The sequence below is a fragment of the Pecten maximus genome, chromosome 4 (assembly GCF_902652985.1).
Source record: "Pecten maximus chromosome 4, xPecMax1.1, whole genome shotgun sequence".
Lineage (NCBI taxonomy): Eukaryota > Metazoa > Mollusca > Bivalvia > Pectinida > Pectinidae > Pecten > Pecten maximus.
In genome coordinates this window covers 44,316,788-44,438,683 of record NC_047018.1, presented here as the reverse complement: position 1 = coordinate 44,438,683, position 121,896 = coordinate 44,316,788, and the positions used below count along the sequence as shown (strand labels likewise).

At 35.5% G+C, this 121,896-nt stretch overlaps 3 protein-coding genes and 1 long non-coding RNA gene across 7 annotated transcripts; 2 read left to right on the top strand and 2 right to left on the bottom strand.

Annotated features, from left to right (window-relative positions):
* Positions 1-688: 688 nt before the first annotated feature.
* LOC117326189 (cell death abnormality protein 1-like) lies at positions 689-63,615 on the bottom strand. 3 transcript variants are annotated; one of them, XM_033882835.1, is made up of 35 exons: positions 63,512-63,615; positions 62,551-62,688; positions 60,624-60,836; positions 58,509-58,742; positions 57,103-57,237; positions 56,484-56,621; positions 55,343-55,483; positions 55,040-55,177; positions 54,170-54,307; positions 53,888-54,025; positions 53,210-53,347; positions 52,861-52,998; positions 51,718-51,858; positions 51,414-51,551; positions 50,544-50,681; positions 49,584-49,721; positions 35,156-35,293; positions 34,911-35,048; positions 33,944-34,043; positions 32,819-32,939; positions 32,549-32,636; positions 31,513-31,577; positions 30,892-30,928; positions 15,877-15,974; positions 15,408-15,536; positions 14,389-14,534; positions 13,903-14,038; positions 13,033-13,155; positions 11,378-11,477; positions 10,502-10,575; positions 9,862-9,987; positions 9,107-9,235; positions 7,637-7,791; positions 6,375-6,510; positions 689-5,663 (listed from the first exon to the last, which is right to left on the bottom strand). In XM_033882835.1, exons 2-35 carry the CDS (start codon positions 62,663-62,665, stop codon positions 5,592-5,594), a joined length of 4,332 nt encoding a protein of 1,443 aa, XP_033738726.1. In that variant the 5' UTR covers positions 62,666-62,688; positions 63,512-63,615; the 3' UTR covers positions 689-5,591. The 3 variants fall into 3 exon arrangements, with proteins under 3 accessions (XP_033738726.1, XP_033738725.1, XP_033738727.1); XM_033882834.1 differs by lacking the exon at positions 53,888-54,025 and adding an exon at positions 50,262-50,399; XM_033882836.1 differs by lacking the exon at positions 689-5,663 and adding an exon at positions 50,262-50,399 and having other exon boundaries at positions 6,422-6,510; positions 7,641-7,791.
* A 2,296-nt stretch (positions 63,616-65,911) lies between these two features.
* LOC117326570 lies at positions 65,912-100,359 on the bottom strand. Its single transcript, XM_033883328.1, has 6 exons — positions 100,282-100,359; positions 73,077-73,340; positions 72,239-72,442; positions 68,201-68,338; positions 67,087-67,224; positions 65,912-65,943 (listed from the first exon to the last, which is right to left on the bottom strand). The coding sequence occupies exons 1-6, from the start codon at positions 100,346-100,348 to the stop codon at positions 65,912-65,914; spliced, it is 843 nt and encodes a 280-aa protein (XP_033739219.1). The 5' UTR covers positions 100,349-100,359.
* A 4,304-nt stretch (positions 100,360-104,663) lies between these two features.
* Positions 104,664-109,996, top strand: LOC117326194. 2 transcript variants are annotated; one of them, XM_033882843.1, is made up of 2 exons: positions 104,664-105,442; positions 107,277-109,994. In XM_033882843.1, exons 1-2 carry the CDS (start codon positions 105,430-105,432, stop codon positions 107,801-107,803), a joined length of 540 nt encoding a protein of 179 aa, XP_033738734.1. In that variant the 5' UTR covers positions 104,664-105,429; the 3' UTR covers positions 107,804-109,994. The 2 variants fall into 2 exon arrangements, with proteins under 2 accessions (XP_033738734.1, XP_033738733.1); XM_033882842.1 differs by having other exon boundaries at positions 105,221-105,442; positions 107,277-109,996.
* A 2,958-nt stretch (positions 109,997-112,954) lies between these two features.
* On the top strand, positions 112,955-117,655 carry LOC117326200. The gene is made up of 4 exons (XR_004532440.1): positions 112,955-113,090; positions 113,287-113,370; positions 115,384-115,518; positions 116,513-117,655. It is a non-coding gene; the product is annotated as an uncharacterized LOC117326200 (long non-coding RNA).
* The last annotated feature ends 4,241 nt before the right edge of the window (positions 117,656-121,896 follow it).

Here is a 121,896-nt window from a genome sequence, read left to right as displayed (position 1 = left end):
TTTGTCATTCTCTCCGTTATTTCGGGAATTATTTTGGATCTGCTTACTCACAATGGATTCAGTATGTTCTCCTGATTAATGTCATATAACATTTGTCGATATTTACACCTTATATGGCGATTTATCCTGCAACTGCCACCGCATTGTCGGAATACACCCACCATATATATTTTTGCTGTATACGGCAGTGACGGAAAACAGCTGTATTTTGGAATCTTAGCACGTGCATCAGTTCGACTGACCTACTTCAAAGTGAAACTACGTTTAAATGACGAACATATTTATGTGATATTTGACACCGTTTCACTTCAAAATGATTATTTTTGATGACTATTTTCATGACTGTTGCAGGATAAATAGAATACATAGTCAGTGTCTTAAAATATAAGCTGTATTTTTGGCTCGGGACAGAAAGACAAAAGTGGCTCGCCAAGGCTCGCCACTTTTGTCTTTCTTTACCCTCGCCAAAATACAGCTTATATTTTAAGACACTGACCATGTATTCTCTATATATCGACGAAAATCACTCCGTTGCCTACGGAGCTCCCCGAAGTGCGTCCGTAACCATGGCGTGACGTCACAATCATCATGACCCTGGCTGATAGGACGTTAAACAAAATAAACCAAAATGTCGATATGACTACTGTCAACTGATGACACTTCATGGCGATATATAAATAACTACGTGTTAGTAAGAACAATAGTTTATTTCATTAACGCACTCAAACGCATAAACAACGCTCATTTTTCATATATACATGCATATTCATATGTAAATAAATTTTGCATCAAAGACATAAAAGACAAAATGAGAAGAATATCACTACATAAAATCAAAACAAAAAGCCGGAGGCAAAGAATAGATATTTAGAATCAACATTATGACAAATATGTTGGTATTGTGATTAGGTGGAGGTACCAGCAGGCCAAGTGATAATTTTAACATGGGAAATTTCAATCTAATTTGTTTATCATAAAATCAAATAAGACCTTACCTTTTGATATTAAATATTTTCTAATGAAGAATATTTATCTAAACATTGGTAACGTCTGGACTATCATGGGATGTATAGACTGTTCATCGTTAAATATGGAAGCTATCCTTAAACCAGAACAGTCATTGAGTGAGGTATATATCTCGATATCAGAAAAAAAAATCCTAAGTCTCTAAAGAAGTAGACACGCTGTTTAAGTAAAATACACTTTGATTACTTCAGGGTTTAAACGTTTGTGACTAGAACCTACTTGAACGGTTAAACATTTACCTCACTATAACCTTTCACAAATGATAAGATTGGAGTCTTGCCCGAGTACCTTAAGTAAAGCTTTTTTAAAAATAGGTATTAACCGATGAATGCATTTTAGAGTACGTCACCAAGATGTAATTTTAGAGCCAGGAAAAGGCACTTGATTATTATGCCAGGATCAATTTGCTTTTAAAGCTAACCTACTTATACAAGTACATAACCGCGGCCACCATCCGGATCACAATTACAGCGGCGATTAAGTAGGTGGCCGCCATGTTTCACTAATTAATACAACATTAACTCAATTCAGATAACATATTGGCAAAAAATGTCAATATTTTCCCAAAAATTTAATAGACCTAAAAATGATAATTTATTTTTTTATAAACATATGAGACATAAATGATAACGAGGCAATTGCCTGGATGGATAGCATAGATTGTTTGAGTGATAGGGTATCGGTATTCTCATTAGGTAACTATTTAATGAAAATTGCAAACTCATCATGAAATGAAATTTTGCCACAAATGCGTTAATTTGTCTCTATGGTGCACGTTTCATTTGCTCCAAGCCTTCCCAATGGACGTGGATGTTATACAAATCGTTTCAACCAATCTTCGCTCTACTCTATCTGACTTCGGACAATCACAATTTACCGTACATGTGATGATGTATGATAATGATACTGGTCAACACTGTTGGACGTCGCTGAAATGTTTCTAATTAACCTTCAAATAAACTGTCTACTTTAAGTGGCATCATTGTTAACTCTGATCAAATGGACACGGATACGAATGACCATACAGTCTTTGGGCAAATATCCACATACCAGTGTAGCATCTCATACAATTCAAACAAGAAGATCTAAGGTAGAACAGACATAAAATATCAACCATTGAGTATTTAAAAAAAACATCATGGTGGATGAAGAAAATGTGTGACTGATTCGAAAAAAATAAACACACACTAAATGGAAAATGTATAAAATGTAAGAAATTGTGTACGAAAACGAAAAACACCAGTTCTTACAGCAATGGACTTTAACAAAGCAACCAAGAAAACAATTCGATAACGGATGTTATTTTTCTTGTCCCTGAACGGAAACATGTACTACCATCCTTTTGCTTGTCGATCTCATCGACAAATAGCATTAACTTGCAATCCTTGCGGGAAAAATATATATAGGACCAAACCGGCGGGTTTCCTTTACTTATCTAATCGTCCGGAATCATCTGAAATGCACTCCATATCATATTTTATCTGGAAGTTTAGTTCTAAAATATAATCCTGGTGTTTGTGTCCTTGGGGACGACATTTTACCCTAATTGCTCTGGATGACATGTGACGACCCTCCCGTATGTTGTTCAGTAAGGTAGTCACTAACTACTACAAGGATATCCCGCCTCAAAATGTCCTTGGCTGTTCATGGGGCGATAAACACAGCAAACAAACACACAAAAGTATTCTGCAGTTTCAGACTCCCAAAATCACGTCTAACAGTGTTAGATACATTGCGAAAGAATGATACATTATATCATAGATATACATAATATTCTAGACTTTATTACGAGATATAAGTCTATAAGTAGGCTCAAATTACTTATACACATCTACATTTTGCCAACATAAAATAGCTTATTGAGAAAAATCAGTTTATTCATACAAAATTGAACCAACAATAGTGACATCTTGTTGGCATGTCTCTTTTTACAGGTACAAATCCTGGTTTGTACCAACATAAATGATAGCTTATTGCGTTGGTTCAATAATTGACACCGATGAAGGTATACGCTAAAATTAAAATAGCTTATTCACTAGAATTCACACTTGTTTTTCTAATACTGATCTGTCAGTACATTAGCCCATCAATATATATATATACTTACTTATCAAGTAAGTTTTGCCTAATGGACTAATTAAAAATCTTAGAATGTACTAACACAAAAAAATATAATTGTTCATCGAAAAATATTACATTATGGAGTAATAAAAATCTTGAAATGCACTTACATGAAAATAATGTTGTTTATCGACTAGATATTACCAAATCGAGTAATACAAACCTTGGAATTTACTAACACAAAAATATCATTACTTATCGTCTAGATATTACCTAATAAAGTAATACAAATCTGGAAATCTACCAACATAAAAATACAATAACTTACTGACTAGATATCACCTACGGGACAAGTTAAAATTCTTGACTGTAGGCCTTATTTTCATAATACACACAAGAGTACGGACTGGTCTGAGCTGTGGTGTTTGTGTCCTTGGGGACGACATTTTACCCTAATTGCTCTGGATGACATGTGACGACCCTCCCGTATGTCGTTCAGAAAGGTAGTCACCAACTACTACAAGGATATCCCGCCTTGAAATGTCCTTGGCTGTTTATGGGGTGATAAACACAGCAAACCAACACACAAAGGTACTGTGTACTTTCAGACTCCCAGATCACGTCTAAATGTGTTAGATACATTGCATAAAAATGATACATTATATCATAGATATAAATAATAGTCAGCTTATTGACTTAATTACGAAATATAAGTCTACGATTTTACTAATAAAAATAGCTTATTGAGTAGACTCAATTTGCTAATTCAAGTCTACGTTTTTAACAACATCAATAGTTTATTGAATAGACTCAGTTTGCTGAAATAGTTATGGTTTACTAACCTAAAATAGCGTATTGAGTAGACGCAGTGTACTTAAATAAATTATGTTTTTAGCAACTTAACAAAAACAGTTCTTTGAGTAGACTCAGATTGATGATTCCTTTACTAATACAAATCCTGGTTTGTACCAACATATATTGCAGCTTATTACGTTGCTTCAATAATTGATACGCTCAAATGAAAAAAAAATGTTTATCGATAGATATTTCATAATGGCGTATTAAAAAATCATGGAATGTTTAAACACAAAAATAGAATTACTTATCGAATAGATATTACATAATAAAAATCATGGAATGTTTTAACACAAAAATAGAATTACTTATCGAATAGATATTACATAATAAAAATCATGGAATGTTTTAACACAAAAAATATAATTACTTATCGTATAGATATTACATAATAAAAATCATGGAATGTTTTAACACAAAACTAGAATTACTTATCGAATAGATATTACATAATGGAGTAATAAAATCATGGAATGTATTTACACAAACATGTAGTTGCTTATTGACTAGATATAACCTAATGGTGTAATTCAAATCTTAGAATGTATTAACACAAAAATATAATTACTTATCGACTAGATATTACATAATAACTCTATATTATTTCGAATCTTGGAATGTACTAACACACAAAAATGAAATTGTTTATCGACTAGATATTCCCTACGGAAAAAATGAAATTCTTGAAATGACTAACTCAAAAACATAATTACTCATCGGCTAGATATTATCTGATGGACTAACAACAGTCTGGGAATGTACCAACAGAAAAAAATAATTTCTTATCGGCTAAATATTATCTAATAGATCAACAACAGTATTTGGTTATTCATATGAATGTTTTCAAATTTGCCACTCTCTTAACATATGTAGATCTTTAGCGTCCTGTGTTTTTATTTACATGTATATATAGTAATTTACATACACTCCAACTAATAATTCATCTGCAAATCTTCTGTTCTATGTAAAATATTTACAAAGCATATAAATATATATAAATGATGTAAATACATGAACATGATATTCATTTTCTTTACAAGTAGCACCAACTTTTAGAGTTGGGAAAAATCCCTCTGTAGACTTGACAGTTTCACTTAAAAAAACAAAAACAAAAAACAAATAACATATCAATATGTTCCCGAGTCATTTGTGACTCATGTGCATGTAAATAGGATACTCATCTAAAGTGTCGTCAGTTGGCATTTGTGTGACTATGAATGCATTTTCTGTCTTTTTCTACAGGAATCGGTGTACATTTTAACAGGCCTATTGAAAGAACGAAAATTGTTTAAAAAGCTAAATAAAGTCCTATCTACCTATAGTGGATATATTTTTTTTTTATTTAGGTTTAATCTGTTTTTCTCCATCATCAAAAATATACATCCAACATGCATAAACATACAATGTGCACACACTGATTCATACTTAGTATGCTTTCCTACCCCAATAAGGGAGCTAAATCTAATTAAGACTTCGAGAGTACAAGTAAACATTGGAACTTTGAGGTGAGTGTTTTTATCACATAACACAGATGTTTACATTTTGACAGATTAAATGTCAAGATGAGGCGTTTAATTTAAACAGAAGAGTATATTTTATGCACAAACTCACTCTTGATTTCACACACAATGAAGATTTTGCTAATTAAATTACACATTTCCATAGTCACATAGGGTTTCACAATGCGCTGCCACGGCCCGATAGCAGGTCCGGTACTCATGCTGAAAAACAGGACGTGGTAAATAATAGTAGTTTTCCTAAATCAGGAACACAAAGATCGTACATTATTAAATAATAACTCAAATGATCAGTAAAAGGTGATCCGATACAAATATATCCCTTATGTAACTCATTTGTATGACTTGTGGCTTGACTTGAGACCCTGTCTTGACCACATCAATGTTATACTGTAAACAAACTTATTTTCGTGGCAATTTTATTTCGCGAACTTCAATCGTCTGTTCGATTCGCGGAAGTTAAATACCCGCAAAAATAAGCTGGGTCACAGTAAGTGATCACGACAAACATATGAATACTGATATATCTATGACATTATGAATGTGTTTTTACAAACATTTCTGTTAAAAGGACAAGTTATAAAAATAGTCCAGATCCCTGCGGTTTTCTTTGGTTTTAAATTTGTCTAAGGCAGGTTTTCTTGATTACGAATACTTTTCCCATATTACCAAAAAGACATGTTTTATATTCTTATTTGACACTTTTCTAGATAAATCTTATTTGAAATCCGGAATTTGGAACCACAAAAATGTTCAGGAGGAATATATTCTACAACATAAACTTTGAACCGAATTTTACACAAACTTATTCCTATAGTAAGGCAAATCACATACAACAGATACTGTGTATTTCTATTCTTTAGTAATGGAAGACGTTTAAGTGCAACTAAATGAGCCGCTGGGAAATATACATACCAGTGAACGAATGAAGGACGGTCTGCGGTACTGCAGTTGTCGAGTGATCAGAAAAATGTTTGCAGAGCGATTCATATTCAAAGTCTCGGCGGCGTTTGAAACTGCACAAAAAACTCCACATTTGTCAGAGCCGTTTCTGTGAGGGTAAGAGATAATATTGAACATTGCAGAGTTAAGAATCTTCAGGTCAATAACAACATAATATCAAATGGTGTAAACTGACCTGCAGAGTAAACTTATCTACAGGGTAAACTTACCTACAGAGTAAACTCATCTACAGAGTAAACTCATCTACAGAGTAAACTCAGCTTCACAGTAAACTTATCTACAAAGTAAACTCAGCTACAGAGTAAACTCATCTATAGGGTATACTCAGCTACAGAGTAAACTCATCTACAGAGCAAACTCATCTACAGAGTAAACTCATCTACAGAGTAAACTAAGCTACAGAGTAAACTCATCTACAGAGTAAACTCATCTAAAAAGTAAACTCATCTACAAAGTAAACTACAGAGTAAACTCAGCTACAGAGTAAAGTCATCTACAGAGTAAACTCACCTACAGAGTAAACTCATCTACAGAGTAAACTCATCTACAGAGTAAACTCACCTACAGAATAAACTACAGAGTAAACTCAGCTACAGAGTAAACTCAGCTACAGAGTAAACTCAGCTACAGAATAAACTTACCTACAGAGTAAACTCAGCTACAGAGTAAACTTATCTACAGAGTAAACTCATCTACAGAATAAACTTACCTACAGAGTAAGCTCGCATACAGAGTAAACTTATCTAGAGTTAACATACTTACATATTAAACTTATCTACAGAGTTAACTTATCTAGAGTTAACATACTTACGTATTAAACTTATCTACAGAGTTAACTAAACTACAGAGTAAACTAAACTACAGAATAAACTAAACTACAGAATAAACTAAACTACAGAATAAACTACAGAGTAAACTAAACTACAGAATAAACTTATCTAGAGTTAATATACTTACATATTAAACTTATCTACAGAGTAAACTTATCTATAGAGTGAACTTGCATACAGAGTAAAATTATCTAGAGTAAACTTATGTAGAGTAAACATACCTACAGAGTAAACTTATCTACAAAATGAACTTATATACAGAGTAAACTTACATACAGAGTAACCTTACCAACATAGTAAACCCATCTTCAGAATAAATTTCTCCACAGAGAATCTAGACAATTGTGATAAGTCCAAATGATATGTAACTATATGTAAACCTACCTACATACAACTGTGATTGGTCCAGGTGATTTCCGGCCGTACTGAGACGACTGGACAGCATAATTGGCTTTCATTATTGAGGAAACAGACTCGCTGTCATCAGCAGGCCAACTCGTTATCTCAAACGAATTCGTCAAAAAGCTGTCATCGAGACCCTATACATACACGAATCACGAATAAATAATTTAATATTTGTAGCAGACATTTTCCTTGGTGCAAAATATGTTATCAGCCCTTAACGTGGCAAATGACGTCGTTGTTTGTAACAATGATTTTTATTTCGCTGATACAGAAAAAAAGTACACCACTATAAGTAGATGCCAATTTAACCCGTCTGATCATCCCAGTTAATACATATCCTTGCGTCTGAACCTCCTTGTTCAACCCTTCTTAAACTCCCTGTTAAACCCTTATTAACCGCCCCTCCCCCGTTAAACCCTCATTAACCTCCCTGTTATACCGCTATTAACCACCCTATTCAACCCTTCTTAACCTCCCTGTTAAACCCTTCTTAAGCTCCCTGTTAAACCCTTATTGACCTCCCCTGTTAAACCCTTATTAACCTCCCTGTTAAACCCTTATTACCCCCCCCCCCCCCCTGTTAAACCCTTATTAACCTCCCTGTTAAACCCTTCTTTACCTCCCTGTTAAACCGTTATTAACCTCCCTGTTAAACCCTTATTATCCTCCCCCCCCCCCCCCTGTTAAACCCTTATTAACCTCCCTGTTAAACCCTTATTTACCTCCCTGTTAAACCGGTATTAACCTCCCTATTCAACCCTTTACCTCCCTGTTAAACCCTTATTAACCTCCCCTGTTAAACCCTTCTTAAGCTCACTGTTAAACCCTTATTAACCTCCCTGTTAAACCATTATTAACCTCCCTGTTAAACCCTTATTACCCCCCTGTTAAACCCTTATTAACCTCCCTGTTAAACCCTTCTTAAGCTCACTGTTAAACCCTTCTTAAGCTCACTGTTAAACCCTTCTTAAGCTCACTGTTAAACCCTTATTAACCTCCCCAGTTAAACCCTTATTAACCTCCCTGTTAAACCCTTATTAACCTCCCTGTTAAACCCTTATTAACCTCCCTGTTAAACCATTATTAACATCATTCAGGGTCAGCCGGGGTCAGTCAGGGGCACTGAAGCAATGAACTCTCTGAATCCGGACTTAATATTCCAATGATAAATTTACATTTACATCTACATCGAGAATGTGCTTTTTTGATCATCTTAATTCATAGACTGATCATGTATGTAACTTATTTCTGTGTAAGTGTAAATCCTTAAAGTGTGTTGTTGTACCTATAGGGCCGTATTGGAGACCTAACGAAAGTCTTAATAAGTAAACCATGTCTAAGTAAACTTCCACAAAATGTTTCGATTGACCAATCAAAAGTGGAATTACATCTCACGTGTATTACGTTATATAACAGAGTTTTATTTTAAATAGATAATACATATCCTACCTTCCTAGTAACAGCAATGTTCTGGACGTGTAAATGGTTATAGCTGTCAGAAGCATCATCGTTGTTTGGAACGTAATCAACAGAAAACGACTTAGTGTCAATTTGAGGATTCGATTGAGTTGGAAGTACCTTCAGAAAAAAAAATTTGATGCAAAATTAACGTAGAACACAAGAAATGTACAAAAAGACCAAATGACAAGAGAAAGAAAAGGTGCAGAGCGGTTTTAATATAGAATTAAAAGATAAGCAAGATACCGAATTTACATCACTGTGGTGTACAGTTTTTTAGCCCTGGGTTTGTTCAATTTTGAGAAATTCGTATGACTTCGGCAAATCGTATGCCGAACTCAGTTATGTATGACAAGGTTAGATAACTTTTCTATTTAACATCGGACGACAATATATTTTGACTATAACTTTGAACTATAACTATATAACTTATCGCTTACTAGTTAATGTATGACGAGCTGAATAAGGTATGACGAAACAATTAATGTATGATGATCTATATAACTTATGGCTAACAAGTAAATGTATGACGATCTATATAAAAAGTTATGACAAAATAATTAATGTATGACGATCTATATAACTTATCGCTTACTAGTTAATGTATGACGAGCTATACAATTTATGGCTAACTAGTTGATGTATGACGATCTATATAACTTAAATAGCCTTTGACGAATTAGATAACCTAGTTAAGGGTAGAATTATAAATTTAAGTATGGCTCAAAATGAATACGGCACACTACCTCCTCGTTAGGGTCCAGAAATACGATGGCAGTTGATTGGTAATCAAACACCATAGCCCAAAATTCATCTGAAGTGTCGTCAGTTGGCATTTGTGTGACTATTAATGCATTTTCTGTCTTACAGGACTGAAAAAAGAAAGGCTTTCATCGATAATAACGAATGGACATGATCAGAATACAAATAAAAAAATCACAAGTCTATTGAAAGAACGAAAATTGTCTAAAAAAACTAAATAAAATCCTCTCTACCTGCAGTGAATATTAATTTCGTCTATACCAACTTTGCATGAAATTTCCATTAACCTTAAACAATCTTATTCTCGCGGCAACATCATCAACGCGTTTTCATGTCAAACGACTTTTTCGCATCGATTTATATTCGAGATTTACAGTCATAAAAAACCTACTGTTCCTGTGATTGAAGCTATTTCGCGGCAATTTATTTTCACGGAAATTGATCATTCGCGAAAATAAGTCGATGTATAGCATACAGTTTCTTCTTGTGCAAAAGAGTTGTGATTGACAGTAATATTTGTCCAGAACCGTCAGATATGTAGGTTTTTTATTAGGACAAGTAAACAGAGAGGAACCCCTTCTCTATGCATTCAACTTCTCACCATGTCATTGTTATGAAACTTACCGGTAATAGGACAGCGTTGATGTAGTTTGTTCTCTCTGGGGATTGGGACATGAGGAGTGGTCTGTATCTGTTGGCTAGATATATCCATAAACTATTATAGATACATTCTGGTCACCAATATACACATTGTGTACTTATTAAATTCTATTACTTTAGTTCTGACATACATTATAACATAAACTGTTTATGTTACCCCTAAACAGTTCCTTACGCATTACCGGGTTATATCAGGACTTAACGTTGCAACAAGAAAGTGACGAGCAATAGTGCTAAAAGGTTCTTGATTTTTTTTTTACATTAACTGAAGATCAACAAACTGTAACTGGATGTATAACGTATGGTGTACATGTGAACATATTCTGTCTTCGGGGTCATGGGATATCTTGTACACGACGTTTTTATTTTTAAAAATGGTCAAATTTGCCCTTTGACCTAGACCTTTGACCTAGACCTTTGACCACCAAAATGGAAACAGGTTAATAACTTGAATGTGTGATGCTACGGTGTGAATATGATCTAGTTCTATCCAGAGGTCCATAAGATTGGAAAAACATTTTTTTAAAGCAGTCAAGTGCGACCTTTGACCTTTAACCTCGGCCAATAACCACCAAAATAATCATGTGATGAATTTGATAAATTTTACTATATTCTGGTACCTTGGTATCCGGAAAAATATACAGATATGTCATATTCACAATTCATCAAAATAAAGAAAACCAGTCAGAAAGAAAACATTAAAAGACAAATTTTATAGCGTTTAGAGTACATATCAGATATTACTTTGGAATATATTAATATGACTATTGTATGTGTAATTACCTAAGGAATAAGAATAGTTACCTTCAAGATTTTAATCGAGATAAATTAAGGATTTACCTGGAAGAATTTCAAGGTCCTTATTTTTCGATATATTTTCTTCGGACATTGCATCTGTACTTTCACTTAAGGTAATGGTGGGCCGATGTTGAGACAACGTCTAAAATGAAAACATGTAGTGATAAGTGGTTACTGTTTAAAACAAACACATGATCCTATGTTAAGTGGACACTAGGAATTTTCTGAAACAAAATCATGTAACAATAATTAGTGGGAAAAACACCTAAGGAAATATTTGGTTAAAACAAAGAAGAGATGTCTGATCTCTGTACGAATATTTCAAAATATAACACACACGATTGCTTAGTTTCCTGTAAATTTGTCTACCATATGACCAACTATTTAAGGTATATGAATGCATTAATTACCCCCTGAGGTTAGACATACTCTTGCCTTTTTTTACAAACTTCAAGAACATAATGATAGAAACAGTTGAGTTGTGCAGATGTCCAATGACTGTGCACTCCGGGGCGTTATTGCGGCATGCATGTATTCATCTGAAGACATCAAAGTTATAGGGAGGTGTTTCCACCACTGCCAAGCTTTAACCTAAAGTCTGAGACATGTCAGTGGATGATATCGAAGTAAGTTTGTCTTTTTGACCCCCATTAGCAGCTTAATCTGTCTTAGTTTTGATTTCCATTAATTTTTTTAACATATCTTAACGGTTTGACCTCAATTAACAGCTTAATCTGTCTTCACAATTTGATCTCCATTAAAAACTGAAAACTATTTTAATGACTTGACTTCCATTAACAACTTAAAAGGCAGCCAAGTACTTAGTTCATTCATAGAAAACACTACAAGAATTATTTCATATTTTACATTTTTATTCCTTTACGATTCTTAAGGGTGATGTCCCTTGTTATAATTAAGTCGCTGTCCATTTATTTCATGGGAGTTATGTCCCTTGGCGTTAAATTAAGCAAGAGGCCCCTGGATTTGTCAATTGTCCTAAGGTGGTCCCAAGACCCCGCGTCTATCTTCATCATTAGACAGCCATCTATAAAATTTGCAGCATCAGCTTTTGACTGTCCAACTTTTAGCCGAGAAAAAATACTTAAATTTTGAACTCCCATCCACTGCCTCCCTTTGGCATATCATTTTATATGTGATCAAAGTGTTATTTAAGGTGTATTTGTTATATGAGTTGTGTTTTCTCTATTGTTTGTCACAAATGTCCTCATGTTACACATATTCATGTGTCTGAGTGTATCAATAAAAATCTTGAAATCTTGTTATTTAATAATCTTTTGGCTGTTTTTACTTGGTTAACCCCCACATTGGCTTATTATTTTATGTTTGATCAAAGTGATATTTTATGTATCTGTATGTGTATGTATTTGGTATATGCAATGTAAAAGTAATTTCATCTCAAAATGTTTATTATCACGTTTTAATAATTAATGTTTTGTCACCTTCTATAAGGGTGATCTTATTCATTCAATGCAGTTGTTGGGTTGTTTCTCGTAAGTGTTTAGATGCATAAACATATCTAGCAATTTGACCTCAATTAACAGCTCAACCATGTCTTAACATTTTCGAACGTTTTTGTTTTGTCTTTTTATACAAGGATACCGTACATATTTTGACTTATAGAAAACATAATTTGACGATCGAATCGTGCATTATCATTCATAAATTGATTTCGTTACCGTAAATTCATCCTGAATTTGTTCGGTGTTCTCTAAAATGTCCTGGAATTCCTCCACTGTTAGTGTACTGTCATCACATAGGAAGTATTCCATCAAAACTTGATGTACAGCTACATACTGTTCCTAAAAATAGAGCCATTTATGTTTACATATTAACTTACATATATTGTTAATCTATGTAAAGCTATCCTAGATATCTAATATTGTTATTCCATGTTAAACCATACTAAATATCTACTATTTATATTGTATGTTAAACCATATTTAATATCTACTATTGTTAATGTATGTTAAACAATACTGAATATCTACTATTGTTATTCTATGTTAAACAATACTAAATATCTACTGTTGTTATTTAATGTTAAACCGTACTAAATATCTACTATTGTTATTCTATGTTAAACAATACTAAATATCTACTATTGTTATTCTATGTTAAACAATACTAAATATCAACTATCTACTATTACTATTGCATGTTAAACCATACTAAATATCTACTGTTGTTATTTTATGTTAAACCGTACTAAATATCTACTATTGTTAATGTATGTTAAACTATACTATACTCTAATATTGTTATTCCATGTTCAACCATACTAAATATCTAATATAGTTACTCAATGTTAAACCACACTAAATATCTATTATTGTTATTCCATTTAAACCATACAAAATATCTACTATTGTTATTCTATGTTAAGCTACATTAAATATCTACTATTGTTATACCATATTCAATTGTATTAACACAGTTTATGTTTGACATAATATATATAGCAATGTTTCACTAAAATACAAATCATATCTCATTAAACTATATCATGAATTTTATTGTTTCATTCTGAGATATATAATTGGCAATACCTTCGTCTGAATCATATTCATACGATTCTGTCTCATTGTTTTGGCGTATTCAAATGGAGCCAAATTGCCCTTCGATGTTCCGTAGTGTACTAAGGCATCTATCGCTATAAAGGTTCCGGTCCGTCCAATTCCCGCACTAGACATATTAACATTATATAAATATATATATATATAGTATTTACAATTTATAATGAATATAGTGCTATTTTATATATAAGTATGTCATACTGGACCGGCATTAACACGTTTGGATATATACAAATTATTTTTGTTTATAAATCTGATCACATCGACAGTTGTATCAACATTTATCAATATGGGAAATGTCTACAAAATTCCCTTTTGTTATTGTTTTGATGGTAATGATACAAATAGCTAGTTGGCGTTATGACAGAAACACAAATGTATAGATAATGAGTGCTTATTTAGAAACAATTGTAGTTAACGACAAATAATTATGTTACAAAATTGAAGGCATTTATTTACCTGCAGTGTACAACCATGGGACCACGTAATTTAGTTTCGGTAGATTGTACATATTTGTAGAAGTTCAGCAGATGTATAATATCGGGTATACCGTGGTCCGGCCATTTCGTGAAGTGAAACTGTTTTATCTCCTTTGGTGTCTCACACTAGAAAAATACACACAATATGTTAAATTGTGTTGATAATCAAATGATATAATTGGTGTTTTACTGAACCTATTTGGAAATTAAAACAGAAATTTTACTTGATAAATACACTGGATAAATATTAGAAATTCATAATAATTCCGTTCATCTTCAAATTGGTAAACAAATATCATCACGAAAATGATATGACAACAAAAGTGACAACTTGAATTATTATCTCTTTAAAGTCATGTCTCTACTCAGTAGGTAAATATATGCATATATAGATTTATTTTTTTTAACCAATTAATGGATTTATCATGTAAACAGATAAATAGATTGATCAAGTAAACCAATAAATAGATTGAGCACGTAAAGCAATAGATATATTTATCGCGTGAACAAACCAAGAGATTAATCTTTTAAACCAATTAATACATTTGTTCTGTTAACCAATTAATAGATTAATTTATAAACCTGCCAATAAATAGATTTATCATTTAAACAAATAAATATACTTATCGTGTAAAACAATAAACAGATTTACCATTTGAACTAGTAAATACATTAATCAGTTAAGCCCAGCGATGAGAAGGTTATACAAAAATGATGAATGTAGATGTTTTCCATCTATGATTTGTAGTAAATCTGTGTTTTTGAGTTAGGGGAATTCACATACATTAAATCTCCGAACTCTCATAAAACAGTGTCCGCTCAATGTGTCAGAGTAACTCTTACCGAACTCTCATACAACGACAGTGTCTACTCATTGTGTCAAAGTCACTCTTACCAAACTCTCATAAAGCAACAGTGTCCGCTCAGTGTGTCAAAGTAACTCTTACCAAACTCTCATAAAGCAACAGTGTCCGCTCAGTGTGTCAGAGTAACTCTTACCGAACTCTCATACAACGACAGTGTCCTCACTGTGTACACAGCAAAAGTTTGTACATGTGTTGTGACCACTTTGTATTCTCCAAATTCGCGCGAATGTCCCTTTTCTGGCCAATACTGCTCGACTTTATGCTGTCAATGTAAATTATATACATATTATTTTTTTTAAATGTGATTTAGGTGATATTAAGATAAATTGTATTACTGTATCAAAGGTTATATTAACCTGCTATTAACAAACGTTAAACAAATATAAGATAAAGATAGATTTACTAAATATTGTTTTAATAGTATATAAAAAAACATCACATCAAGTTAGTTACAGTAACACTTATACACTTAAACATCCAATAGAATATGTTGAATGCTTTTTTTTTAATATTATCATTTTTTTATCATTATCATTGTTATTATTTTATCTACAGTTGTCTTTATATTCTGTTTTCTTTGTCTTTAAAGAAATAATCCATACCTTGCCCATCTCAATGCAGTTGGCCAGCATGACAATTCTATCAGAATTAATCTGCCAAATCATCCTCCAGAAGTCTCCCAAAGTGTTCTTTTTAGGGCCTGTTGATTTAAAATGACAAACATGGTTCAACATTATGTCTCATTGAAGTCCTTTAAGATTTAGTAACATACTTAGTAATATCGATGTGCAATTATCTTAATGACCAACCAGACGATTACATATCTAAAGAGTCCAATGTAATCGTACACGGCACACTTTAAACAGTAAAACTTGTTATATGGGTACCACACAAAGTCTATCGCGGTACAAGTTTAAATACATTATGTTGTACGGGAGCCTGCAGTTGGTTCCGAGTTCCGAGTTATCAGTTCCGTTTAAGTAAACGGAACTCTGAACCAGGTTTACTTAAACGGAACTCGAAACCAACTTCAGGCTCCCATATTGTACAGCGAAACACATTTAGATACTAAATAGGAAAATTAAGTGTATCGCGATCCACTTTTTAAATACAAACATGCACAATAAAGTGCAGCGCGATACACCATTAAAAGCAAACACGTTGCTCAACGTATAGCGGTAGACTTTTTTGATATCAACACGCAAAAGTGTAAATGGTTTTAACATGAATTTAGTTTTATTATATATGTCCCATATGCATGCATATACCGCAAAACTGTTAACAATTGCGTAATATCGTTATCATTTAGAAGTGATGCGAAATAGAACGGGTATTGTACAGGATAGACTCGATTGTTTCCTCGAGAAACGCTTATGTTTCTATCGACTGGATTTATATTTTTTTAGAAGAATATCAGCTCTAAATTTCTAAATGAAAGTCGTCCTGACAATAGGTGACAACAATTTCAATGATATATAGGTCTAAACAGATTATATGTCTAATCGGTCATATCAGTGTCGCTAGCAGACGATATTCACAAGGGATTCGGATTTTGAAGAAAAGTAAGCCTTTGACACCAGTCAATCACCACAATACAATATGTATACACATCCGAAAATCTTGTGGATTCACACATTTTAGAAGTTTTTTTTAATGCTGGACTTTTAGAATTGTCGTGTTTTGTATTTCTCGAGTTCCGAAAACGAGCCCCAGTGACGATGTTGACAAATTCGGTAATTCCGTGTATAGTTCCACAGTATTTTTTTGTCAACTATGATAAATTTGCAGCATCATTACTTGTGAAGTTGCTATTGTGATGGTTTATGTGACTAAATGTTAACAAATTTTGAAAGCTCCAAGATTGTTTTATCTAAAACACCTAGAGCTTCATTGGCCGAATCACTGTAAATTGTAGTATACAATCTCATAATTATATACTTTCCTAAAGACATATAGACAAGTGCAAAGCAGAATTGTAAACCAAAAAAAAATAAAGATAACACACGTGACTGAGGTATGGTATACAGTATAGAGAGAACATACTTGACTGATGTATGGTATATAAACAGAGAGAACACACGTGACTGATGTATGGTATATACACAGAGAGAACACACGTGACTGATGTATGGTATATAAACAGAGAGAACACACGTGACTGATGTATGGTATATAAACAGAGAGAACACACGTGACTGAGGTATGATATACATTATAGAGATAACACACTTGACTGATGTATGGTATATAAACAGAGAAAACACACGTGACTGATGTATGGTATATAAACAGAGAGAACACACGTGACTGAGGTATGATATGCATCATAGAGATAACACACTTGACTGATGTATGGTATACAATATACAGAGAACACACGTGACTGAGGTATGGTATACACTATAGAGAGAACACACGTGACTGAGGTATGGTATACAGTATAGAGAGAACACAAGTGACTGAGGTATGATATACAATATAGAGAGAACACACTTGACTGAGGTATGGTATACAATATAGAGACCACACGTGACTGAGGTATGATATGCAATATACAGAGAACACACGTGACTGAGGTATGGTATACAATATAGAGAGAACACAAGTGACTGAGGTATGGTATACAATATAGAGAGAACACGTGACTGAGGTATGATAAACAATATAGAGAGAACACACGTGACTGAGGTATGATATACAATATAGAGAGAACACACGTCACTGAGGTATGATACACTATATAGAGAGAACACACGTGACTGAGGTATGGTATATACACAGAGAGAACACACGTGACTGATGTATGGTATATAAACAGAGAGAACACACGTGACTGATGTATGGTATATAAACAGAGAGAACACACGTGACTGAGGTATGGTATACAGTATAGAGAGAACACAAGTGACTGAGGTATGGTGTACAGTATAGAGAGAACACACGTGACTGAGGTATGGTATACAATATAGAGAGAACACACGTGACTGAGGTATGATATACGGTATAGAGAGAACACACGTGACTGAGGTATGGTATACAGTATAGAGAACACACGTGACTGAGGTATGGTATACAGTATAGAGAGAACAAAACTGACTGAGGAATGATATATAATATAAAGAGAACACACGTGACTGAGGTATGATATACAATATAGAGAGAACACACGTGACTAAGGTACGGTATACAGTATAGAGAGAAGACAAGTGACTGAGGTATGGTATACAGTATAGAGAGAACACACGTGACTGAGGTATGGTATACAGTATAGAGAGAACACACGTGACTGAAGTATGAAATACAATATAGAGAGAACACACGTGACTGAGGTATGGTATACAGTATAGAGAGAACACAAGTGACTGAGGTATGATATATAATATAGAAAGAACACACGTGACTGAGGTATGATATACAATATAGAGAGAACACACGTGACTAAGGTACGGTATACAGTATAGAGAGAAGACAAGTGACTGAGGTATGGTATACAGTATAGAGAGAACACACGTGACTGAGGTATGGTATACAGTATAGAGAGAACACACGTGACTGAAGTATGAAATACAATATAGAGAGAACACACGTGACTGAGGTATGGTATACAGTATAGAGAGAACACAAGTGACTGAGGTATGATATATAATATAGAAAGAACACACGTGACTGAGGTATGATATACAATATAGAGAGAACACACGTGACTGAGGTATGCTATACAGTATAGAGAGAACACAAGTGATTGAGGTATGATATATAATATAGAGAGAACACACGTGACTGAGGTATGATATACAATATAGAGAGAACACACGTGACTGAGGTATGGTATACCGTATAGAGAGAACACAAGTGACTGAGGTATGGTATACAGTATAGAGAGAACACACGTGACTGAGGTATGGTATACAGTATAGAGAGAACATACTTGACTGATGTATGGTATATAAACAGAGAGAACACACGTGACTGATGTATGGTATATAAACAGAGAGAACACACGTGACTGATGTATGGTATATAAACAGAGAGAACACACGTGACTGATGTATGGTATATAAACAGAGAGAACACATGTGACTGAGGTATGATATACATTATAGAGATAACACACTCGACTGATGTATGGTATACAATATACAGAGAACACACGTGACTGAGGTATGGTATACACTATAGAGAGAACACACGTGACTGAGGTATGGTATACAATATAGAGAGAACACGTGACTGAGGTATGATATACAATATACAGAGAACACACGTGACTGAGGTATGGTATACAATATACAGAGAACACACGTGACTGAGGTATGGTATACAATATAGAGAGAACACGTGACTGAGGTATGATATACAATATACAGAGAACACACGTGACTGAGGTATGGTATACAATATACAGAGAACACACGTGACTGAGGTATGGTATACAATATAGAGACCACACGTGACTGAGGTATGATATGCAATATACATAGAACACACGTGACTGAGGTTTGGTATACAATATACAGAGAACACACGTGACTGAGGTATGGTATACAATATAGAGACCACACGTGACTGAGGTATGATATGCAATATACATAGAACACACGTGACTGAGGTATGGTATACAGTATAGAGAGAACACAGGTGACTGAGGTATGGTATACAATATAGAGAGAACACGTGACTGAGGTATGATACACAATATAGAGAGAACACACGTGACTGAGGTATGGTATATACACAGAGAGAACACACGTGACTGATGTATGGTATATAAACAGAGACAACACACGTGACTGAGGTATGATATACATTATAGAGATAACACACTTGACTGATGTATGGTATACAATATACAGAGAACACACGTGAGTGAGGTATGGTATGCAATATAGAGAGAACACACGTGACTGAGGTATGGTATACAATATAGAGAGAACACGTGACTGAGGTATGATATACAATATACAGAGAACACACGTGACTGAGGTATGGTATACAATATACAGAGAACACACTTGACTGAGGTATGGTATACAATATAGAGACCACACGTGACTGAGGTATGATATGCAATATACAGAGAACACACGTGACTGAGGTATGGTATACAATATAGAGAGAACACAAGTGACTGAGGTATGGTATACAATATAGAGAGAACACGTGACTGAGGTATGATAAACAATATAGAGAGAACACACGTGACTGAGGTATGATATACAATATAGAGAGAACACACGTCACTGAGGTCTGATACACTATATAGAGAGAACACACGTGACTGAGGTATGGTATATACACAGAGAGAACACACGTGACTGATGTATGGTATATAAACAGAGAGAACACACGTGACTGATGTATGGTATATAAACAGAGAGAACACACGTGACTGAGGTATGGTATACAGTATAGAGAGAACACAAGTGACTGAGGTATGGTGTACAGTATAGAGAGAACACACGTGACTGAGGTATGGTATACAATATAGAGAGAACACACGTGACTGAGGTATGATATACAATATAGAGAGAACACGTGACTGAGGTATGATATACAATATAGAGAGAACACAGGTGACTGAGGTATGGTATACAATATAGAGAGAACACGTGACTGAGGTATGATATACAGTATAGAGAGAACACACGTGACTGAGGTATGATACACAATATAGAGAGAACACACGTGACTGAGGTATGGTATATACACAGAGAGAACACACGTGACTGATGTATGGTATATAAACAGAGACAACACACGTGACTGAGGTATGATATACATTATAGAGATAACACACTTGACTGATGTATGGTATACAATATACAGAGAACACACGTGAGTGAGGTATGGTATGCAATATAGAGAGAACACACGTGACTGAGGTATGGTATACAATATAGAGAGAACACGTGACTGAGGTATGATATACAATATACAGAGAACACACGTGACTGAGGTATGGTATACAATATACAGAGAACACACTTGACTGAGGTATGGTATACAATATAGAGACCACACGTGACTGAGGTATGATATGCAATATACAGAGAACACACGTGACTGAGGTATGGTATACAATATAGAGAGAACACAAGTGACTGAGGTATGGTATACAATATAGAGAGAACACAAGTGACTGAGGTATGATATATAATATAGAAAGAACACACGTGACTGAGGTATGATATACAATATAGAGAGAACACACGTGACTGAGGTATGCTATACAGTATAGAGAGAACACAAGTGATTGAGGTATGATATATAATATAGAGAGAACACACGTGACTGAGGTATGATATACAATATAGAGAGAACACACGTGACTGAGGTATGGTATACCGTATAGAGAGAACACAAGTGACTGAGGTATGGTATACAGTATAGAGAGAACACACGTGACTGAGGTATGGTATACAGTATAGAGAGAACATACTTGACTGATGTATGGTATATAAACAGAGAGAACACACGTGACTGATGTATGGTATATAAACAGAGAGAACACACGTGACTGATGTATGGTATATAAACAGAGAGAACACACGTGACTGATGTATGGTATATAAACAGAGAGAACACATGTGACTGAGGTATGATATACATTATAGAGATAACACACTCGACTGATGTATGGTATACAATATACAGAGAACACACGTGACTGAGGTATGGTATACACTATAGAGAGAACACACGTGACTGAGGTATGGTATACAATATAGAGAGAACACGTGACTGAGGTATGATATACAATATACAGAGAACACACGTGACTGAGGTATGGTATACAATATACAGAGAACACACGTGACTGAGGTATGGTATACAATATAGAGACCACACGTGACTGAGGTATGATATGCAATATACATAGAACACACGTGACTGAGGTTTGGTATACAATATACAGAGAACACACGTGACTGAGGTATGGTATACAATATAGAGACCACACGTGACTGAGGTATGATATGCAATATACATAGAACACACGTGACTGAGGTATGGTATACAGTATAGAGAGAACACAGGTGACTGAGGTATGGTATACAATATAGAGAGAACACGTGACTGAGGTATGATATACAGTATAGAGAGAACACACGTGACTGAGGTATGATACACAATATAGAGAGAACACACGTGACTGAGGTATGGTATATACACAGAGAGAACACACGTGACTGATGTATGGTATATAAACAGAGACAACACACGTGACTGAGGTATGATATACATTATAGAGATAACACACTTGACTGATGTATGGTATACAATATACAGAGAACACACGTGAGTGAGGTATGGTATGCAATATAGAGAGAACACACGTGACTGAGGTATGGTATACAATATAGAGAGAACACGTGACTGAGGTATGATATACAATATACAGAGAACACACGTGACTGAGGTATGGTATACAATATACAGAGAACACACTTGACTGAGGTATGGTATACAATATAGAGACCACACGTGACTGAGGTATGATATGCAATATACAGAGAACACACGTGACTGAGGTATGGTATACAATATAGAGAGAACACAAGTGACTGAGGTATGGTATACAATATAGAGAGAACACGTGACTGAGGTATGATAAACAATATAGAGAGAACACACGTGACTGAGGTATGATATACAATATAGAGAGAACACACGTCACTGAGGTATGATACACTATATAGAGAGAACACACGTGACTGAGGTATGGTATATACACAGAGAGAACACACGTGACTGATGTATGGTATATAAACAGAGAGAACACACGTGACTGATGTATGGTATATAAACAGAGAGAACACACGTGACTGAGGTATGGTATACAGTATAGAGAGAACACAAGTGACTGAGGTATGGTGTACAGTATAGAGAGAACACACGTGACTGAGGTATGGTATACAATATAGAGAGAACACACGTGACTGAGGTATGATATACAATATAGAGAGAACACGTGACTGAGGTATGATATACAATATAGAGAGAACACAGGTGACTGAGGTATGGTATACAATATAGAGAGAACACGTGACTGAGGTATGATATACAGTATAGAGAGAACACACGTGACTGAGGTATGATACACAATATAGAGAGAACACACGTGACTGAGGTATGGTATATACACAGAGAGAACACACGTGACTGATGTATGGTATATAAACAGAGACAACACACGTGACTGAGGTATGATATACATTATAGAGATAACACACTTGACTGATGTATGGTATACAATATACAGAGAACACACGTGAGTGAGGTATGGTATACAATATAGAGAGAACACACGTGACTGAGGTATGGTATACAATATAGAGAGAACACACGTGACTGAGGTATGGTATATACACAGAGAGAACACACGTGACTGATGTATGGTATATACAAAGAGAGAACACACGTGACTGATGTATGGTATATAAACAGAGAGAACACACGTGACTGATGTATGGTATATAAACAGAGAGAACACACGTGACTGAGGTATGATATACATTATAGAGATAACACACTTGACTGATGTATGGTATATAAACAGAGAGAACACACGTGACTGATGTATGATATACATTATAGAGATAACACACTTGACTGATGTATGGTATACAATATACAGAGAACACACGTGACTGAGGTATGGTATACACTATAGAGAGAACACACGTGACTGAGGTATGGTATACAATATAGAGAGAACACGTGACTGAGGTATGATATACAATATACAGAGAACACACGTGACTGAGGTATGGTATACAATATACAGAGAACACACGTGACTGAGGTATGGTATACAATATAGAGACCACACGTGACTGAGGTATGATATCCAATATACAGAGAACACACGTGACTGATGTATGGTATACATAATAGAGAGAACACACGTGACTGAGGTATGGTATACAGTATAGAGAGAACACACGTGACTGAGGTATGGTATACAGTATAGAGAGAACACAGGTGACTGAGGTATGGTATACAATATAGAGAGAACACGTGACTGAGGTATGATATACAGTATAGAGAGAACACACGTGACTGAGGTATGATACACAATATAGAGAGAACACACGTGACTGAGGTATGGTATACAATATACAGAGAACACACGTGAGTGAGGTATGGTATACAATATAGAGAGAACACACGTGACTGAGGTATGGTATACAATATAGAGAGAACACGTGACTGAGGTATGATATACAATATACAGAGAACACACGTGACTGAGGTATGGTATACAATATACAGAGAACACACTTGACTGAGGTATGGTATACAATATAGAGACCACACGTGATTGAGGTATGATATGCAATATACAGAGAACACACGTGACTGAGGTATGGTATACAATATAGAGAGAACACACGTGACTGAGGTATGGTATACAATATAGAGAGAACACGTGACTGAGGTATGATAAACAATATAGAGATAACACACGTGACTGAGGTATGATATACAATATAGAGAGAACACACGTCACTGAGGTATGATACACTATATAGAGAGAACACACGTGACTGAGGTATGGTATATACACAGAGAGAACACACGTGACTGATGTATGGTATATAAACAGAGAGAACACACGTGACTGAGGTATGGTATACAGTATAGAGAGAACACAAGTGACTGAGGTATGGTGTACAGTATAGAGAGAACACACGTGACTGAGGTATGGTATACAATATAGAGAGAACACACGTGACTGAGGTATGATATACGGTATAGAGAGAACACACGTGACTGAGGTATGGTATACAGTATAGAGAGAACAAAACTGACTGAGGTATGATATATAATATAAAGAGAACACACGTGACTGAGGTATGACATACAATAAAGAGAGAACACACGTGACTAAGGTATGGTATACAGTATAGAGAGAAGACAAGTGACTGAGGTATGGTATACAGTATAGAGAGAACACACGTGACTGAGGTATGGTATACAGTATAGAGAGAACACACGTGACTGAGGTATGGTATACAATATAGAGAGAACACGTGACTGAGGTATGATATACAATATACAGAGAACACACGTGACTGAGGTATGGTATACAATATACAGAGAACACACGTGACTGAGGTATGGTATACAATATAGAGACCACACGTGACTGAGGTATGATATGCAATATACAGAGAACACACGTGACTGAGGTATGGTATACATAATAGAGAGAACACACGTGACTGAGGTATGGTATACAGTATAGAGAGAACACACGTGACTGAGGTATGGTATACAGTATAGAGAGAACACAGGTGACTGAGGTATGGTATACAATATAGAGAGAACACGTGACTGAGGTATGATATACAGTATAGAGAGAACACACGTGACTGAGGTATGATACACAATATAGAGAGAACACACGTGACTGAGGTATGGTATACAATATACAGAGAACACACGTGAGTGAGGTATGGTATACAATATAGAGAGAACACACGTGACTGAGGTATGGTATACAATATAGAGAGAACACGTGACTGAGGTATGATATACAATATACAGAGAACACACGTGACTGAGGTATGGTATACAATATACAGAGAACACACTTGACTGAGGTATGGTATACAATATAGAGACCACAGGTGACTGAGGTATGATATGCAATATACAGAGAACACACGTGACTGAGGTATGGTATACAATATAGAGAGAACACAAGTGACTGAGGTATGGTATACAATATAGAGAGAACACGTGACTGAGGTATGATAAACAATATAGAGAGAACACACGTGACTGAGGTATGATATACAATATAGAGAGAACACAAGTGACTGAGGTATGGTATACAATATAGAGAGAACACGTGACTGAGGTATGATATACAATATAGAGAGAACACGTCACTGAGGTATGATATACAATATAGAGAGAACACACGTCACTGAGGTATGATACACTATATAGAGAGAACACACGTCACTGAGGTATGGTATATACACAGAGAGAACACACGTGACTGATGTATGGTATATAAACAGAGAGAACACACGTGACTGAGGTATGGTATACAGTATAGAGAGAACACAAGTGACTGAGGTATGGTGTACAGTATAGAGAGAACACACGTGACTGAGGTATGGTATACAATATAGAGAGAACACACGTGACTGAGGTATGATATACGGTATAGAGAGAACACACGTGACTGAGGTATGGTATACAGTATAGAGAGAACAAAACTGACTGAGGTATGATATATAATATAAAGAGAACACACGTGACTGAGGTATGACATACAATAAAGAGAGAACACACGTGACTAAGGTATGGTATACAGTATAGAGAGAAGACAAGTGACTGAGGTATGGTATACAGTATAGAGCGAACACACGTGACTGAGGTATGGTATACAGTATAGAGAGAACACACGTGACTGAGGTATGAAATACAATATAGAGAGAACACACGTGACTGAGGTATGGTATACAGTATAGAGAGAACACAAGTGACTGAGGTATGATATATAATATAGAGAGAACACACGTGACTGAGGTATGATATACAATATAGAGAGAACACACGTGACTGAGGTATGCTATACAGTATAGAGAGAACACAAGTGATTGAGGTATGATATATAATATAGAGAGAACATACGTGACTGAGGTATGATATACAATATAGAGAGAACACACGTGACTGAGGTATGGTATACCGTATAGAGAGAACACAAGTGACTGAAGTATGGCATACAGTATAGAGAGAACACACGTGACTGAGGTATGGTATACAGTATAGAGATAACACACGTGACTGAGGTATGATATACAATTTACAGAGAACACACGTGACTGAGGTATGGTATACAATATACAGAGAACACACGTGACTGAGGTATGGTATATAAACAGAGAGAACACACGTGACTGAGGTATGATATACATTATAGAGATAACACACTTGACTGATGTATGGTATATAAACAGAGAGAACACACGTGACTGAGGTATGATATACAATATACAGAGAACACACGTGACTGAGGTATGGTATACACTATAGACAGAACACACGTGACTGAGGTATGGTATACAATATAGAGAGAACACGTGACTGAGGTATGATATACAATATACAGAGAACACACGTGACTGAGGTATGGTATACAATATACAGAGAACACACGTGACTGAGGTATGGTATAGAATATAGAGACCACACGTGACTGAGGTATGATATGCAATATACAGAGAACACACGTGACTGATGTATGGTATACATAATAGAGAGAACACACGTGACTGAGGTATGGTATACAGTATAGAGAGAACACACGTGACTGAGGTATGGTATACAGTATAGAGAGAACACACGTGACTGAGGTATGGTATACAATATAGAGAGAACACGTGACTGAGGTATGATATACAGTATAGAGAGAACACACGTGACTGAGGTATGATACACAATATAGAGAGAACACACGTGACTGAGGTATGGTATACAATATACAGAGAACACACGTGAGTGAGGTATGGTATACAATATAGATAGAACACACGTGACTGAGGTATGGTATACAATATAGAGAGAACACGTGACTGAGGTATGATATACAATATACAGAGAACACACGTGACTGAGGTATGGTATACAATATACAGAGAACACACTTGACTGAGGTATGGTATACAATATAGAGACCACACGTGACTGAGGTATGATATGCAATATACAGAGAACACACGTGACTGAGGTATGGTATACAATATAGAGAGAACACAAGTGACTGAGGTATGGTATACAATATAGAGAGAACACGTGACTGAGGTATGGTATACAGTATAGAGATAACACACGTGACTGAGGTATGATATACAATATACAGAGAACACACGTGACTGAGGTATGGTATACAATATAGAGAGAACACAAGTGACTGAGGTATGGTATACAATATAGAGAGAACACACGTCACTGAGGTATGGTATATACACAGAGAGAACACACGTGACTGATGTATGGTATATAAACAGAGAGAACACACGTGACTGAGGTATGGTATACAGTATAGAGAGAACACACGTGACTGAGGTATGGTAAACAATATAGAGAGAACACACGTGACTGAGGTATGATATACAATATAGAGAGAACACGTGACTGAGGTATGATATACAATATACAGAGAACACACGTGACTGAGGTATGGTATACAATATACAGAGAACACACTTGACTGAGGTATGGTATACAATATAGAGACCACACGTGACTGAGGTATGATATGCAATATACAGAGAACACACGTGACTGAGGTATGGTATACAATATAGAGAGAACACAAGTGACTGAGGTATGGTATACAATATAGAGAGAACACGTGACTGAGGTATGATAAACAATATAGAGAGAACACACGTGACTGAGGTATGATATACAATATAGAGAGAACACACGTCACTGAGGTATGATACACTATATAGAGAGAACACACGTCACTGAGGTATGGTATATACACAGAGAGAACACACGTGACTGATGTATGGTATATAAACAGAGAGAACACACGTGACTGAGGTATGGTATACAGTATAGAGAGAACACAAGTGACTGAGGTATGGTGTACAGTATAGAGAGAACACACGTGACTGAGGTATGGTATACAATATAGAGAGAACACACGTGACTGAGGTATGATATACGGTATAGAGAGAACACACGTGACTGAGGTATGGTATACAGTATAGAGAGAACAAAACTGACTGAGGTATGATATATAATATAAAGAGAACACACGTGACTGAGGTATGACATACAATAAAGAGAGAACACACGTGACTAAGGTATGGTATACAGTATAGAGAGAAGACAAGTGACTGAGGTATGGTATACAGTATAGAGAGAACACACGTGACTGAGGTATGGTATACAGTATAGAGAGAACACACGTGACTGAGGTATGAAATACAATATAGAGAGAACACACGTGACTGAGGTATGGTATACAGTATAGAGAGAACACAAGTGACTGAGGTATGATATATAATATAGAAAGAACACACGTGACTGAGGTATGATATACAATATAGAGAGAACACACGTGACTGAGGTATGCTATACAGTATAGAAAGAACACAAGTGATTGAGGTATGATATATAATATAGAGAGAACACACGTGACTGAGGTATGATATACAATATAGAGAGAACACACGTGACTGAGGTATGGTATACCGTATAGAGAGAACACAAGTGACTGAGGTATGGTATACAGTATAGAGAGAACACACGTGACTGAGGTATGGTATACAGTATAGAGATAACACACGTGACTGAGGTATGATATACAATATACAGAGAAAACACGTGACTGAGGTATGAAATACAATATAGAGAGAACACAAGTGACTGAGGTATGGTATAAAGTATAGAGAGAACACACGTGACTGAGGTATGGTATACAGTATACAGAGAACACACGTGACTGAGGTATGGTATACAATATTGAGAGAACACACGTGACTGAGGCATGGTATACAGTATACAGAGAACACACGTGACTGAGGTATGAAATAAAATATAGAGAGAACACAAGTGACTGAGGTATGGTATACAGTATAGAGAGAACACAAGTGACTGAGGTATGGTATACATAATAGAGAGAACACACGTGACTGAGGTATGGTATACAGTATAGAGAGAACACACGTGACTGAGGTATGGTATACAGTATAGAGAGAACACACGTGACTGAGGTATGGTATACAGTATAGAGAGAACACACGTGACTGAGGTATGGTATACAGTATAGAGAGAACACACATGACTGAGGTATGGTATACAGTATAGAGAGAACACACGTGACTGAGGTATGATATACAGTATAGAGAGAACACAAGTGACTGAGGTATGACATATATGATAGAGAGAACAAACGTGACTGAGGTATGGTATACAGTATAGAGAGAACACACGTGACTGAGGTATGATATATATTATAGAGAGAACACACTTGACTGAGGTATGATATATAAATACATTGAGAACACACGTGACTGAGGTATGATATATATTATAGAGAGAACACACGTGACTGAGGTATGATATATCAATACAGTGAAAATACAGGTGACTGAGGTATGATATACAATATAGAGACAACACACATGACTGAGGTATGATATACAATATACAGAGAACGCAAGTGACTGATGTATGATGTACCCGTATATAGAGAAAACACGTTACAGATGCCACATTGCCAACAATATATATACAAATGTGTCACAAACTTTTATTAAAATTGCACCCACGACATAGAAATATATTGAATTGATACACAAATTTCAAATCGAATCACGATGGATTTTCTACAGGATATAATTAAGAATTTGTTTACCATAAATCAAAATAAATAAATATAAAGTGAAACTCAAGCTTTTTGAGGTGTGTAACTTTTGGTTTTAGCCTACTCTTGTCCTTAGCTGATCAAATTACTCTTTTTCGGTAATGAAGCGTCTTTGTAAAGGTTTGTTATTATACAGGTACAGAGATGAATAGAAGCATACAATGAAAATATGCAAAGTTGTGTAGATATATGTGTAAAAATTATTTACCTTGTGTGGCCACGTAAACATCCTTTTTCTGGCAATTCTATAACATTGGATATATTATAATAAAGCTTTTTAACCAATAACTAGAATTGAGTCAATGGCAGCGAAATTTTGACTCAAAGTACACAATACAATGAGAAAGAAATTATAGAGCAAATAGCTGGAAAAATAAGCCATTTTATAATTACTTAGAATTGAACAACGAACATAATCTGATACCGTGTTTTGAAATACAAATGACTTTTATTCCAGTATTTCATGAATAGGGGATCTTGAAATTATTTAATGCGTTTAAAAATTTCATATAACAGTCACGAGTTTAATATTCTATTTATCACATAACTACTATCATAACTATTATGATACAATTACTATTTATAATATAAGAAAAAAACTTTAAATTTTCGTTTCTATATAGGACAGGCAAAATCAGGCTCGGACGAGACGTTTCCGTATACCAAGACAACCATGCGACGTCACATATTTGTTATGTCGTCTAATGTTTATTATGACGTCACACCAATGTTATTAAACATGTGTTTTACGATTTCGTTAAATTGCCATAACATTATCGTTCAATTTTCATAAAGAAATACATATTTAATGTATAGTTACGTTACTTACAGATATATAGTTAGCGTTGATATAATCATGTCCTCCTCCTGTCAAAACCACTCGTGAATGATCATCTATAAATCAAAAACACTACATAATTCCTATCATCACTAACCTTTAAAGAAGTTCGTCCATACAAAAAATCATGAAAACACTATATATCTTATCTTTACCAACCTTTCATAAGCCCATCATTAACGCATCGATAAACGCACTACCGACTTCCTATACAAGTAATTAACATAGTACCTATCTTCACCATCCTTTAATTAAATCCGTCATTAAAGCATTAATCAAAACACTATATTGATCCTATCTTTACCAACCTCCAATTCAGTGTTCATTAAACGGTTAAGCCAAAATACAAATAATACAAATAGCTGAATGATGCATCAAGAAATCAAATGTAAGCTATGGTAAAAAAATCTAAATTGAATACACTACGAATGTGTGAAACAAAAGATTAATACAGTCGAACTTTATTATCTAGAAGTCAGTTTGAGATTAACAAAATTCGAAATATCTCGGATATTCTATGCAAACGAATATTTCGCATAGAATTGTTCATGTCGGAAATCATTTTTTTATTTAAGCTTTGATGTCATTTTTTTTAGTTTCATCGGGGTATGAAACAAATTTTGTTTGCAAACTGTATGAATCCGCGTAGCGGATTCTTACAGAAGTTTGCAAACAAAATTTGTTTCATACCCCTATGAAACTAAAAAATAATTGACATCAACGCTTATAATTAATTTTTGAAAATGATTTTCTAATTTAAAACATGTTTTATGTACAATTTTACTGGTTTTAAATGGGATTATTTTTCTCAAATCAATACGCAACGTCAATTGTCGTATTGTGACGCCACATTTTTCGCGCCATTCTCGGAATTTCTTTCATAGAAGAATGAAAAGAATTTTTCGACCAATCACATTTGAATATTTACCATGAAAACAAAGAAAAAATAATTATTTCGAATTATTCGGAGTTTTGAGTTTGAGATAACTAAGTTGGACTGTAATACGTATAGAAACGATCTACATACAGGGAAACGTTGTCAGAAATCGATTACGAGGTTTGTTTTCCGCCGTTTTCGCAGCATCACAGGCGTGGACTTCATTTGCAGGAAGTTTCTACAAGTATAAATGTTACATTGAGCAAAAACATTCTAACCTTGTGATTTCTATGACTACATTGTGATGAATGCCTGAAAGAGTTTTGCTGTTCAGTTAATATGACTGAGTTAACGTTTGATATGTCCACATTGAGTTCGTCGTGCAGTTTATTTGACTTGATTAACATTTTGTTTGTCTACCTTGAATTCGTCGTGCAGTTCATTTGACTGAAGTCTTTTTGACAGAAACGTCAGTAGGTCAATCGGTTGCATTTCTACAACTTCACTTGGTACTTTTGGTTCTTCAGCTTCCAGTGGCCTTCTGAAAACATTTATAATACACATACATATAAATAGTGAAAATATAATATAAAGCAATTTACACGTTTTGAAAACAACAGGACATCATCGCCATAAATGTAAAATTGGTAACTGACATAGATATAGCCTACTATATTGGACCTTTTTAAGCACAGATGCCAGTGTAGGCGCACCCCACCTTTTTAGAAGAATATGGGTGCACTAGTTGAAACATGTGAAAACGCCCTTATCACACTGATCTATTAGTATAATCTTCAGTCTTTGAAAAAACTAACAATAGCGAGGCGTGTGACATGTTTCTATCACAATGATGTGTGTCGGCAGCGGCATTGTGACCTGGTTTAAATACACGTGGGCATGCTGACATAGTGCCGGCATCTTAAAAATATAAACTTTATTTATTTTGCAACAATTGCGAAACAAGTTATATCAACTTATATCAATCACGCTTGGTTGCCCGAATGGACGCGCGCGAGGTGTCTTACTATGGGAGAAAACCGGAGTACACGGAAAAAAACCCACGTGCTCGGGCAGGTGGCCTTATATACCTTTTCACGTCAGATCGGGTAGATACCAAGGCCGCCCGGGTGAAAGGCAGGTGTGTTACTACTGTGCCACCCGACCACCCAAGACCGGACATCTTATGAATTATAAATGTAAAATATGTTGCCATAGAGAGGACCTCTAAATCGTAACGGAAATGCATTATTTCACCCCCTGTTAATATAAACAAAAGATCACGTGACACACAGCACGAGAGAGAAAAGGTAGTTCAGGTCATAGCTAAAAACCTCTAACCATCAAAAGAGCGGAGAGTCAAATACCACTAATTGTATATCGAAATATACATCCAACGGTCGTCAGGTTTACACAATGATCTGAATAGCATAGTCTATTGTTGTAGAAATATATTTACTCACTCTGAGTATGTGAATACATTCCATACTACTAAAATTACTGGTATCTTACACAGATCAGCAAATTGTAGAATATTGGAATACATACCTTTTCTTCATGAGGAAGCGTATCAGTAACACTCCAATTAGGACAATGGGAATTCCAACGCCGGCAGCAATACCAATAGCTAAGCTGGTTGAATCTATTTCTAAACCATATGAAGAACGAGATAAACATATATATCATTTTGTAGTCTGGTGTAAATAAATATAATAATGTATCACAAATAAAAATGAAATTGACCTAAAAAATGACAGTAGGACATATCAACCGTCATTAATCTTATAACGCCAAAACAACAAAGACAGAATACTGTCATTAATCCCACAACGCCAAAAACAAGCAAATGTCAGAAAATTTGTATTAATCTTATAACGCCAAAACAAGCCAACTGAGAATACTTTATCCATATCTTAACGCAAAAAAAAAAAAAAAAAAAAAATACTGTCAATAATCTCATATCGCCAAAACAGCTCGTGACACAATACTGTCATTAATGGCATCACTTATGATAACGTGATATAGTAATTTTCTAATTTAACCTGATCATTCACTGCATTTATATGAGATCATTATTTCACATTTTTATTAGTATTAAAGATGGCATTCAAAGCGGACCCCAGACATATTTCTAAGCAGCAAGAATGTCAAATTACATATTACATGATGAATTATATTTTTTCAATGAATTTATGATATCGGTTTTTAAAGTTACATAATTGTGAAGGTACAATTTCCCATGTTTGCTAATTTCCTACGAAATAATATTTCACTTTATTGTCTGTGTCAAACAATAACCGTTTAAAGTCATGATGCGACAATACCAGGTGAAAACACTAATGTACTATGTAAATAAGAGGGACATCAGGAAACATGATCATACGATAATATGGGGCGGGATATTTTGCTTCAATCAGTTTCTCTGTAAAATTTCATGGGAGTTTTCCTATGTGATTATATCGAATTGATTTGAAGAAACAGAGCTTTTCAATAATAATGAGATAAATAACTTTACTTTTGTCACATTTTGACGACTCCCATCCTTGTTCACATCCATTGTCACAGTTTCCAGTAATATGATTACAGGACTGCTTTTGACGACATTGTCCACACTGACTTGAACAGGAGGCACCATACAGGAACTGATCGCATTCTAAACATGAAGTGAATAAACATTTCACCAACATCAAAATAATAAAATTAAAACATGACAGTATTTAGAACAAAGCATCGCCAGAACAATTGGTTACTGGTCCTTACCGTCGTTACAAAGAAGACCTTTCCATCCAACGTCACAGCCTTTAGGACATCTTCCGTCCACATGGTTACATGTTGTCCCAGGCTTACATTTGCCACACTTTTTCTCACAATTCTCCAGGTAATATCCGGCATCACATTCTGCGGACAATCATTTGTTTTAATGTTCGTTTCTGTACATTCCAATTTAATTATATTATTATTAGTAGTACAGTTCAACTGACAATCAGTCTTAACAAGGTAAACATATGAAAAATATTGAATATTGAATATTGACTAAGCGTAATCAAAGGATATTTATGCTGCGACCTTGATAATGAAAATATAAAAAGCTCTTTCGGGAAGGTAACACAGTCATTAACAGTGGTGGCCATGTAAAACAGAAATTCGAGATAAAATATGTCATCAATATTTCAACGCCAAAGCAAGTAACAACAAAAAAAAATGACAAAAATAAAAGTCGCTTTTTTGGAACAAAGTATTTTAAATGAGAGTTTGAATGGTACCAATAAATCGACATTGCAGACAGTCTATATACAGCTTTTCAAAGAAAATGCATGGATTTTTAGCAGTGTTTGTCTTTGTGTTTGCTTACGCTGTTTGGCAACCTCTTTCAATCGAAGGTTTAAATAACGGTTACTAAAGAGAAAGACATTGTAGTTTGTTTCAAGTTTTTCTTCCTTTTTATCATACCAATACACATATATGAAAAAAATCCGAGAATTGCGCGAAAAATGTCACAATACGGCAATTGACGTTGCTTATTGATTTGAGAAAAAGAATCCTATATAAAACCAGTAAAATTGCACATAAAACATGTTTTAAATTAGAAAATTATTTTCAAAAATTGTTATAGCGTTTATGTCAATTATGTTTTAGTTTCATCCCCGATGAAACTAAAAAAAATGACAGCAATGCTTAATCAAAATGTAAAGTCCTCTCTGAAGAAAAAGTCTATACACACTCACATAGAAAACAGCATCAACTAACGCCAGGCCTGTAGATGTCATACTCCTTCCCATAGAAATACTTTATACACAATCAGGAAGAAAGGAGATTCGACTAACGACTGTTCATGAAGTTTGTGGACGTTAGTCATTTCCGTAGAAGATGTCGATACACATACCAAAGAAAGGACTATCAATTTTAATGATTGTGAGCTTTGAGGGCACAGTCCTCTTTATTGAAATAGTCCATGCACATTACCAAAAAAATGGTAATAAACTAAAACGTGAAGTTTGTAGAAGGCAAAGTCATAGACATTTTTTTCCCAACAATTTAGCAGTGTTTGTATTTGCTAAAAGAAGATCGACGGCCTCTTTCAAATTGAAGGTTTAAATTGTGGTAACTAAAATGAAATATTCATGATTCAATACACCTCAAAATGTATTTTGGCAATTACCTTGTGTACACTCCGTTTGTCGCCATCCAGGAGCGCAGCCATTTGAACAGGCTCCGGTCACGTGATCACAAGTTTCGTTGTTTCTGCACTTACCACATCTATGTTTACAGCCCTCTCCATATGAATACTTCATACACACTAACAAAAAAAGGTGTATCGACTAAAGTGAGGCTTGTAGAGGGCATAGTCATTTCAATAGAAATAGTCGATACAAATTAGCAAAGAAAAAATAATGAACTAATGTGAGGTTTGTGGAAGGCACAGTAATTTCAACAGAAATGAATTAACTAACGTGAGGTTTGTAGATGTAGTAGTCCTTTCCAAAGAAATAGTTCAGAGAGATTACCAAAGAAAGGAGTATTAACTAACATGAGGTTTCAAGATGGTATTAGCTCTTCCATATAAATATGTTATAGAATTACCAAAGAGAGTAGAATTAACTAACGTGAGATTTGAAGATCGTATCGTTTTTCCATAGATATAGTCCATACAGATTACCAAAGAAAGGAGAATTAACTAACATGAGGTTTGAAGAAAGTCTTGGCTTTTCCAAAGATAGCCCATACATATTACCAAAGAAAGGAAAATTAACTAATATGAAATTTGAAGATGGTATCGTCTTTTCCATAGAAATAGTCCATAGAATGACCAAACAAAGTTGAATTAACTAACGTGAGGTTTGAAGATGGTATTGGCTGTCTCATAGAAATAGTCCATAGAATTACCAAAGAAAGTTGAATTAACTAACGTGAGGTTTGAAGAGGGTCTTGGCTTTCCCATAGAAATAGTCCATAGAATTACCAAAGAAAGGAAAACTAAATAACATGAGGTTTTGTGGAGACCATTGCTTTCCCATAGAAATAGTTCATACACTCTAACAAAGAAATGGCGTATGAACTTACATATACAGTTTGTAGAGGGCTTAGTCCTCTCATACAAATGTTTTCTAACGTTGATGGAGGGAACAAAAATAGTCCATACAAATTATCAATAGTCAAAGAAAGACACATTAACTGACATGTGAAGCTTGTGGAGGGCAAAGTCATCACCAAAGAAAATCTTCGTACACAAAGAAAGGATTATCAACTAACGCGTAGTTGAACACGAAATAAACACAATTATTTATTTCCCCACATTTTTAACAGTGTTTGTTTTGGCTGGAAGGAGTTCATCAACCTCGTTCAAAACGAAGGCTTAAATTGTTGTAACTAAAATGAAATGTATAGTCCATTGATTCAAGTATTTCGATTCCAGTACATCTTAAAATGTATTTTGACAATTACCTTGTGTACATTCCGGTTGTCCCCATCCAGGATCGCAACCATTTAAACAGGTTCCGGTCACGTGGTCACAAGATTCGTTGTTTCTGCAGTGACCACATCGACGGGCACAGTCTTCTCCATAGGAATAGTTCATACACACTAACAAAGAAAGGTGTATCGACTAAAGTGAAGTTTGTAGCGAGCATATTCATTTCCATAGAAATAGTCGATACAAATTAGCAAAAGAAAGGAATTAACTAACATGAGGTTTGTAGATGTAGTAGTCCTTTCCAAAGAAATAGTTCAGAGAGATTACCAAAGAAAGGAGTATTAACTAACATGAGGTTTCAAGATGGTATTAGCTCTTCCATATAAATATGTTATAGAATTACCAAAGTGAGTAGAATTAACTAACGTGAGATTTGAAGATCGTATCGTTTTTCCATAGATATAGTCCATACAGATTACCAAAGAAAGGAGAATTAACTAACATGAGGTTTGAAGAAAGTCTTGGCTTTTCCAAAGATAGCCCATACATATTACCAAAGAAAGGAAAATTAACTAATATGAAATTTGAAGATGGTATCGTCTTTTCCATAGAAATAGTCCATAGAATGACCAAACAAAGTTGAATTAACTAACGTGAGGTTTGAAGATGGTATTGGCTGTCTCATAGAAATAGTCCATAGAATGACCAAAGAAAGTTGAATTAACTAACGTGAGGTTTGAAGAGGGTCTTGGCTTTCCCATAGAAATAGTCCATAGAATTACCAAAGAAAGGAAAACTAAATAACATGAGTTTTTGTGGAGACCATTGCTCTCTTCATAGAGATAGTTCATACACTCTAACAAAGAAATGGCGTATGAACTTACATATACAGTTTGTAGAGGGTTAAGTCCTCTCATACAAATGTTTTCTAACGTTGATGGAGGGAACAAAAATAGTCCATACAAATTATCAATAGTCAAAGAAAGACACATTAACTGACATGTGAAGCTTGTGGAGGGCAAAGTCATCACCAAAGAAAATCTTCGTACACAAAGAAAGGATTATCAACTAACGCGTAGTTGAACACGAAATAAACACAATTATTTATTTCCCCACATTTTTAACAGTGTTTGTTTTGGCTGGAAGGAGTTCATCAACCTCGTTCAAAACGAAGGCTTAAATTGTTGTAACTAAAATGAAATGTATAGTCCATTGATTCAAGTATTTCGATTCCAGTACATCTTAAAATGTATTTTGACAATTACCTTGTGTACATTCCGGTTGTCGCCATCCAGGATCGCAACCATTTAAACAGGTTCCGGTCACGTGGTCACAAGATTCGTTGTTTCTGCAGTGACCACATCGACGGGCACAGTCTTCTCCATAGGAATAGTTCATACACACTAACAAAGAAAGGTGTATCGACTAAAGTGAAGTTTGTAGCGAGCATATTCATTTCCATAGAAATAGTCGATACAAATTAGCAAAAGAAAGGAATTAACTAACATGAGGTTTGTAGATGTAGTAGTCCTTTCCAAAGAAAAAGTTCAGAGAGATTACCAAAGAAAGGAGTATTAACTAACATGAGGTTTCAAGATGGTATTAGCTCTTCCATATAAATATGTTATAGAATTACCAAAGTGAGTAGAATTAACTAACGTGAGATTTGAAGATCGTATCGTTTTTTCCATAGATATAGTCCATACAGATTACCAAAGAAAGGAGAATTAACTAACATGAGGTTTGAAGAAAGTCTTGGCTTTTCCAAAGATAGCCCATACATATTACCAAAGAAAGGAAAATTAACTAATATGAAATTTGAAGATGGTATCGTCTTTTCCATAGAAATAGTCCATAGAATGACCAAACAAAGTTGAATTAACTAACGTGAGGTTTGAAGATGGTATTGGCTGTCTCATAGAAATAGTCCATAGAATGACCAAAGAAAGTTGAATTAACTAACGTGAGGTTTGAAGAGGGGTCTTGGCTTTCCTAGGAAAATACCATAAAATAAAAAAATTACCCATTAACAGTGTTGTTTGGGAAAGTTCACAAGAAACAAGTTAAAGGTAAATATGAAAAATAAATTATATTTCCACCCTTTTAAAGTTTTTATTTGGTGAGGTTCCCCTCCAACGAACCTTAAAGTTGGTATAAAGATTATCCATGACAAATTTGGCCTATCTAAGATTTACAATACCAAGGTGTCATAAGGTGAAAAGTGTCATTCAAGAATGTAAATTGAAAGAAAAAATGGTTTTTGTTTTCAAAATACAAAGTACAAAGAAAGGTTAACTAAGAGGTTTAGAGGATAGTCTCCAAAAATTTAATTACCAAAGAAAGAAATAACAAGGTTTGAGTGTTCTTTCAAAAATCATTACAAAAAAAAAAGGATATTAAAAAGGTTTTCAAAGATACCATCATTAAAAGAAAATACCAAAGAAATTAAATGGTTTATAGAATCTTCCAAAAAATGTACTTACAATGAAAGAGGATTGTTAAAGTTAATCCAAAGAGTAAAAAAACAATTTAAAGGGATAAAATATATTGAATAAGGAAAAAAAAAAGTTAAACCAACCCTTTAATAAGTCTAAGAATTGGTTGCTCATAATAGTAGTTACCCAAAATGTTACTAGTGAGGAAAGTCTCCTTTCATAGAAAAACAATTACAAAAGGAATACAGGTGGAACTTCTAACAAAGATACAATATAGTAACACAAATAAATATATATCCCTTTTAAGGTTTGTCCTAAAGTTCTACTCAGGGCAAAGTAATAATAAATATGATTATGTGAAGAAATTAACTGTTAAAATTTTGGGTCTCCCTCCAGGATCAAAAAGATTAAAACGTGGACAATAACATTTTTTCCCACTTCAGTTATTGCTAAAATAAAGGATTATCAACTAACGCGTAGGTTGAAACACAAAATAAACACAATTATTTATTTCCCCACATTTTTAACAGTGTTTATTTTGGCTGAAAGGAGTTCATCAACCTCGTTCAAAACGAAGGCTTAAATTGTTGTAACTAAAATGAAATATATAGTCCATTGATTCAAGTATTTCGATTCCAGTACATCTTAAAATGTATTTTGACAATTACCTTGTGTACATTCCGGTTGTCCCCATCCAGGATCGCAACCATTTAAACAGGTTCCGGTCACGTGATCACAAGATTCGTTGTATTCTGCAGTGACCACATCGACTGGGCACAGTCTTCTCCATAGGAATAGTTCATACACACTAACAAAGAAAGGTGTATCGACTAAAGTGAGGTTTGTAGAGAGCATATTCATTTCCATAGAAATAGTCGATACAAATTATCAAAAGAAAGGAATTAACTAACGTGAGGTTTGTAGATGTAGTAGTCCTTTCCAAAGAAATAGTTCAGAGAGATTACCAAAGAAAGGAGTATTAACTAACATGAGGTTTCAAGATGGTATTAGCTCTTCCATATAAATATGTTATAGAATTACCAAAGAGAGTAGAATTAACTAACGTGAGATTTGAAGATCGTATCGTTTTTCCATAGATATAGTCCATACAGATTACCAAAGAAAGGAGAATTAACTAACATGAGGTTTGAAGAAAGTCTTGGCTTTTCCAAAGATAGCCCATACATATTACCAAAGAAAGGAAAATTAACTAATATGAGATTTGAAGATGGTATCGTCTTTTCCATAGAAATAGTCCATAGAATGACCAAACAAAGTTGAATTAACTAACGTGAGGTTTGAAGATGGTATTGGCTGTCTCATAGAAATAGTCCATAGAATGACCAAAGAAAGTTGAATTAACTAACGTGAGGTTTGAAGAGGGTCTTGGCTTTCCCATAGAAATAGTCCATAGAATTACCAAAGAAAGGAAAACTAAATAACATGAGTTTTTTGTGGAGACCATTGCTCTCTTCATAGAGATAGTTCATACACTCTAACAAAGAAATGGCGTATGAACTTACATATACAGTTTGTAGAGGGTTAAGTCATCTCATACACATGTTTTCTAACGTTTATGGAGGGAACAAAAACAGTCCATACAAAATATCAATAGTCAAAGAAAGACACATTAACTGACATGTGAAGCTTGTGGAGGGCAAAGTCATCACCAAAGAAAATCTTCGTACACAAAGAAAGGATTATCAACTAACGCGTAGTTGAACACAAAATAAACACAATTATTTATTTCCCCACATTTTTAACAGTGTTTATTTTGGCTGAAAGGAGTTCATCAACCTCGTTCAAAACGAAGGCTTAAATTGTTGTAACTAAAATGAAATATATAGTCCATTGATTCAAGTATTTCGATTCCAGTACATCTTAAAATGTATTTTGACAATTACCTTGTGTACATTCCGGTTGTCCCCATCCAGGATCGCAACCATTTAAACAGGTTCCGGTCACGTGGTCACAAGATTCGTTGTTTCTGCAGTGACCACATCGACGGGCACAGTCTTCTCCATAGGAATAGTTCATACACACTAACAAAGAAAGGTGTATCGACTAAAGTGAAGTTTGTAGCGAGCATATTCATTTCCATAGAAATAGTCGATACAAATTATCAAAAGAAAGGAATTAACTAACGTGAGGTTTGTAGATGTAGTAGTCCTTTCCAAAGAAAAAGTTCAGAGAGATTACCAAAGAAAGGAGTATTAACTAACATGAGGTTTCAAGATGGTATTAGCTCTTCCATATAAATATGTTATAGAATTACCAAAGTGAGTAGAATTAACTAACGTGAGATTTGAAGATTGTATCGTTTTTCCATAGATATAGTCCATACAGATTACCAAAGAAAGGAGAATTAACTAACATGAGGTTTGAAGAAAGTCTTGGCTTTTCCAAAGATAGCCCATACATATTACCAAAGAAAGGAAAATTAACTAATATGAAATTTGAAGATGGTATCGTCTTTTCCATAGAAATAGTCCATAGAATGACCAAACAAAGTTGAATTAACTAACGTGAGGTTTGAAGATGGTATTGGCTGTCTCATAGAAATAGTCCATAGAATGACCAAAGAAAGTTGAATTAACTAACGTGAGGTTTGAAGAGGGTCTTGGCTTTCCCATAGAAATAGTCCATAGAATTACCAAAGAAAGGAAAACTAAATAACATGAGTTTTTGTGGAGACCATTGCTCTCTTCATAGAGATAGTTCATACACTCTAACAAAGAAATGGCGTATGAACTTACATATACAGTTTGTAGAGGGTTAAGTCCTCTCATACAAATGTTTTCTAACGTTGTTGGAGGGAACAAAAATAGTCCATACAAATTATCAATAGTCAAAGAAAGACACATTAACTGACATGTGAAGCTTGTGGAGGGCAAAGTCATCACCAAAGAAAATCTTCGTACACAAAGAAAGGATTATCAACTAACGCGTAGTTGAACACAAAATAAACACAATTATTTATTTCCCCACATTTTTAACAGTGTTTATTTTGGCTGAAAGGAGTTCATCAACCTCGTTCAAAACGAAGGCTTAAATTGTTGTAACTAAAATGAAATATATAGTCCATTGATTCAAGTATTTCGATTCCAGTACATCTTAAAATGTATTTTGACAATTACCTTGTGTACATTCCGGTTGTCCCCATCCAGGATCGCAACCATTTAAACAGGTTCCGGTCACGTGATCACAAGATTCGTTGTATTTGCAGTGACCACATCGATGGGCACAGTCTTCTCCATAGGAATAGTTCATACACACTAACAAAGAAAGGTGTATCGACTAAAGTGAGGTTTGTAGAGAGCATAGTCATTTCCATAGAAATAGTCGATACAAATTAGCAAAAGAAAGGAATTAACTAACGTGAGGTTTGTAGATGTAGTAGTCCTTTCCAAAGAAATAGTTCAGAGAGATTACCAAAGAAAGGAGTATTAACTAACATGAGGTTTCAAGATGGTATCAGCTCTTCCATATAAATATGTTATAGAATTACCAAAGAGAGTAGAATTAACTAACGTGAGATTTGAAGATCGTATCGTTTTTCCATAGAAATAGTCCATACAGATTACCAAAGAAAGGACAATTAACTAACATGAGGTTTGAAGAAGGTCTTGGCTTTTCCAAAGATAGCCCATACATATTACCAAAGAAAGGAAAATTAACTAATATGAGATTTGAAGATGGTATTGTCTTTTCCATAGAAATAGTCCATAGAATGACCAAACAAAGTTGAATTAACTAACGTGAGGTTTGAAGATGGTATTGGCTGTCTCATAGAAATAGTCCATAGAATTACCAAAGAAAGTTGAATTAACTAACGTGAGGTTTGAAGAGGGTCTTGGCTTTCCCATAGAAATAGTCCATAGAATTACCAAAGAAAGGAAAACTAAATAACATGAGGTTTTGTGGAGACCATTGCTCTCTCCATAGAGATAGTTCATACACGCTAACAAAGAAATGGCGTATGAACTTACATATACAGTTTGTAGAGGGTTTAGTCCTCTTATACACATGTTTTCTAACGTTTATGGAGGGAACAAAAACAGTCCATACAAAATATCAATAGTCAAAGAAAGACACATTAACTGACATGTGAAGCTTGTGGAGGGCAAAGTCATCACCAAAGAAAATCTTCGTACACAAAGAAAGGATTATCAACTAACGCGTAGTTGAACACAAAATAAACACAATTATTTATTTCCCCACATTTTTAACAGTGTTTATTTTGGCTGAAAGGAGTTCATCAACCTCGTTCAAAACGAAGGCTTAAATTGTTGTAACTAAAATGAAATATATAGTCCATTGATTCAAGTATTTCGATTCCAGTACATCTTAAAATGTATTTTGACAATTACCTTGTGTACATTCCGGTTGTCCCCATCCAGGATCGCAACCATTTAAACAGGTTCCGGTCACGTGGTCACAAGATTCGTTGTTTCTGCAGTGACCACATCGACGGGCACAGTCTTCTCCATAGGAATAGTTCATACACACTAACAAAGAAAGGTGTATCGACTAAAGTGAGGTTTGTAGAGAGCATAGTCATTTCCATAGAAATAGTCGATACAAATTAGCAAAAGAAAGGAATTAACTAACGTGAGGTTTGTAGATGTAGTAGTCCTTTCCAAAGAAATAGTTCAGAGAGATTACCAAAGAAAGGAGTATTAACTAACATGAGGTTTCAAGATGGTATCAGCTCTTCCATATAAATATGTTATAGAATTACCAAAGAGAGTAGAATTAACTAACGTGAGATTTGAAGATCGTATCGTTTTTCCATAGAAATAGTCCATACAGATTACCAAAGAAAGGACAATTAACTAACATGAGATTTGAAGAAGGTCTTGGCTTTTCCAAAGATAGCCCATACATATTACCAAAGAAAGGAAAATTAACTAATATGAGATTTGAAGATGGTATTGTCTTTTCCATAGAAATAGTCCATAGAATGACCAAACAAAGTTGAATTAACTAACGTGAGGTTTGAAGGTGGTCTTGGCTTTCCCATAGAAATAGTCCAGAGAATTACCAAAGAAAGGAAAACTAAATAACATGAGTTTTTGTGGAGACCATTGCTCTCTTCATAGAGATAGTTCATACACTCTAACAAAGAAATGGCGTATGAACTTACATATACAGTTTGTAGAGGGTTTAGTCCTCTTATACAAATGTTTTCTAACGTTTATGGAGGGAACAAAAACAGTCCATACAAAATATCAATAGTCAAAGAAAGACACATTAACTGACATGTGAAGCTTGTGGAGGGCAAAGTCATCACCAAAGAAAATCTTCGTACACAAAGAAAGGATTATCAACTAACGCGTAGTTGAACACGAAATAAACACAATTATTTATTTCCCCACATTTTTAACAGTGTTTGTTTTGGCTTGAAGGAATTGATCAACCTTGTTCAAAACGAAGGCTTCAATTGTTGTAACTAAAATGAAATACATAGTCCATTTATTCAAGTATTTCGATTCCAGTACATCTTAAAATGTATTTTGACAATTACCTTTTGTACATTCCGGTTGTCGCCATCCAGGATCGCAACCATTTAAACAGGTTCCGGTCACGTGGTCACAAGATTCGTTGTTTCTGCAGTGACCACATCGACGGGCACAGTCTTCTCCATAGGAATAGTTCATACACGCTAACAAAGAAAGGTGTATCGACTAAAGTGAGGTTGATAGAGGGCACAGTAATTTAAATAGAAATAGTCGATACAAATAAGAAAATAAATGAGATGGAGGTAATTTGAGTTTGTAGATCGGATCGTCGTTTCCATAGAAATAGTCGATACAAGTGAGCAAACGAAAGTTGTTATCAAACGTAAGCTTTGTAGAGGTCATAGTCCTTTCCAAAGACATAGTCCATATAATTTCCAAAAAAATGGAATTGATTCTAACGTTAGGTTTGTAGAGGGTATAGTTCTCTCCATCGAAATACACACTACCAAAGAAAGGTATATCATCTAACCTGAGGCTTGTAGATGACAGATATAGCCACTTCAATAGAAAAGGTCGATACAAATTAGCAAAATAAAGGAAATTAACTAATATGAGATTTGAAGATGGTATCGTCTTTTCCATAGAAATAGTCCATAGAATTTCCAAAGAAATGAGAATCAACTTACGTGAGGTTTGAAAATGGTATTGGCTTTCCCATAGAAATAGTCCATAGAATTACCAAAGAAAGGAAAACTAAATAACATGAGGTTTGTGGAGACCATTGCTCTCTCCATAGAGATAGTTCATACACTCTAACAAAGAAATGGCGTATGAACTTACATATAAAGTTTGTAGAGGGTTTAGTCCTCTCATACAAATGTTTTCTAACGTTGATGGAGTGAACAAAAATAGTCCATACAAATTATCAATAGTCAAATAAAGACACATTAACTGACATGTGAAGCTTGTGGAGGGCAAAGTCATCACCAAAGAAAATCTTCGTACACAAAGAAAGGATTATCAACTAACGCGTAGTTGAACACAAAATAAACACAATTATTTATTTCCCCACATTTTTAACAGTGTTTATTTTGTCTGGAATGAGTTGATCAACCTCGTTTAAATCAAAGGCTTAAATTGTTGTAACTAAAATGAAATACATAGTCCATTGATTCAAGTATTTCGATTCCAGTACATCTTAAAATGTATTTTGACAATTACCTTGTGTACACTCCGGTTGTCGCCATCCAGGATCGCAGCCATTTGAACAGGTTCCGGTCACGTGGTCACAAGATTTGTTGTTTCTGCAGTGACCACATCGACGGGCACAGTCTTCTCCATAAGAATTGTTTATACACACTAACAAAGAAAGGTGTATCGACTAAAAAGAGGTTTGTAGAGAGCATATTCATTTCCATAGAAATAGTCGATACAAATTAACAAAAGAAAGGAATTAACTAACGTGAGGTTTGTAGATGTAGTAGTCCTTTCCAAAGAAATAGTTCAGAGAGATTACCAAAGAAAGGAGTATTAACTAACATGAGGTTTCAAGATGGTATTAGCTCTTCCATATAAATATGTTATAGAATTACCAAAGAGAGTAGAATTAACTAACGTGAGATTTGAAGATCGTATCGTTTTTCCATAGAAATAGTCCATACAGATTACCAAAGAAAGGACAATTAACTAACATGAGGTTTGAAGAAGGTCTTGGCTTTTCCAAAGATAGCCCATACATATTACCAAAGAAAGGAAAATTAACTAATATGAGATTTGAAGATGGTATTGTCTTTTCCATAGAAATAGTCCATAGAATGACCAAACAAAGTTGAATTAACTAACGTGAGGTTTGAAGATGGTATTAGCTCTTCCATAGAAATAGTCCATAGAATTACCAAAGAAAGTTGAATTAACTAACGTGAGGTTTGAAGAGGGTCTTGGCTTTCCCATAGAAATAGTCCATAGAATTACCAAAGAAAGGAAAAATAAATAACATGAGGTTTGTGGAGACCATTGCTCTCTCCATAGAGATAGTCCATACACTCTAACAAAGAAATGGCGTATGAACTTACATATAAAGTTTGTAGAGGGTTTAGTCCTCTCATACAAATGTTTTCTAACGTTGATGGAGGGAACAAAAATAGTCCATACAAATTATCAATAGTCAAAGAAAGACACATTAACTGACATGTGAAGCTTGTGGAGGGCAAAGTCATCACCAAAGAAAATCTTCGTACACAAAGAAAGGATTATCAACTAACGCGTAGTTGAACACAAAATAAACACAATTATTTATTTCCCCACATTTTTAACATTGTTTATTTTGGCTGGAAGGAGTTTATCAACCTCGTTCAAAACAAAGGCTTAAATTGTTGTAACTAAAATTAAATACATAGTCCATTGATTCAAGTATTTCGATTCCAGTACATCTTAGAAATAGAAATAGAAATAGTCGATACAAATTAGCAAAAGAAAAAAATTAACAAACGTGAGGTTTGTAGATGTAGTAGTCCTTTCCAAAGAAATAGTTCAGAGAGATTACCAAAGAAAGGAGTATTAACTAACATGAGTTTTGTAGAGGCTACAGTTTTCTAAATAGAAAATATTCATACAGATTACCAAAAAAAAGCAACTCGTGTTTTGAAGGCAAATGTTCTCGATAGGAAAGGTCCATTTTTCCTAATGGTAGAGTTTTACCTGCTAACGTTGTTTAACTTGGTAATGTAATCAGAGTTATTTCCCTTATATTACATCCTCGCCTTGGTGATCCAACAAGCACAAAGCTTGTGACAATTTACCGATTAAAGAAGTCAGTGTGGAGAGACAGTTAAGGTGATAAGAGGGGCCCGTCAATGTTCCTAGACACCAAGATTACAAGTAATACTGTGTATAGGTGTAGAGAATAGAAGAAAGCTTGGAAAATAAAACAGTGTATGTAGTAAACAGTGTTGAAGATGGATAGAGGCTATATCGGGTATTTTGGGATAAATTTAAAATACAGATCCTTGTGTGTAGACGGTGTCCATTTGTCTGGTGGGTGGAGTAATATTTCAGTTAATGGCACTTATGGGGAGTGGGGCTTGAATTGTATATCGTTTAGTGGGGGACCAGGTTTCCACCAAGTAACTAATCATTAAGGGTAGTTTTAACTTCTTGTTGGGTATTCGCTTCGTGTGGTCGCGATTATATGCATGAAACCGTGTGGACACACCCCTTATTTAGTAAGGTGACGGTGACCTGACATGACACTTTAATAAAAAAAAAAGGGGGGGGGGGGGGCATGTTGCTGTCAGTTACTTTCACGCTGCAGCATAACATTTAGTTATTAAGGCATTTTACATTCATATTATTAATTCCAATTTATAATTGGGTGACCTTCGTTTACATAAGCGGCGATACAAAATTACACAATTAAGTTATGTTATCATATAATTTCAGTCGTGACAGAAAATCGAAATTCTGTCAACTTCTAAAACCTGCCCCCTTTTGAGAGTTGACGGAGTTTTGAGACCTATGTATAGCAATCACAAAATATGTCCTTTACCGTTTGTTAACGGTTACTTGAACTTGAGTGCAAGTTCAGTAAAGGATGACAAGAGCAGTGAACCCCTCTTCATGAGAACGCAAACACTTCTGCAAATTTTAATGATGGTTCAATTGAGTCTTGTTGCAGAAACATCGCCTAAGAGAGCCAGAATAAGTTGTTTTTTGTTTTGTTTTTTTTTATTTTTGCTAAATGCAGTTCGCCGACTTGTTTTTATGTGGGGGTTTAAATTATGGCCACTGAAATGAAATAAATTGCCCGATGAATCAGATGTTCATACCAATACAGTAAATGTATTAAATGTAAAAGAAAATGTAAAGATGTATTTTACAATTACCTTGTGTACACTCCGGTTGTCGCCATCCAGGATCGCAGCCATTTGAACAGTTTCCGGTCACACGGTCACAAGTTTCGTTGTTTCTGCAGTGACCACATTGACGGGCACAGTCTTCTCCGTAGGAATAGTTCATACACACTAACAAAGAAAAGAGAATCAATGAACAAGTGATGTTTGTAGATGGCATATATGTTTTATATATACATATGAGTTTTATTGCAGGAGATCGGCCAACTGTAGAAATAAACAAAAACATTTGTCAAATAGCATGCGCTGTCATCCAATCGCTTTAACTTGCACTGTTACATTTTAACCTGTTTATTAGGCTTTTGTTTAATATCATCTGAAATAACCCAAGATGTTTCCTGATTAATTACATCATAATTATATAAATTCATACAAAGGAATCGCAACAGGGTATGTTTCTATTGTCTGCTGCAATCATGTATCATTTTAATGGCTGATACACAATTTGTTTCAGACTTTGTATTTCATCATCTAAGACCGTCCATAAAGAATAAACACTGTGTTTGTTCGTTTATGTACACGTGTAGAGATAAATTTGGTGGCTAGGACACATCGCTTGCTTATGTTTGAAATCTACACGCTAGATTAACTTGTTAACGCATGGTCTGCGGTTACAGGTTGATGACTAGCTATAATTTAAGCATGCTTTACCTTCGGTACACATCGGCGGTTCCCAACCCGGCTTACATCCCTTGGTGCACGTCCCGTTTACATTATCACAATCAGAATCGTTCTGACAGTTTCCACATATGTCCGTGCAGTTAGGCCCATATGTACCTTTCATACATTCTAAAAGCATAAGAATAATGTTTGTCATTCCTCAGTATAAAGGTAACTTTACCTGGTCGTAAGTTTACCGAGAAAAAATGCTTGCATTAAATACATAAAGTATTATGTTACTAAGGCTACGTTCAAAATGGTGTATACACTTACTCATCTGACAGTCGGATCCCTGCCATCCTGGCTCACATCCAGATGAACAGTTGCCGTCTATCGGGTCGCATGAGTTTCCACCTCGACAATGACCGCACTGGGCAGAGCAGTTAGGGCCATAGGAAAAGTTCAGACATTCTACAAGAACATGAGGACGTAAATTTGACATGATTTACAGAATAATTGACCTCCTTGTTAGAACGATAAATAAGATATAACTCTATGCGAGAGGGAAAATTTCGGCCGCTATTTTGTATTATAATATTGAATAACATAGCTCGATGTACATAAACGATTTATGAATGAAATGTCTTTTAAAAGTAAATCAATATTCTTCTATTCCATTCAGGTCTTTGATAACTAACTACAGGTGCCAGGTAAAATCGTAAATGATAAGGTTCGGAAATATGTTGTGTTTGAAGTTACCAAAACATCTGTTAAGACAAATGGAACCGATGAGCCATTTTCTCATTGCTTTACAAGTTGATACATAGGCATTAAGAACTAAGAAATATTTCGTAGAATACATACATCTGTCTACTGACACGACTGGGACTACGGTAAACTACATTCACTTGATTGATAATATTGATTGAGTTCATGTTTTGTATGTTCAACACTAAACTTTCGCCCAGAACAGCCTTGTTGCAGTATCTAAGTAGCCAAAGAGAGAATGCTGTACAACATAATATTCTTCACAAAATTTGCGTATTTTAGTGATGTTCACTTGTTGCTAAACATTTGTTTGCTTATTGCGTGCTGGACACCATGTACATTCATAGTATATAACAAAGGAGCCTATGACAGAAATTAGGGCGACGATCAATGTTCTTAAATGCTGCAATGTGTCGATGTTCAAAATGATATTACCATTCAAGCAGTACGGCGCCTGCCAGCCTGGATCACATCCTTGCGGACATGCGCCTGTTGCCTTCTCACAAATTGTCCCATTCCAACATGTGCCACATGTCGACGAACAATTCATCCCAAAAGTGAAGTTTTCACATTCTACAAGTAAAATATTTCAAAATGTTGTAAGCAAATCAAGAAATCAAGAAGGTATAAGAAAACAAATAATCTTAGCTTTTTATGGGATAATAAACATGAAAAAAACAAAAAAATTGAACAATTTTATCAAGTTCATCAAGTTAATGAATATGCATAACTATCGTACCTTCGCGGCATGTTGGTGTTTGTTTAAAACCGGAAATACATCCATCATGGCAGACCCCATTTGTGTGGTTACACGCGGTGCCATTCATACATCCGCCGCATTTCTCAGTACAGTTGTCTCCATAAAAACCAGCACTACATGCTGAATAAAGTTTAATACAAATATCAAAACATGTTTCACAACCTTGATTAATCCATTTTGTTGATATACGTACGTATACTGTTTCTAGATAACGTATTGTTTGTTTTCTCGTCAGTACATAGATTTTTATATATACAAGTATGTTTATGTACATAGTGTAATGTTTATAATCCATAGTTGTATTGTTATATATAAAGGGTATTGTTTACATAGATACGTGTATTATTATTATAACAAAGAGTATTAATATTAGTTTCATTTTTATATATTAGATAGTGCACTGCTTACATACTTACGTGCATTGTATATGAATAAAAAAAATCATAGTTATATACATAGGGTATTTTATACACTGTGCATTGTTTATTTAACCTAGTGAATTTTTAATGTTAAAAAGTGAGTTCTAATATACCTAGTGTACTTCTAAACACCTAGTGTATTGTTATATACATATCATATTGTTATATACATATTGTATTGTTATATGCATAATGCATTGTTATATACATAGTGTATCATTCATACAAATAGTGTATTGCTTAAATATATACTATATGGGCTTCATACGTACGTGCATTGTGTGTTGATAATATTTTCTAATGTCTATCATTTTTTAATTTGAGTGGTATATTTGTTTTAAACATTAATATCAATGATATGATTTATAATAATAAAATTTCAAAAGACATAATTGAAAAAAAATCATACACACAAACATAACAATATCGTTCGCTGTCTATCTTTTAAACTTATGTAGCTGTTTCATGTTCTTTGTCTGTGATTATTTGTAATTTACTATTGCATTAATAAAGGGATGCATTGCCCATTGCCTAGAAAATTTGACAATTCATGCTTGGCCACTCTATTTTTAGTTGTTTGGGCCATACCTACCTTGGACCCTACCACTCTATTACTTACTAGATCTAATAATATGGATATACATATTCCTTTTTAAAGCACATTTTATTTAGCTGACCCATCATATCCTGTTTATATACTCACGCGCTTTACATGTTTCGCTTATCCATCCTGTTTGGCAACCAGCTGGACACATACCCTTGACATGACTGCATGTTGTGTTGTCCAAACAATTTCCACATTCCAGCTGACAATTCTTGCCAAAATACCCGTCTTGGCAGGCTTGAGGTAAAACAATTTTGGGAAAATCCATTAATCATGCATTAATAACAGATTATTAACAGATCTTTGCAGCCACTTTAATATGTTTATATCGTAATTAATTTAATGCTGTCATTAACTAGTATGCCATATTTACTGAATAAGATGTTCATACCAATACAGTAAATGTATTAAATGTAAAAGAAAATGTAAAGATGTATTTTACAATTACCTTGTGTACACTCCGGTTGTCGCCATCCAGGATCGCAGCCATTTGAACAGGTTCCGGTCAGACGGTCACAAGTTTCGTTGTTTCTGCAGTGACCACATTGACGGGCACAGTCTTCTCCGTAGGAATAGTTCATACACACTAACAAAGAAAAGAGAATCAATGAACAAGTGATGTTTGTAGATGGCATATATGTTTTATATATACATATGAGTTTTATTGCAGGAGATCGGCCAACTGCAGAAATAAACAAAAACATTTGTCAAATAGCATGCGCTGTCATCCAATCGCTTTAACTTGCACTGTTACATTTTAACCTGTTTATTAGGCTTTTGTTTAATATCATCTGAAATAACCCAAGATGTTTCCTGATTAATTACATCATAATTATATAAATTCATACAAAGGAATCGCAACAGGGTATGTTTCTATTGTCTGCTGCAATCATGTATCATTTTAATGGCTGATACACAATTTGTTTCAGACTTTGTATTTCATCATCTAAGACCGTCCATAAAGAATAAACACTGTGTTTGTTCGTTTATGTACACGTGTAGAGATAAATTTGGTGGCTAGGACACATCGCTTGCTTATGTTTGAAATCTACACGCTAGATTAACTTGTTAACGCATGGTCTGCGGTTACAGGTTGATGACTAGCTATAATTTAAGCATGCTTTACCTTCGGTACACATCGGCGGTTCCCAACCCGGCTTACATCCCTTGGTGCACGTCCCGTTTACATTATCACAATCAGAATCGTTCTGACAGTTTCCACATATGTCCGTGCAGTTAGGCCCATATGTACCTTTCATACATTATAAAAGCATAAGAATAATGTTTGTCATTCCTCAGTATAAAGGTAACTTTACCTGGTCGTAAGTTTACCGAGAAAAAATGCTTGCATTAAATACATAAAGTATTATGTTACTAAGGCTACGTTCAAAATGGTGTATACACTTACTCATCTGACAGTCGGATCCCTGCCATCCTGGCTCACATCCAGATGAACAGTTGCCGTCTATCGGGTCGCATGAGTTTCCACCTCGACAATGACCGCACTGGGCAGAGCAGTTAGGGCCATAGGAAAAGTTCAGACATTCTACAAGAACATGAGGACGTAAATTTGACATGATTTACAGAATAATTGACCTCCTTGTTAGAACGATAAATAAGATATAACTCTATGCGAGAGGGAAAATTTCGGCCGCTATTTTGTATTATAATATTGAATAACATAGCTCGATGTACATAAACGATTTATGAATGAAATGTCTTTTAAAAGTAAATCAATATTCTTCTATTCCATTCAGGTCTTTGATAACTAACTACAGGTGCCAGGTAAAATCGTAAATGATAAGGTTCGGAAATATGTTGTGTTTGAAGTTACCAAAACATCTGTTAAGACAAATGGAATCGATGAGCCATTTTCTCATTGCTTTACAAGTTGATACATAGACATTAAGAACTAAGAAATATTTCGTAGAATACATACATCTGTCTTCTGACACGACTGGGACTACGGTAAACTACATTCACTTGATTGATAATATTGATTGAGTTCATGTTTTGTATGTTCAACACTAAACTTTCGCCCAGAACAGCCTTGTTGCAGTATCTAAGTAGCCAAAGAGAGAATGCTGTACAACATAATATTCTTCACAAAATTTGCGTATTTTAGTGATGTTCACTTGTTGCTAAACATTTGTTTGCTTATTGCGTGCTGGACACCATGTACATTCATAGTATATAACAAAGGAGCCTATGACAGAAATTAGGGCGACGATCAATGTTCTTAAATGCTGCAATGTGTCGATGTTCAAAATGATATTACCATTCAAGCAGTACGGCGCCTGCCAGCCTGGATCACATCCTTGCGGACATGCGCCTGTTGCCTTCTCACAAATTGTCCCATTCCAACATGTGCCACATGTCGACGAACAATTCATCCCAAAAGTGAAGTTTTCACATTCTACAAGTAAAATATTTCAAAATGTTGTAAGCAAATCAAGAAATCAAGAAGGTATAAGAAAACAAATAATCTTAGCTTTTTATGGGATAATAAACATGAAAAAACAAAAAGATTGAACAATTTTATCAAGTTCATCAAGTTAATGAATATGCATAACTATCGTACCTTCCCGGCATGTTGGTGTTTGTTTAAAACCGGAAATACAACCATCATGGCAGACCCCATTTGTGTGGTTACACGCGGTGCCATTCATACATCCGCCGCATGTCTCAGTACAGTTGTCTCCATAAAAACCAGCACTACATGCTGAATAAAGTTTAATACAAATATCAAAACATGTTTCACAACCTTGATTAATCCATTTTGTTGATATACGTACGTATATTGTTTCTAGATAACGTATTGTTTGTTTTCTCGTCAGTACATAGATTTTTATATATACAAGTATGTTTATGTACATAGTGTAATGTTTATAATCCATAGTTGTATTGTTATATATAAAGGGTATTGTTTACATAGATACGTGTATTATTATTATAACAAAGAGTATTAATATTAGTTTCATTTTTATATATTAGATAGTGCACTGCTTACATACTTACGTGCATTGTATATGAATAAAAAAATCATAGTTATATACATAGGGTATTTTATACACTGTGCATTGTTTATTTAACCTAGTGATTTTTTAATGTTAAAAAGTGAGTTCTAATATACCTAGTGTACTTCTAAACACCTAGTGTATTGTTATATACATATCATATTGTTATATACATATTGTATTGTTATATGCATAATGCATTGTTATATACATAGTGTATCATCATACAAATAGTGTATTGCTTAAATATATACTATATGGGCTTCATACGTACGTGCATTGTGTGTTGATAATATTTTCTAATGTCTATCATTTTTTAATTTGAGTGGTATATTTGTTTTAAACATTAATATCAATGATATGATTTATAATAATAAAATTTCAAAAGACATAATTGAAAAAAAATCATACACACAAACATAACAATATCGTTCGCTGTCTATCTTTTAAACTTATGTAGCTGTTTCATGTTCTTTGTCTGTGATTATTTGTAATTTACTATTGCATTAATAAAGGGATGCATTGCCCATTGCCTAGAAAATTTGACAATTCATGCTTGGCCACTCTATTTTTAGTTGTTTGGGCCATACCTACCTTGGACCCTACCACTCTATTACTTACTAGATCTAATAATATGGATATACATATTCCTTTTTAAAGCACATTTTATTTAGCTGACCCATCATATCCTGTTTATATACTCACGCGCTTTACATGTTTCGCTTATCCATCCTGTTTGGCAACCAGCTGGACACATACCCTTGACATGACTGCATGTTGTGTTGTCCAAACAATTTCCACATTCCAGCTGACAATTCTTGCCAAAATACCCGTCTTGGCAGGCTTGAGGTAAAACAATTTTGGGAAAATCCATTAATCATGCATTAATAACAGATTATTAACAGATCTTTGCAGCCACTTTAATATGTTTATATCGTAATTAATTTAATGCTGTCATTAACTAGTATGCCATATTTACTGAATAAAGTAGAACCTCGTTATCTTGAAATCATTGGGACAGTAAAAACTTCGAGATATCCCAAATATTCAATGAAACAGTATAAATTTTACATTTCTTTACTGTCGAGATAAGCAGAGTTTTCGAGTTTTCAGACTTAGAGAAAGCAAGGTTTGACTGTATAAGCTTACACATTAGACCTGTTGATTACAGGTTCTGTTTTGTATTTATATTATATGTTGTAAAAGTTGATATTTGAAAGGAATACTATATACAATGTGTAGCATTACGACTACGGTAAGTTGAATTTTATCAACTCGTCCCTTTTAAATAACACGATTCCAGTAAATCATAAGCAACACCCACTTTCATTGCAAAACGAGCCCTGGTAACCGGCTTCACATCCGACAGCACAGGTAGCATTGGAGAAACACATATCATCATTACATTGTTTTGGACAAGGTAGCTCACAGTTTGGTCCATACATTCCAGACATGCATCCTGAAACAATGACATTAGAAGATTGCTTGTCCATAGAAATAACAGATATACACCGGAAATACTTATCTAAAATGACACAATTTCGTTTCCAGCTCCAGCTGTCAAAGTTTAGATAAGGATAATACAAGAAGGGAATAACATGAATATATATTCTTCTTCTTTTAAATAAATTCAAGTAAATAATTACAATTACGCTTACTATAAACAATTCTTGTGAACAGCTACTTTTATTCACGAACTCTTTTTTTTCTTTTTTTTTTCTAATGGCTGATTCGAATTTGTAATCAAATAAAAATGCTAATCAAATTATCAAACCATATCTTAACCTCAGGAGATGTAATGGAAATAATCGATACTAATTTCTTGTTATGATGTCTTTAAACTGTATTATATTAGTACTACCACTTCCTGTCTGGTGCCGTGGTAGCTAAGTCAGTTAGAGCGCCGGCTCTGTACTGTCGTGGTTGTGTCCTTGGGCAAGACGCTTTAACATTATAACTCTTGAAGGCATTGGACGGGCCTCCTGTATGTTGTTCAGTGAGGCAGTCACTAACTTTTACAAGGAGACTCCGCCTCGAAATCTCCTAGCTGTTCACAACGCAATAAACCCAGAAAACAAATAAACAATCTTGTCTGGTGATAACCTAGGAATTCACGACGAAAAATCGCCAAAAGAACGGAATTGTTATTTTGGAATTCACAGGCTGGAATGGTAACCTAGGGATTACGACGATAAATCGACCACCGTGTGGAATTGTTACCTTGGAATGTATGGCGATAAATCACCCACTGGGCTGAATTGTCACCTAGAAATTCATGCCAATAAATCGCCCACTGGGCCGAATTCTTTAAAATTCACAACGATTATCGCCCACTAGGCAGACTGTCACCTAGGATTTCACACACAAAAAAACGCCAACTAGCCGAATGATTCCCTAAGGATTCGCAGCGATAAATCGACTACTACGGATAGACTCAGGTTGCTAGGGACTCGCAACAAAAATTGCCCATCGGGCAGATGGTTCTATAAAGATTTACCGCGATAAATTTACCACTAGCGAATGGTTCACCGGGAAATCACAGCAATAATTGCTAACCAGGGCTTCTATGTTCCCCGTGTTGTGTGTTCTGATAGACGGATGCTTTTGGTATTGTTGCTATCTCTTTCTCGTTTTAATGCTGAAAAGTTATTTTAATTAGTGTTTTTTGAGTTCAGTATAAGCTAAAACCATCCTGTTTGCTGGTTTGGTTCTTTATAGGTGTTAACTTACCTGTTACTTCTACCTCACACAATTCCACTACGGATTTTTTACTGTAGGTTGTTGAGTGTCGAGATTGGTTTGTTCTTTCAATTTCTATCCTCACATATCTGCCGACCAACTCGCATGTGAGATTCTGAATCAGGTTTGGTAACTCTGGATCCGTATCTTCGTAGCATACATCACTCATTGTGTCCTCTTTCTCTTTACTAACCGTGATCTTCATCCCATTAAGGCGTTTTTTTGCTGCAGAAGTCCAGTATAAATGCAATATATCGATTTCACATTGGTGCATGCCAAATATTCGTATACAACTAGGGATTATCTTTATGAACAAAAACAAGTGTCTCCATTTGTCTTCTTTACTTATGGCATGGACAAGACTCGAACTTACTTAATTCACATTTGACTTTGAGGTAAAGGTCATAATGAGCCAATAACTATGCACTGCACCTCGTTAGAGGGTGATTAAAGTATACAGCAATGGTCTTTTAAATGTCCATAAATATTAAAAAGTGATTGCCCGGAAAAGAAAAAAATAGCTCTATTTGACCTTCGATTTTGAGGTCAATGATACAGTGACGTAGCTTCATTGCCTTGACATTGACTTAAGGTGCTGCAAGTATGCCCTTAGGCTCATCAACATATCTTCAACACGTTAAAAGTTATGGTCCTAACAAGAAAAGGTCACAGTGATCTTACAGCAGTGCAAGGCACATTGTCTTAATGGTACCGTAATGATACAATAGCTTCCCCTCATTTGAATGGGGAGACATAATTATGGGAGTTCAACATGTTGTTGTGAAAATTATGCATTTCTATAAGATTTCTACAGAGAATGGGTGTATAGGTTTTTTTGTTTCATCTACGACCTTGCTCCGTGTAAAATTAGGTCAATTCCATTGTCGCTTGCTCAAAATAGGAATCAAGGCAGGAACACGAGAAACAACAGTAAGGAGGGGCCTATTTGCCTTAACGGTCACCTGGGTCATTTAAAGGCGCCTCCCATCACCCATCTCCCATCAAACTGCTATCCCATATTCATATTTCTTACCAATTTTGTAATATTTCCAATTACAATTCAGAAACCCTGCTCAAAATATGATTGTACTATATAAACCATAGTACAAATTTAATGGGCCGCGGTGGCCGAGTGGTTAAGGTGTCCCGATACTTGCCAGGTACTGACCGTAGGCCGGTAGTTTTTCTCCACCTTCAAAACCTGGTACGTCCTTAAATGACTCTGGCTGTTAATAGGTATTAAACGAAACAAACAAAACCAAACAAACCAAAGTACAGTTTACTTCCTCCCCAGGGGCAAAGGTTTGGCCCTAGGGTCATAAAAATTAACAATTTTGGGAAAGCCCATACACTTCCATCTAAGATGATATTTGATTCTACTTTTTTCGGTCTTGAGAAGATGATTTTTTAAATTTCAGTCAATTCGACCCCTTTTTGACCCGCACCTCGATCCTATGGGGACCATATATAGTTTCAAAATGACAATCGGTTACGGGTTTTTTTTAGAAGTCGATAATTTAAATTGCTTATGGACGTACGGCGACGCACGATGGCGAAAACAGGGCGATAGAATAACTCGAGTATCATATCACACAAAAGAGTAAAAAATATACTACTCAAATCATAATGACGAAAAATAAAATGCATGTTATTGTTACGTTTTCTGAACTTTAATGAAAATCAATGGAGACCAAACACAAGTCGATCAATTCAGTAAAAACACGACCAAACGGAAAAATCAATTACTTCACGATTTTTACACTTAGTTGATTTCATTTCGTCGTTGTTATGTTTTTTGTTGTTTTGTTTTTGTATTTTTTTGTATTTTTTTTTAAACAATTGCTTCAAAATAGTTAATAGTCATTACCTCGTTTTTAACCCCTTTTGTGATATTTTACTCTTTAAACAAGATCATTAAAATTCAATTTTAACTTTACAATGGGATATGGAACTGCTTATAGTGTAAAAAATGGATATTTTGAAAGAAAGGTGATTTTAAGATTGATTTAAAGATATGTAGAGTTACAAAATATTAATTAAATCCACATTTTGTTAATTCTGTTTCTGGGGCTGCTCTCAGCTGTAAGACAAGTGACTGCTACTCACTGATAGACTTGGACGTAGTAGCGTTGGCAGCGTTGATGACGACATTGTTTATGACGACGAGTCGGCCAAGATCCACCCTCAACCACGAGTAATTGTCATCTCGTGACGTAGAAAAGCACATGCCATTTGTCGTGTTTCCGTCGACCGTTACATTGGAGGTGAGGTTGCCTTGGGGCCTACTTTCAGAGGTCGGCTTCCCAAATGCGAAATTCACTGTAAAACAAAACGTTTCACATTTATTCTCACGTAACCTCTCATGTTTAATATCAAAACTGTATATTGTGATTTAAAAGAAAAAAGAAATAATAATAAAATTGTCCTTGAAAATTTAAAAAGAGAATAATATATTGTAGAAGGAGTAAGCGACTTCTGCTTGATTTTTTGAATGTTTAAAGGTGATTGTAGCTCAAATGTTCTCTACAGTTTCCTCAATCACGTGTTCTTCCTATATTCGCATATTATATCTCAATCATGCATGTTATCTCTGTATTTGTATATAGTCTGTCACGTGTGTTCTATCTATATTTATATATCATACCTCAGTCACGTATGTTCTCCCTATATTTGTTTATCGTACATCAGTCACGTGTGTTCTCCCTATATTTGTATATCATACCTCAGTACCGTGTGGTCTCTATAGTCGTATACGATACCTCAGTCACGTGTGTTCTCTCTATAATATATATCATACATCAGTCACGTGTTCTCTCTATATTGTATATCATACCTCAGTCACGTGTGTTCTCTCTATATTGTATATCATACCTCAGTCACGTGTGTTCTCTCTATACTGTATACCATACCTCAGTCACGTGTGTTCTCTCTATACTGTATACCATACCTCAGTCACGTGTGTTCTCTCTATATTGTATACCATACCTCAGTCACGTGTGTTCTCTCTATATTTGTATACCATACCTCAGTCACGTGTGTTCTCTATATTTGTATATATGAAACCTCAGTCACGTGTGTTCTCTCTATAATATATATCATACATCAGTCACGTGTTCTCTCTATATTGTATATCATACCTCAGTCACGTGTGTTCTCTCTATAATGTATATCATACCTCAGTCACGTGTGTTCTCTCTATACTGTATACCATACCTCAGTCACGTGTGTTCTCTCTATACTGTATACCATACCTCAGTCACGTGTGTTCTCTCTATATTGTATACCATACCTCAGTCACGTGTGTTCTCTCTATATTTGTATACCATACCTCAGTCACGTGTGTGCTCTATATTTGTATATATGAAACCTCAGTCACGTGCGTTCTCTCTATATTGTATATCATACCTCAGTCACGTGTTCTCTCTATATTGCATATCATACCTCAGGCACGTGTGGTCTCTATAGTCGTATACCATACCTTAGCCACGTGTTCCCTCTATATTGTATATCATACCTCAGTCACGTGTGTTCTCTCTACATTTATATATCATACCTCAGTCACGTGTTCTCTCTATATTGTATATCATACCTCAGGCACGTGTGGTCTCATAGCCGTATACCATACCTTAGTCACGTGTTCCCTTTATATTGTATATCATACCTCAGTCACGTGCGTTCTCTCTATATTTGTATATCATATCTCAGTCACGTGTTCTCTCTATATTTGCATATCATATCTCAGTCACGTGTGTTCTGCCTTTGTTTGTATATCATAATTCAGTCGGGTGTATCTCTGAAAGCTAACATTTTGATAGCTTTCAGAGATACACCCGATTGAATTATCACAATTTTATGTATATTTGATATATTCTTATTTGATATTCAATTTTCTAAAATAAAAATGACAATACAATATTACATGGATGAAAATTATTTTTGTGTCCAAAATTAATATTTTTCGACAATACATACTGTTTCACTGAACAAAATTCAAATTTCTATATTCAAATTAACCAATGACAGTTAGCCTTACCAAAAGTGCACTTTGACCCACTATGTCCTGCAGCACAGCCATGAGGACAAATCCCAGTCACGTGATCGCACGTTTGATTTTGTCTACAATTTCCACAGGTTTTGTTACAGTTCATACCAAAGTATCCTCGATCACATTCTGTATAAAAAAGATACTCGTGATCATTCAAAATAATTATCTTCCTTTAACAAATATAGTATAAGAAAAAAAGTGTGTTGCTTTCCGCTAGCAAACAGAGTGGATTAACATATGTATGACTATCTCTCTTCGGTATACAGAACGGGAAAAACAATACAGGGTTATCTCCCTTTTTATACCAGAAGTCTCAAACAACTAATTACTTCACTATATGTTATTACTAATGACTCCGTCCCCTTATTTGCTCATTTGAAGTTCAAAAGAAGTGAAATTTACATCAAATTAAACTTTGAAGATTTCTTTACCCGAAAAGTGCTATATTGGATAGGTTTGATAGCATATAAGAACACACTAGTACTTGGAAGACAGTAACCCTGATATTTACAGTTGACCGGGGAACACTCACCTGAGGAATTCCTGCATTTTCAGTCCTTGAATCTTGCACCATTCTATTTTCAGTAGGAGTGAATATTTACGTTTTTCCAAATCTCAAGAACCTACTCTTAAGTACTCATTTCATATGTTATTTTCTCATGAAAACAACTACAAAACTAAGAAACACATTTTCTTAGGGACTTGGTTATTGAGAAACAGTAGCTGATTGGCTGAATTAGTTGTGTGAGACCAGAATGGAAAAGAGAATAGAGTGTTACCTCCCTTTGATTAACATCGTATAAACTGATGGAGGGCAACCTACATTTAGTATACAGAAGGTTGTGTTATTTTTCTTGTGTATTTAGTTATGATGTTTGGAACTTTCCTCGCGTAGAGAGTAAGCATCACATAAAGACAGTTACTTGTTCATACTCAACACATGACATACCAAGGTCACACTTCTGTCCTTTGTATCCACTTGAACATGAGCCTGGGCAGTCGCCTGTCTCGTGGTCACAAACGTCACTTCCGGAACAATTTCCGCAAGTTTGGTTGCAGTTCCATCCATACGTTCCTTCATTGCATTCTTCATTAGAATTAATATTGATTGGTGATCATACAAGCTGAATCAGTGATCCTCGAATATTAAATAAACAAATTTTAGGTGAGAATGCTATCATTTCATATTAAATGTTTAGGTCAGAAACATCGTAATTGAGATAAATTTGACTACCATTAATCTTATGTCGAAGACATTTGAATATATATACAATATTTTTGTTTTCAGTTCTCTGGTAACACGTACATACAAAGGTCTGTTTATGCTGTTTCAAACTATATTAATTTTTCGTAATCTGATTTTGTAAACTATAATATTAACATAAAGCAGAACGAATATCAAAAAATGTTTTATATGAGTAATTCAACATTGCTGCGTGTATAGGATATACAATCGTTTGCCAAAAGTGTGTCCCATAACTCTAATTCTACGTTAAATCATACTTATTTTTACCTTTTTTTCAGTTATCTTGACTTCATTCATGGATGGATTTAAATGAAATTTTGTATGTTGAAAAAGAAATATCAAAATTAACTTCAAAAAATTTCCCATAGCTCCGTGTTCCTTCATACGTTACCAAAGTATCGTCAAATTATGTAGGAAACATTTCATGAAGTCAATAACTTTTGTTTTCTGTAGTTAATGACAACGTAAATTAACGAAAATATTATGAAAAAGAACTTTAAACAAATATCTTTCAGGGTGCAAAGTTGTGTTAAAAATTTGCCAACAAATTCAGGATTATCCCTTTTAAAATGTTTGTGCTATAAGATTATATAGTAGAATTTAATTTTGGGAACTTCCTTCTAGCCAACAACTGTACATTAACTTGAAAATTTAAAAAAAAAAAAAAAAGGGGGGGATTTAAAAAGGCACTGAAGAAAATATACCCCATCTTTATATAAGTATAAAAAACAATGCATGTTCTTTCCCTTAATTAGACTGTCTAGAAAGTGAGAAAACTCTGATATTAAATGCCATTACATATAGAGGATACGGAATGGTTTTACGTTGAACATGACATATATTTCCAAGTATGACAGAATATCGATATTTTCAAGAGTGCCAAGCACAAGTGAAAAATATCGAAATATTCTGTCATACGAGTTGTTCAATAATATAATGAAGTTGTAAAATAATGTTATAAAGTTGTACAATAATAAAATGAAGTTGTACAATAATGTAATGAAGTTGTACAATGATATATTGAAGTGGTGAAATAATATAATGAAGTTGTGCAATAATGAAATGAAGTTGTACAATGATATATTGAAGTGGTGAAATAATATAATGAAGATATACAATGATGTAATGAAGATATACAATAATGTAATGAAGATGTACAATAAGATAATGAAGTTGTACAATGATATATTGAAGCTGTACAAAACTATATTGAAGTTGTGCAATAGTATAATGAAGCTGTGCAATAATGTATTGAAGTGGTAAAATGATATAATGCAGTTGTGCAATAATGAAATAAAGTTGTACAATAATCTAATGTAGTTGTGCAATAATATAATGAAGTTGCACAATAATGTATTGAAGTGGTAAAGTGATATAATGCAGTTGTACAATAATGAAATAAAGTTTACACAACAAAATAACAAACGATGTAAGATAAATTTACAGTATTTATTAAAAAGTTTGCAGATAAGGGGTGCATATCACCTTAGCAGTTACCTCCCTTGGACCGGGTGGGGTATAGCCGTGGGCTATTTGAACCCCGTAATGCTGAAGAGCATGGTGCTGAAAAGCTATGGCCAACAACCCGTTGAGAACATGACTTGGAGGTATGGCTGACCTGAAGCTCATGGGTACCATAGCCTGGTCGCTCAAATGTCCAGGAGTCGGCAAGAGTTGGGAGTTACATCACTTAGGCTTGGGGTTTGACTTGCTGTCTTACCCTGGGCCAGATAGGGTTGATGTATGCAGTCCAGCTAACCCTTGGTTCTGGGGTTGGATTGACCGATTTGTGGTGTATAGCAGTAGTCTGGCATCATTAATAGTCCATGTTATTATGTTATTACATGGTGTCAGTTTACTGCCATAGGCCCAAAGGAGTATGAGAGACATGGTTTATAAGCATGTGATGATACGAGGACCCCAAAGAGGGAATGTAGGGTATGAGACACCTTTATCCCCAGCGCCACCGGGAGAATATGACATAATTGAGAAGATATACAGCAAGTCATAGACAAATTCTGGCAGAATGCCTCAGTATTGAATATAGTTATTGTCCTCAGAGATACTTAGGTGTAAAAGAAAACAGGGTACTAATGTCAATGACTAGTAAACCTTAGTTCGGTTAGAACCGTTTGCTGTTGAAACAAATTAGATGATAATAAATTCAAAAAATATACTGCTGATATCGACTAATACATCGATGAAATTAAATAATACAATGATAGCATAATATAATATCATAAAATCATACCATATCATGAAACATATAATATATTTCTGATATCAGATCATAATATATTGAACTAATCTAATACTGAGTAATATATTGGTGAAACCAAATCATATAACGGTAATACTGACATCATATGATACGAGGGATGATTGATATGTTGTGAGCCTCGTATTGAAGGAGGTACTCAAGGATGTTCTTTTTAAGTCCTACTATTCTCTGGCTATATAGGGCCGTGTGACCAAGGACTGGTCTGATTTGGTTAGTTTATATCGACGAGGTAGCACTCTAAAGTAAACAAGACAAGCGGCTTTTGCAAAATGCAAAATGGACAAAATCGGTAAAAGAGCAGTGATGCAATATTTGCATAAAAAGGTTTAACACCTAAGGATATCCATAGTGATATATCGGTTTTCTGGGATGCAGATGGTATTCTGCTGATAGATTATCTCCAAAAGGGACTAACAATCAATGTCACATACTATGATTCACTTCTGAGGCAGTTACGGGAAAATGTTACACTTAAGGGCCGCAGAAAGTTCACTTAAGGTGTGTGACCCCATCAGGACAATGCTTCTGTTAACAAGTCTGCCAGTGTCATGGCTGCCATTCACGATTGTGGCTTTAAATTGACTTTCAGTCCGATGATGACGGCATACATGCAGTGGATGACTCTCTGAACAGCCAAGAAAAGGAGTTCTATAAAAGTGGCATGGAGGCCCTTAAACACCGCCCACAAAAGTGTATAGATACTGAAGGGGATTATGTTGAAAAATAATACAATATGTGCGGCAAAATTCAAACCCTTCAATATGATGCTCAGAACATATAAATCAGCCCTCGTATTATTAATGATAAAATCAAATAATAGTTTGATGTAATCATATCATATAATGAAAATATCAATCTATATTGATTTATGCCATCTGTGACAGCTAAGGCGTTGTGCATATACTGTTATTGTAAGAAAATAACATATTTAGGAATGGCTATATTCTATAACATGCAAACATGCACGAACGCATTCGTAAGCGGAAGTATTACATACCATGGTCACACTTTTGTCCTTTGTATCCATTTGAGCATGTGCCAGGGCAGTCGCCTGTCTCGTGGTCACAAACGTCACTTCCGGAACAATTTCCGCAAGTTTGGTTGCAGTTCCATCCATACGTTCCTTCATTGCATTCTTCATTAGAATTAATATTGATTGGTGATCATCAGAATACATTCAGTAAACATACGAAGTTATACATATCTTATCTCAGTTATCATACGAGATACTTATTCAACTTCAAAACACAGGAATACGATATAAGGATGATCTTTTGTTTTTGTATGAAGAAAAGAATTTCTGTTGTCTAGAATTAATTCCTTAATGTGAAATCACAAATATAGGCCTCGCACGAGATAATTTTTATACTCATTTAACTTGCTAATTAAAAGCTTTTAGACAAAATAATAAGGTTACGCATGCTTAGACTGCTATGTTAGGGTACAAATTGATGAAATGACAAGAGGCTCAGAGGGCTTGTCTGGTTGGATTTGACCAGACGTCAAAACAATATTCATGTTCAATTCGTTAATAGCTTTATTTGTTGATGCCCAACAATGCTATATATGGTCATGGAGCGGAGATCTTAACTACTTCAAAGATATAATCCAGAAAGTCCAGAATCCCAGGGGTGGGAAAAGACCTAGAAATTGTTTATACAATATGATTGGTTTCAAAAGCCTAAATCCCTGGGGTGGGAAAATATTCCTGGGCCTAATTTTACATCAGGATTGTGTCTTGATACCAGACAATGTATGATTAGAGGTTGAGATTTCAATGGTTTCAAAGATGTCCTATCCCTTACTCTCTCTATTAAACAAAACTAATTTATAAATACCTACATGATTGACTCTATATATATAACAGAACTACAATAATACCAACGTAATTATATACCAAATTAAACTAATTGATAAATGCTTACATTACTTTCTCTAAAACAATTGAACTGATTAATGAATATCCACCCTACAACTCTCTATCAAACCGAACTTATTTTCGTAAGTGCCCACGTCACTAACTCTGACGTCATATGAACGACATACACTGCGCCATAACATTGATAGTGCGGCTCTTTGAATCAGTTAAATGATATCTTAAATCAATCAACCTTTAATACACCTGTCTCCACGGAAACCTTGGATGCATCCAAACATGCAGGAGCCATTGTTCGGTAGGCACTGGGCGCCAACACAGTGATCACCACAGGGAAGTGAACAGTTCTTTCCATGATATCCTACTGGACAACCTGTAAATAGCACAACAAACAAGTATTTATCAAGCATTGAACTACTTTCAGTTGGAAGTTATGGGCTGATGAATGCCAACTGGACAAAAGCAAATTTAATGAAGCGCGCTAGCGCTCCATGTTGAATTTGCCTTTGTCCAGGAACAGCCTTTTCAACAGCCATCTTTCGTTATCGCCGACGTGACAATTATGACGTCACTATAATAATGACGTCATAATAGAGATTTGAAAGTTATTGACTCGTAACCTTCAAGTGAGCTTGGTAAGGTTATATTGTGGGGCTGAAGTGTAGATGTTAATATAAAACAATGTATATCAATGGTTCCTTACTTTTATAATTTTAACTTTTAAAATCTTTTTAACAAGTTGTTAAAGATCACAGGTTTCAAGAGAACTGATCGCTGTAACTTATGCAAATTCTGGATAGTTGTTTTCTCAGCATTACCTGAGCAATTAACGAGGCTTATTGACGTCATTTTAATTGCTCAGGTAATGCTATGAAAACTTTTTTTTTTTTTTTTTTTAAACAAAAGTTTTCATAGCATTACCTGAGCAATTAACGAGGCTTATTCACGTCATTTAATGAAAAGCTGACAATTCCCTAAGGTTAATAGCGGATGTCATTTTACGATTACCATACCCATTGCTTAGCCTGGTAGAAAATGACATAACTGAATGTAATAAGTGCAGTCGACAGGAAAAAAATAGTATACCATGACCAATCGATAAGGTTATTAGTTAACTTTTAGGATTGAATGAAAAATCATTAAGTCTGATAGATGAAATAATTTGAAGATAACTGGACCTCGCCGAGTCTGAAATCTGTCATTATAATGGATCGGGAATGTGATAGACGGACCTGCCTTAAGCCTCTAATTTATGGGTCGGGAGGGTGTGGTTAGTCAGAATTACAAACAACCTCTACTTCATAGGTCGGGAGGGTGTTGATAGTCAGACTAACCTATAACCTCTACTTCATGGGTCGGGATAGTATGGTTAATCAGACTTACCTATAACCTCTACTTCATGGGTCCGGAGGGTGTGGTTAGTCAGACTTACCTATAACCTCTACTTCATAGGTCGGGAAAGTGTGGTTAGTCAGACTAACCTATAACCTCTACTTCATGGGTCGGGAAAGTGTGGTTAGTCAGACTAACCTATAACCTCTACTTCATAGGTCGGGAAAGTGTGGTTAGTCAGACTTACCTATAACCTCTACTTCATGGGTCGGGATAGTATGGTTAATCAGACTTACCTATAACCTCTACTTCATGGGTCGGGAGGGTGTGGTTAGTCAGACTTACCTATAACCTCTACTTCATGGGTCGGGAAAGTGTGGTTAGTCAGACTTACCTATAACCTCTACTTCATGGGTCGGGAAAGTGTGGTTAGTCAGACTTACCTATAACCTCTACTTCATGGGTCGGGAAAGTGTGGTTAGTCAGACTTTCCTATAACCTCTACTTCATGGGTCGGGATAGTATGGTTAATCAGACTTACCTATAACCTCTACTTCATGGGTCGGGAGGGTGTGGTTAATCAGACTTACCTATAACCTCTATTTCATGGGTCGGGAAAGTGTGGTTAGTCAGACTTACCTATAACCTCTACTTCATGGGTCGGGAAAGTGTGGTTAGTCAGACTTACCTATAACCTCTACTTCATGGGTCGGGAAAGTGTGGTTAGTCAGACTAACCTATAACCTCTACTTCAAGGGTCGAGAAGGTGTGGTTAGTCAGACTTACCTATAACCTCTACTTCATGGGTCGGGAGGGTGTGGTTAGTCAGACTTACCTATAACCTCTACTTAATGGGTCGGGAAAGTTTGGTTAGTCAGACTTACCTATAACCTCTACTTCATGGGTCGGGAAGGTGTTGATAGTCAGACTAACCTATAACCTCTACTTCATGGGTCGGGAGGGTGTGGTTAGTCAGACTTACCTATAACCTCTACTTCATGGGTCGGGAAAGTGTGGTTAGTCAGACTTACCTATAACCTCTACTTCATAGGTCGGGAAAGTGTGGTTAGTCAGACTTACCTATAACCTCTACTTCATGGGTCGGGAGGGTGTGGTTAATCAGACTTACCTATAACCTCTACTTCAAGGGTCGAGAAGGTGTGGTTAGTCAGACTTACCTATAACCTCTACTTCAAGCGTCGGGAAAGTGTGGTTAGTCAGACTTACCTATAACCTCTACTTAATGGGTCGGGAAAGTTTGGTTAGTCAGACTTACCTATAACCTCTACTTCATGGGTCGGGAAGGTGTTGATAGTCAGACTAACCTATAACCTCTACTTCATGGGTCGGGAGGGTGTGGTTAATCAGACTTACCTATAACCTCTACTTCATGGGTCGGGAAAGTGTGGTTAGTCAGACTTACCTATAACCTCTACTTCATGGGTCGGGATAGTATGGTTAATCAGACTTACCTATAACCTCTACTTCATGGGTCGGGAGGGTGTGGTTAGTCAGACTTACCTATAACCTCTACTTCATGGGTCGGGAAAGTGTGGTTAGTCAGACTTACCTATAACCTCTACTTCATGGGTCGGGATAGTATGGTTAATCAGACTTACCTATAACCTCTACTTCATGGGTCGGGAGGGTGTGGTTAATCAGACTTACCTATAACCTCTATTTCATGGGTCGGGAGGGTGTGGTTAGTCAGACTTACCTATAACCTCTACTTCATGGGTCGGGAAAGTGTGGTTAGTCAGACTTACCTATAACCTCTACTTCATAGGTCGGGAAAGTGTGGTTAGTCAGACTTACCTATAACCTCTACTTCATGGGTCGGGAGGGTGTGGTTAATCAGACTTACCTATAACCTCTACTTCAAGGGTCGAGAAGGTGTGGTTAGTCAGACTTACCTATAACCTCTACTTCAAGCGTCGGGAAAGTGTGGTTAGTCAGACTTACCTATAACCTCTACTTAATGGGTCGGGAAAGTTTGGTTAGTCAGACTTACCTATAACCTCTACTTCATGGGTCGGGAAGGTGTTGATAGTCAGACTAACCTATAACCTCTACTTCATGGGTCGGGAGGGTGTGGTTAATCAGACTTACCTATAACCTCTACTTCATGGGTCGGGAAAGTGTGGTTAGTCAGACTTACCTATAACCTCTACTTCATGGGTCGGGATAGTATGGTTAATCAGACTTACCTATAACCTCTACTTCATGGGTCGGGAGGGTGTGGTTAGTCAGACTTACCTATAACCTCTACTTCATGGGTCGGGAAAGTGTGGTTAGTCAGACTTACCTATAACCTCTACTTCATGGGTCGGGAAAGTGTGGTTAGTCAGACTTACCTATAACCTCTACTTCATGGGTCGGGATAGTATGGTTAATCAGACTTACCTATAACCTCTACTTCATGGGTCGGGAGGGTGTGGTTAATCAGACTTACCTATAACCTCTATTTCATGGGTCGGGAGGGTGTGGTTAGTCAGACTTACCTATAACCTCTACTTCATGGGTCGGGAAAGTGTGGTTAGTCAGACTAACCTATAACCTCTACTTCATGGGTCGGGAAAGTGTGGTTAGTCAGACTAACCTATAACCTCTACTTCAAGGGTCGAGAAGGTGTGGTTAGTCAGACTTACCTATAACCTCTACTTCAAGCGTCGGGAAAGTGTGGTTAGTCAGACTTACCTATAACCTCTACTTAATTGGTCGGGAAAGTTTGGTTAGTCAGACTTACCTATAACCTCTACTTCATGGGTCGGGAAGGTGTTGATAGTCAGACTAACCTATAACCTTTACTTCATAGGTCGGGAGGGCGAAGGTAGTCAGACTAACCTTTAGCCTCTATTTACTGGGTCGGGAAAGTTTGGTTAGTCAAATTTTCCTACAACTCTACTTCAGGGGTCGAGGAAATATGGTTTGTCAAACTTACCTATAACATCTACTTCGCATATTTCCATTTCGTTTGTTCTGTCGTTATAGATGATTACATATCTTCCTATTTGGTTGCATGTCCTGTTTTGAAAGACAGTCGGTCGGTCAGTACCCGGATGCTTATAGCAGACATCTGATTGGCTAGGGGGCATTGTTGTCGTGCTACTGACAGCCATGCCGAAACCTTTAAGTTTGTCCCGATCTAGACACACAGAAAAATAGATAAACATCAATCGTGTACCTGTTCATGTTTTGATTTTGATTCTATGAAACTTGTAAAGAAATCGTCAACATTATATACAATTTATATTGATGGTAATTGTGGTGTATGTTAATTGTGGACGTTAAGGCAGATATAATCAATTACAAGAAATACATAGAAAAACTTGCCTTCATGAATATTACAAGAAATACATAGAAAACTTGCCTTCATGAATATAACAGTTTAAACGCAGAAAAAGCCGTATAAATAAATGAACAGGAAATATTGACAAAGTGATAGAAAAATGGGTCCCTCGACAATAACAATGTGAATTATGTTTTGATGCTTACGACGCCGATGTGTCAGTGAAGCATTTGAATATTTTCATTCGCCATAATCTTATCTATATTTTTTCATCGTTTACGAGCTATCTAAATTGTGTTGATGTATCAGTTAGTAAAATTCCAATAAAAAGTTCAGTTTAAAAGTTGTTTTCTTCCTCCATTGCAGACAGAAAACGATGGAGGCTGCGAAATATATACATGTCATCAAAAGACGACAAGCTGAACAATTCATTATCTATTTTATGTAAACTTTACTTTAAAAGATTCATGGTTTCTTTTAACAAACTTACGAGCCTTATCTTTTGCAGCACTGCTTGTGGCGTTTGATCCACCTCTTCTATTTGTCATCTCAATGCGATGGACCACCGACATATTCCCCAGGTCAATATACAACCAAGCTAACGATGTAACGCGCCTTTCGGTGAGAAGACAGCTGAAGCCATTCAGAAATGGATCCCTGTTTCCATCAACCACCTTGGAGGCAGGACCATACGTGTTTCCATTTTCCGAAAATACACTGCTGGAGCTTGCCGTATGATTCAGAGCGATATTGACTGAAATTATCACAGAAAGGCTATATTTTGTATGTATTGGATATATCTAAAGGAAGTCAATGTTAAGAAAGCAGATTCCGGTATCTTCTGAATCGTAGTAAAAATAGGTATAAAACGAATATATTGATACATTTACGCATAAAGTAGAACAAAGGATACATTTAGGTATATAACAGATCTAGGGGCACATTTCGGTATATAACAGATCTAGGGGTACATTTAGGTATTAACAGATCTAGGGGTACATTTAGGTATATAACAGATCTAGGGGTATGTTTAGGTATATAACAGATCTAGGGGTACATTTAGGTATATAACAGATCTAGGGGTACATTTAGGTATGTAACAGATCTAGGGGTACATTTAGGTATATCACAGATCTAGGGGTACATTTAGGTATTAACAGATCTAGGGGTACATTTAGGTATTAACAGATCTAGGGGCATATTTCGGTATATAACAGATCTAGGGGTACATTTAGGTATTAAAAGATCTAGGGGTACATTTAGGTATTAACAGATCTAGGGGTACATTTAGGTATGTAACAGATCTAGGGGTACATTTAGGTATGTAACAGATCTAGGGGTACATTTAGGTATATAACAGATCTAGGGGTACATTTAGGTATATAACAGATCTAGGGGTACATTTAGGTATGTAACAGATCTAGGGGTACATTTAGGTATATAACAGATCTAGGGGTACATTTAGGTATGTAACAGATCTAGGGGTACATTTAGGTATATAACAGATCTAGGGGTACATTTAGGTATATCACAGATCTAGGGGCACATTTAGGTATTAACAGATCTAGGGGTACATTTGAGTATATAACAGATCTAGGGGTACATTTAGGTATGTAACAGATCTAGGGGTACATTTAGGTATATAACAGATCTAGGGGTACATTTAGGTATAAAACAGATCTACGGGTACATTTAGGTATATAACAGATCTAGGGGTACATTTAGGTATGTAACAGATCTAGGGGTACATTTAGGTATATAACAGATCTAGGGGTACATTTAGGTATGTAACAGATCTAGGGGTACATTTAGGTATATCACAGATCTAGGGGTACATTTAGGTATTAACAGATCTAGGGGTACATTTGAGTATATAACAGATCTAGGGGTACATTTAGGTATATAACAGATCTAGGGGTACATTTAGGTATATCACAGATCTAGGGGTACATTTAGGTATATAATCGATCTAGGGGTACATTTAGGTATATAACAGATCTAGGGGTACATTTAGGTATATCACAGATCTAGGGGTACATTTAGGTATATCACAGATCTAGGGGCACATTTAGGTATATAACAGATCTAGGGGTACATTTAGGTATTAACAGATCTAGGGGTACATTTAGGTATTAACAGATCTAGGGGTACATTTAGGTATAAAACAGATCTAGGGGTACATTTAGGTATTAACAGATCTAGGGGTACATTTAGGTATATAACAGATCTAGGGGTACATTTAGGTATAAAACAGATGTAGGGGTACATTTAGGTATTAACAGATCTAGGGGTACATTTAGGTATATAACAGATCTAGGGGTACATTTAGGTATTAACAGATCTAGGGGTACATTTAGGTATATCACAGATCTAGGGGCACATTTAGGTATATAACAGATCTAGGGGTACATTTAGGTATGTAACAGATCTAGGGGTACATTTAGGTATATCACAGATCTAGGGGTACATTTAGGTATAAAACAGATCTAGGGGTACATTTAGGTATAAAACAGATCTAGAGGTACATTTAGGTATTAACAGATCTAGGGGTACATTTAGGTATGTAACAGATCTAGGGGTACATTTAGGTATATAACAGATCTAGGGGTACATTTAGGTATATAACAGATCTAGGGGTACATTTAGGTATATCACAGATCTAGGGGTACATTTAGGTATATAACAGATCTAGGGGTACATTTAGGTATATAACAGATCTAGGGGTTCATTTAGGTATATAACAGATCTAGGGGTACATTTAGGTATGTAACAGATCTAGGGGTACATTTAGGTATATAACAGATCTAGGGGTACATTTAGGTATATAACAGATCTAGGGGTACATTTAGGTATGTAACAGATCTAGGGGTACATTTAGGTATTAACAGATCTAGGGGTACATTTAGGTATGTAACAGATCTAGGGGTACATTTGAGTATATAACAGATCTAGGGGTACATTTAGGTATATAACAGATCTAGGGGTACATTTAGGTATATAACAGATCTAGGGGTACATTTAGGTATGTAACAGATCTAGGGGTACATTTAGGTATATAACAGATCTAGGGGTACATTTAGGTATATAACAGATCTAGGGGTACATTTAGGTATATCACAGATCTAGGGGTACATTTAGGTATATAACAGATCTAGGGGTACATTTAGGTATATAACAGATCTAGGGGTTCATTTAGGTATATAACAGATCTAGGGGTACATTTAGGTATGTAACAGATCTAGGGGTACATTTAGGTATATAACAGATCTAGGGGTACATTTAGGTATATAACAGATCTAGGGGTACATTTAGGTATGTAACAGATCTAGGGGTACATTTAGGTATAAAACAGATCTAGGGGTACATTTAGGTATTAACAGATCTAGGGGTACATTTGAGTATATAACAGATCTAGGGGTACATTTAGGTATATAACAGATCTAGGGGTACATTTAGGTATATAACAGATCTAGGGGTACATTTAGGTATGTAACAGATCTAGGGGTACATTTAGGTATTAACAGATCTAGGGGTACATTTAGGTATGTAACAGATCTAGGGGTACATTTAGGTATATAACAGATCTAGGGGTACATTTAGGTATGTAACAGATCTAGGGGTACATTTAGGTATATGACAGATCTAGGGGTACATTTAGGTATGTAACAGATCTAGGGGTACATTTAGGTATTAACAGATCTAGGGGTACATTTAGGTATGTAACAGATCTAGGGGTACATTTAGGTATGTAACAGATCTAGGGGTACATTTAGGTATATCACAGATCTAGGGGTACATTTAGGTATATCACAGATCTAGGGGTACATTTAGGTATAAAACAGATCTAGGGGTACATTTAGGTATTAACAGATCTAGGGGTTTATTTAGGTATAAAACAGATCTAGGGGTACATTTAGGTATAAAACAGATGTAGGGGTACATTTAGGTATTAACAGATCTAGGGGTACATTTAGGTATATAACAGATCTAGGGGTACATTTAGGTATGTAACAGATCTAGGGGTACATTTAGGTATATAACAGATCTAGGGGTACATTTAGGTATATAACAGATCTAGGGGTACATTTAGGTATTAACAGATCTAGGGGTACATTTAGGTATATAACAGATCTAGGGGTACATTAAGGTATGTAACAGATCTAGGGGTACATTTAGGTATATAACAGATCTAGGGGTACATTTAGGTATATAACAGATCTAGGGGTACATTTAGGTATATCACAGATATAGGGGTACTTTTAGGTATATAACAGATCTAGGGGTACATTTAGGTATAAAACAGATCTAGGGGTACATTTAGGTATGTAACAGATCTAGGGGTACATTTAGGTATTAACAGATCTAGGGGTACATTTAGGTATATAACAGATCTAGGGGTACATTTAGGTATATAACAGATCTAGGGGTACATTTAGCTATATAACAGATCTCGGGGTACATTTAGGTATTAACAGATATAGGGGTACATTTAGGTATGTAACAGATCTAGGGGTACATTTAGGTATATAACAGATCTAGGGGTACATTTAGGTATATAACAGATCTAGGGGTACATTTAGGTATTAACAGATCTAGGGGTACATTTAGGTATATAACAGATCTAGGGGTACATTTAGGTATGTAACAGATCTAGGGGTACATTTAGGTATATAACAGATCTAGGGGTACATTTAGGTATATAACAGATCTAGGGGTACATTTAGGTATATCACAGATCTAGGGGTACATTTAGGTATATAACAGATCTAGGGGTACATTTAGGTATAAAACAGATCTAGGGGTACATTTAGGTATTAACAGATCTAGGGGTACATTTAGGTATATAACAGATCTAGGGGTACATTTAGGTATATAACAGATCTAGGGGTACATTTAGGTATATAACAGATTTAGGGGTACATTTAGCTATATAACAGATCTAGGGGTACATTTAGGTATTAACAGATCTAGAGGTACATTTAGGTATCAAACAGATCTAGGGGTACATTTAGGTATTAACAGATTTAGGGGTACATTTAGCTATAAAACAGATCTAGGGGTACATTTAGGTATTAACAGATCTAGGGGTACATTTATGTATATAACAGATCTAGGGGTACATTTAGGTATGTAACAGATCTAGGGGTACATTTAGGTATATAACAGATCTATGGGTACATTTAGGTATATAACAGATCTAGGGGTACATTTAGGTATATCACAGATCTAGGGGTACATTTAGGTATATAACAGATCTAGGGGTACATTTAGGTATATAACAGATCTAGGGGTTCATTTAGGTATATAACAGATCTAGGGGTACATTTAGGTATGTAACAGATCTAGGGGTACATTTATGTATATAACAGATCTAGGGGTACATTTAGGTATATAACAGATCTAGGGGTACATTTAGGTATGTAACAGATCTAGGGGTACATTTAGGTATATAAGAGATCTAGGGGTACATTTAGGTATGTAACAGATCTAGGGGTACATTTAGGTATTAACAGATCTAGGGGTACATTTAGGTATGTAACAGATCTAGGGGTACATTTAGGTATGTAACAGATCTAGGGGTACATTTAGGTATATCACAGATCTAGGGGTACATTTAGGTATAAAACAGATCTAGGGGTACATTTAGGTATTAACAGATCTAGGGGTACATTTAGGTATAAAACAGATCTAGGGGTACATTTAGGTATAAAACAGATGTAGGGGTACATTTAGGTATTAACAGATCTAGGGGTACATTTAGGTATATAACAGATCTAGAGGTACATTTAGGTATGTAACAGATCTAGGGGTACATTTAGGTATATAACAGATCTAGGGGTACATTTAGGTATATAACAGATCTAGGGGTACATTTAGGTATTAACAGATCTAGGGGTACATTTAAGTATATAATAGATCTAGGGGTACATTTAGGTATGTAACAGATCTAGGGGTACATTTAGGTATATAACAGATATAGGGGTACATTTAGGTATATAACAGATCTTGGGGTACATTTAGGTATTAACAGATCTAGGGGTACATTTAGGTATAAAACAGATCTAGGGGTACATTTAGGTATGTAACAGATCTAGGGGTACATTTAGGTATTAACAGATCTAGGGGTACATTTAGATATATAACAGATATAGGGGTACATTTAGGTATGTAACAGATCTAGGGGTACATTTAGGTATTAACAGATCTAGGGGTACATTTAGGTATAAAACAGATCTAGGGGTACATTTAGGTATGTAACAGATCTAGGGGTACATTTAGGTATGTAACAGATCTAGGGGTACATTTAGGTATTAACAGATCTAGGGGTACATTTAGGTATAAAACAGATCTAGGGGTACATTTAGGTATTAACAGATCTAGGGGTACATTTAGGTATAAAACAGATCTAGGGGTACATTTAGGTATGTAACAGATCTAGGGGTCCATTTAGGTATAAAACAGATCTAGGGGTACATTTAGGTATTAACAGATCTAGGGGTACATTTAGGTATATAACAGATCTAGGGGTACATTTAGGTATATAACAGATCTAGGGGTACATTTAGGTATAAAACAGATCTAGGGGTACATTTAGGTATAAAACAGATCTTGGGGTACATTTAGGTATATAACAGATCTTGGGGTACATTTAGGTATATAACAGATCTAGGGGTACATTTAGGTATATAACAGATCTAGGGGTCCATTTAGGTATAAAACAGATCTAGGGGTACATTTAGGTATATAACAGATCTAGGGGTACATTTAGGTATTAACAGATCTAGGGGTACATTTAAGTATATAACAGATCTAGGGGTACATTTAGGTATGTAACAGATCTAGGGGTACATTTAGGTATATAACAGATATAGGGGTACATTTAGGTATATAACAGATCTAGGGGTACATTTAGGTATTAACAGATCTAGGGGTACATTTAGGTATAAAACAGATCTAGGGGTACATTTAGGTATGTAACAGATCTAGGGGTACATTTAGGTATTAACAGATCTAGGGGTACATTTAGGTATATAACAGATATAGGGGTACATTTAGGTATGTAACAGATCTAGGGGTACATTTAGGTATTAACAGATCTAGGGGTACATTTAGGTATAAAACAGATCTAGGGGTACATTTAGGTATGTAACAGATCTAGGGGTACATTTAGGTATGTAACAGATCTAGGGGTACATTTAGGTATTAACAGACTTAGGGGTACATTTAGGTATAAAACAGATCTAGGGGTACATTTAGGTATTAACAGATCTAGGGGTACATTTAGGTATAAAACAGATCTAGGGGTACATTTAGGTATGTAACAGATCTAGGGGTCCATTTAGGTATAAAACAGATCTAGGGGTACATTTAGGTATTAACAGATCTAGGGGTACATTTAGGTATATAACAGATCTAGGGGTACATTTAGGTATATAACAGATCTAGGGGTACATTTAGGTATAAAACAGATCTAGGGGTACATTTAGGTATAAAACAGATCTTGGGGTACATTTAGGTATATAACAAATCTAGGGGTACATTTAGGTATATAACAGATCTAGGGGTACATTTAGGTATATAACAGATCTAGGGGTCCATTTAGGTATAAAACAGATCTAGGGGTACATTTAGGTATATAACAGATCTAGGGGTACATTTAGGTAAAGAATGAAGTGTAGTAAGGGGCGATAACTCAGTTATCGTTCCTTGCGGAGCGAAATGAAAGTATGGGCTAATTCACCCATTTTGCCGGCTATTGTAGCGATTTGAGGGTGGAAAAAATGGCACATACAATCTTTATGGTTTTTTAACCATCGTAAAACTCGACTCTATCCAGGTCTGGATGTGTGTGGTATCCCTGTGAAAATTGTTATTTATGAGATATTTTGGGTCAAACATGCCAAAATCGTCATTTTGACTGGCAGCTTCTGTTTAACCGGTCCTTAAAAATCAGCGTTTCAATCCGAAAATCTGAAACTCCAAACATAGCAAGTAGAGATAGTTCTGAAGAAAAGGATATCTTTAGTTTTTCTATACCTTTCATAGAACGGCCACAATAGTGTTTTGAAAAAGGGTCGTATTTTTCGAGAGATTACGAATGTTACGAGTACGTGACGTAACCAAGAATGTGTGGAATGTAGTGTATTGAGGGACGGTAATGTACATGCGGCTAGTTCAGACTACTTTGCCGGAGCTAACTGAAAAACGACTCTATACATTTTGATTAAACTTTCCACACTTGTAAAACTCGGTGTGATCTAGTCCTGGTATGTCCCGTATATCTGTGAACAATGTAGTTATGGAGATATTTTGAGTACAAACACGCCAAATTCGACACTTTGACTGCTGGTTTCTGCACAACTCGGCCTAGAGAATTGACGCATAAAGCCAACTTATTGAAACTCCACACATCGCAGGTACATGTAATTCCAAAGAAAACTGTATCTTTAGTTTTTCTATATCTATCACAGAACGGTCAGAATTAGGTTTTAAACATAGGTACTATGTACCGCGAGGTCACACATTCCGGATAGTCTATTACATGCACGGACGTACGTCAGGAGTGACGTTACTAAGTCTCTGTTCTGCTTGTTCGATTGAACTTGTAGCGCTCGGTGAGCTGCTTGTATTTTACTGTCACTGCCAGTATTTCTTACAAATTTTGCAATATCAGAGAAAATACAAAAGACACAATTCTCTACCTTTTTTTTTTTTTTTTTACATATTTATCACAAACATCTCTATCCAAAATACATAATTAATCTTGTTTCTACATATATGGTACATTATGTTCTTTTTTCCTGTCGTGTCCTTGATGCAACAGTTTCCGCTGAGGTCACACGGGTACGTATAATCGAAAGACAGTAAGCCCGACATTTACAATGCACTGCTATATATCTAATATATTAATTAACCCCACCAGTCATACGGTAACTGTAGCCGAGTGGGTTAATGGTCTTTCTTCCTTTTTTATCAAGACGTGAGGTCGAATCCTACGAAGGTCTCCTTTTTTTCATCCTTTTTTTAAATTTTCAAAATCAATGCCATATGATAGATGTTTTTGTAGTAGTTGTAGTGCCTGTAAAGAAATATATATTTTATCAACAAAATAATGCAATACTCAAGAAATAAATTTCAAGGTTTTTCCGGGGTTTCTTTGCCGTTTTTCTATATAGATCTCAGAACTAAATAGTACATGGTAGGGGCTTCTTTGCCGTTTTTCTATATAGATCTCAGAACTAAACAGTACATGGCAGAATTTTGCAGAATAAACAACTCAGACTCGGATATATTGCAATTTTAATTAATAACTCAGGCCTGCGGCCTTCGTTATTAATCTAATTGCAAAATATCCTCGTTCTCGTTGTATATCTTACAACATTACACGAATCATCGTTAATTATTTCTTAACTATCGTGGTAATGATATCTCAGGATTCCGATGGATAAATTGACGTTAGAATATTATAAAGAATGAAGTATGGTAACGGGACGTATTAATTTTCGAAGATTTTAGTTATTGTCCAATTGCAATGAAATTTAAATTAAGTATGTAGGTATATCATGGGACACTGGTTACTCTTGTAACCTCACTTAACAATAATCACATTTTTACCGAAAAGGTTGCCAATTTCTCTAGCCTCTGACTGGTCCAAATTTAGATATTGTTTGATTTCAATGAAATAGGGGTATTATGGGACAGCAAAGTAAACTTAATGGGTCTCATTTTCTTGGCAGCAAAACAGTTTTACTTATTTTTTAACGTCCTATTTAATGCTAGGATCATTTAAGGACGTGCTTGGTTTTCGTAGTGGAGGAAAGCTGGGGTAACCGGAGAAAAACCAGCAACCTACAGTCAGAACAAGGTATCTGCCCCATGTGTGTTTCGAACTCACAACCCAGAGGTGAAGGGCTAGTAATAAAGTGTCGGGATACCTTAACCGGCCCACAACACAGGTCTTCTTATTGGTCGAAATGTAGACTAGATAGTGAGCGGTTTTCATGAAAACTGCTGGAACAGAGTTATCGCCCCTCACTACACTTCATTCTTTCTGTGACATCCTTCAGGTGTCACCCACCAGTATATAACAGATCTAGGGGTACATTTAGGTAAAGAATGAAGTGTAGTAAGGGGCGATAACTCGTTATCGTTCCTTACGGAACGTAATGATAGTATGAGCTAATTCGCGATTTTTGCCGGCTATTGTAGCGATTTGGGGGTGGAAAAAATGACACATACAATTTTGATGGGGTTTTGAACCATTGTAAAACTCGGCTCGATCTAGGTCTGGGTGTATCTGGTATCCCTGTGGAAATTCGTATTTATGAGATATTTTGGGTCAAACATGCCAAAATCGTCATTTTGACTAAGAGGTTCTGTTTAAATCGCCCTCAAAATTCCCAAAAAAAATCCAGAAACATATTTGATGCACATGTACTTAGATAAATGTTTCCTGAAGAAAATGGTCTGTTTAGTTTTTCAATATCTTTAGCAGAACGGTCAAAAGATTGTTTTGAAAATGGCCTATTTTTTCGACCTTCTCAGTATTTTTCCACTCGACTGGGGTATTTTCCTATTAATAGGCTGCCTGTTTTGATGACGCAAGACCGGGCGTTTCCTTTCCGTTTAGCATGGTTGAACAGATGGACCGGATCGGCATACATAGTTATCAGCATTAAAATCATTATGGATCAACTGGTTTTATATTTGTTTTGCGCGAGTCATCGTGATGATGTCTTTTAAAGCCTGCGTTAACATCAACAGGTCCGTTAAGATTGATGTATGAAGTTTATACGTAATAGAAATTATTAACACATTTGGTTTGGTCGGCTTGTCCGCATATATAAAGGAACACTACAGAATAACGCCATCCTGAACTCATCGGGTATTGTCTCTGAAATGATTCTCCGACGAGTTCCGGATGGAATAACACCTGGGACTTCACGCCGCTTACTCGTTTAACTCCAGGCTTTAGCTGCAGTCTAAGTGAGTTGTATTACATTTTACCGTCAGGACCAGGACTTTTTAATATCATGTCATATTAAAAGTGACATTGGAGGTTATAGCTATTCTACTATGACAAAATTAGTTGCTTTACAGGATCAGTATTCATCGTGAACCCAGACCAGCGTTCGATAACAAATCTAAACTCGTACTGAGTAACTGAGTCGTAGGCTTCCAGTAGGCCTATTCTAGTGTAAATGTTACGTGTTCATTAACGTTTTTGAGACAGGCGACGTTTAAATATTTAAAATATATTTTCTTTATTGTTTGTTTGTTTGTTTAATGAAATTACTGTTTCGTCAGTTGATGCAGAGAAATATGCATGTTGATGTTTTGATATCTTGATCTATTTGTTTAAATGTCGAGTAGCAACGTTTCGAGAATCATATCACGGACATTACATATTTTTAGCTTACGATAACACGAACTTTCAGGGACTCTGATCTTCTGTACATGTACTTCAGTACACACTAACAGTATTATTGAACAAGAGACATATTTGTTTTCAATCATAGATTTTTTTTCTCAATTTTTTAATGAAGTATTTATAGTCAAACGCGTTAAATTTGGAAATACCAAAGTGTAAAAGTCTCTGACCTGCCCTTTATTGAGATGATTCTTAGGACAGGGTCAAACATTTTCAAATATATTTGCCTAAATGAAGTAAATTTTCAAATATATTTGCCTCAAAACCTTTTATTTTCATGCACCGAAGCAAAAAATATGCAAGAAAGCTCATGCTAAAATATTTTCAATTATTATGTCACAATAAGTTAAATTCAGTTACTTTGGGTGTAGAAAGATGTCATGTATTTTTTTTTATCTTTTGAAATTCAATTAATTATAATCTATTCAAAAGGTTTAAGATGGAAAATTATTTCACAAAACCAATGAGTTACCAGGTTTTAACTATCACAATTTTATAAAATACAGTGTAGTCTACCTCGAAATTTCATAAATTAGTAAATTTTCAAATATCTACATGTATAAGTTGCTTTATGATACATTCCATATCAACATATTTCAACCTTTTGCTAACATGTACATGTGCCAAAGAAAGCTTTGCGAGAAACGTTAACCTGTTCTGACAAGATTTTACTAAAATTATGTCATTTAATTGTTATAACTTACATTACAATTAACTAATTTAGGGTGTGGAACTGTGTTGTATTTGTGTTTTATCTTTTAAATTTAAATCAATTTAACTATTACAAAAGGTATTATAAAAACTACTTGACAAAAGTAAAGAATTACCAATATTTTGTTATCACTATTTTACAAAATAGTTTTTCTTCAAAATGTCATCTGCACACAGGTAGCAATTAGTAAATTTTGAAATATCTTTGCTTTAAATACTATACCAACATATTTCATCCTTTCGCTTACATATACCAAATAAAACATTGTGCAAGAAACCAATTCTGACAAATCTATACTAAAAGTTTTTGAACTATTATGTATTTATTGTGTCGCACTAAGTTAAATTCAATTATTTTGGGGTGGGGAACCATGGAGTTGAATATTTTTTTTATCTTTTGAATTTAAACTTATTTCAACTTATTGCTAAAGGTATTATAGAAAATTATTTGACAAATTCAAACAATGACCAGAATTTAATGATAATAATTTTACAAAATAGTCTTCTTCGAAATGTCATCTGCACACAGGTAAAATACAATAACACAGGGACTAGTATAAATAGTTTATATGTTTCTATTTTTAGGCCAACGCCGCCATAGGCAAATATTTACATTAGGAAGCATGTTCTAAATTGCTGGCCAAAGACCACAGTTAATTTCCCTCTTTGTTCTATTGAAGAAACATATTCAGAATTTTGAAACTTTACATAAAATCTGGCTTTATTTTCATATTGTAGAGAATTCTCTCAATTTCAAAGTATTTTGATATTGGGATAACACCATTTTCTTCAATTTTCACATCTTTTACAATTGCAACTGTGACAAATAAGAAGAATTTAAAAGATTTAAACAGTTATTATAATTGAAGGCCTCAGACCGCAAGTAATTACCCTCTATGTTCTGCTTAAAAAAACTTCATTAAATATTTTTGAGACTTTGCATAAAATATGGTTTCCAATTCATTTTGTAGAACTATTCTCTCAAGTTCAAGCCATTTAGATATTATGAAACACTTTTTTACATAATTTTCACTTCTTTGGTACTAATGCCACTGTGAGATAGTTTATTGATTATTGAGGGGCGCGGTGGCCGAGTGGTTAAGATGTTCCGACACTTTATCACTAGCCCTCCACCTCTGGGTTGCTAGTTTGAAACCTACGTTTGGCAGATGCCTGAAACTGACCGTAGGCTGGTGATTTTTCCCTGGATACCACGGCTTTCCTTCACCTCCAAAATCCAGGCACATCCTTATATGGGACTTTGAACCAAATACACCAAGTTTATGAATATTATATATATATATAAGAAGTATAAAAAAGTTTGAACAATTATGACATTTTTAAAACTTTGATGGTATGTCACTATTCATAGATTAGAATACTGCATTTGCTTCTTAAGCTGAACTTAGTTTGGTTTGTTTGCTGGTTTTATCACCACACATATGGTTCAGTCATGCAGGATCATTTTGGTTTCCTTGTAGTAGTTGGTGACTACCTCATTGAACAACACACTAGAAGCCTTGATTTTGGCATTATAGGATATGCATGACATTTCTTTATCTTTGATGGCATATGTCACTATTTATCGATTAGAATACTGCGAGTACATCTGTTACTAAGCTAAACTTAGGTTTGTTTGTTTGCTTGTTTTATCACCATGTGTATATGGTTCAGTCAGGATCATTTTGAGGCTGGGTCTCCTTGTAGTAGTTGGTGACTACCTCATTGAACAACACACAAGAGGCCCTGAACTTATGATTGGATAGATGCCTGCAGCCAATTGATGTCTCATATTCAATTAAAGTGTCATATTCCTGAAAACTAAAATTGTGAGAATTATTATTATATAGGAGGTACCTGGTATATATTGTATAGGAGGTATATATTGGTATAAGAGGTGACTACCTCATTGAACAACAGACAAGAGGCCCTGAACTTATGTTTGAATAGATGCGAATTGATGTTTCATAATCAATTAAAGTGTCATATTCCAGAAAACTGTAGAATGTATGAGAGTTATTACACTGGTAACCCCAAAAGCTTCAATTTCTTCGGGCCAGTATGAATTTTTAAACATAAATACATGTCGCGTGAGTGAATTAAGTGCAAGTGACTCAATCGAGTGCAAGTGAGGAAATTAAGTGCAAGTAAAGGAATTACTGCTAAAGGAAGGAAATTTATATTTCCTCTGGGAGATACCTACTAACTTGTATTCCATAAACTTAATATGGAAATATAGGTTTTCAAATAATATATATAACTTAGTTATAAGTTAAGTTCCCCACCTGGGTAGCAATTAGTGTACTTTTCTAACTTAGACTCCATTGGACTACGTTGAACATGGCAAGTTGTTGTGACCTTATAAGGATAAAAATAGGCATGGACTATTAGCTGACATGTAGTCAGAACCTTTCAAATCGTAGAGGGATTACGTTGACAACAATAATTATGTTTAGAACACATCAGAGGCAGCAGTATCAGATCCTGAAACTAACCCAATCATTCTCAGATTGCAAAAGTGTAACCCAGACAACTAGGACACCGCTTCTTTTATCCATCATATTGCATATGGATGCCCGAAAAGCGTTTGATGTGATTAACCACCAAATATATCTCCACTAACTGTCTGGATGGCATATAGGTAGGAGAACGGCTGCTTGCCTATGACTTTAACCGATATGAAAAATTGAACATGAAATGGCAAGATCACACCTCCATCAACCAGGGAGTTTGTCCAGACGGTGTCGAGTCCACGTCCAACTACAAGAGACACAACAACCCACTGCTATTCAAATTTGAAGAACAATTAGTGAACGCCACAAAAGACGCAATTTCAACCTCACACGACTTGCGCTGATGATGCCGGAATCCTGTCTCACTCCGCAATGGAGAGACTACACTATTAGAACGAGATACAAAAATCATCCTTTTAAGAGCGGCACGCTATTTAGCATGAAAGAAGTACCTGATTTTAAGATTGAACACAACCAGATCTCCAATACAAAGAACATCTCGGTATACGGGGAAACTCAAAGAACAAACCAAATATCGAATAAAAAGTGTACAAGTGCAAGGGAAATATTCCCTCATCCAACACACACAAACAAGCAAAAAGATGGAAAGTGATCGTACACAAATCTCTCGATGACAACATACAAAGAGCTTGTAAAGATGACGTCAAAGACGGAAATAAAGCAAAACAAATTATCTATATGAACCTGTCGAATAACCTCCATGACGTGCAAAGAACAGAAGTAAAGGTTCTCATCCTGAGAGGAACATCAAAACTTTAAAAGGTAAGTTGACTTCATTTAAAATATGAACGAGACCGTACCTGCAAACTTTGAACCGGAAAGCAGAGAGCGCTTCCTTGATTCCTGTATCACACAACGAGGCTAAAGACAGATATTTATCAGAACATTACAGGATATGGAAGACTGTAGACTTCAAATCAAGGTCCCTTATATGTCACACATTTATAGCCTCATATCACCACGTTTGTGTAATACTACACACTTATAACCCCACATCACCACGTTTATATATATACTACATACTTATAACCCCACAGCACCACGTTTGTATATATACTACATACTTATAACCCCACATCACCACGTTTGTATATACTACATACTTATAACCCCACATCACCACGTTTGTATATATACTATACACTTATAACCCCACATCACCACGTTTGTATATACTACATACTTATAACCCCACATCACCACGTTTGTATATATACTACATACTTATAACCCCACATCACCACGTTTGTATATATACTACACACTTATAACCCCACATCACCACGTTTGTATATATACTACATACTTATAACCCCACATCACCACGTTTGTATATACTACATACTTATAACCCCACATCACCACGTTTGTATATATACTACATACTTATAACCCCACATCACCACGTTTGTATATATACTACATACTTATAACCCCACATCACCACGTTTGTATATATACTACATACTTATAACCCCACATCACCACGTTTGTATATACTACACACTTATAACCCCACATCACCACGTTTGTATATATACTACACACTTATAACCCCACATCACCACGTTTGTATATATACTACACACTTATAACCCCACATCACCACGTTTGTATATATACTACATACTTATAACCCCACATCACCACGTTTGTATATACTACATACTTATAACCCCACATCACCACGTTTGTATACATACTACACACTTATAACCCCACATCACCACGTTTGTATATATACTACATACTTATAACCCCACATCACCACGTTTGTACATATACGACATACTTATAACCCCACATCACCACGTTTGTATATCTATACTACACACTTATAACCCCACATCACCACGTTTGTATATCTATACTACATACTTATAACCCCACATCACCACGTTTATATATACTACACACTTATAACCCCACATCACCACGTTTATATATACTACACACTTATAACCCCACATCACCACGTTTGTATATATACTACATACTTATAACCCCACATCACCACGTTTGTATATATACTACACACTTATAACCCCACATCACCACGTTTGTATATATACTACACACTTATAACCCCACATCACCACGTTTGTATATCTATACTATATACTTATAACCCCACATCACCACGTTTGTATATAGAATACATACTTATAACCCCACATCACCACGTTTGTACATATACTACATACTTATAACCCCACATCACCACGTTTGTATATATACTACATATGTATAACCCCACATCACCACGTTTGTATATATACTACACACTTATAACCCCACATTACCACGTTTGTATATACTACACACTTATAACCCCACATCACCACGTTTGTATATACTACACACTTATAACCCCACATCACCACGTTTGTATACATACTACACACTTATAACCCCACATCACCACGTTTGTATATACTACACACTTATAACCCCACATCACCACGTTTGTACATATACTACATACTTATAACCCCACATCACCACGTTTGTATATATACTACATACTTATAACCCCACATTACCACGTTTGTATATATACTACACACTTATAACCCCACATCACCACGTTTGTATATATACTACACACTTATAACCCCACATCACCACGTTTGTATATATACTACACACTTATAACCCCACATCAACAAGTTTGTATATATACTACACACTTATAACCCCACATCACCACGTTTGTATATACTACACACTTACAACCCCACATCACCACGTTTGTATATACTACACACTTATAACCCCACATCACCACGTTTGTATATATACTACACACTTATAACCCCACATCACCACGTTTGTATATACTACACACTTATAACCCCACATCACCACGTTTGTATATACTACATACTTATAACCCCACATCACCACGTTTGTATATATACTACACACGTATAACCCCACATCACCACGTTTGTATATATACTACATACTTATAACCCCATATCACCACGTTTGTATATATACTACACACTTATAACCCCACATCACCACGTTTATATATATACTACACACTTATAACCCCACATCACCACGTTTGTACATATACGACATACTTATAACCCCACATCACCACGTTTGTATATATACTACACACTTATAACCCCACATCACCACGTTTGTATATACTACACACTTATAACCCCACATCACCACGTTTGTATATATACTACATACTTATAACCCCACATCACCACGTTTGTATATATATACTACATACTTATAACCCCATATTACCACGTTTGTATATATATACTACACACTTATAACCCCACATCAACATGTTTGTATATATACTACATACTTATAACCCCACATCACCACGTTTGTATATATACTACATACTTATAACCCCACATCACCACGTTTGTATATATACTACACACTTATAACCCCACATCACCACGTTTGTATATATACTACATACTTATAACCCCACATCACCACGTTTGTATATATACTACACACTTATAACCCCACATCACCACGTTTGTATATATACTACACACTTATAACCCCACATCACCCACGTTTGTATATATACTACACACTTATAACCCCACATCACCACGTTGTATATATACTACATACTTATAACCCCACATCACCACGTTTGTATATACTACACTACTTATAACCCCACATCACCACGTTTGTATATATACTACACACTTATAACCCACATCACCACGTTTGTATATATACTACACACTTATAACCCCACATCACCACGTTTGTATATATACTACATACTTATAACCCCACATCACCACGTTTGTATATATACTACATACTTATAACCCCACATCACCACGTTTATATATACTACACACTTATAACCCCACATCACCACGTTTGTATATATACTACATACTTATAACCCCACATCACCACGTTTGTATATATACTACACACTTATAACCCCACATCACCACGTTTGTATATACTACACACTTATAACCCCACATCACCACGTTTGTATATACTACACACTTATAACCCCACATCACCACGTTTGTATATATACTACACACTTATAACCCCACATCACCACGTTTGTATATATACTACACACTTATAACCCCACATCACCACGTTTGTATATCTATACTACATACTTATAACCCCACATCACCACGTTTGTATATATACTACATACTTATAACCCCACATCACCACGTTTGTATATATACTACACACTTATAACCCCACATCACCACGTTTGTATATATACTACACACTTATAACCCCACATCACCACGTTTGTATATATACTACATACTCATAACCCCACATCACCACGTTTGTATATATACTACATACTTATAACCCCACATCACCACGTTTGTATATATACTATACATCTATAACTCCAAATCAACAGCTTTGACTATTTACTAAATAATAACATAGATCATCAGGTTCAGATATACTACACTCATATAGCCCATTCACTATCTAGCTTAGTGATGCAGCAGTAATTTATCCCTATCACACAAGGAACATGTTTCAAGTATCTTGGTCCTATTTCATCTGCAATCCGGATGTTGACAAGAGCTTGGCGATGAATCAACAGAGATGTGAATTTTAAGCCTGGCATACTTACACAGCTTATTAATATTTGTTTAAGAATGGCCTAAGCATATATAAGCAACTCGTGTGTCAACTGGGACAATTATAAACACACGTGAAGTTGTAGAAATAAGTCGGGAAGGTTCTAATTGTACAAGATGCTACATTTAACATAAAACCCCAGATAGGGCTTAATGAAAGGAATGAATGCCACTCCTATCACGAACATAATAAGGAAACGAAATTTTCAACTGAAAAAAATAGCCTTTAATTAAATAACAAGGTACATGATATTTACTTATTTGTCCTCATTTAAGGTCAGTATTGAAAAGAAGAAAATGGAATTTTATAAAATAGCAAGGTTTATCACAGAACTCAACCGTTCTTCCATGCTATCGATACGACTATGTCAGATAAAGTAAGACAGGTGTTCATAAACCCCATTGTGACGTTAAATATACTTATAAAATTTTAGTACTTATATTCTCATAAATGCAATATATATGAGAAACATAATCTCACACTCGTATCTTTGTCATATGGTATTGAAGTCTTTCAATCATTTGATAATTTGCCTAATGGTTTGTGGCATATCAAATTATTGAATTCGTTTGATGAATTCCATAGGACATATGGCCTTTCCGGTATGGTCCTCTATATTTCTTGGATATGATTATTCCTTTTATGCAGAGAGAAGCCATGGCATTTGAGAAAGGAGGAAAAGAAATGTGTACAAAGTAAAAGTATCTGTTTGGTGACTAGTTTTCAAGTAGAGAAGGAAATAAAATTCTATCACATCAGAAGGATTTTATTTGTCAATGATTATTTTTTATCTAGAGAGGGGAAGGGAATGAATTGATATATCATACCAAGTTGTTGATATGGCGACAGAGTTGTCATGAAGAGAAGGAAATGATTTAGCGACAGAATTATCATGAAGATTGGGAAATAAATTCTACTTCGTAACAAGATATTTATTTGGCGATATTGTCTTCATATAGAGGAGGAAATTAAAATTATATTACATAACAAGATGCTAATTTGACGACAGTGTTATCATGAAGAAGAGAAAGGAAATTTTATCATATTACCAAATTTTTATTTGGCGAAAGCTACATGTATAGACAATACATTCGTTGATTTAACACTGCTGAGTATGCAATTTCATTTACTCTTTATTAGGCTTACGAAAATTGATGTAATAAATTAAAAGTTAAAACAAATAAAATCATAGTTACATGTAGCAGAACATTTTCATTGGGTCGAGTGGAAAAATTATGTTAATTATCCTACCAACAATTTGGCTTAATTAAAATTATAAACAAAAGAAAGTAGAAATATTAGTTAATAGTTAACTCATACGACCTGGTACACATTATTTGCAGTAAACAATTGTATAAGACAATTGTGAGGAGTGGAAAGTTTATAAATGTATGTATATCATATTAGATTAGCAACTAATAGCGCAGACAGAATGAATCAAGGGAAATAAGACAATTTACCTTATCAGAATCATATAAATGTTTAAAACAACTGAGAAAAAAATGGCCAAAGGGAATATGATGTCATCTATTTCTTTTTCACTGACGACGCATAGTTTGCTTTCTTTAAAAAGGGACAACAATCTCAAACCATCAATTTCAAAGATGGTGTCTTAGCCAATTTCCAATTTAAATCAACTTGAATGCGGACAAGTATAGACCAAGGAACTGTCGACGGACGAACTACAGAAGTATGGGGCGCCGTTTTACTATTTATTCCCATTTGGTGATATCACCTATTCGAATAGGTGATATCACCAATTCATTTTTCAAATAAGTGATATCACCTATTCGAATGAGTGATATCACCTATTCGAATTGGTGATATCACTTATTCGTTTCAATAAGTGATATCACCTATTCGATGAGTGATATCACCTATTCGAATAAGTGATATCACCTATTCGAATGAGTGATATCACCTATTCGAATAAGTGATATCACCTATTCGAATGAGTGATATCACCTATTCGAATAGATGATATCACTTAATGAAACGAATAGGTGATATCACTTATTCGAATAGGTGATATCACCAAATGGGAATAAATAGTAAAACGGCGTCCCATACAGAAGGACCACGGAAGTAGGGGGATTTGAACAGTTCACTATCAGATGATAAAGGACTTAAGCTACTTCATGGAGTCTGTAACATTAGTTTCAATGAAATTAGTTAACAATGTTAGGAGGAGGTGGCCGAACAACATCCATCACATAATAGAACCTTTTGGTTACTATGACAACCCACTGACCCGTATTTGTCATCCCATAAAGCTCCTGAATGCCAATTTTCTGCTTAATCGAAATTAAAAGTGGGGTTTCCAGCAATGTTAATATCCCTTAAGGGTATGTCTATTGTTTTTTAGACTTAGAAACCACTCAACGATACATTGCTTTGTGAGGTCAAAGTTGGTCCCTTGGCTATACATTTAACCCAAATTAATCGATGATGCACTTGCCTAATTAACTAATTACGTAACTTAATTACTAAACGAAGAATGCAGATTGTCACAAAACAGATAAATCAATTATTCATTTATTCTTAAGGATTCTGGTAAAAAGCCCCAGAAAATCTCCTACTGTGACCAGAAGAAGCGGAACTATTTGACGTTCATGAGCATAGCCCTGCCTAATGTTTACCTTCTGGACAATGTAGGACCTTTTCCTAGAAGCCATAATGATGCGAAGATTACAAAATCCATCATAGATAGTCTCTCCTGGCTGGAAAAAAATGACAATGTCAATGTTGATCGATGGTTTAGAGATCTTTTGAAATCACGTGGTTTGACAATGAAGATGCAGTCTCTTCAAATCCAGATGGGTAGTGACGTCATATCACGGAAACTTCAAGCAATGTTTTTATACAAAACACAACTTGCCTCCAACTATTTCATTGATATCGAGGCACCATATCTGAATGGAATCCGAGGACTCGTATATGTTTGAACACCTGAGCGAGACGCAAAAGAAAGAGTGCGGGCTGACAAAATGAAAGCGTCTTTGTGTTCACAATACTATATCTCAGCATGTGAAAAATGAGCCAGAACCTACGAGAAAGGCCAAGCCACTAGTTGTCATACTAGATGCAACTGCGGATAATTGTGACTTTCCAAAGTTAGACATGGAATACCTTCGAACAATATCCTGTGGCACATGCAAAATATCACTGCCAGCTGGCTAGATCGGTGAGCATCTCAGTGATGAAGGTGACTATGAGATATGGATCTATCGGCACTCAGGGGACAGCGAACGATGTCAGATCCACTCGAGGCATACGAGTAGAGTAAAGTACAATGCTTGGATCAAGAATGACAGATCCAACACCATTAATCCCATAAAGGATTATTATTGCCAGTGTCCTGCTGGACAGAGAACTATGGGGTATATGCCCACGTAGCCAGCATCATATTTACTGTAGGATACTACATGCATTTGAAAACCAGTAAGCATTTGCATCCAAAAGTCAAAAGGATTAAGATAAACCTCAAATAATGTAGATATCGCTACCAACCGTCATCTTGCAGGAATTAGGTATGATCGACTTGGACACTTAGAACTACGATGTAGACCAACACTGACATGGTCAATAAGATTTTAGGACGAGGAAGCCATGTTGGATTCCAGATTAGATGGTTTAATGTGTAAACCAAGATAAATCTATTATGTAGCGTTCTTGTAAGAAAATTGATTCCGCAGTTGTACGAAAATATAACATTTATGGTTATCAGGGAACATAGCGGCCATTTTGAAAGTGGAAAATTCACTTTAGTTGGTTTTTAGCGTATGTGTCACTCAATGTGTACTAATGAAACCAAGTATAAACATTTTATTTTTAGTTCACTTCACAATATTTGAATGCAAAACAGATTTTCCCCTATGCTCGTATTTCTTTAAAAAATCACAAAGCAATATCGTCAATCAATTTTCATTACAAAACTGTTATTTACTATGTTGAGGCAATTTATTTTATACTGTTTGGGGATGTTTTAGCACATAATTACGAATGGACTGCAAGGAAATTTCGCTTAATGTAAAAAGAGCAATTTTGCTTTACATATATGACATCTGACATGTTAATATCAACTCAAACTGGTATTGTTGTTACTGTCTGTAGATTGTATTGTTGTTACTGACTGTAGATTGTATTGTTACTGTCTGTAGATTGTATTGTTACTGTCTGTAGATTGGATTGTTACTGTCTGTAGATTGTATTGTTGTTACTGTCTGTAGATTGTATTGTTACTGTCTGTAGATTGTATTGTTGTTACTGTCTGTAGATGGTATTGTTACTGTCTGTAGATTTGTATTGTTGTTACTGTCTGTAGATTGTATTGTTGTTACTGTCTGTAGATTGTATTGTTGTTACTGTCTGTAGATTGTATTGTTACTGTCTGTAGATTGTATTGTTGTTACTGTCTGTAGATTGTATTGTTGTTACTGTCTGTAGATTGTATTGTTACTGTCTGTAGATTGTATTGTTGTTACTGTCTGTAGATTGTATTGTTACTGTCTGTAGATTGTATTGTTGTTACTGTCTGTAGATTGTATTGTTGTTACTGTCTGTAGATTGTATTGTTGTTACTGTCTGTAGATTGTATTGTTGTTACTGTCTGTACATTGTATTGTTGTTACTGTCTGTATATTGTATTGTTTTTACTGACTGTAGATTGTATTGTTGTTACTGTCTGTAGATTGTATTGTTACTGTCTGTAGATTGTATTGTTGTTACTGTCTGTAGATTGTATTATTGTTACTGTCTGTAGATTGTATTGTTGTTACTGTCTGTAGATTGTATTGTTGTTACTGTCTGTAGATTGTATTGTTGTTACTGTCTGTAGATTGTATTGTTACTGTCTGTAGATTGTATTGTTGTTACTGTCTGTAGATTGTATTATTGTTACTGTCTGTAGATTGTATTGTTGTTACTGTCTGTAGATTGTATTATTGTTACTGTCTGTAGATTGTATTATTGTTACTGACTGTAGATTGTATTGTTGTTACTGTCTGTAGATTGTATTGTTACTGTCTGTAGATTGTATTGTTGTTACTGTCTGTAGATTGTATTATTGTTACTGTCTGTAGATTGTATTGTTGTTACTGTCTGTAGATTGTATTGTTGTTACTGTCTGTAGATTGTATTGTTGTTACTGTCTGTAGCTTGTATTGTTGTTACTGTCTGTAGATTGTATTGTTACTGTCTGTAGATTGTATTGTTGTTACTGTCTGTAGATTGTATTGTTGTTACTGTCTGTAGATTGTATTGTTACTGTCTGTAGATTGTATTGTTACTGTCTGTAGATTGTATTGTTGTTACTGTCTGTAGATTGTATTGTTGTTACTGTCTGTAGATTGTATTGTTGTTACTGTCTGTAGATTGTATTGTTGTTACTGTCTATAGATTGTATTGTTACTGTCTGTAGATTGTATTGTTGTTACTGTCTGTAGATTGTATTGTTGTTACTGTCTTTAGATTGTATTGTTGTTACTGTCTGTAGATTGTATTGTTGTTACTGTTTGTAGATTGTATTGTTGTTACTGTCTGTAGATTGTATTGTTGTTACTGTCTGTAGATTGTATTGTTACTGTCTGTAGATTGTATTGTTGTTACTGTCTGTAGATTGTTTTGTTGTTACTGTCTGTAGAATGTATTGTTGTTACTGTCTGTAGATTGTATTGTTGTTACTGTCTGTAGATTGTATTGTTGTTACTGTCTGTAGATTGTATTGTTGTTACTGTCTGTAGATTGTATTGTTGTTACTGTCTGTAGATTGTATTGTTTTACTGTCTGTAGATTGTATTGTTGTTACTGTCTGTAGATTGTATTATTGTTACTGTCTGTAGATTGTATTGTTATTACTGTCTGTAGATTGTATTGTTGTTACTGTCTGTAGATTGTATTGTTACTGTCTGTAGATTGTATTGTTCCTGTCTGTAGATTGTATTGTTGTTACTGTCTGTAGATTGTATTATTGTTACTGTCTGTAGATTGTATTGTTACTGTCTGTAGATTGTATTGTTACTGTCTGTAGATTGTATTGTTGTTACTGTCTGTAGATTGTATTGTTGTTACTGTCTGTAGATTGTATTGTTACTGTCTGTAGATTGTATTGTTGTTACTGTCTGTAGATTGTATTGTTGTTACTGTCTGTAGATTGTATTGTTGTTACTGTCTGTAGATTGTATTGTTACTGTCTGTAGATTGTATTGTTACTGTCTGTAGATTGTATTGTTACTGTCTGTAGATTGTATTGTTGTTACTGTCTGTAGATTGTATTGTTGTTACTGTCTGTAGATTGTATTGTTGTTACTGTCTGTAGATTGTATTGTTGTTACTGTCTGTAGATTGTATTGTTGTTACTGTCTGTAGATTGTATTGTTGTTACTGTCTGTAGATTGTATTTGTTACTGTCTGTAGATTGTATTGTTGTTACTGTCTGTAGATTGTATTGTTGTTACTGTCTGTATATTGTATTGTTGTTACTGTCTGTAGATTGTATTGTTACTGTCTGTAGATTGTATTGTTACTGTCTGTAGATTGTATTGTTGTTACTGTCTGTAGATTGTATTGTTGTTACTGTCTGTAGATTGTATTGTTGTACTGTCTGTAGATTGTATTGTTGTTACTGTCTGTAGATTGTATTGTTGTTACTGTCTGTAGATTGTATTGTTGTTACTGTCTGTAGATTGTATTTGTTACTGTCTGTAGATTGTATTGTTGTTACTGTCTGTAGATTGTATTGTTTGTTACTGTCTGTAGATTGTATTGTTGTTACTGTCTGTAGATTGTATTGTTGTTACTGTCTGTAGATTGTATTGTTGTTACTGTCTGTAGATTGTATTGTTGTTACTGTCTGTAGATTGTATTGTTGTTACTGTCTGTAGATTGTATTGTTACTGTCTGTAGATTGTATTGTTGTTACTGTCTGTAGATTGTATTGTTGTTACTGTCTGTAGATTGTATTGTTGTTACTGTCTGTAGATTGTATTGTTGTTACTGTCTGTAGATTGTATTGTTACTGTCTGTAGATTGTATTGTTGTTACTGTCTGTAGATTGTATTGTTGTTACTGTCTGTAGATTGTATTGTTGTTACTGTCTGTAGATTGTATTGTTGTTACTGTCTGTAGATTGTATTGTGTTACTGTCTGTAGATTGTATTGTGTTACTGTCTGTAGATTGTATTGTTACTGTCTGTAGATTGTATTGTTGTTACTGTCTGTAGATTGTATTGTTGTTACTGTCTGTAGATTGTATTGTTACTGTCTGTAGATTGTATTGTTACTGTCTGTAGATTGTATTGTTACTGTCTGTAGATTGTATTGTTGTTACTGTCTGTAGATTGTATTGTTGTTACTGTCTGTAGATTGTATTGTTGTTACTGTCTGTAGATTGTATTGTTGTTACTGTCTGTAGATTGTATTGTTGTTACTGTCTGTAGATTGTATTTTGTTACTGTCTGTAGATTGTATTGTTGTTACTGTCTGTAGATTGTATTGTTGTTACTGTCTGTAGATTGTATTGTTGTTACTGTCTGTAGATTGTATTGTTGTTACTGTCTGTAGATTGTATTGTTACTGTCTGTAGATTGTATTGTTACTGTCTGTAGATTGTATTGTTGTTACTGTCTGTAGATTGTATTGTTACTGTCTGTAGATTGTATTGTTGTTACTGTCTGTAGATTGTATTGTTGTTACTGTCTGTAGATTGTATTGTTGTTACTGTCTGTAGATTGTATTGTTGTTACTGTCTGTAGATTGTATTGTTGTTACTGTCTGTAGATTGTATTGTTGTTACTGTCTGTAGATTGTATTGTTGTTACTGTCTGTAGATTGTATTGTTGTTACTGTCTGTAGATTGTATTGTTGTTACTGTCTGTAGATTGTATTGTGTTACTGTCTGTAGATTGTATTGTTGTTACTGTCTGTAGATTGTATTGTTGTTACTGTCTGTAGATTGTATTGTTACTGTCTGTAGATTGTATTGTTACTGTCTGTAGATTGTATTGTTGTTACTGTCTGTAGATTGTATTGTTACTGTCTGTAGATTGTATTGTTGTTACTGTCTGTAGATTGTATTGTTACTGTCTGTAGATTGTATTGTTGTTACTGTCTGTAGATTGTATTGTTACTGTCTGTAGATTGTATTGTTACTGTCTGTAGATTGTATTGTTGTTACTGTCTGTAGATTGTATTGTTCCTGTCTGTAGATTGTATTGTTGTTACTGTCTGTAGATTGTATTGTTGTTACTGTCTGTAGATTGTATTGTTGCTAGTCTGTAGATTGTATTGTTGCTAGTCTGTAGATTGTATTGTTGTTACTGTCTGAAAGTTGGATTGTTGTTACACTGCATGTTTATACATAATAGTCTTACCTTGGCCATGAGCTAGTCCATTGTTCAGTACCAGAATCAGCAATCCTGGCACCAACCAACAACACATCTTGGCTCTTGAAAGCCACACAATTGAATGGACGAGGAAGTCCGTGTAAATGTTGACACAAGGAAGATCTGCTAAGGAAGTGGTATACAGAGCACGATCGCCTGAAACTCTATCATCCGCACATTCAAATATAAGTACTTGCATGTATTGTGTAAAACGGGTCAAAGGTCATCTATAGCATCCGCATATCAACATGTAGGGCAATGGGACATATAAAAGTATATATAAACCGAGTATTCGTTTCAGATCCAAATAACATAAGTTAAGTTGTAAATAAACAAATCATCAAAAGTCCCGAGTCTAGCGAGGAAACGAACATACATGTCAGCAAGACAATGCCATGCCATGCCATACCATACCATACCATACCATACCATACCAAACAGACATCGCAAAAATAAGTAGCGGCTCCTCTAACAAATAACGCAAATACGACTATCTTTTCAAACTGGTAACACAAAAGACTGACTTCTCAAACTGGTAACACAAACGACTGACTTCTCAAACACGACTGACCTCTCAAACACGACTGACTTCTCAAACTGGTAACACAAAAGACTGACTTCTCAAACTGGTAACACAAACGACTGACTTCTCAAACACGACTGACTTCTCAAACACGACTGACTTCTCAAACTGGTAACACAAAAGACTGACTTCTCAAACTGGTAACACAAACGACTGACTTCTCAAATACGACTGACTTCTCAAACTGGTAACACAAACGACTGACTTCTCAAACTGGTAACACAAACGACTGACTTCTCAAACACGACTGACTTCTCAAACTGGTAACACAAAAGACTGACTTCTCAAACTGGTAACACAAACGACTGACTTCTCAAACTGGTAACACAAAAGACTGACTTCTCAAACTGGTAACACAAACGACTGACTTCTCAAACACGACTGACCTCTCAAACACGACTGACTTCTCAAACTGGTAACACAAAAGACTGACTTCTCAAACTGGTAACACAAACGACTGACTTCTCAAACACGACTGACTTCTCAAACTGGTAACACAAACGACTGACTTCTCAAACTGGTAACACAAACGACTGACTTCTCAAACTGGTAACACAAACGACTGACTTCTCAAATACGACTGACTTCTCAAACTGGTAACACAAACGACTGACTTCTCAAACTGGTAACACAAACGACTGACTTCTCAAACACGACTGACTTCTCAAACTGGTAACACAAAAGACTGACTTCTCAAACTGGTAACACAAACGACTGACTTCTCAAACACGACTGACTTCTCAAACTGGTAACACAAAAGACTGACTTCTCAAACTGGTAACACAAACGACTGACTTCTCAAACTGGTAACACAAACGACTGACTTCTCAAACACGAGCGACTCCTCAAACAGATACAGAAAAGAACAGCATTGACTCCTCAGATAACACAAACAAGAGCGATTTCTCAAATAAATACCACAAACACCAGCGACTCCTCAAAACATACCACAAATATGAGCGATTTCTCAAATAAATACAGAAAAAAAACATTATTGACTCCTCAGATAACACAAGTATGTATAACAAAAAATTGTATAACATATTTATCTGCCTACAACTTTCCAATAGCTGCGTATAGTTATTTCCCTTATTCTTTAATACTTGTGGAAGATTATTGATATACATCTGAATCAGTAAAGCTGCTTGTAATCTTTGAACAAAAAATCAATTGAAGGACAAAACGGTCTATTAAATCCAAGATTTACACAAGATGTTTTTTTGTTATACTATATAAGATGTACATTTAATTAGGCCTAGCAAACATCTATTTTATGACCCCTAGTAACATCGAAAATGCAAATAGTTTACCTCCGATAGAAAACTGCGGTCGCGCTGTCCGACGAGACAAATATAGGCCAAACTGTTTTGACAAACAAGACGCCAGTACATCAATCAGTCACTGATCATAATCGTTATATTCTTTTCAAATAAACAAATGATTTTATTTAAAAAATTTCATGTTACAACTTGCCTTCCATTCCTGTTGATATTTTTTGCGTAATCTAGCGACATACAAATAAATAGACATTACCGCCATTTTTGTCAATTAGTGATAATCACGTGATTAGTCACGTGACACCTGAAGTTATCCCGTGGAATTTTTGGCTGCAAAGCTATTTATAGAATTGTAAACTTACGCTTATATGCGCTCAGCATATGAGCTCAGAATGAACATACGAGTCTAAGACATGTGGGTAGTTTCTTTGGTTTAAACAGTATTTTATTTTGTAAACAGCAAAGTTGTACACATTACATGAATGTAAGGATTCGAAAACAAGCCTAAAGCTTATGTTAATTCGTCTCCTTATAAAAGAAATAGCAAACTATATACAGGCGACGGTAAGTCAAAAGAGCATGGATATGGTAAGTTTGATACAAAGTTTAAACCAGAAAAATTAGGTAATAATGAAAATCATAATTCAAAATCTTAATCCATGTCCCAACTGTGTCAGTACCAGTATGTACATGATACATGTTGGCGCGTATTCTATTTAATTCATTATTATGATAAACATGTTATATATATATTATATTTAGAGATATGATGCCATTGTAATACAGATAAAGCTCCAAGAATCACCCGATCGAGCTCTTGATATACGATATCAATTTGAGAAGCGTCTGCTTTCTAGAATAAAACGTTGAACAGTAAGGAATATGTCTTCATTTTGATCTGGAAGAAGAGTACTGTCCCCACAGAGAGCAGACTTTAAGTTAACATTATAAGGGAGGGTATCTATTGTTTCTCTTCTAATACGAGTATATTGGGGTCAATGAAAGAGGAAATGTTCAGGAGATTTTACTTCACCGCAGTGACAAAGAGGATTATCAGTAATATTTTTGAGAAAGAGGTGTTGTGAGAGACTGCTACAGCCAAGTCGTAATCTGCTATGGTATATCTGACCCAATCTACTTCCACTGTTGTAATATTTTGGAACTTGCACCTTATTTCTATACAGATATGATTTAAACTGTGGGACCGTTAGGTTTTGTACATGTTCAGGCAATGCATTCCATTCGCGAATGACACAAGGAAGAAATGAGTTGAAATATGTTGCAGTTCTACAGAGGATTGTAGGTATATTTCTAGCCTGTCTTGTCTGATAGCGATGGTCAGTAAGACGAGGAATAAGGTTCGACAAATAAGAAGGGCTTAGGCTATGATACATTTTATGAAATAATATCAGTCTATGGTGTCTACGTCTTGTCTCAAGTGTATCCCAACCTACGTCTCGTAAAAGTTTGTCAGTGTTAACTAGACGTGTCGAGCCAGTGACGATTCTTGCGGCTTCAATATTGATATTTTCTAATAAATTTGAAAGGTTTTGTGGGATGTTAGACCAAACCACGTCCCCGTATTCAATTAAGGGTCTTATAAAGAATATACATATTTTTTCTAGAGAAGATCTATCTAATAAAATTTTAGTTTTCTCATAATTCCAAGTTTTGACTGTGATTTATTAATTATTGTATCAACGTGTTCATCCCATCTTCCATCATTACTAAAATTTAAACCTAGGTGCTTGTGGTGTTCAACTTCAGAAATATAGGGGGTATTAAGCATATATAGAGTCGGATGAAAAGGTTTGTAAAGTTTTTTGGAAATAATCAATGATTCAGTTTTGTTTGGATTAAATGTAACAAGCCAAGAACTAGCCCAGTTAGAAATTTTTGTTATGTCAGAAGAGAGGAAGAGACGAATATCGCAAGTAATTTCATTAACAATATCATTAATGAAAACTAAGAATAAAATTGGTCCCAGAATAGACCCCTGGGGAACTCCAGCATACAAAGTTTTAAGAGATGAAGAAGCACCATTTATAACAACACATTGTTGACGTCCATGTAAATAATTTGTGAAAAATTGTAGGGCTTTGTAAGTGATACCTATAGATTCTAATTTATGAAGAAGACCTCTGTGCCATACCTTTTCAAATGCTTTGCTAATGTCAAAAAAGAGAACCCGAATTTCTTTGCCATCATCAATTGCCGAATAAAATCTATTAGTTATGTCTACCAACTGGTTTATAGTGGAATCGCCGTGCCTAAATCCTGACTGATGTTTAGTAAATATACTGTTAGTGTGTTAGTGATTATAAAGATACTTGAAAATACATCTTTCCATGACTTTACTTAGAATACTCAATAGGGATATTGGTCTATAATTATTTACAGAAGAAGAGTCACCCTTTTTGAAAACTGGTATAACATTTGCAACTTTCCATTTTGAAGGGAACAAGCCTAGTCTTAATGATATATTGAATAATTTTGATAACGGTTGGGATAACTGATTGGTAGCTTCTTTAAGAATACGCGGGTGGATAAGATCAGGACCGACAGCTTTATTAACATTTAATTGTGAAATAGCGTCTTTTACGTCTTCAGTTGTAATAGAGATTATGTCGAGTTTATGTACGATGTTGTTTCGTCCGTCAATAGGTGGTAACGGTGTGTTGTTGTCGTCAAGAAAACATTGTCTAGCAAAAAAGTCATTCAGTGCCTCGCTTTTGTCCATGTCGTTGTCGATGTAAGTGTCATTAGTTTTGAGTATAGGTATGTCAGTGGATTTGTTAAACCCACATAGAGTTTTAAGATTTTTCCAACAAGATTTTGAATTTAGATTCGATTCGTTGTGCAATGATTGAATCATTTTATCACGAAAATTAGCCTTAGCCACACGAACTAATGATACACAGCGATTTCGTAAATTTTTAAACTGTTGCCATGATTCCGGCGTATTTCTTCGTTTAGCATTGCTATGGGCACGTTTGCGCTTCCGAATAAGTTTTCTGATTTCATTGTGCATCCAAGGAGCGTCAGTCTTGCGAATAAATACAAATTAAAACTTGTTTTAATGCCATTTATGCAGGCAGAACTCTGTTTAGGATTCCTGTTTTTATTTAGAAACTTTACAGTAATTATTGAAGGAGGCAGTAAAGGGAGGAGTGAGATGGTCAAGCAAATCACTTTGCGCATTAATATGTTGCTAAATTTAGAACGCTACAAAAGCGCATGACGTAGCTGCCTTCACTCAGAGGCTGAAGATCCAAGATGGCAGAACAAGGTGGGTAATACGGTCAAGGTCAATTTTGATCTGTTTAAGTTATCTGCCTATTTTGATCTTCCATTTCTAGACCATATTTTTACCAAAGTTTTTGTTGACATTCTGGATTGTCCGTTACAATGTCTTCGGTCCTGGTATTGGGTCATAGTTTCATCAAAAGATTGGATGATAGCCTAGTGGGCTCATGGACGAATCTCGGTTTTGACCCAGACCGTTTAGCAATTTGTTGTGTCGGTAAAAGTGGCGGTAAAATCAATCAGCTGTATGCTCGCTGGATTTGGGATATTATACATGTACGGAATGTGCAGCCCTCTGTGGTTTTACTTCAAATTGGAGGAAACGACTTAGACTGTGTCGATTATGAGAGGATGAAGGACACTTTGGTTACCGACCTACTTTCTATAGCTCAGTGGTTAATGGCGGGATTTGGTGTCAAGCGAGTCGGTTTTATGCAGTTGTTCTATCGTAAGACAACAAGATGTTCAACTGTTGATATCTATAACGACAATGTGGATTTTATGTATATGTCTTTGAAACATAGCTGTGTGGGTTCAAAAGTTTTCTACTGGCGACATAAGGGTCTCAAGGACGGTGTTTTGGATGTCTTGTGTAGGGATGGAGTCCATTTATCGCCTGGGGGCATGCGCAAATACATCTATTCTGTCCGAGGTGCCCGCCCTACGGGGTTTACGATTGGTTGCCGATAACATGTGACTTATTTTCCTTCTCGATAAGGTAAGGTCATGCATATTCATTATCAGTATTGTTTACAAACACTTGAGCTATTATGGGATGTATGTGATGTCATACTTTGAGTTTGACTGCGCAAGTGTAGAGTACTTCCGCCCAGCTGTTGCTTATCTAGGTCAATAGTAAGTGTTGTAGTGGAATCGTACGTTACATTTGTCGCATCTTCACGATGTTTCTGTAAAATATATCTGAGATTAGATACCCTTTATATTTGTTACAAACGGATATTGTTGGCAGGCGAGAGGTCAAACTGTGTTTACATAGGAGGTTGCCGCCTAGGTAGTTTCACTTTGATTACGTGTAACGTAAATTAGGCTCTGCAGATTTGTTTACATGTGCATTCACATGTGTAGTGTGTTGTATACAATTGTAGGCGCGTTTGTCACATGTTGGTTGAGGAGTCTTATTTTACATGTGATTTCACGTGATGTGTTGTGCAGTTTTTACCACGTGAGTTCATGTGGGCTGTGTAGTCTGTGTTTACATGTGTATTTCACATGTGTAGTGTTTACATGTGCATTTCACATGTTTAGTGTTTACATGTTCGTTTTACATGTGTTTTACAGCTTTTTACCGTGTTAGCTCATGTGGGCTGTGCAAATTCTGTTAGCATGTGTATGCATATTTTGTAGTTTATAAAATAAGCGTTTCACTGTATGGTACTACACAGTTTTTATCACACACGTTTATGTGTGTGTTTCTCATACATGTTCATGTGTTCTGTGTAAACAGATAATTTGTATCACATAGACTTTATTAACCTACAGTTCAAATAATTTTCGTTCAACATGGTGAATGAATTCCCTAGCTATTTGACAGCTATTTTCTTTCATCAGATGCTAAGGAATGTTCTAACTATTGAACAGTTTTAAAACTTTCAACATTGTTTTGAGTTTAATTTGTTTCGGTAATTATCAACACCCAGGAATCATTTGAACTCTAAATGTTGACTTTGTGTTTGTTTAACTTTACAACACATATTACCTCACAGACTGATGGGTTCGGTCTACGTTGGAATCATTAGATCTTTGGTTTTTGAGACATATTGATATCCAGATACTGTTTCAATAAATTTATTTTCCAGAGCATGGGCCAGGTCCTTCAAGGAGGACACGTAGGCGTGCAGCACTGCAAAACACATTGGTGGGTAGGAGACGTCCTACAAGTACGAGAATACAAGATCCTGAGACTCAACCGCCAGCTCCTCATGTTGAAGTGACAACACCAGTTGTGGGGTTGGCAAGCCCCGCATCATTGCCAACGACACAGGAGATTATTAAGGAGCTATTCCAAAAAATGAAGGATGAGGGATACATTATGCCTATGCCTGTAAATGGCGCAGGTGCCACAGCACCAACAGTCCTTCCACCAGGTCCACCAGCTAACTACAGTACACAAGTACTCCCTGCAGTGGCGCCAGGAATCAACATTCCTGCTGCAGCATCTGGATCTCCGACGGTTCAAGCCTCAGATATGACAAACATTGTTCCACAGGCTAACAGTGGACTTTCTATGCCATCAGTGCACACAAATATCCAACAACCGGAACATTTATCAAATATGAACATTACTGCACCATTAGCAAATTGTTGTGTCAAATTTGACGGGTGAGACAAACCTTATGCATCCTACTATTCACAGCATCTCCCGACCTCTCGGTATGCATGTTGATACCAAAATTAAAATGAAAATTCTAGCCGATGAGTTCATTGATTTTGGGCTACTCATTCAAAAGTCAGCAGACACAGAAAATTTCAAAATTCAGTTACATGGCACGGAATTGGCCATTGTTCCAAAACAAAAATAATTTTCTATCAGAAACATTGAGCAGTGGTTGTCTGCCTTTCATGTCTTTGTAGCCATTTACGTACAAACTCATCCACAGGCTATTTCATCTCTTATGAAATATGCTGACATTGTTCAAACGCTTCACAGGAGGTCGGGAATTGCTGCAGCACTGAACTATGATTGTAATTTTCGACAATGGCATCAGTTTTATCCCCATGCTTCATGGGGTGACATGCACTCTGAATTTTATTTAGAGGCGACAGCCATTGGTCTCAGAAATGCAGCACGTAACCAACCAGCGGTTCAACAGCCCTTTCCCCAGAAATCGGCCAACAACTTCCCAAAAGGAATTTGTTGGTCGTTCAACAAAGTAGGATCATGCAAGCGGGGAACCCGCTGCAAGTTTCCCCATACCTTCTCCAACTGTGGAGGAGCCCATTCCTCCCGACAGTGTAAGTCACAATCCTCCGCTAACAATCCTGACTCCACCTCAAAAGGTGGAGGCAATGGCCAGTCAGCTACCAGCCAAGGCCAACGCCCCCAAAACAAACAAAACAAATAATAAACTTCCAACCCCTATTAAGGTCCAAGTTTTGCTGCCTTTCTTAGAGGGTTACCCGAGGGATGCTTTTCAATTTTTGTATAAGGGTTTCACCAATGGTTTTACTCTCAAATATCAGGGGCCACGTATATTTAGGCTTTCAAAAAATCTAAAATCTGCCCTTGATAACCCCACTGCTTTGAAACAAAAAATTAACAAAGAAATCCAATTAGGTCGAATTCAAGGTCCATTTCTTGCACCACCTTTCCCCAACTTGCAGGTATCCCCTTTAGGCCTTGTACCAAAAAAGGAACCCAATGAGTTTCGTGTTATTCATCATCTTTCCTACCCGGGGGGAGCATCTATAAATGATGGGATAAATCCGGAGGAGGCCACTGTGGCTTATCAGACTATCGATGATGCTATACATCTTATCAAACAGTTCGGAAAGGGGGCCTTTATGGCAAAAACAGACATTGAGTCTGCTTTTCGTCTTATCCCAATTCATCCTAAGGATTACAACTTATTAGGTTTTCAGATAGATGACAAATTTTACTTTGATAAAGTGTTACCAATGGGATGCTCTATCTCATGTCGCTTGTTTGAGGCATTTAGCTCTGCTTTACATTGGATAATGGAAACAAAGTTTAAGGCTGCAGGGGTGGTTCATATTTTAGATGAATTTTTATTTATAGCACCACCTGGTACCTCTAAATGTCAGGAAGATCTGGACAACTTCCTAGAATTTTGTCGGTGCACACACATCCCCATTAAAGACAGCAAAACAGTTCTCCCCTGTACCCTCCTAACTTTTTTAGGCATAGAACTAGATAGTTCCAAAATGGAAGCAAGACTACCTATGGACAAAATCATGAAAGCACGCCAGTTATATATATATGGGGGGATGATTCCTGTGACACTGCACATAATCTCGAGGTTTCGGTTGTTTGTGTACAGTAATCATTGTGGCAGGGATTGGATCCCCATCTAAGACTTTTGTGTCAAATCAGATCTGTTGTCCGAGTTTTATTATTAGTCTTACAAGCTTGCCATGGTGGATGCCCTGTATAAATACAGTTTTATTGGGTACACAATTAGAAGTAGCATCTAGGATTACTTTGGAAAAAATGTCTACGGACAGGTCGAAGTCGTCATCGTGTAGTAAAACGTCCCAGTTCGTCTCGTTAAGCGTCTGTCTAAGTAAATTATAGTCGCCTCTGTCGTATAACCAAATTCTCCGTCCCAGTTCGTCTCGTTAAGCGTCTGTCTAAGTAAATTATAGTCGCCTCTGTCGTATAACCAAATTTTCCGTCTGACAGTACGTTTTTGTCGGGAAGGAGTGTTAACTGTAATGAAGATAGGACAATGATATCTAACATCATTACCGAAGCAATGGTCCTCCACAACTACTGATTTGATAACATTTGGGTTATTTGTTAAAAATAGATCAAGAGCCGACGATGTAGTTTCAGTAAAGTAGGTTGGGTCATTTACTAATTGTTTAAAATTAAAATTGGTTGTCAGTAAATTTACATATGTACTAGGCTTAGGTAGAACGTTGTCATTGAAATATCCAGTTATAAAGACACCACTAGTGTTGAAATTCATTGCTAAGTCAATTGAATACATAATTTTTTCCCATGTTGATCAAGGAGAGTTCGGAGGTCTATAAAAAGTACCTATGAGGAAGTTAGAATTGGTAAAGTTAACTTCAATCCAGATACAATCAATTTCCGGAACATCAAGGTCGGATCTATGTTTAGAAGCTAATTCCGGTTTGACATATACTGCTACACCACCCCCCTGTCGTAATTGTCTATCATTTCGATAGGGTTCATTAAAGGAATGTATCATTACTTCATCATTTGGTATGTCCGAGTTTAACCAAGTTTCTGTTTGAGCCAATATATCTAAATTAGTGAACTCTGCCTCAAGGATATCAATTTTATTTCTAATACTTTGAACGTTTAAACATGCAATTGATAGTAAGGATCCCGAGACCCGATCTTCTTGTAAAATAGGAAAGGGATTGGTAGAATTTGATGCAGACGAAACACTAGATGTGGAAGAAGGACCCGGATTTGGGTGTATATCACCTGCGAGGATCAGCATAAGGATGGACATGTAGCTTAATAATAGAGAGCAGTGAATGATTAAGATCAAAATGGCCAGTGTATATTTATAACTGTAGTGTTCGGGAGGACTGTGTGTTACTTCATTCTGATAGCTAGAAGAAGAATACCAAAAGTTAATGAAGAAATACAATAATAATGCCTTTTCCTTAAAGATGATAAGCAAATTGACAAATGAAATTAATTGTTTAGTAAGACCAACAGAAATATACTGTACAGAGTTGCCAAAATTTTACAGTAGAGGCATTGCATTGAAAAAATACGAAACTGTTAAAGGGACATTCCTTCGTTTGAATAAAGTTTAGGTAGTTAAAATAAAACTTACTGGAAAATATTAATTTTTTTCCAAGTAGTAAAAGTTACAAGTTTTGCATTAATACGGCAGTTTACCTCTCAAGGTAAACAAAGTTCTTCGAGTATTAAGTCCTGAAAATTCTTAATTCGACCCGAAGTATCACTAATTACTGCAAAGACATATGGTATTTGTATACGATAGGCATTTTCCTTTGTATTTTGGTGTTTAATTCATTACTTGTAGGCACAAACACTCATATAATTATCGTTCGGACATATATTTCACCAATAGAAATTGTGTATACTTCTGATATCCGAACGAAGGAATGCCCTTTAAAGTCTTCATAAAAAATCGCAAAATGTGGATCCGGTGGTGTTGGGGTTTTAATGCGTAATGAACTGTTTCATTTTCATATTGAAACTGTTGATGATTCAAGTGAAGGTATCTGGTGGATCAAACTTGTAAGTAATTACTCAGAGTTTATTTTGTATTTATGTGTTGTTTATTTACCCCCAGAAAATAACACCAGGTCCATTGACCCAGCCAACCTTTTTAAAACCTTGCTTCACCAAATAAGCCGATAACAGGGCCAATGTCTGTTATCAGGGCCAGAGGAGACTCGGGCTATAATCCAACGTACACGGTCTGGAGTCATATGATCAGGTACATTTTACGACAATATGCGACGACATGACAAGGGTAATATATCTCCTGATTCGCATGGAGATGTATCCATGTTAAATACGAACTTCATCACGAAGTAATCGGCACAGTTGAATCGACTAAAAATAACAAAGCATATGGCATAGACTGTCAATCAAATTCAAATTAGATGTTCATTATCCTCTCCGATAACACGGTACTCAAAGTGTCGGAAAATAAAAGCAAAAAAAAAAAAAAACGAAACTGTAGACAGATCATGCTTATGGTATAGGTTACTACGTTCTGGGCCCAGTTGTTCAAAATATGATTAGCTTAATCACTTGATTAGTGAATATCTGATTTCTCCTTTACTTCATAACCTGAGTGTGTGCATGTCTTAAAATAGGCAGGTAGGAAGAGAATGACAAGTATTACCGTTTCATGACATTTTGTTAAGTTCGCTTTTACCAGAAATGATCAGGATTTATGGTGGCTGATTTCTGCCATTTCGTTGTTTCGTTCTGGCGCCCCGACAGAACGATAATCTTCGTCTTTTCGCCCCCGATAATTAGCGTTATGGCGCCGCGCCATAACGAAAAGACGCCACAACTCAACGCGAAATAACGAAAACGTGAAGCCGCTAATCAGCGGGGCGAGTTAATTCGCCCCGCTAATCAGCGTCTTTTCGCCCCGCCATAACGCTGTTTATCGTTATGGCGCCCCGATAAACAGCGTCTTTTCGCCCCGACAAGACGATAATTATCGTCTTTTCGCCCCGCTGTTTATCGTTATGGCGCCCCGCTAAACATCGTCTTTTCGCCCCGCCATAACGCTATTTATCGTTATGGCGCCCCCGCTAATCATCGTCTTTTCGCCCCGCCATAACGCTGTTTATCGTTATGGCGCCCCGCTAATCATCGTCTTTTCGCCCCGCCATAACGCTGTTTATCGTTATGGCGCCCCGCTAAACATCGTCTTTTCGCCCCGCCATAACGCTGTTTAACGTTATGGCGCCCCGCTAATCATCGTCTTTTCGCCCCGCCATAACGCTGTTTATCGTTATGGTGCCCCGCTAATCATCGTCTTTTCGCCCCGACAAGACGATAATTATCGTTATGGCGCCTTCCGGCTAGTCATGCGCTGAGCAATCTTTCATAGAAGATGGCGGAGCAAAGCAGTTACACCAGCCTTTTGAACGGAGACAATACCACTAATATCCTTTTTATTTAGCTTTAATAACCTTTTAGGTGAGTTTTAAAATGGTTTGGTACACATTGTACCGCTTATGTTCACTTGTGCTGTAATCTATATGTTCGAATATACATTTTGAAATCATAATTTATATTCAGTAGAAATGTGTAACATGTTGTTAAATACAATTTCTGATAATTTTCCTTAAACATTGTCAGAACAGGATCTAATTAGAGAATATCATTTTGCTGGCTACACGTACTCCGAGATTATTCTTGTTCTTTTCTACCGACATCACGTGTCTATAAGGTTTGTATGTTTGTTTTTCAGACTATTTGGACAACGCTTTAAATATTTGTTTTTTTACCACATCATTGATTCCCTCTTTATGAGGATGTTATATCTTTAATGTATTTTGAATGAAAGAGCATTGCATGTTATATATAGTGAGTTTACAAAGCCACGTTTATATTTATGTAATATTAATTATAAGCTGTTATTTCAGCTGTAGACAACTACATCGGTACTCAGATCACTAGGTCTTCGTCGTCAGCATGCGGTAACGGATGAAGTAGTTCAAGCTATACAGGTAAGTGTATCCTCCTTATTTGGTAAAATACATACCTGGTGAAAAGTGTCATTTTATTCAGCTCATATACTCACTTCGGATATAAGTTATTCCAGTATGATTTATAATGAAGCCCTGATAGGAATGTATAAAACGCAGATGCATTTATAATTGTTATCGCATTTGTCGCATATTCGTTAATAAAAAAAAACAATAATTGCGGCCATTTGTGATGAGCAACCAATTTTCCGCCATTCGCATATGTCGTATGTATTGTTGATCGAGTTTCTATTTTTAAAAAAATAAGCAAACAAAGCTTCACAGTATGGATATTTGCATCACTTAAAACTATGTACACACACATATATCCATGAAAAGGGTCAGCAATGGTATACATATTATTACATATTATATGAAAAGAGATGAAAAAAATAGGTTAAATGACATAATAAGGTAAAATAACCTATGTTTAATAGTACGAAACTAACAAAAAATAAGAATGTATTGAATAAACTGGTACTAGTATCTTAATTGTAATTATGATTTTCGTCATCTTTGTACATTGCACAATACAGCAAGACATACAATGCAGTGGATCATCGCTTGGTTATAGAAGCATGACGCGTCGTCTTTTGACAAGGCATGGAATAGTAGTTTATGTTCGTCAGAAAAAAAACCACAAACAAACAAACCAAAACAAACCACATTATTCGTTAACACAATGCATGACATGAAAAGTAAAACAAGTATCAATATTTGCATTTAAAATCAGAATGAAATAAATCAAACTTTGAGATCATTTACGGCATTTCCATTTCTGAACATGAACAAAGATATGCTCTCGAAATTATGTTCGCTTTTGTTCATTTACCTTTGTTTCCTGCACTTACTCACATTTTAAGTTTCTCCGGTATACGTGCATATGACACATTTACCCAGTATACAATGTACATGTGGATGACAGGTGTACCCGGTTTACCTAAAAGTGACACGTCTAGTATACATGTGTGTGATATGTACACCAGGTATACATGTAGGTGACATGTGTACCCGGTATACATGTATGTATGTGACATGTGTACCCGGTATACATATATGTAGGTGACATGTGTACCCGGTATACGTGTAGGTGACATGTGTACCCAGTATACGTGTAGGTGACATGTGTACCCGGTATACATGTACATTTGTATGTATGTGACATGTGTATCCGTTATACATATATGTAGGTGACATGTGTACCCGGTATACGTGTATGTGACATGTGTATCCGGTATACGTGTATGTGTGTGACATGTGTACCCGGTATACGTGTATGTAGGTGACATGTGTATCCGGTATACGTGTATGTAGGTGACATGTGTATCCGGTATACGTGTATGTAGGTGACATGTGTACCCGGTATACGTGTACTCGTCATTTAAAAATTTATAGTTAATACTCATACGCGATATCCCTGTTTCATTTCGATTGACGTCGTCTATAAATTGTAATAAAGTGACTAAAACTTTATTTACCAGTATCGATCCCAATATGAAGTGTTTGTGCCTTTTGGTTATAGGGAAAGTTATATAAATGCTTCAGCATATTCGAAGCATGTGCACTTGAATTAAGACCAAGGTCAATGCACAGATATACATTTGGTTGTTATTATACAATACCGCAATTGATGTTAAATATCAAGTATGTTTGTGAAATATTAAAGGAGCTGAAACATCCCTAACTTTGGCGTGGAAATTTACATTTTTAACACTACACAGTGACCTTGAAATATATGAAAAACATAAAGGCACTGAAACGGATCAAATGGATCAAAATGCCATTATCCAAGTGCTATATCGTCGCCATCTTGACCTTGAAATTCTGCATTATACCTTAGTTGAATCATGCTGAAAGAGAGATTGCAAATGAAATAACATGTTAAATATATCAGACATTTCATGTACAATAGAGATGTTTAATTCGATGAAATACGTGATTAACATTGAACACTACTTGACTAAATGTTGAGTTGGCTTGCTTTTTTCACTTCAGGAGCAATGTGTTGACTCTTCAGCGCGAACTGGACCCGGACGGTAGATGCACCGAAGGGCCGAATTACCTTATACATGTTGATGGCTATGACAAACTGAAACGATTTGGTTTTGCCATTCACCGTGCAATATGCGGGTATTTTTTTCACATCAAAGCTTATTTTTCATTTCTATCTGAAGTACAGTATGTAAATAGGTATGGAATATGTGCGATATTATTATGAGGTCGAGGTCAGTATACATTGTACGTAGCGGTAGATTAAGTTTCTTGATTAAAACAATATTGGGGAAAAGTCTAGTTTTCTTTCATATCAGCTTCACATATGTAAGTATTAATGAAATTATAGGTACACACTTCCAATTTCGTTTCTTTTTTCGAAATAGTCGTGTCTGTTTACAACGACATTCAAGCGACATCACACGTGTTTTGACGGTATGCACAAAGTGTTTTTAATGTCACCATGTTATTTAACAATTAAATGATTGGTAGATTGTATTTATAGTCAAGGTGAATGCAATCCGGGTGACAAGGAAATATAATGTTACATTAACACACGTTAAGTTTTCCTTTTTCTAAATCCGTAGTTAATGCTCAGCCATTCCCCTAGTCTATGTTCATTAAAAAACGGCAAACATAAAATCCATTAACCTCCTGTGATTGATTTGCATTCAAACTGACACAGCCATATTTCAAAGAATCGCCGTGGTGATGGTAGACAAAGCGCCAAAATGAAAATTACGCGGTGGTTCTAATGACAAATCCTTGCTACGTTTGATTTACCCCCAACGCATCGCAAAGAATTCTGTGACGTAAATAATACCTTGTACATATTTGCTTTATGATATTAATTATAATATAATGACATGACAGAGCAGGTCATTTATAAGATAAAATAATGTTTTGTGAGATTCATGAAGGACACCAAAGACCAAAAGAATCTTCATGGTTGAGAATTGAGAATTGAATACAGTCAAGCCATATGGTAAAATAAACTGCAACACACAACTTGTTTCTTATTGCAAACATATAGGAGGCGCCAGACGAAACCAATTTTTACAAATCAAATAAGTCATGAACATGTATAACTTAATGAACTGTACATATTTATTTGTCGCTTTGATTGTTGTAGGCACAGTTGATTACAAGATACTGGTGGGTAATGAAGACATCGGAGGAGTGAAAGAACTCTGTACTTGTGAAAATGTTCAAGTTAATTCTGAAGTAGTCACTGTATTATAACAGGATATGGGTGAGAAGAGGCTTAGAAAGCCATCCACATATAGGGAAGCTCTGGAACTGCGGAGAACTAGTTCACTACTGGTACTAAGATAATCTACAGATAGCCTACACAATGGCATAGTAGAGCAAAATTTGAGTGTGCTTTTTTCTGTCTCACTATCAGGTCTACGTACAGACAGCGTATAAAGGATAATATTTACAGTAATCAAAATATTTGAAGAGAAATATTAATAGGTTTTGAAGGCAAAAGTGAATTTCAGTTCGAAATTCTTATAGTTAGCCTGAACTCATATGTATACCAACATTTCTTGTATTTTACATGCAATACATGGTAATTAAAGCAACATGCATTACCTTGCTGGGAAAAATCTAGTTCCACTTGATGTATTTTGTTTACGAAATATATTCCCGCATTAACAGATGTATTGATAATTATTGATTTTGATTTTTGGAAATATTTATAAAACACTGATATCCCATCCGTATTTCACATGCAAAAAAAAAGTAATAAATATGTTGCAAAGTAATTATAACCTACCTGGCATCATGCAAATGATTGAAAAAATGTCATTATTACCACAAACATAAATGCGCAGGAACAATAAAATATCAATTTTGAAAATATTTGGGTGATAAAATTCTTCGGGCAATTTTAAGGAAAGTCCGAGTTATTATTGCGATAAAAACCAGTTAAGCCTGGTGTCATCATATCTAACAACTAGTAGGATTGTTAAAGCATTATTCGTTTGTGGTATGTCCATTTATATATTGAACATTTCGTTCGCACTATTTGTGCGAAAGGTGAGTTTATTCTGTAATGAGGTACCATATTCAAAGTAAAATGGAGTGAGCTGTTAGAATTTGATGAATTAAATTCGGTTCTTCGCAGTTTTACATTGATGCGAAAAACATGAACCATGGTTGTGTACGACAAACATTCAGCTTCAACAGCCGTTCTTATTTCTTCACAATTGGTTTAGTCAATAAAAGGACATGTTGCTCATAGTAGCCATCACTCATAGTCTGCCCTTAATTCATTGTTATTGTTATTTCTCGTCACGTACTTTAGGGTATGGAGTACGGCGTTTACATTTAAAAGTGTACAAAGAAAAAATAGTTTCAGTCTGTTACGAAATGATAGCTGAATTTATACTATTTTGATTGATCGAAAGCTATTATAGTTTGCACATATGTTGGAAAATAGGTAGTTCGAAAGGAAGATTCCTTATAATATTATCAGATAACCTTTTTTGTACAATTGCACAGTTTCAATTATTCACTTTAGCTATGTTAAGTTTCAAAAAAATGTAATCGAGTACAGTACTACATGAATAACATTATCGTCAAAAAAGGGTGTTAACGACTGAACGTAATGTAAATTGTCAAATTTAAAGTATGTTTTTCCGATAATCGTAACCATTGACAAGCTCAAAAGAATTTGTTAATAATTTCTGAACCATTTTTATTATCTTTTTTTTCTGTGATTGTTCTATCTTGTAACAAATGTTCTTATATATATGAATTATATTGGTGATTATTGCACATGAAATACGTACCATTTTCCAGTGACATTTAAGAAATGAATACTCACTCGTTGGGTTGTTACTATCATGAATCATTACTTATCATTAATGCAATGAAAACAAGTGCTGCAACATTTAAAGCAATGAACATTTGGAGTTTAAAGCAATAGATTGGTCAAAGACTGTATAGGGGAGGGACCATAAAATAAAATTTGACTAATATATGATAATATGAAATTTGATAACAAAGGGAAAATATGATAATTTTAAAAGAATTTAAAAGGATATTACAATTAAGGATTGAAATAGCTTGCAAACAAATTCACTTTTCAAACATATCTCATATGTATTGCAAAATTGTCAAATGTCTGACAATTCATTTGCAATTTAAGATAACGCATGCTACATCTGTGTTATTATCTATAGGCATAAGGAACACTATAAATGGGACGGACAGGCGAATGGAGAAGTCCTAGTCTTCCCTCATATTTCACAATTTGGTAAATCATAAAACTATAAAGTATAAGCGATTTTTAGGCCGTAAAATCAAACAGGTACTGGCATATAATTTTAAATGACAATCATGTATTTGCTCTTTCTTATAATGCCGATGGAACACAAACATTTTAAACACAAGAACATAATCATGCAAATCATAATCCGTGCGGAGGTTGCAAGGTTGACAATTATTGATAACAAGAATTGTTTACGGAAGGACCGACGAGCCACGGGTCACGGACGAATGGCGAGTTGAATAGCCAACCAAACCGAACCATCACATTTTAAAATCAAAATTACTATTTGTTTTGTAAGCTTAATAATATCATGTTGTTGTTTTTTTTAGAAAAGTCACTGCACAAACATCATCTTTTGATCTCAAAGTCTACGCAAGATGGAAACCGCAACACCACTGAATAGCTTTCATCATGTCATTGCAAAAGACATCTGGATCCGAGTACCCCCACCAAATGCACAACACTAGACCACATGTGTATGCGGTGGGGAACTGTTGAGTACTTCCGAAGCTTATTTCTAGCTTGTTAGGGAATCATACATGTAAGGCGGTACAGTGGAGGCCCCAGTCCAAAAGGCCAGTACGTCCTCCAACCTTACGCCAGTGGTCCCTCCTATATAATAAACACAATGAATACATTCAACTGCTGGTGACTATGCATACGAAATAATGCAAGTTAACACTTCTTTGAAAGCTCACTATTGACAAAATATTTTATAATGCAGTATGATATTGTATTAATCCCGACAGTAATTTTTCAGATATGATATAGTTATGAAGACACGCATTTTTCAATAGTACATAATGCCAAGTAAGCAACCCGACAACTAGACAATATGAGGATTTTACCCCGACAATATAATACTCTATGCCCGCTAATTAGCGTGTTCATAATGTCGTGTTGTCTAGTTGTCCGGTTTCTATAAGTTTGTAAAGTTATTGATGGAGTATATTATTTATGGGTTTCTAAACCCTGTAGCACGTTCTTAAATATAATACCTTCACAGTCAGCCAGAAATGCTTCAAGACAGTACATTGCCTGGATATCAAGGCTCCGTTTGTTTGAGCCCTCAAAAATAAACTGAACCTTGTACATTTTGCTTGAGGTTTCTAAATGATAGTGGTTTGTTCCCAAGTTTACAGAAAAGAGTCTTGAAATCATCCGGTGCGAGCATGACTGCATCAAGCAACCTCCCGACTCTGATGAGTCCCTTTCGGAATTGGTCAATCTCTGTATACGTACATTATTATTTATTTATAACTGAAACAAGAATTTGAATCGGCTTAAAATCTATGCTGTCATGCCATATACATGGTATAAAAATGACGACGACGTTTGTGCGTCGATTTTGATTGACTAATACAGAAAACAAAAAGTGTTTTCGTTATGATGGGTATATCTTATTTTTATGATACATTTTTGATAAATGTTACCTTTGACGAAAGTTTCCAAGAGTGATATTTGCAGTGGCTTAAAGTACATGAAATTTGAAAAGAAATGTTCTAATATGTGGACTTTCAGTCAAATGAGAGGGTGAAACATATTGTTAGATAATATCAGATGACTCAACTAACTTGCTTAGTTAAAAATGTAATCCTGTATAACAAAAAAATATACGTTGTGTAAAAATGTTCGTTGTAGTCGTGGTTGCTGTGGAACAATGGATATAAGAATAAATTCATTTGTTGTAAGCAATATTAATAGTTTCAATGTTAACCATGCATTTCTGTACTAATTTCAAAATAAGCTCCAAACCATGGAAGAAAGTACCAAAGAAGAGTTCATGTTATAAAATACTAATTTTTGGTATCTACAATAATGATTATATCTTAATATTGTTTCATTCTTCAATAAAGCTTGTATAAGCCTTTCCCTGTCCGCTATATTTCTGTAGGCGGAAAGCCGGCGGTCACAGCACCAGTCCGAGATATCAATAAGAGCTTGTCGGTAGTGTTCTTCTGTCCCTGCTTGTTCTATCTAGGACGAGGAAATAGGCAAATGACACAATCTTATTTGCATTTTATTCATTTTGCATTAAATTACGGGTCATCATTTATGGAAAATATTTTCTCCTATCCGAGCATTGCTTCAAATCCATTCGATACTTTATGACTAGCAACGATTTAAAGGAATGGTATTTCATGACTAGTAGCAATAAATCAAAAAAAAATCTGTAAAGTTAAATGATCCTGCTCATGGACAGGACACGCGACATGAACATACAGTGTATTTTTGTAGACTAGCTTGGGTCAAACAACCCAATGGTTTCACTTGGTTTGGTTTTATTTTGCTTTACGTCCTGTTAACAGCCAGGGTTATTTAATTATGTTTCCCGATTTTGAAGTGTAGGAAAGTCGGAGTATCCGCCAAAAATCTCCAGCCTGCGACATGTACCTTATAACAGTCCCACATGGTTCTCGAATTAATGACCAAGAGTTGGAGGGATAGTTGGTCGAGACACCTTAACTACTTGGCCACCATGGCTCCTAGATAAATGGTTCTATTCTCCTGATATTTTTTTCATGGGTCTCCTTGCAAATCTATATTTAAATTGTTAATATATTGTCCTTGTTTCATCGATTTTAAGTTTGAATTATGTTTTCCTTGTGCTGTCGGTATTACTTATTTGAAATTGAATGGGGGCGTTTCTGATAAACATTGGGTTATGCGGTCCTCTTTGATATGCATATATATCAATTTGAATAAAGAATAGAAGACAAATTAATTACTGAGTACCTGTGTTTTCTTGTTGAGATTTGATGTGACCCCCTTCTATTTATCATCCATTGGTATTTTATCTACACCATTTATAAACTAATAAGTCTACACAAAACATACACAATGAAATGTATGCCATAACAACAAACAATTTAATGTATGATGTATGCTATAAAAACACAAAACTCTGATACGTACCTTTCCCTTCATAGCTCGTAACATGTTTAATACACCACAGCAAGCATGGGCATATCATGCATACCGGAAGGCGAAAAGACGATGTTTAGCGGGGCGCCATAACGATAAACAGCGTTATGGCGGGGGGAAAAGACGATGATTAGCGGGGCGCCATAACGGTAAACAGCGTTATGGCGGGGCGAAAAGACGATGTTTAAGGGGGCGCCATAACGATAAACAGCGTTATGGCGGGGGGAAAAGACGATGTTTAGCGGGGCGCCATAACGATAAACAGCGTGATGGCGGGGCGAAAAGACGATGATTAGCGGGGCGCCATAACG

Excerpts from the sequence above, each read along its gene's own strand:
- LOC117326189 (XM_033882835.1), bottom strand. The coding sequence starts at position 62,665 with ATGAACTGTAACAAAACCTGTGGAAATTGTAGACAAAATCAAACGTGC. Across the intron at positions 34,044-34,910 it reads GTCGTCAAAATGTGACAAAA|AAATAGATTCAACCAGCTTA; the intron begins GTAAAGTTATTT and ends CATATGGTTTAG. Across the intron at positions 7,792-9,106 it reads ACATTGCTGTTACTAGGAAG|GGTCTCGATGACAGCTTTTT; the intron begins GTAGGATATGTA and ends GTGTATGTATAG.
- LOC117326570 (XM_033883328.1), bottom strand. The coding sequence starts at position 100,348 with ATGTGTTGTTGGTTGGTGCCAGGATTGCTGATTCTGGTACTGAACAAT. Across the intron at positions 68,339-72,238 it reads ATGCGAAGTAGATGTTATAG|GTTGTCCAGTAGGATATCAT; the intron begins GTAAGTTTGACA and ends TGCTATTTACAG. Across the intron at positions 67,225-68,200 it reads TGGAGACAGGTGTATTAAAG|AATGCAATGAAGGAACGTAT; the intron begins GTTGATTGATTT and ends ATTCTAATGAAG.
- LOC117326194 (XM_033882842.1), top strand. The coding sequence starts at position 108,487 with ATGGCCAGTCAGCTACCAGCCAAGGCCAACGCCCCCAAAACAAACAAA.